At 32.7% G+C, this 144,179-nt stretch overlaps 6 protein-coding genes and 1 long non-coding RNA gene across 9 annotated transcripts; 3 read left to right on the forward strand and 4 right to left on the reverse strand.

Moving 5' to 3' along the window:
* The first annotated feature begins 13,557 nt into the window (after window positions 1-13,557).
* Window positions 13,558-30,978, forward strand: LOC148609205 (sorting and assembly machinery component 50 homolog). 2 transcript variants are annotated; one of them, XM_088595956.1, is made up of 14 exons: window positions 13,558-13,681; window positions 16,651-16,734; window positions 17,384-17,485; window positions 19,558-19,645; window positions 20,738-20,853; window positions 21,889-22,022; window positions 22,617-22,704; window positions 23,211-23,339; window positions 23,897-23,968; window positions 24,798-24,881; window positions 25,423-25,564; window positions 26,639-26,785; window positions 29,321-29,462; window positions 30,640-30,978. In XM_088595956.1, the coding sequence occupies exons 1-14, from the start codon at window positions 13,661-13,663 to the stop codon at window positions 30,683-30,685; spliced, it is 1,395 nt and encodes a 464-aa protein (XP_088452082.1). In that variant the 5' UTR covers window positions 13,558-13,660; the 3' UTR covers window positions 30,686-30,978. The 2 variants fall into 2 exon arrangements, with proteins under 2 accessions (XP_088452082.1, XP_088452083.1); XM_088595957.1 differs by lacking the exon at window positions 13,558-13,681 and adding an exon at window positions 16,338-16,356.
* An 852-nt stretch (window positions 30,979-31,830) lies between these two features.
* LOC148609206 (DNA damage-binding protein 1-like) lies at window positions 31,831-63,008 on the reverse strand. The gene is made up of 27 exons (XM_088595954.1): window positions 62,861-63,008; window positions 59,276-59,424; window positions 58,571-58,687; window positions 57,466-57,611; window positions 51,467-51,542; window positions 48,959-49,073; window positions 48,422-48,519; window positions 47,543-47,701; window positions 47,185-47,268; window positions 46,404-46,623; window positions 45,926-45,998; window positions 45,153-45,261; window positions 44,476-44,654; window positions 43,962-44,125; window positions 43,346-43,453; window positions 42,643-42,850; window positions 42,271-42,366; window positions 41,011-41,249; window positions 40,598-40,762; window positions 40,173-40,267; window positions 39,664-39,834; window positions 35,269-35,378; window positions 35,008-35,093; window positions 34,541-34,624; window positions 34,176-34,278; window positions 33,014-33,137; window positions 31,831-32,515 (listed from the first exon to the last, which is right to left on the reverse strand). The coding sequence occupies exons 1-27, from the start codon at window positions 62,919-62,921 to the stop codon at window positions 32,432-32,434; spliced, it is 3,423 nt and encodes a 1,140-aa protein (XP_088452080.1). The 5' UTR covers window positions 62,922-63,008; the 3' UTR covers window positions 31,831-32,431.
* Window positions 63,009-65,312: 2,304 nt separating this feature from the next.
* LOC148609207 (DNA repair protein Ku70-like) lies at window positions 65,313-83,766 on the forward strand. Its single transcript, XM_088596448.1, has 20 exons — window positions 65,313-65,395; window positions 66,785-66,851; window positions 67,060-67,167; window positions 68,177-68,251; window positions 68,510-68,557; window positions 68,967-69,021; window positions 71,038-71,131; window positions 71,689-71,767; window positions 73,143-73,250; window positions 73,660-73,736; window positions 74,145-74,228; window positions 75,854-75,950; window positions 76,203-76,317; window positions 77,153-77,241; window positions 78,404-78,532; window positions 78,946-79,057; window positions 79,921-80,082; window positions 80,560-80,657; window positions 82,530-82,625; window positions 83,207-83,766. Exons 2-20 carry the CDS (start codon window positions 66,786-66,788, stop codon window positions 83,321-83,323), a joined length of 1,809 nt encoding a protein of 602 aa, XP_088452574.1. The 5' UTR covers window positions 65,313-65,395; window position 66,785; the 3' UTR covers window positions 83,324-83,766.
* A 3,778-nt stretch (window positions 83,767-87,544) lies between these two features.
* On the reverse strand, window positions 87,545-89,581 carry LOC148609208 (dual specificity protein phosphatase 3-like). The gene is made up of 3 exons (XM_088596449.1): window positions 89,289-89,581; window positions 88,095-88,318; window positions 87,545-87,908 (listed from the first exon to the last, which is right to left on the reverse strand). The coding sequence occupies exons 1-3, from the start codon at window positions 89,411-89,413 to the stop codon at window positions 87,691-87,693; spliced, it is 567 nt and encodes a 188-aa protein (XP_088452575.1). The 5' UTR covers window positions 89,414-89,581; the 3' UTR covers window positions 87,545-87,690.
* Window positions 89,582-91,909: 2,328 nt separating this feature from the next.
* Window positions 91,910-92,944, reverse strand: LOC148609209 (uncharacterized). The gene has a single exon (XM_088541262.1). The coding sequence runs from the start codon at window positions 92,942-92,944 to the stop codon at window positions 91,910-91,912; it is 1,035 nt and encodes a 344-aa protein (XP_088397388.1).
* A 2,591-nt stretch (window positions 92,945-95,535) lies between these two features.
* LOC148609210 (tRNA (cytosine(38)-C(5))-methyltransferase-like) lies at window positions 95,536-113,841 on the reverse strand. 2 transcript variants are annotated; one of them, XM_088540817.1, is made up of 9 exons: window positions 113,682-113,841; window positions 107,915-108,024; window positions 104,808-104,956; window positions 102,409-102,520; window positions 102,058-102,156; window positions 100,546-101,222; window positions 99,184-99,241; window positions 96,853-97,009; window positions 95,536-96,013 (listed from the first exon to the last, which is right to left on the reverse strand). In XM_088540817.1, exons 1-9 carry the CDS (start codon window positions 113,827-113,829, stop codon window positions 95,907-95,909), a joined length of 1,617 nt encoding a protein of 538 aa, XP_088396943.1. In that variant the 5' UTR covers window positions 113,830-113,841; the 3' UTR covers window positions 95,536-95,906. The 2 variants fall into 2 exon arrangements, with proteins under 2 accessions (XP_088396943.1, XP_088396944.1); XM_088540818.1 differs by lacking the exon at window positions 107,915-108,024 and having other exon boundaries at window positions 113,682-113,817.
* Window positions 113,842-117,636: 3,795 nt separating this feature from the next.
* LOC148609211 (uncharacterized) lies at window positions 117,637-128,364 on the forward strand. The gene is made up of 3 exons (XR_015914488.1): window positions 117,637-117,783; window positions 125,876-125,957; window positions 126,671-128,364. It is a non-coding gene; the product is annotated as an uncharacterized LOC148609211 (long non-coding RNA).
* Window positions 128,365-144,179: the final 15,815 nt, after the last annotated feature.

A 144,179-nucleotide genomic window follows, 5' to 3' on the forward strand; every position in this document is an offset into this window, starting at 1 on the left:
ACATACTTGATAAAATGGAATTTTCAAAAATGTGTCATTAAATTTGCTATGATAATTACAATTATGTAAAAATTATAGAGACGAAAGAGCCTTAAGTATGATTCTGTCCAAAAATAATTTAATTACAGGTCAGTGCTAATTACCGGGCAGAGGGTGATTCATCATAATTATTATCTTTTAAACAAAAAACTGAAGTCATTCGGTTTCCTTTCTTTGAAATGAAAATCATTTTTCTAGTTACTGTTTTTTGCTCCGACATTTTCATAATACTTGTAATTTCAGGGGCAGATCCACTGAGACACTTTGAAAAAGAGGGGTGTATACGTGCCAGCCAGTGCTCCTCAGAAAAGGGGGTGCTAGGACATTTTTTTACCATTTTTACCACTTTTTGCCATCTTTACACATAAAAATGACCAATTTCCCAATAAAGAGGAGGGGTGCCAACCGCTTGCAACCCTCCCCTGGATCCGCCACTCGGCTGTTAGTCTTTAATTTTGATGGTCCAAATTTCGTTTACACATTCATTTGTTATTGGATAATATATCATTTTACCCTAAGGGGGACCATTTGATTCTTAAGGGGGCTGACAATTTTTTTCAAGTTAGAAATTTTATTTCTTGCCTGGTGCAGGTCAGATTATTTATTTTCATCATAACTTCGGCTAGATTGTTTATTTTCCATACTCGTATAAGAGTCTATTTTTTCTTTGAAAATTTAAATGTACATATCAGGGTTACCAAAATATGTGATTTGGGTTCTATATCAAAGTATGTGTTACTTTTTATATTTATTATAAAAGATATATTAAATGAAGTTAATTCTCTATAATACAAGACTTAGTCTCTACTATATCCGACAGGTGACATTCCTGGACTTGAAATATGTCCTAGATTTAGCGGGAAATGTTGCGAGGGACTTGTTAGGGGACACGTTCGCATATCTTCTGTATATGAATGAAATCTACAATTGCAACATTCAACTACACATTATGTTACCCCAGTAAAATCATTTATGTACAGAGGATTCCACTTAATTGCATGCCTGATCATTGCATATTTCTGTTAATTGCATAGCATTTTCAAGAACCAAATCATTTCCCATCTCTTCCATGTTAAAAATTCCTCTCAACTGCATAGTTCTAAACAGACATTCCTGTTTATTGCATATTTTTTTCCATAAATGTTATTTGGAGAGCTTTTTTCAAAACCCTAAATACACCGTCGAAAAATAAACAAGCAAATAAAGGTTTCGATCATATGATACCAGATGTTGACGCGAGTGACTTAATGAAAATATAAATGGAGTCGTAAAATGCGATGAGATCAGAAGATGCATTTCTAAACTGAAAAGTAACAAGGCCTGTGGCGAAGCTGACATTGTAAAAGAGTAATTAAGTCGACTGTTGACCAATATACAAGAAACTTTGTAATCTAATTTTTACTCTGGTATTATGCATAACCTTTGGCTAAACGGAAACAAAACCAATTTTCAAAAACAAGGGGGATCCATTTGTTCAAAAAGAAATTTGACCAATCACAATTCTAAGTTGTCTTGGGAAGCTTTTCACTGCTAGTTTGAATGATAGACTTTACACTGTCTTTAACGAAAACAATATTCTGTACGAAAATCAAAAGGGGTTCAGGAAATCATACTCACATACAGACAGTTTATTCACACTTTTTTGTCTTTTCTGAATTTCTGAAAAGCAAAAAGGAAACTATTTTGTACCTTTATAGATTTTGAAAAGGCTATTAATACGGTATGGAGAGATGCACTACGGTCAAAAATGCAAGATATTACTGAGCCATATAAATGGTAAAATGTATAATGTTATTCTAACTATGTATACAAATGTGAAATCTTGTATTGTATATTACAATGACAGGCGCGTAGCTGCCGTTAGGCAGAAAAGCTTTTGCCTGCACTTAATTTTGCCTTTTTTTGTTTTTTTGAGATAAAATACATCCAGGAGAGGCATAAATGATGCTCTAAAACGCTATCTCCGCGGAGCTTCGGGGGAAAAAGGGGGGGGGGCGAGGGTCGCCCCCTGGACAAGCTGGAGGCCTTAAGCGGCCCCGGACCCCCTGCCGTAATTTTGCCTACACTTCAATTTGGCCTCAGCTACGCGCCTGAATGACAAGTCTGATTATTTCCTATGTAATATGGGTGTCAGACAAGATGAAAATCTCTCACTTTTTCTTTTTGCACTTTATCTCAACGATTTGCAAACCTTTCTAGGAAATGCAAATTTATCAGGACAAGATACTATTTCAAATTAGATATTTTTCTAAAACATTTTATTCTCTAGTACGCCGACGATACTGTCCTGATGGCAAAGTCCGTCACAGGCTTACAGGAAATTTTAAATGCATTTAATACATATTGTGAAAACTGGAGGCTCAAAATTAATATTGAAAAACAAAAATTATGATTTTCGCATGCGGTAGACAGAGTCAAAATCTAAAGTTTTATTTAAATGGATCAGATTTGGAAACTGTGAATGAGTTTAATTAACTTCGATTTTTTTAAATAGGAAACTTCAATAAAGCTATTAAAATGGAGGAAGAAAGGTCTAGAAAAGCAATGTACGAAGTTCTAAAAAGAGGAAGGACGCATAATTTGTCAATTGAGTGTTAAATCGACCTTTTCAATAAAATGGTTAAACCTATTTTTGAAACATGTATGTATAAAGTCTTACTCAAATTAAATTCATCAACACCAAACTATACGATATATGGTGAATTAGGCATAATGCCAGTGAATGTTGATATCAAAGTAGGAATGATATCTTTTTGGGCGCGTCTATTAAATGGAAAAGAAGAAAAACTTTAGCGTATTTCCTACGATGTCTTATTCAAATTATATATGGAAAATAATTTTGAGTTTTCCTTGTTGAAACATGTAAAGAAAATATTGCACGATACTGGTTACTCATATATATGGTTATACCAAACAGTTCTTAATACCGATTGGTTAATAGCTGCATTAAGACCAAATTATTCAAGAGTGGCATGCTATGACCCGAAATTCCCCTAAAGCGGTATATTATAAGTTATTCAAAAAAAGAATTCAAATTTGAAAATTATTTAACAATTCTCGAAGATAAGGATTTATTCACTCTTTGCACTTTCAGAACCACGAGTTACAAATTGCCAGTAAAAACAGGGCGATTAAACGGGACCGAAAAAGGTTAACGACTCTGCAGTAAGTGTAATGACTCCAAAATTGGAGGCGAATTTCATTTCATTACGGAATGCCCCTTTTTCAGTGGAAAAAGAAACAAACTTGTTAATGAAAGCCTGTCAATACGACCTATCATCTTAAAATACATACAAATCATGTATTGCTAAAATAGAACAAGCTTGGACAAACTATGTAGATTTATAAAATGCATCACAGAAAAAAAAGATTTTCTTTAGGCTTGCCTTTTAAACTTCTTAAGAAGTAAATGGCTTCCTGGAGTATGAATGGGTAAGTGTGTGAAGTAAAGTGGGAGTGTGTGTGTGTGTGTCTTGTCTTGTTTTTTTTTTTTTTTCATTATTATGTAATGTCTCTGTATCATTGTATTTATTGTTTATGAGAATGAAATATTTGTCCGTCTGTCTGGCAATAAAAAATGACAATTCATTAGCCAGGGTCAGAATATTTATTTCCTGGCAATTTGCAAGAGTAATCAAGGGAACCAAGGTTACAGCGGTAATCAAAAGAATGTAATCCAGGGACAAAGACCAGACATGGAAAACAGACATACACAACAAAGAACACAAAGTAACTAAAATCATACATACAAAGTAACAAAAGTAAATGAGCAACTCAGACTCCACTAAAAACAGGGAGCATGGACCAGGTGCACCGGTAGGGTAAGCGTCCTCTGCTTTTCTAGAAACACCCGCCGAGTTGCTCATACAAAGTCAAGTCCGGGGTAGACAAACGAGGAACGGAAAACTATGACCCGTTGAATAAATCAGTTTTCATGGTGCTGATGGATACACCATAACGATCTACGAGTTCATGATGACGACCATAAAACTTCTGTAGTGATGACTTCAATCTTGTAGCAACATAATCCTGTTCCAGAAGCCTATTTGTTAGAGTTCTAGCGCGATACAAAAAGTCTGCGTAGTTTCTGCAAGCTCTGGCATAACGTATGAGTTGTGATATTTATTTTCTGGTATGATGAGGCCAGATTATTTTCCTACATAATCAGAGACCGATAATTTATTTTCAAAATCGCCCAGGCCCTCCTTAGAATCTAATGGTCGTCCCCTAAGTTTATTATTTATTTTGCAGTCTCTGAAGAGCCGGTATTGACGAAATGAACAGGAAATTGTTGCTTGAAATAAATTATAGTTTCCAAGAATTTTTTTGGTGTTCTTTCTCCAAAAGAAACAAAATGTCAGGAAAATGGTACCTACTTCATTACTATGAATTTTTACACAATAATGTAAGAAAAGTTCTAATACATGTAACTTCATGTAACCTATAAGAACTATGCAGTTTCCTTTCAGAGTTGTGGGACTTAAAAACTTCTGTACAGAAATAGCCTTATTCAATGTAACAGATACGGTAGATATGACACAGTTAGTTTCTGTTAAACTAAAAAATATTAGGGATCCAGATTTAGAGAAACAAATCTACATTAAGCGAAATGTTAAACCTTAACATGACATAGTAAGGTTCAACACATCCATGCAAGTACACCCTCAGGAGGGAAGCATTGTAATTTTATGTATATAACTTGTATTATTATATATAAATATAAACCTTAGTTTCTGAGAAATAGGACTTCAGCTCTGAAAGACAAATACCCTCCATTTCCTCCATGTATAGCAGAGGAAATATCTACAATCATTTTGCCCCTAATTTTAGTGGGGGTTTATAGTGATAGATGTGTACACCCCTCCTTCATCCTGTTACGCGGAGTTCCCATATTCACTTTACCCCTCCTAATTAACACCACTGAATTTAATGGAACTTTCATAGAATCTTTTAGTCGCGAAAATTGGATATTTTGCATTTGAATATTGTGGGGTTAGAAACAGAATCACAGCGACACCCCCTATAAAAGAACTATTGGAGTGCACCAGTGGCATCAATCCATTGTTATTATACAAAAAATATAAATCACATATATATATAATAATCAAGTCTAAGCTACACGCCAACTCAAAGAGAAGGGGTTCGAATCCAGCAGAAGGAACGACCAAATTTACATCGCAACTCTGCATCGATTCTAGAGTATATATATTATGATTGATATTTTTGTATAATAACAACTGGGTCGATGGCACTGCTGATGGACCTAAGGTGCCCGAAGGTATTCATCAACCCAGTAGTCAGACTTGTTACATTCCAGATTATTTATCATATTATGCAGTATTAGTGACAAAGTTGCAATGTAAATTTGGTCGCTCCCTCAGCGGGATTCGAACCCACTTCTCTTCTCTGACATCTATGGCAATGGCAACACCGCCTGCACCAAGTCCAATGCTCTAGACCACCCGGCCAACTAGGCTATATAAAAATATAGCTTTTGTTAACCGAGTGATACTTCCTCGTAAGTAAATCTAGAGCGCGAACATTAGCACATGATGTAACTGAATAGGGCAACCACAGGCCCTTGGGAGCAGGATTTTTATTTTATCACAAAAATATAATTTAATCATTTTGTTTCCATATTTGAGTTATTATGTATGCCTTCAGTCATGTCCGCTTGCTATTAAATGCTGTTTATACTATGCCCATTTTTTTCGTTTATCTCCTATATTTGGAGATATATGCGAAAAACCTCTGTCTGACTCCTGTTCTACTTTAGTTACCGCAGCCATATTTTTCAATGGATACAAAATCCCCACATCAGATCTATGCAGAATACTCCGAGGAACATTCATATCAAGTTTGGTTCTAATTGGTCAGACAACGACAACCATTGCCATGTGTTTGAAAGAGCTATCTGCCTCATTCTAGATGCTGAAAGAACCCTTGTTCAAACAAGCATGGACCCGGTGCACCGGCAGGGTCAGCGTCCTCTGCTTTTCTAGAAACACCCGCCGAGTTGCTCGAAAAAGTCAAATCCGGGGTAGACAAAAGAGGAAAGGAAAACTATGACACGTTGAACAAATCGGTTTTCATGGCGCAGATGGATACATCGTAGCGAGTTCATGATGACGATCATAAAACTTCTGTAGTAATGATTTCAATCATGTAGCAACATAGCCCTGTTCCAGAAGCCTATTTGTTAGAATTCTAGCGTGGTACAAAACGTCTGCGTAGTTTCGGCAAGCTCTGGCATAACGTATGAGCTGTGATATGAACACTCCATACTCAGGTGTTGAAGGGATGTTGCCACAGATGAAAGGAAAGTTGACAATACTGAATAAAAATTCATAACATTTATCGTAAAGTTTGGTCAAGTTATTTGCCAAAACTGCCTTCTGATCCCTATGTTTTATTTTTAGTAACGGTGGCCATGTTTTTTTTATGGATAAAAAAAATCCAACGGTCATTTTGTGCAGAACACCTTTACAAACAATCATGCCAAGTTTACAACCTGTCGGTCTAACAGTTTCAGAGGAGAAGATTTTTTTAAATTTGTTCACGACGACGACGGACGCCAAGTGGTGGCATAAGCTCACTTGGCGTTTCGCCAGGTGAGCTAAAAATGAAGCTATATGTTATGCCGAAAGGGTACGTTGTATTATTTATGGCCACAGAAGGTATTCTTATCCCATTCCCCTCTGAACGACAAAACTATATCAATCGTATATGAACTTAATTTACAGGTGTAATTGAAAACGAAGATTTTAGTACAGTTATTGCCCCATTATATCGGAAGGAGGTGACAACTATCTATATATTGAACTTTGCATACGAAGACGTTGGCAAAATAATTTTACAGCTTGCATGCTTAATGGTATGGGTTTTGCCCATCATTGAAGACCGTGTGGTGACCTGTAGAAGTCTAATTGTTCGTTCCTTTGCTATTGTTGGATTACTGTCTCATTGGCATTCATACCACATCTATTTATATCTTATTTTCAGGAATAGTGTTAGTCTGCGGACTGGGGTCATTGATATTTGTAATAATTGTTTTATTTCGACAATTTAGCCACGTCTTAAGTACCTATATTTTATTTCAAAACTAGATGTATCTAGAGTTATATGTGATGATAGAACCATATACAGGTGTGTAATGGATTTTAAATTACATAGCTATAGTGTTTCCCTCGCTCTACCTTATTGAAATCGTATTTTAAGATCCCGACGTTTATGTTAATATTCGTGTCTCTGGAACTATGTGCTCAGATGCTTCATGCACTGCATTTACAGGACAAATAGGTCTCTATATATGCGACACTTGAGATATAGCTTATCTACTGAGAAAGAGTTGTAGTTAGATGATATTAAAGCACATGTATTTAAGAGCAAGATGGCTTTCAACGATTGTGGCCGAAGTGTGTTCATACTTCAGAGTTCATACCTCAGAGTTTATACTTTATACTTCTGATATCTGACTTCATAGTTGAGAGTCTAGCTTAATTCATACTTCAGAGTTCCATACTTCTTATCTTGGTATATCCTTTCATGGCGGAGTGTCGCGTGCCAGAGGAGGTGACCTTTGACCTTAGCCTTTAACCTCAATGTCAAATAACATACAAAATTTTGACAAAATACCACCAAAAGTTTTGTTTGGGCCATAACTTTCTTTTTACTCAGATATATCTGATACTTGGGATGTAAGTATATCTCATGAATACAGAATGTAATGGGTTAGAGTGGATGACTTTTGACCTTGGTCTTTGATTTCAAGGTCAAATATTATACAAAATGTTGACCAAATACAATACAAAATGCAAATACCATATGTCTGAGTCCTATTTTTTTTGTCTTTTTACTGAGATGTCTGATATTTTGTATGTTGGTAATTGTACCAAGGTGTGTGACTTTTGAACTTTACCTTTGGCCTCATGATCAAACGACATACAAAGTTTTGGCTAAGGTTAATGACTCGTTTCATGCAATATTTCACCCCATAGTATGTCATAAATGTAAAGAATAATCACTTGCCCTTTATCACCTGATTGTGCTTAACCCCAGTAGCAGGGTTAATAATCCTTTATACATCATTCTGTTGGAATACGTGTTCACTAAATTTTAAAGGAGAACACTCTGAGCTTCAGTAATTCATTTATGGCTTTATTCAGTTCTATTTAATACAATGTATATAACATATATATGTTTTCACAAAGCACTTGGTCGACTCAGAAAGGCCCTTTAAAACTTATTCAGTTTGCAAAATATGACGTGACACTGTGTATTCACCTTATTTTTTTTAAAGTTGGCAAGTATGCAATGAGAATAAAAAACATAGTTTTATTTTCTCTTGACATAAATCCCATTTCCATTTTTTTTAAGTCAAGATGTTGTATTAACATGTAGATTCTTGTTTATAATTTCAAAATGTTGTATAATGTAGTTGTTTTAATATAATATCATCATGCATATTATGACTTACTCAATATGAAGTCTGCTGCCAGAAATGATAAGTAAGAACAATTAGAAAATCAATATTTATAGATATATATCATACAAATATTGCAAATGCATAAACATTACAAGTGTTTATTTACTAACTTGGATACATATATCTATCAATTGTAGCATTTCAGAAACTATGAATAAACCAAACATGGGAAAGAGTAATCAAGAGAACCAAGATTCTAGGAGAAATCTACAATTACATTTAAATTTTCATCTCGAAGTGGCACATTATAATCAATCGCAATACAGACAATATGAATTACTTTTATACAAGATAGCATACAAGGTTACATGATCCTTCTACTTATCATTGCCCATACATGAGGTCAGAAGTAATCTATAAGATAGTCAATGAAATGTAAAATATATGTTGCAAATAGTTCACTTTTGCCTGGATGCTAATTCACTGTGCTTGATGCATCAGTACATAACTTCAGTTATGTGATCCTACCGTTTATATTTATTGAGGCATGATACCAAAAGTACTAAATCGTAATGTTTTTTTTTTTACCCAAGTTAGATTTTTTGTCTTCTTTGACATATTCCTTCATATATTTTTCCCTATTCAACTAGGGTGGAAGACAGACATAGATATGCTCTTAGATTTTCCAACAGTTCTTCATTAACTTCCTAATCCAAAGATAGTCAATTAAATGACGGACGTATCGGATATACGGAAAGTGCTATTTTTGTCAACTTTATTGTTATAGTATAATTTAACAAATGACTGTGTAAAAATTGGGACTATCAATGGGTCCACACAACCAATTTCAGTATATTGTAGTTTTGTGTTAAAATCTTAAGACAGCTTTGTTTTATAAATTCCCCATACACTCGGTGCAAATTGGACAACAGTTGTAGTAATATTATGCATAGAATAAACTAAAACTATTTGAAATTAACATATGATATATAATTAAAAATATTACTTGGATTATATGGCTAAATTTAGTTCAAAATGTTACATTGAAAATATGAAACTGCCCTGATATAAAAAGAACCATACATCTGTAGGACTCTATGTCAGAATTTAATTCTACTCAAATGACCATGATAACCACACTGTAAGTCCCTGTAAAAATAACACTTCTACATTGTGTATGTCATACAGATAAATCTTTGTACCTAAAATTAAAAAAAAATGTAAAATCCCATAACCCAGTAAGGTGCATTCTCTGGCACAGTTTCATGTGACTGCAGGCCTAGGGTTGAACCTTGAAAAAAGTAGGGGCAAGTACGGACACACTATTCAAGGTTGATACAGCTTTGAATTTCGATTGCATTGACACAGGACGAGAATTTCACCAGAATTAATGTGGCCTTTTTAGGCCCTCATTTGGTTCAAATCGGTCTGAACTTTCCTTTGGAGAAAAGACACATTGTAGTACATATCAAAGAGATCAGTTCTGTTTTAATCAAGTTATCATTCAGACATCAGGAAAATGCTTGTTTTTTTACCCTAGTTCCTAAACAGATCAAGTCACACCCCCGAAAATGGCTCCTTGTTGTACAATCTCAAAAAGATCAATTTAAAAGGTCACGTAACTTTTAAACTTTTCAGAAATCAGGGAAATGCTTGTTTCTGCCCCTTTTTTGGCCCGCCATTCCTTGTGGTCACAAATCTTAACCATCAATACCAGTCTAAACTTAGTGGTATAGAAAATTGTAGAGACATTCATTTGCTTTTACTTGAGTGACATATGTATAATAAAATATAATTAAGTTTTATGAAATGCTTGCCTTGGCCCTTATTTCCCTAATGGTTGAGGCCATATCTCCCAAAATCAATACCAACCTTCTTTTGGATTTGAAACTTGAGCTACCAACTAATACTTATATTACATGTAATTATCACATGAAACTGAATGTAGACCTATGGACATGCATTGAAAACAGGGATGATAGTGATATTATGTGACAGCATTTTTAAAGTCGTGTTATATACTTTGTCAGAGTATAATGAGTAAAATCAATATTTTTGAAAACATTATAGCTTGTGGCTTCTAATTATTGTCAAACATAAGAGTTGTGCTTTCCTTTTCATCAACAATACTGTTAAGAATTCCGAAAGCTGTCTACTTTTTTTTTAAATAGTGACGGCTAGTTCAAGTCTATTTATAGAGGATCGGAGAATGCAAAGATCAGTGACATTTAAAAAAAATATTTGAATGCATAGACAATTCCATTACAGTAAAAAAAAAAAAAAACAAAAAAAAACAAAACAAAACAAAAAAAAAACCCCACAATTAACATAAGAAAACAAAGAGAATACACACGGATAAGAAACCCGGATTTTTCTGATCCTACAATGAAACGGCGGAAGAGGAAAGGGAAACCAATGAAACCAGATTTTGAGCGACAACAAACCTTGCCACTGCAAACTGTTTTCAAGTTGGAGATCGCGCAACGCCATAACCAACATGTTCCTGGGGTCGACAGTGAAACCTTTCACGAGATGACTTAAGTTTTGGTGGCAAAATATACATGTAGTCTTGTTCCAAAAAGTAAGCTAAGAAGTTCATGACCGTATAAAATTTGTATAGCTGTGCACATTTTGGACTTTTTGAAAACAGGAAATCGAATAAAAATTCATTTTTCGAAAAGAAATATAATCCAAATGTATATACGACTAGACAGTGAAAACAGACACACACAACAAAGAATATGAAATAACCAAAAATGACACGTACATGGAAACAAAAGTAAATGAGCAACTCGAACTCCACTACAAAAACTGGAAGCATGGACCAGGTGCACAGTGGTAGTTAAAGCGTCCTCTGCTTTTCTTAGAACCCCAGCGAGTTGTTAATAAATGTCAAGTCCAATCGGAACTACTCGGCCTTGGCCATTTCCGCTGTAACTAGAAAGTCTGAGGTGTTCCGATTAATGTCAAGTCCAGGGTAGACGGAAGATAAATCGGTTCCCATGATGAGACGATCCACGAGTACATGATGACGACCATAAAACATCTGTAATGATGACTTCAATCCTATAGCATCATAATCTTGTCCCAGAAGCTTACTTGTCTAGAATGGTACTAAATAAAAAAAAATCCCCGTAGTGACGGCTAGCTGTGGCATCACGTATGAGTTATGATATAAAAACTCCATAAGCAGATGCTGATGGGTTGTTGCACAATGGACAGAAAGTTATGTTACGGAGTGAGAAGTCATAGTATTTGTCGAATAGTTTTGTCAAAAGTTATCCTTTACCACCGTTTTCTAAGTGTAGGTCAAGACATGAGGCTGACTCCATAATGTCTGTAGTGTCCTTTATCTCAAGTTCTTTTGGGTAGATGGGGTGTATATAAAATCCTCATACTAGGACTGTTTAATAATAACACGTCATCTTTAAAGCGGAAACTGAGACCAAAGGATCTGGTCGAACGATGTTCCTCCTTTAGGATTAGATCAGCTATAAAATAGTCCTCATAAGAGTGAAGAAACAGGTCAGCGAGTATTGGAGCACAATTTGTTCCCATTGGAATGCCTACTGTTTGTTGAAAAACATGCGTCCACTACGCTGGACAACTACGTTGTCGATCAAAAAGTCTAGCATTCTTCGGTATAATCGGAAGATGACTTGGAATTGTTTATACAAAGTATGAGGAATCTCTACCAAGCACAACGTATCTGTATCTACATGAACCGTCTTGTCTGGAGTAACAACTGTGTATAATGTTTTTGAGTCGGGATTTTAACTGAGGATGGGGAATAGTAGTAAAAAGGATTGAACAATTATAGATCTTGAGCCTACTGTATTTTGATAATAATCTAGCATTGACACTGAGCATCTAGGGTTTCCAGAAGATTTTCAGAATCTACAGGATCCACATTGAATTGATACCACTACGAGAGTAGTAAGTGTCGTTGTAAGACTTAAGACCCCTTTTTGAAAGCTGTGAGTATAGAAGTTACAATAAAGTTTCGAAAGATATTTGGTATTATAGTTTGCATATCCAACTACATTGTTTGTATGGATTTTTGTGGAGTGTGGAATCCAGTAAATGGACGCTAGATTACAATCATCGTCTGTAAAAGAAACCATATAGGTACCTGGGACAGAATCGAGTTTCTCGGCCCTCTCCCCTTTTTTAAATCTATTTTTTTTTCTATGGTAGAGAGACCAAAGGAAGGCAGCATGAATTCATGGGTTTCGATTGTCTCTTCTTTGGAGAGTGTGGATGCAAAGTATAGGTTTTTATAGGTATTATTGTCTACGTCTACCTCTGATAATAAACATTTATGCAATGTGTATAACAAACAAAAACAATTTTATTTTGCGCTTTGTCTGCGGGCACCACCACAACACCAGTGGCTGATTCAGGATTTGAGTTTAGGCGTTAATTGAATTAAATGGCGCGCAAAGCAAGGCAAAAATATTATTGGGTGATACTGGTGGTGAGAATTTTTTTCTTACCGATTAGGGAGGGGGCGTGTGTTGTGGTGAAGAGTGGGGGGGGTACGCCCGGTACGCCAGTCCTTGGATCCGCGCCTGGTCATGTAAAGAAGACAATGTTTTGGCTACATCGGGATTTTTGAAAACTGATGTAGCATTAACACTCATTGACCAATTTAAAACTTTCGTACGTTTATAAATTCAAAATATTATTGGATACGAGGAAAAGTTGCCGGGTAAGGGTACGGGTTGCACAATTTTAGACTACAACTAAAATACGTCTTGGCCAATAACAAACATAATGAACAATAGCAAACCCGTATACAGTTTCTGGGTTTTGTCCATTGAAATAAATTTGACACATTTGCCCACTTAACTTTTTTTAAGTTTCGACTCAGTAAAACTTGACGCCCTAAAATACAGTTAAAGTAAAAGAAAGTCATACATCAGTCATCGCATTAAATAAAGCTATATTTAACGCGTTAATATAGCATTTTACGCATTGATTTGTCGAGTTTTTGACAATGAACGGCCGTTCATATGCATATCCTTGCACTGGCAAATTGATATTGAGACCTGTTGCATCCGTAACCGGTTACATATACGTGACCGGCTCTTGAATTACCACCCAATGTACACTTCCGGTTACAATGCCCGGTCACCGGTTGACTTTCATTTTATTTTTTTCACAAAAATAATTGAACTATTTTGAACAGTCAGGATGGGAACAGTGCATGCAAAGGTAGAATCTATGAGAATCTCCGAAATTTTTAAAATTCGCTTTTTTCATGTGCTTGTTTTATACATTTCTACATTAGGAAAGTTGTGGGCAGGGACAGGGTGGCCGATACGATAACATACATTGTACTATGAAATTGCTCTGAAGTCCAACGGCAGATTTGTCTGACAAGCTGGGGTCATTGGACGTCAGAGGTCGTCCCATACCAAAACCATAGGATTTAGCGCACCAACTTTGATGCACGCTTCGAGACTAAAAGTTGCCACTTTATTGGCCCTTGCCGGCCTTGGCCTTGTCGTCTTGAAAAGTTGACTGTGTATGTAATGAAAGTTATTAAGAATATTATGTATATGCTTTTCTGCAGTAATTCATGTTTTGAGAATAGAAATTTAAAATATTGAACAAAATTTTTTGATCTTGAACTTATGAAATTCAAGATCATGAAGTCAAATATCGTGTAATTTTGTCAAAATAAGAGAGTAAAAAAACATGTTTATTGAGTGTTGTCTGATGAATATGCAACAGTTAGTAACTGTATTTCCTTGAATTTACAGAATTTCGACTTTCTAGCAAAATCCTGTGTTTTTAATATGGTCCCAGCTTGTCTGGTAAATAAGCTCTTGGAAGTCAGAACAACTTGGACTAGGAGTCTAGGTGGCCGAATGGTTGGTCAAAGGTGTTTTTGATAGGATGATAAATGAACGTTTTTTATTCTTATCCTGTAGCATAAGTTTATCACAAATTTTCGCCTTGTGTGACTTTTCATATATACCAATGTATACTTGTTAAATACCACTCATCCCTTTAATTGTTTACTATGACATATTATCATGCTAAGACTACATGTACCTATAGCACTTTTATGATTATATGTGGCATGTGACTGCTTCTGGTCAGTTAATGTACTAAGGTTCATTCAGTGCTTGCTTCTTGTTCAGTGTCTAGAAATTGTCTGCTTGCCTCCTTCTGTTTAATTGCGCGGGAACAGTGCTGGGGATTCTCCAAAATCTCACCCTAATGGGGCTTCCTAAACTCCGGACCACTGCACTCGTCTCTTTTATTAACCCCCTCCACCTTCAACTCACAAGTATCCCTGGATCCAAGAAAATTTCCTGTATCCCTACATAGGCATAGAGGTGACACAGGGCCCCCATGTAGAAAACAACCAACAATTCATAGCCTTAGTAGTTCCTATGAGGATTTTGCCGAATATTTGAAAACCATTTTTTTCTAAATTCCTTCTTGTCAAAACTCTTTCACCCTAAAATTCCCATCACAACTCACAATTACATTTACCTAACAAAAAAAAATTGACCATATTCTCTCCACTGTGGGAGCTTTAATACAAACACTTATACATATACATGTACTAAAGTACTTTATGACCTACCTGGGCCTACAAGACGTAAGTTTTTTTAAATCTACTTGGGACCAAATTAACAAAATTTCTTACCTCCCGAGTGCCCTTTTCTTTATTCATCCCCTCTCTCTCCTCCCTGATTTTCCATTTTTTCCGCTCTTTGTTCATATTAGACCTCAAGTTCTCTCTTGTTTATATAACTACCCCGGACCACTACAATATTTCCTGAAATAACATGATTTTTGTAGCTTGTACCAATGTCAAGAGTATTTGATCACCCATATATACCCTCAACTATTTCATGGAGCGTCATGGGTCATATGATGAAATTTTTACACACAAGTCAACCTGAAGGTACTTTTATGCAGATGACGTATATACAAATGTAGATGCCACCCGACCAGTTATAAAATATATGCATGTACTCTGCTATTCTGTAGGTAAAGGGAACTGACAAAATGGCAGTGAGATAAAGAACTTACTTCTTTGGAATGAATCGTTTATTTAATAAACATTTGACTAATTTTTATACTATATCTAGTGTCATGGTTTGAAATGTCCACTGTAAGTTCATTGCCAGGACTTGCATGTACATACAAATATAATGATCGAAATCTCCTGTTTATCAAAAATACCTGACAAGACCATACATAGATATCGTTTGAGTCCCACATGTGTCCAGGTTTCAAAGCACCTACCAAAGCCTGGGGTGTTACCATTTCACAATCATGCTTTCCTCCCAGTCTAGTGGAAGCTCATATTATGGTTGTAAATCTAGCCACCAGTTAAAAAGCCCTACATAGCTTATGCCAGTTTTTGACTAGTATGCGCATGTGTATTCACTGACATTAAATTGAATTAACCTTTTGCCTTAACCTTTACTTCCAACATCCAGTGTATATTATAGAAAAAGAAACAGATATGGTGAAATGCAACCAAATGCACCATCCTATAACCTTTATAAAAATAGTAAATACTCAATCACCAAAAGTTCTTCAGTAAGTGCGAACACACCTTTAAGTAAGCTCTGAAAGACCCCAACAACAAAAGTAATAGAATCCAGAGTAACAGAACAATGACACTTCTTTAAAATAAACTAAAAAGTCAAATCACAACACAGACACATTAATGACCAATATTGTCAAAAGCTATTGACATTAGGATGAAATCGTTCATTTTTAAACAAATATCATGCTCCAGGAAGTGTAGCAGACAACTTAGAAATAGTGAATATCACAGCTTTAAAGTGTCTGGAAACTGTGTTTGCTAGAAAATCCAACAAGAGTTTGGGCTAGAAAATGATCCAACAAAAATTCAGGTGATGCATCGAAAATAATTCAATAAGAATGATAATTCAGTTGAATAATAAATAGTTTAGAAAGACATTTATTGAAAAGATAGATTATTGAAAAAAGTCATAGGAATAATAAAATTTGCAAAACTGGCATTGTGTGCATAGATTTTAGCAAGTCCCTTTAGTTGTTCCTGCTAAACATCACTGGGTACCAACATTGTATGACTTGTGATGTACTGTGGTTCTTAATCCAAATGGGAAGAATTGGACTTTAAAATGTAGGTTCATTCATTTATTATTAGTTATATTTTGTTGTAGAATGCAGAAGCTAGCTTTGACATGACAGATCGCCCTTTTAAAACAGAATCCAAGAAGTCGGAACTGGATCTTAACAATATTGACGTAAGTACATGGTTATTTAATAAGAAACTGGGACACATATATTGTTTAATTGTTGAATAAAAGCTAGAGCAGTTTAAGTCTCATATACATGTACCTGTTTTTGCTTAATGAATATTCTACTATTTGAACACTTTCAATTGCATCAACATGATACAGTGTAAAAGATTTTAGAAAACATATGCTTTTAGTCAGTGAATGGAAGTGACCAATTTGGTTCTGATCAAATTTTTATCCAGTGTCAAAATTCAGAGCTGTGTCAACTTTGAATAGTGTGTCCATACTTGTCCCAACTGTTGAGCATTCAAACCCTGTAGTCATATCAAGCTTAGCCCTGCAAAGCATTTTATTAAATTGTAATGAACATGATAAAATCAATGTTGTTGTTAAAATATGCAAAGTGTTTCTGTTTTGGTTATCCAACCAATGATAATTTCCTGGATTTCTAGTCAAACAATATGTCACATTACAGGCAAAATTTAATTAGCACCGTGAGGTATACTAAATTTGACATTTCTACCACATTTGATACCAGGGCAGTATTTAAGAAATAGCAAACAATCAAACATTTTAACTAAACATAAGATGGCTTGTTGCTATGATATTTTTGAAAACTGGTAGGTTCTGTAACTCAAGTGTTACTGTATTGAAGGTTAAAGTTGACAGAATTGTGGTTGATGGAGTATGTAAAACTAAGAATGATATCCTGGAGAAGACCTTACGACCTGTGTTTGCTGCAAAGACTTTTACTGAGGTAGGTAAAATCTGTCATGAACTAATTTTCAAATTAAATTATTTACTTTTTTCTGCTGTAATGTACAACATTTAATCCCAATTACCACTTTTCTCTGTTTAAGTCATCTTATTTCAGTTTTATTAATTTACTGAATTTCTGGTCTAAATCCAGAATTTGATGTCTGTTATTAGTGGCTTAACACCAAAAATTGACATGTCTACGATTAATAGTCAATTCAGATCATTGAAAAATATGAATTAATTCATCAGAACAACATTATTTTAATGTGACATCTAGTGTTTTGATGTTGTTATATAATTATTCTAAATATGAAATGCTCTGATAACAAGAATAATAGGATAATTAATTAGAAAGAGTAATCAAGGGAATCAAGGTTATAGCGGTAATCAAAAGAATGTAATCTAGAGACAAAGACCAGACATGGAAAACAGCCATACACAACAAAGAACATTAAGTAACTAAAATCATACATATAAAGTAACAAAAGCAAATGAGCAACTCGGACTCCACTAAAAACTGGGAGCATGAACCAGGTGCACTGGTAGGGTAAGCGTCCTCTGCTTTTCTAGAAACACCCGCCGAGTTGCTCATAAAAAGTCAAGTCTGGGGTAGACAAATGAGGAAAGGAAAACTATGACCCGTTGAATAAATCAGTTTTCATGGTGCTGATGGATACCTCATAACGATCCACTAGTTCATGATGACGACCATAAAACTTCTGTAGTGATGACTTCATTCTTGTAGCAACATAACCCTGTTCGTGAAGCCTATTTGTTAGAGTTCTAGCATGATTAAAAAAATCTGCGTAGTTTCGGCAAGTTCTGGTATAACGTATGAGTTGTGATATGAACACTCCATATAATCTTAGGATTGTTTATAAGAGTGAATAACCAAAGTAGGGTCATGAGTGTGAAAGAACATCTGGATTGTATAGAAATATCTTACAAGAGTAATTTAGAATCATTACATTCATATTTGGGTGTATAACTCTAATGTACTTGCACAACAATGTAATAAAAGACAATTTTTCTATGGATTTGTGCAATTACCCTTTTATGTACATGAGTTCAGTCTTTTGTTATCAATGGTGTCATGACTGCAGGAGTGCAATATGGCAATTTAATATTAAGCAGGTATAACCTGTAAGAGGACAAAGTTGATTTTTTTAATTTCATTATGCCTTTAACAGTTTTATAGAAATCAAGCTCTCAGTGTTTCTGAGGTCATAGGTTGAATTTATATTGCTTACCATTGTCAGGACTTAGTCCTTTATTATAAGCTTTTGGTTGGTTTCTATGGTATACATTTTGGTGCAATAAAATAGGGTATTTGTATAAGTCTTGGGAAATATTGTGCTGAGTATAGTGAAACTTTGCATGACCTTGTGAGTGTAATTTACATTATTTGAGACTAAATATTTTAAAGAAATCTTGCAAATTCTCTTTTTGTACAGCAGTGCATTTAATTTGGTAAATTTTACAATTTTATGACTGTGAATTGATTTTGGAAAATTTTACCATTTTAAAAAGTTAAAAGACATCAACCTTGAAAAACATATTTACATTAATGCAATATTGGAACTAACTTTACTCTTATTTGTGGTTACACTCTGTAGCAGAATTCTGCTGGCACATTGCAATTGCTTCAGCCAATGTATTGAGAACTAAATTGTCTGCAAGTTATGTTTTGAACTGGTGTCAAAACAACATTCAAGTATTGTGCATGTATGTTGGAATATTTTTTATTTTGCATGTATACATGTATAAATCATGAACAAAAAACCGAAGTAGCTTAGCTCCAACGCTGAGTAGGACTCAGACATGAAACCTTCTCACTGAAATTCAACATCAGTAGTACACTGAGACTGTACAAAACCTTCATTCATTAGACAGATCAGTGAAAATAGAATTGGGAAGGACAAAAGAAAACAAGACCACAACTCAAATCCCTGATTTCAGACAGTTATTTAAAATATAGTGATTAAAAATATTGTGATATATACTGATAATTCTAAGTGATATGAAAGAAAGGGATCTTAATATTTAATGTTTTATTACTCCTTTTTTTAGATGACAGTTATGAGTCATCAAGCACAGCTAGTCTTGGAGAAGTTAGAATTGTTTAAACAGATCAGCATTGTAATAGACACAAGTAAAGGTAAACTGTTGTATATTTTAAACATGTATATGTCAATAGACACAATTAAAGGTAAGGCACTGTGTGGCAGGTTATTTTGGGAAGGTGTAAAATTTGGCAGTTTGGAAGCAAAATGATATGAAAAATATTGGCGTTTCTGATTTTGGCAAATGATAACTTGAGCACTAAGTACTGAAGTCCAGAGTAAATATTTTGCAGAATTTATTTAGCGTTTTAAGAAAGACCACTATAATATGTCAAAATTAGCACCCCACAAAAATTTCCTGCTATACGGTATTGCATATTGTGCACACATAGTCATCAATAATCTCTCATCAACTCCACTGTTTATATCAGAAAATGATGATCTATTTTGAATGTGATAAGGACTATTATCTGCAGTCATCAGAAAAAAACTTGTTCCAATGGGCAAATCAATAGATCAGTTCTCACATTTATCGCAAGACTAGTTAGTATGTTTTGTGTAGTTCTGCAACTGAATTCTAGAATCATTAACATGTTAAGATGTAGATATCAGATGTAAGTGAGGTAATGAAGTTGTTTTTTACCCTTTACTTTCTGTAAGTGCTTAAAATAATCTATGATTTCGTAAGTTAGCATGCTAAAAATGTAGTATTTTTACATTGTACTAATTCACTTTTTTTTAAAACTTTCATATACATGTAGATGTGAAAAGTTTATCTGTTTAAGCTTTTTACACTATGAAACATTGTAACTCTTAGTTGATCTACTGTGTGTTCTTTTCATTGTATTTCTTTTTTATCTATGAGTTGTCATACCAATTAAGGATGTAGACCTAGGGTAAGGGGAACAACTCTTACAAATCATTGGAACGCTTTTATTAGCTATTTTACATCAATCTCATGTAAGCATCAAAGTAACTTAGACTGATTTCATTCTGTTTCAAATGAAAGCTTGATAGGTTTTAGTGAAATTGAATATGATGCAAACATATCACTTATTTCAAGAGTTATGTCCTTTACCTTGGGTCTACCTCCTTAAAAATACTATTCAGAGTGTCTTGCTGCTCTACAGTGATACATGTATGATGCTACATGTATGTAAAGAATTATTCTTTGGTTTTTGTGATAGGTGATAAAGCCTCGCCCAATGGTTATGAAGTTATTTACAATGTAGAAGAAAGAAAATACCCTAAATTAAATATCAAAACTGAGATTGGAAACAAAGCAACCAATGAACCCGCTTTTGTAAGTACCTTGTATGTGATTGTTAAAACCCCATACATGCTAAAATGTCCATTTTTGGTTCACTTTGTTTATCAGATACGATATTATTATGGTTTTGAATAAAAGTTAATTGTTTTTTCATCCATTTTTACAGGGTTATTTCCCCTTTCCAATGTTAATTTCCATAGGAAATTTAAACTGCTTATTTTGATGTTTCAGCTCATTAGATTTTGTTAAACATTTTTCTGTGTTTATTTGGGTCATAATGCTGTAGACTAAAACTTAAATATATATTGTTCATGTACATGTATGATCCTCATGTTATTTAACTGCCTGTCACTTTTTTGGATTCAAGAAGAGAATTATGTCTCCTCCACTTTGGTGGGGAGACATATTGTTTAAGCCCTATCCATCTATCTTTCTGTCACACTAATGTAAGAGCAACTCCTTGGAAACTGCTGTACCAAATTTTGAAATTTTGTAGGTACTTTGAAGAAGATATGATTTGTTCATATTACCAGAACATTATAATCCACTGAATTTTGTGGGAGTTATACCCCTTTGAACTTTATAACGGGGGAGACATAGGAACACAAAAACAAACTTGGATTTCAGTTCTGCTACACTTTGTCGTTTCTTACTTTAAGACAGTTATGTTGGCTATAAAATTTCAGTCAAATGAAAGGATGCATGGATATCTCTGGTCACCATATCAACTCTCTCTACTTTCAGATAGTTAGGTTTTAAGAGAAATAACCTAGTATCTCATTATTTTTTTTTTGCACAAACCACAGTTTTTAAGAAAATAAAAGTGTAGGTATTATTTTTTTTTAAGTAGGGTTCTGTCTAAATATCAGGCAGGGGGTGATTCGTCTTATCTCAAGATAATCAAGAAGCTGTTTAATTACATTTGTAACATCCCAGTGTTTAATCCTTAGATCTACTACTGAAGGATTGCAATAAAAAATATTTAGGATTAAGCAATGCATGAATCACTAATTACTAAGGTACTTAGCGAAACACTTTTAAACAAATGTTCTCTGTCATTATTTACAGATATTAAGTATGAAGCACATCAATATGTTTGGTCGTGGGGAGTCATTGATACTCCAAGGCAGTAGACATTTGGATGAAAACGGTGGTTATGCATTACAGTTCTCTAAGCCATTGAATGGGAACCCAAATGTCAGGTTAGTACAATCAAAACTGTCCTAAGCTAAAGGTAAACTGACAGTACATTCTGGAACCATACAGTTTCTTTATACAGTGAAAACTTTCTTACCAAATCCCTTTGGGAAGAAAAAAAAAGTTCAGTTTAGACATCTTTTTAAGAAACCATATACAAAATTTACTTGTTTAAATGACCTACTTTGGACTCACAATTTCCATGAATATAAATAGATTTAAAATTGACCAACCATGAACATGTTAAAATATAATTGGTAGCAAAAAAAGCCTACTCACAAATTTGATAATTAAGCACCAATAAGGCTCCAGCTTTTTTGGTGAAAGATTGATTGCTTGACTTTTTCAAAATTGTTCACTGTGTCTAATTTAAGTGTTTCTAAGCTGCTCCAAACAAATTGAAAACTAGACACATAAAAAACAGATGAGCAATGAAAGGTTTTACTTGAAAAGTGCTTTAACTTGCTATAACCAAGTGCATGGAAATCTATTTACACTTTTAACTTCACTTGATGAACCTGTGCATTTTCTAAGTTCAACTGTTAGTAATGAAACCCTCAAGGTAACTTTTGCAAACAAAGTAATGTCTGTCATTGTAGATTGGGTGCTGGTGCTTACAAAGGCTATGTAGAATTCCCATGGAGTAGTTTTAAAGAAATAAGCAGAGGAGCAGCTATTGATTTAGTGGTATTAAGCAAATTAATGTCAAATAAAAAAGCTTTGATCTTCATTAGTTAAATGTTCCTTTTAGCCTTTCTAAATGTATTTTTAAACCTTTGGCTTGCTGAGGCCAAAACAAATTAATAATCTTGTTTCCTGCTACCAGCAAGAAAAAAATAGTGTAGGTAGGTAGGGAAATTATTTTATTTTTCAAAAACATTTTACATTGAGTTAATGGGGAAACAATCTAGACTTTAACTTTGTTTGAGCCAATATGACTATATGTGTTAAGGGTAGACTAAAAAAAACTATGGTAGGTAGGGTAGCATGAAACAGGCATATATTTTTTTTGGCCTAAGCAATGTGTGTGTGATGAAAGCTGTAAGAGTGATTGGAATTTATTTCTTATGCTTTTTAATGGTTGCTGTTTTTGTTAATTGATTCTTCGTAAAAGGAAGTATTTTGTTCTGTTGTGAGAATTTTTTTTGGATGAATTATAAATTCATTCTTTAATGAATATTTGTTTTTTGTAGTTTCCAACAAAGTTAGGATCTCATTGCTTGAAATGGGAAGGAGTGTGGAGAGATGTTAAAGCATTAAACAATGCAACATCATTTCAAGTTAGAGAGCAGTCAGGCCATTCAGTAAAGTCAAGTTTACAGGTAAGTTTTGCATTTTTGTTTATGGTATTTTATAAGATATCAGGTGTTTTGCTCCCTGTTAGTTAAAAAGTAGAGATGTGGCCAAAGTACATATGATATGAACATCTGGTTAACAATTTGAAGTATCTAATGAATGCTTGTAAAATAAAACTTTGTTTACTTGCATTAAAAACATACATTGTTGAACAATAAGCTAAGCCATTTCTTGTTGATATTTTTCCATTGCTCCATAGGCAGGAAACAGCCATGAGTATTATTTAGTATTTATAAAATATTGTTACATACTGTAAACGTATTAATTTTCGCAGTGGCTAATTTTCTAGGATTCTATCAAGTGAACATATTTGCAGGTATCAGTATTTGTGGTTTCAAAAAAAATGTTTAGCATTATATATTTATGTATAGTTTTAAAATCAAATTCGTGGACATTATTTTTTCGTTGTTTTCTGTCCACCATGAAAATAGTGAAAATTAGAACACCCCAAAAATTAATAGGTTTACAGTAATTTCTACCATGAAAATAGAAAATTTACCTATTTCTAAATTATGTTTTGCAGCATATTTTAACTAGAGACAGTAGAGATGACAAAATATTTCCGTCACGAGGCTCTTTATTTAAATATACTCTGGTGGGTAAATACTTTAAAGTCAGCAGTAATTTCTTTACCAGTAGGTTATATATGTACAAAATAGTTGAAATCTCACACCTATTTTTTTTTCAGAGAGCTTTTTATTTTGTCAGTTGAAACAACTGTCATACTGTGAATACAACATCAAATACGCTTGACAACAAAAAATGCAAATAACTTGCATGTCTTTTATAAATCTTCTGTATATCATAAATAAAGTTGTTAGACTATGTGTCCTACTTTTGTTTTAGGTCTATTTTCATTTACAGTATTAAAAGTGTTGGTTTTGTACAAACTCAGATCACTTATCCCATATTATCTCTGCATGTGTAGTAAAAAAATATGATACAAATCTATAACTATTTAGTAGTTCTATTACTTATGCTCATATTGGGAAAATGACGTTAAGGATGTTATTCTTAAACTGAGGAACAGTTTAAGAATAACAAGGATTTAAAAGGGTTGTGAAATCTTCAATTAAGATCTTTCATGTTAGAATAATATAAGAAGAAAATACTGATGAGTTAGTTTGCCCGTCTTTTGAGATAGAAACATTTAAAAATTTTTTGGGAAAAGGATTTCTCTTGATTTTCGTTAGGTTTTGTGTTAAAAATTCATTGAAACTTTTCAAACAACATTTTAATGTGTTTTTATTGATATTATAAAAGAAAATTGGGTCACTGAGGAGACAATATTAAACTAAGATATGGATAAAACCAGAGGAGTTTGAAAATCTGACGAATGTGGCTGAACATGAGCAGCAAGCATTCTTAAATGCACATGGTCTTCTAAATCTGTTCTGATTTGTAACAAAATTTGTACTTGTCAGGAGTATGCTGGTATTGGTGGAAATGTAGAGTTTATAAAGAATGACGTGGAATTACAGTTTAATGTGCCTTTATATTTTGATTCTGTAAGTGGATATGTGTTTGTTAATTATATTTACATTGGAATGCTACTTACAAGAAAAAGTTGTATGTTAAAACACATTTTTGGCCAGTTCTCCACTATGCCTTGATTAAGTCTTTTTTTATCTCCATTAACATCATCCAATTAAGTACACACATACATTTAGATAAAAATTATGTCTCCTTTGTGCTCATTTGTCTTGAATTTACTGAAAACTTGTTTATGGTGCTACACAAAACAAAGGATATTGAAATTGATTAGTACAATACCAGTACATGTATGTTGGAAATATGGCTCAGAACAGGAATATCAGCTGCTTCATCATCAATGTCTCATTCTAAAATTGTAAAATATTCCTGTTAAATTTAATTAAATTTCTGTTCCATATACTCTGATTACAGTTTCTCCAATATTTTGCCAGATTACCTCAACATGTAATAGAAATTAATCTGGAAAGGGCGTGAATATGAAACTGGTCTATAGCACACCATTATCTTTTTTTGTTATGTGGAATGGAATGTTATAGGTGAATTGTTACCTTGCAGGTTCTTCAGCTATCCATGGCTGGTGGAATATTATCCACGGTTGGTCAGAACAATGATATCAGAATTAATGACAGATTTTTCTTAGGAGGACCTCTGACACTGAGAGGCTTTACCATAAATGGTGTAGGACCACATTCAGAAGGTAAAGTTTATTTGATTATTGACAATGATCTGCATTTAGTGTTCATGATACAATACAATCTTGTCTGATGATTTTATAATGTAAACAGATCAGTTTTCTTGTTATTAATTTCAGCAAATTCTGTCAAATGAACGTGTTTTCAGGTATCAATTTTTCATAGATTTAAAAATGATCAGTGTTTTATAGTGTTAAATATCAATTTTGCAGGTTCCTTTTTCCATACTTGATTGAATAATGTGAAAACATATCTGTTAACCCTCTCACATTAGTGGGAGACTCCCACAAAATCAATGAAAAAATTAGAATCTCCTACATAGAAAAATACGGTTTGTGGGAGGTTTTTGGTTGGAATTAATAATTATATTTTCTATGAAAAATAACTGAATTTTTACACCAAAAATTAGCTTTTTACATAAAAAAACTCCCACATGAGCTGTTCCAAAGTTTAACAGGTATGGTGAAAATAATTGAATATCTTTACAGTATGTCTGTATTTTAATGTACTATTGTCTATCCTTCAGTTTGTTATTCAGAAGATAACATAAAAGTTTTAGAGCAATTTTCATGAAGCTTTGTTGAACTGTGCTTATTTATTGATCTAAACTCCTTTTTGATTTTTATAAATTTCTAATACAACATTTCAAAGTTATGTGACTCACATTTAACAAGGAGGGAATTTCAGAGTTTTCAAACAATGACGAAAACTGCTTCCAGCAATTATCAAGAAGATTTGATGAACTGTTTATAGCTATTTTGTAAGCTTCTCTTATAACTATACAAGTTTTGGAGGTATGGGAATTAATTTTTTGATTTCAAGTTTATGAACTTTAGGTATGGATAAAATGAGCCAGGCATACACAGCTAATGAAAAAAGGGATCAGGCTTACCATGTGTTTTAACACAGCTGTTTTAATAATAGAAAAAGAGGAGCAATGAGGAATGTATATTTCATTAAATACACTAATAAATTGATAAGTAAGTTTAATGACTCAGATGTTAGTATAGAATACTTCTTTATTTTGTAAAAGACTTAATTTAACTTATTCAGTACCACTGCTATTTTTAATCTTTCAGGAAATGCTCTAGGTGCAGATACTTACTGGGTGTCAGGGCTACATCTGTATACACCATTACCCTTCAGACCAGGCAAAGGAGGATTTGGGGAACTCCTGAAAACTCACTTCTTTCTGACAGCTGGTGATATTGGAAACATTGATACAAGTTGGTGTCATGATTTTTTTATATTTTTTTTCATTTACTGTGTTAAAAATAAAACAGCATATGTTGACGTACTGTAAAGCAAACGTATTAACATTGTATTTTCCGTGGCAGGGTATCAATACTGAAATTTGATTGGTTAGCTATACGTTGCTCAAAATCCCATATCCCCTGACGTTGCTAAGCCATATCCCCAGGGGTTGCTAGACATTTCCCCGGAGAATATCACGCGCACTGCTGACAGTATTTCCGTCCTCGATGAACTCACAAATGAATTCAGAAATCAACATAAATGACTTGCTCAGCAACTTTGACTCTGTTCCGTAAATGCCGGTATTTCATGGATATTACATTGGATCTATCAACATCAGCATTAACCGAAACAAATGAACATGAACTCCGATTTTAGTGCAAAATTTCATTGATTGAATTACAAAGTTTCTTGTAGAATTACTTGAAATTCCCCAATGAATGATGAATTCTGTACACTCCATATGTCCTGAGTAATTAAATGTCATACCTTTTAAAGGAATTAATCCTGTGATGCCATAAATTTGTCCTATTTTTTATAATTTTTACGCACGACTTTGCTTTGTCGTCATCATGGTCAATGGAATTCCTGACTTAGTTTAGTTTCGATGTCACATCTCTGACTCATGAACTTTTAACGTCTGTGACGTAGTGCTCGAGACGTTGACCGGCAAAAAAATTGTCGATTTCCATTGTTATTTCAATAAAAAACACCTTATATTTGGGCACCTGTAGGGTTCTACCAAAGGTAGTACCCTACATCTGATAAAAAACAGTTGAAATTTGCATATTTTACTATATTTTTAAAAAATACTTGCAAAAACATCACATTTGCGTGACATGTTATGTTGAAAATCCCTAGAAAAACGCCAGTTTAAGCTTGAAACTGGGGATAAAATCGTCATCTACGTTTGTATCCATAGATATAGAGATTTTAAACCCTTCAGTACTACTGTACACCCATCAGCTTTGCCTCAGGATGTACTAATGTACTTCAGGGATTTAAAATCTCCATATCTACAGATACTAACGTAGATAACTTATTATGACTTTTTTTCTGATTTGTACATTTATTTTTATCTCTAGATAATTCACTGTTCTGACTTGGTGCCATCTTAACATCTAGCATCTGCAAGTTAGAAGTCACCACAGATTTTTTTATGCTAAACATGTGTTTTAAATAACTTTAGGTATTTTATTTATATGCAGGAAGTTTAACCTACTGATAATCAAACCTAAGCCCAAAATTTTTGTAACATTCCAAGAAATAATTTTTAATGAAAGTGGATTTCAAGATAAGCATCCATCTTAAATAAGTCACTTTTAATATTTCACAAAATGTAAAATATTTTTTTGGCAAAATGAAGATGTAAAGGTACTGGCAATTCAATGATTTATTAAATTTGCCATTTTTTAACCAGATTTACGAATTAAAATGCTAAAACCTGAATACAGATATTTAAACTCATTTTGCTAAGGATGTTCAGGATTTCTGGATTTTATTGTTAGGTAGGGTATACATTTTACATTTATTTGATCACCTTTTCACATGTTAAAGTTGAGAGTATGTATGATAAGCTTTAAAAATTAAATATTTTAGTATATTTCTTCTACCATAAGTGGAGGTTTTCAAATTCCACATAAGATCATGGTTACTCATAGTGGATTATAGCTAAGTAATTATATTAGAATGAAGGTGAATCAGGTGTGTAGCTGCCGTTAGGCAAAAAAGCTTTTACCTGCACTTAATTTTTTTTTTTTTTTTTTGAGATAAAATACATCCAGGAGAGGCATAAATGATGCTCTAAAACGCTATCTCCGCAGAGCTTCGGGGGGGGGGGGCTTCACCTTCCTGGACCCCCTACCAGGGATCACCCCCCAGACCCCCTGCCGTAATTTTGCCTACATTTCAATTTGGCCTCAGCTACGCGCCTGTGAATTATGAGAAGAATGTTTATTAAATAAGATACATGTATATGGCTTTTGCATGGTAACTTGTGCTGGTTCTCTCCATTAGTTTTCAGCATATCTACTTCCTGTATGTTGTGAACTTTCCAAGCATCTTCTGGACCAAATGATTTTATATTTGGCATATGGCTTTGACAAAATGTCTTGTACCTGTCTTTGTTTTTTTGTTTCCTGCTAATTTACTTCTTATATATATTGCCAGTTTAAACTTTTCTTGTGATTGCTGAATAAAAGTTGGGGTACACAGAGCAGCCAATTGCTTATATACAGATCCAACTTCAGTAATGAGTGGTTTAAATTATTTCTCTCTCAAGATGGCAAAATTAAAATTTTCAGCTGAAGGAGAATTAGTTTCTCTCATGAAATCTGTAGAAAGCTAGGAAATATCGGAAATGTAAAATGGCGGGAAAAATCTCACAGAAATTCAATCACTGCCTGGTGGTTAAAAAGTAACTGGCATTTTTAATCACTGGCTTATAATGGGAGAAAGCATTGTATATTTGTATTAACTACTGTAACATTCTCTGTTTCTACTTTCAGGTCTGACGGCCCAAGACAATATGAGGAAATTATTAGAAAACTGTAGGTTATCATATGGACTAGGGATTGTGTTACGACTTGGTGGAATTGCTCGATTAGAGTTTAATTATACTGTTCCTTATCGATATCAGACTGGGGACAAGTATGTATTTTTACGTATCATTTAGTGCTTTGTGTAGCATTATTTAGTTATCATTAACTGTGCACACTAATTTTGCTCTTATTGACTCCCCAGTAAAATTAAGTGGTCATTTCCAGATTATTTGCTTTCATAACTTAGCAATATAACCGGCTATGAAAGTACACAATTTATCTTCAATTTTTTCAAAGTACACAAAACAAATGCAAGGATTTGAAAGCTGAAAACAATATCCTAGTAGTTTGCCTGATGTCATCTTCTAGCGCTACCATAATAAATATTAGGTTCAGGTGATTAGGACTTGGTATGGGTTTACCTTAATATTGTTTAATTAAACTATTTAAGATTTTATCTTCGATATTTTAAAAACAAAGCTAAAAAAAAAGCAAAGAAAAAAAATGTTTTCTTATGCATACAGCTTTAAGGTAGATCAACCTGTCACAAGGAGCATTCTTTTCTGTCATCTTGAAGTATTTTCAATAAATAAATAGTTTGAAATTATGTATAAAACTATGTACCAGTTACTAACATTAATTATTTAATTTTAAAAAAGCGTTTTTCAAGGGAGAGAAAATTGGCTGGAAAAGTAATGAATTTCAGTTTGTTTTTTTTTTTAAATTTTTTTTAATTTGGGGTCAAACTTTTTCTTGTTTGTGACCCCAAATTTTCTTCTTTTTTTTTTTTGAAAATTGAAATATTACTAGTTTAAATGAAATGATATAAAAAAAAATCTTCTACTTTAAGGGTATTTTTAAAGTAAGTTTGGTGACCTTTTTTTTTTTTTTTTATCAAAATGTTCAAGTGTGTTTGTGAAAGGTAATCCCTCAAAGAAATGAGGAAAATCTATGTACATGTACTAAAATATTAGGTGTGATCTACCTTAATATTTGTCAAGAGCTTGGCATATTCTCATTAATTTCAATAGGATAAACTTCACTATCATTTCCAGAAAAACAAGTGGTTATTTTCACCTTATTTAGCTGATTATCACATTTAAATCATTTTACATTATCCTCTTAAGTCTTTTAAGGTACATGTGTACCCAGCCTGTAAAGCCTCAGTGCAATTTTCTTTCCTATACAATATTTATTTAACAGTACATTCAATGTTTTCGTTAGATATTTGTTAAATGGAATCTATTTCCTCTCTTACTGATACAAGCATTTGTCTTCCATTTCAGAATTGATCCAGGCTATCAATTTGGTGTTGGAATGTCATTTTTATGAGCTTTTATATTGTGTCAAAATGATTTTATTAGTTATAAAATATAATGTGATAGAAAATTGTGGTGTGCTTACATTGGATCAATAACAAGAAATTTTAGGTGATATTAGACATGGAGCAGCAAATCCATTATTGTGCCCATTTCATTCATGCTGGTAGTATGATCATTAACATGTAGCTACATTACAGCATTGTCTAACTTAGTGAGAAACATTCAGTGTGCGACTTCTAAAAATTCTGTTTCATCATGAATAAAAGGTACTTTATATATTTGATGATTATATGATGATAGCTACTGCTTGGTTGTTATTGATGCCAGACCCTCATGTGGATTTTACTTAATTAGGGCTGTTCGAGCAATATGTAAGCTTTTTGTGACCAAAATTTTCTCTCATTTCATACATTTAAAAATATCTAAGTCAGACAAAACAGGATTTTGATAATGGATGCACCCAAAATTGCTTACAACTTATGATCCATCAATATGAAACCAAACACAAAATTGAAATCAATCCATCCATTGAAAGCTGAGAAAAAGGAGACAGAAATTCAGAAGCCCTGCATGATGGACAATGTGATTCAAATATACCACTCACTGATTGGGGTTATAAACATTATATACATAGCAGTCCATACTAGGCTTATTGTGTATGTATTGGACTATTAACTGCAATCAATTGTCCACAAGAAGTGTAAAATTGATAGCAAGTTTTAACTCACAATGCTACTTTATGTTGCAATAGACCCCAATTTCTCAGTTCCTACTTGAAGTTTTATCCATATTTTGTATGTAGCCAAGTTAGGTGTTGTCTCCTATTTTCAATTGTGCGGAACTCTAATTTTTGGGTATATAAGACTTGGTTACTTGGCAGAGATCAGAACAGTATCAATCATTCCATTCCTGTTGGATTTTAGAACTGATATAAAGTCTTTCTGGAGTTCTTTTGGGGAAAATAAACAACAGTACCCAAAATTTCCTTCATCAGTACATAGAATTTCTTTTGTCAGTTTCTAAATTATATTTTCATCTATTTGATACATAGCATCAAATAGGTTTTCAAGTTGAAAAAATAAATACTGAACCATATTCAGTGAACCCCTTGTTTTGTTAATCAAGAACTGGCAATAAAAAAAAAAAGAAAATAGCTGAACTTTGTAGCACTTCATTCACATGTTTTCTATAAAATAACAGCACTATAGGATTTACATAAACAGCAATAATTTGTGAACAACTGCTTGCACATAAAAATCTTAATTATTTACATAAATATATTCAAATATGGGTAGGAGACAACGAACTGTCAAATGCACCAATAAAACTTTAGAAACAATTCTACTGACGATGCAAGAAACAAAAAAAAAAATAACAAAACAAATTAAAGAGTAGCGTTCTGTTTCATTGGCTAACCTAGTATTTCATGAAATTTAAAAACTTAAGTAAAGTTAACATTAGATATCAATAATGAAAAATTTTCAAACTATATCAATAAGCAGTAATGCTAGAATAACCTAGAACACAATTAGTTGTAAAGGAAAGAAAAATAATTTAATGATATACTGAAGACTTACAGTGGAATAAATAACTTATCTTCTGACAATGTCTAAAAAGTGTTATAATCAACTCACTTTAGCAAGTAACTAACATTTTAACATTTGATAATGTTATGGAGTTCTTTGTTTGTATCTATTTGATGCGTCTACTAAAAACATATTTGATTCCAGTTACTGAACATTATATATTGTCAGAGTTAGTGAATTCTTGTCATTTCTTCTATCATTTTAACAATATCATCAACAGTTGCTTCCCTTTTCATGCCACTTCCATCATCCATCTACAAACATAAAATAAATCAGGATTTTACCCTTATGGTTCTTCTTAATTATGATTTCACCAATTTACACATTTTTGCTGACCTCATAAAAACATGTCTGATCTTAAATGTGTATATTAACACAGTGGAAAGTTCGAATAATATTAGTTAAACACTTTTTGAGTTACAGATAACACCAAGTTGGTACAATTTACAACATAAAGTGAAATAAGAAATCTCATCAAAATGATTTTACTTGTACCAAGAATATATATTTTTTTCTATTCTAAAATGAAAGGTGATGGTATTTTCAAATAGCCTTACTCTAGTAACATGTCATTAAATGACTGAGTAGACAGTAGAAATGAAAGAATGGCAATTACAAATGTAGTCATTAAATTAATATTTTGTAAATACCCCTAATCATGAAAGCATGCTTCACAGAAACTGGCCTAAGAAGCCACTACTGAAACCTCTCGAAGTTCAATGGTACAATGAATGAATAAAAATCCTTCTTACCTGTAAACCTTGGACAACTTCTTGCATTTTATCCCTGTTGAGATCCAGGAAACTTTCAATCAAGTCTCCATCTACAAACCCAGTTGATGGTTCAGTCTTCCTCTCGGTGTGGAAAGATCTCCAGCTGTATTATTGTTAAGGTATCATGTGATATTGAACTTGTTCACCTATAATCTCCATGGCATGCAACTTAATATGACTGCATATCCTGAACTGTGAACAGTTAAGGCAAGTATGGACATTATATCCATGCTTTCCTTAAATTGGATCAAGATGAAATATTTGACAAACACATAGAGTTAATGCAATTATAGAGCATGCAAATTATATTCAATATTTATCTAAATGTGTTATAGTTAAGGAAATTTGTGGGTTGCATTTTAAACAAATTACAATTTCAAAGAGTAATATTTACTAGAAAGTTTCTTTAAAAAACAATAACCAAATAGCATGCATATTTTAACCTTTCTTTATGCCCTAATTATTACATGACCCTATCCAGATTATGTAAAACAATCTTGCCTTTTATGGTATGTATCCTTGTGATATATTTCCATATAAATATCAATCATTTATATTTAAGCTATTGTGAGTAAACCAAAATTTTATAGATTGTTTCCATTGCAACATTATATGACTACAACATACAGCTGATACTCATTAAATACAATCCTACCTATTACATGTTTTTGAAAATCCCTCATGCATGTAAATATCTCCACAGACTAATTATTTCAATCATAATCCCCAATTTTTTACAAGTTATACTTTTGAATTTAGTTGTAATACTTCATACTCCTATTTCCTGGATAACCAACATCATTATTTTGTGAGACAATGAAAAGACAAGTAATATGAAAGAACCTTAGCAAGTGTGCTAACTAACCCAAAGTATCCCCATATTTGACACAGATCTTGTGTATTACAGGTCTAAGTTGAGTTGCTCAGCCAGGAAATCCTGCCCCTGGAACCTTTTTTTTAAAAATTTATTTGGCAAGATGTTATTTGCACTCAGTCGTGAATCTGCATAGATGAATGGAATTGTTGCACTCACAAAGTAGTAATGACAGACCAATCAAAAACACTAAAAAACCTGTCAAAACTTTGTTGTGTGGGGTGTAGTAATTAAAAACCAGTAAATATTATTTCCATAAAAGGATACAAAGAATGGTCTATTTTACCAACACTCTTGATAACCTTGGCTAGTCTAGTTTGTACATCTGACAGGAAGTTAAAGAAGTCTTGTGGTACTTGAGTCACCAAACCTGTTAACATCAACATTTAGTAATTAGACCAACAGGATGATTTACTTTTCACTCTCAAGGGAGTGCTTATTGAAGATATACAACCATAATATATATGGTTTTTTATTCAAAAATGAACAGAAGACTTTCTGATCTAAACAAAAATGTCATCACAACAGTTCACTTTATAAAAATCCATCATTAAAACTACTATTAAAGCATGTTCATGAGAGTAATTTTTTATGAATAAGATTTCTCTCATTACTATTTTTGCTAAACTCACCAATGGCCCCATTCACTGTACCATACAAAACAGAGCCTTGTGTAGGTGTACTACTTTCTAAAGCATGTTGCATAACCAAAGAACCTGAAAGATTAAGATCAAATATTTCTAATACTACTCCTTAGTGGACAAACAATAAGTTCAAATGACACAGCACTGACAGGTACTTGATCTCATGAAATATTTGACTGTTTCAATCTCTAGAGTTATGCGCATACATATATTAAACCATGCAACTGAATGAGTAAAAATTTACATGTACTTTTCATCATCCCTGTATATTCTTCTGTGAAAAAGGCTGTCCGTAAGAAATATGAAGGATAGACAGCTATCAGTCATGTTTGCCTTCCTGGGAATGTAAGACCTCATCTTGCCAGTTGAAAGTTTAGCAGTGACTTTTTTCTAGATTTCTTAAGTGTGAAATATCTTACACGTAATTAGAGTTTTTAACTCAACAAAATGCGTACCATGCCTAAAAACATTAACAAATTCCCCAAGATGGAACAAACCAACTTCTTGTAAATTTTGTCTTTCTTCATCTGTAGTTGCAGCACTGGAATAAAGAAAAAACTTAGTTTGAATTTAGTTTAAAACCTTCAAGATGCATGTTACTCACAATAATTAAGTACACATATTTTTTTTGATACTTTCAAGACAGTTGCCAAAATTTAAGATCACATGAAAAGAGATGTTTCCATATACCAATATGTAACAAAGAAATGACCTACCTGTCCTTCTGGCATGTGAAGAGGTTGAATGAATTTTCTGACCCAAGAAAATTATCATCATCTAAGATTTCTACTGATGTCATCCAGTTAGGATTACAATCCCTGGCAATCTGCAATATAATTTACATTTTTCACTATTTTGTTCAACTACTTTGTTGGCTTTTTCATACCAGTGGTTGAGTTCACAAAAAGTTGTAAGGGAAAAATTGATCATAATTAATGAGGTAACAAAGATATTTTCTATTTTGACATCATAAATTAAGGTTGATAATACACTTACAATTTTTTTGTGAAAACAACTAATACTATGAAAACGGACAATGTGGCTTTCATGATCAACAAGACCAATACAAGTCTGGACCTTTATCACTTTCCTATTCATAAGCACTTAAGTATCTAAACACTAAGCAAGTAAAAACACTACAATATGGGTTACAAATTTCCTTAAGTAATTTACTAATGATAGCATACATGTATACTGCTGAAAATGGCAAAGTTAAACACTCTAAAACTGTAAGAAAACATAATCAAACTTTTCCAAAATAGGAGGTGCATATCTTCAAGACAATTTTCTCCCACTTTAATCCTTAAGCTGCAATGCTATTTTCTATTGTTTTATGGTGCAATGCTGAATAAAAAATTGAAAAAAAAAATATTGTGCTTACTATATTTGAATGAGCATATCTTTGTTGCTTTTGATCTTGGACTAATAAAAGTTATATGTTAAAGTGGGATTCTAAAGTTTGTTTCCATCTTGGAACACTTCTATCAATATTAAACTTCATTAAAGACATGTAAACATAAAACTAAAGAAAACATTTCACACATTCAAAAATTAGAAAGTCACAGGTAAATATCAAGGTATGACACAGATAAGTCACAAACTTGGTAACTATGAAAACATCAAAGGAATGCTAAAAAAATCATTCTTGGCCTTTGTTTCCGTGTATCAGTTTGTTTTTCGAACAATGATATTCATGAAGTCATCATCAATTAACTGTTTTAGAAAATCTAAAGGAGTTCCACGTGGCACAACATCTTTGTTTGATTTATTTTTTCAGGTAAACGTCAGTGTCATTTAGCACCCATCCATTGCTGAGATCATCTGGGAAATCCCTATCAGAATTGGGAGAAAAATCACTTAGGGGCAAAGTACATTTCAATTTATATTTATTTCTTTTGGTCCAAAATATCAAAACTCCTCATCATCTCATCGCTATCATTTAAAAAAAAAAAAAAATAGCCACTTCATCATCGTCACTCCAATTGACATTTCATTCCAATCTGATGATTTTCAACGAAATTAAGGGCCTTGAGTTTTTTGGACTCTTTTTCTAAACGCTTGCAGATAATGATATGATTTTTGATACATAAATTCACCATGATAAGTTACAGGTCAAGTTAAATTTTCATTCTGCTCTTATGATTTTTATAGAAAATTATGTGCCTTGAACTTAGCAAAATAACAGTTTTCCTGACCTTTTTTCTGAACATTTGCAGATATTGACATGATTTTTAGTCTTTAAATTCACCATGATAAGTTACAGGACAAGTCTGTAGATCGTTCTGCTCCCATGATTTTTACCAAAATTACAGGCCTTGAACTTAGCTAAATTCACAGAAATAACTGTTTTTCGGACTTTTTTTTTCTAAAAGCTTGCAGATTATGACATCATTTTTGATATACAAGTTTACCATGACACTGATTTCTTCTGTGTATACCTCACACTTTTTAACTTTATCCAAGATGCAGAAAGGGGTGTGCGTGGTATACACCAAAACTATTTGTTTCAGGTTTTTTTTTTCAGTACTTTTTTCTGGTGAGATTGTGAGGAGACCATCATGTTTGCTTTCCCAGGATCGACACTGATATCGGCATTGACCACCAGTTTTCAAATGTTCCATGCATAATAAATTCTTTCTTGAAACAAAAAAGATTTTTAATGTTACTAAGATATTCTTTTTGTGTATTGGATAGCATATTTTATTGTGTTTTCAGCCGTATTCCTTTGAAGTTTTGATAGGGTCTGCCATTTTACTGCACAACATAATATTATGGTACAGGGAGAAAGCTAAAACCTGATGACGTTTTGACCTTGTTACTAAAATTCTCTATACCAGTATTAATTAAAAGAAATTAGGAAGACAGAGGGTTGATTACATAATTTATTATATAATATGATGTTGCATAACAATAACAAGAAGCAGCACTAGATTAAATATTTTTAATATCAAACACAAGCACATGGTATGTGATAAAGTTTTCAAGCACATTACTTAATATATCTTTTATCCAGTACATTTCATTTTTACAAGGCAAAATATTTATTAATCATATAACAGTTTCAAGCACTACACAATACTTGTACATTCCAACATAAAGCAGATAAAAATGTTAATGTCATTATAAGAAATGTTCATTTAAAAGCCTAAAAATTCTTCGTCGGATTAATCATCAGACTGGAACAGGTCCATATACTGCTGTTCAGTCAACGGGAACTCACTATCGTTGTATGTGAGATCAGCATCATCGTCATCACTGTCAGCTGATTCGTCTTCTGTTTTAGTTGTAGTAAGTGTTGTGTTCACATGTTCCTCATTGTTTTCTGTACTATCCATTGCATTTGAGATGCAACACTTCTTGAAAGACTTGATGATGAAGTTGGGATCCAGTGAAGTCCAGTCATCCAGGATCCATTGGCAGATATTTATAGAGTGGGTTTCCTGCAAAGTCCTGATGGTGTGAAGTGTGTGGTCTCTCTAACATCCAGTTGTTCCATTTCTGTCTCAGTTTTCCTGGTCGATTTATGCCGACATCTATTGGTTGCAGTAAACTGGTGATGCCACCGGGTATAATGCTGAGGGTTGTGTCTTGGTTTTTCATCGTCGGACTTGTGGCATCTGAAGGCATCTAAAACTAGCAGTGATTTCTTGAGTGATCCAGGTCACCGTCTCCATACGGTTTTTTAATATCCAGTCTTTAGTTAACTCGTCATCCATCGAGCATTTAGCTTGTACACATACAACTACATCAGTTGGAAAGTCATTTTTAGGCATTGTCTTTTTTTAAGATAATGTAAGGTGGAAGCTTCCCTCCATCAGCTATGCAGGCGAGCATAATAGTAAATCTGTTTTTCTCATTGCCAGTAGTTGAGATGTTATGTCTTAGCACCCTTCTCATTGAATGTGTTTGAGTATAGCAGGTCGAATGTGATAGGCGTTTGGTCAGCGTTCCCTATCTGACTAAGTTCAAAGTTGTTGAGTCTGTGTTGTTTTATGATGAAATGCTGGAAATCTAGTAGTTTGTCCTCGTAGTCCTCTGACAGATGTTGTGAAATGTGAGTACAACTGCATATGGATAGGTTGCTTCTGCGTAAGAAGGCATATGTCCAACTCTCTGATGCCTTGAAGTTAATAATTTGTTGGTCCTTGGCGATGATTTTGGCCTTCAGTTGTAGATCAGTCGTTAATATAGCTACACCTTGCTGTCTGACTTCAGTACACCAATCAATAAGAATCTTTTCTAATTGTGGCCACTTAGCCGACTTTCCCCTTTCTGCTTTTTTATGTTTTGGCAATTTTAGCAGATGGTCTTTTGAATTACGCCACTCTCTTACTGAACTCTCTGAAACAGAGAATTCTCTGCCTGCGGCTCGGTTGCCACTTGCTTCTGCAAAGGCTATCACCTATAACTTTTCTTTTGCCGTGTAGGCTGTTCTAACTTTACCCATTTTACTTCTGAATGGTTTAACTAAATTTACAGCCCCATTTATATCACCCATAAATTAATTAACTACTTAATAAACAATTCATCAATTAAAAAAGCTTTTTATATTGCCATTTATTAAAGATGATCAAAAGAATCATTTTACGAGGGGTGAGCTGTCGTTATATAATCAACTAATCCACACGTCCCCACATCCAAGCTGTCATAAACTAATCAACAGGTATCAGCAGTACCGGCTATAAGGTTTGTGTCATTAAAGTTAATTGCCCAATATCTTCGGTATCGAAGTTGTTGTGTTTATTTTAGATAAACCCGTGACAGGAAGTGTGATTACGTCAGATGTTTGCATGCATGAATGAAATGATGCAGATAGAAAATCACCAACCAACTTTATTAGAATAAACTAAGTAATAAAACATAATCAACAAACATTGTTTATCAATATAATCTACGCTATCAATAAATGCATAAGCTGAAAGGTAAAAAATGAACATAAATTGGTGACCAACTTACTACGCAAAATTTGTTTATTTCTTGACACGCACATGGAATTTTTGTTTCACAAAGTTTGTACTATTTTTACACTTTGAAAGATGTCTGCATTTTAATTTAACATGTAGGTATATCCTGAATAACCTACCTTCAACATTTTCAAATCACAATCATACCTCTTCAAACGTTCCCTCCATAGGTTTGTAAAGTAGTAATGTGATGGATCTCATCAGGTCACCAACCAATGCAAAGTCTCCTTTTGTCTTTAGGTATAAGGCTATTATGTTGTTGAAATTACTACACTCTAATCTTAACTCTTTCTCTGCTGTCCATTCAAATAATCTCACCTTTAAATTAATAATGTTAGAATGTTACATGTATAGCAGGTGGTCTCGTATAAAAGTTCCAACATTATAAACTTCTATAATTATAAGATCAGCAATGAAACAAGAATTTAACTGATATTTATATTTTTGTAATCATAGACAGATGAAAGGGGACCTTGAAGGGCCCAGGTCACCCTACTACTAAAACAGTTTGGACCATAAAATATCCACAGGACTTCACTTGACCACTCCGCCAATGGAATTTCTTGATCCACCACTGATACATGTGATCATCATAAAAACTTAATAATCAGAATGCCAATGTAGCCAAAAAAAATACTTGATTCTACCTAACTTACAGTACTATTTATACTAGCAAGTAACTTTCCATTAAATTCCACCAGACTGTAGGCAGCTCCCTTAATGTCTTTTTCTGCTACTTGATTCAGTTTACCTACAATCATACAGTTTTTATATTTCAATGGACATCAAACCTAATACAAAAAGGTCAAGTCTAAACAAGATTCTCTTTTCTTTACTAATAAAAAATCTCAGGAATTTTTTTTTACACTACACTAATTCTTACACCTAACATGTTTTTTTTTAAAGAATGAATAGTTTACCAAATAATGTCATCATTTCAGCAGTTGATTTTACTCTTTAGTCTGTCTGAAACCTACATGTATGTTTAAAATGCTATCTAGAATTAAATCTTAATAACAACAGAGTGAAATATGAAAATTTTATAGTCAGATTGTAAACTGTGATTATTATTTTAGCTTACCATCATTAAAATGAAAGATAATTATTCTTCCTTGCTTTGGTTCTCCTTCTTCAGGGTGAACTAATGCTGTACCTACTACAAAGTATGTGTTTGGGTCATCACCAAACTTGGCTGATATCAAACTGGTGGCAAACTCGTTAGACATCAACTGATGGGCATGATGGACTTGAAAATAAAAATTTTAAAAGATAATGGAGACAATATCACTTATGTCCCATTTATGAAAAAAATGATAATTAAGGAAAGAATTTCTTCTATATATAGATTAAGATGGTTAAATACATGTATAGATCATTACATCAAGATTCTGGAAAACAAATATTACATTTCACAAGTATGTGTCCAGTATTAACTTGAAGAAAGTCGATCAACCATACAGGGTCTTTAGCAAGAACTCGTAGTGATAATTTTACCTTCAAATGTATGTTGATCAATGACAAGTAATGAGTGAACTTCAACCTCATCACCATACGAGTGTTCTCCCATGGTACTGGTACCAGTGGTCACCATCTTCCCACTAGAACTAGATGTCATCATGGCAGCATGAGTACTAGCACTTGGTCGTGATGGAGTTTGTCCATTACTATCCTGGAGATCCATTCTCATTGCTATTACACCAAATGTCTGAGATGCCTCCTGGTAGGCAATACGCCTGAAATACAAGTTGGGCTTACTTATGATAAAATAGTCTTCAGATATTATCAAATGTACTTTGAAACTTTTTCTCATTTCCCCACAAAAATATAAATATAAACTAGAGTTTCAAAGTTATTTTTTTCTACACAAAAATGTAAGCAATGAGTAGTATTGGAATAAACATCCTTCATCATGTTAATGCTGATAAATTGTTCAATGCTTTCAGTTAGTAATTGTCTGGTTGGAAAGACTACCTCCTCACAAAAAAGTCAAAGATTTCCATATTTCAAGTCATATGAGACTTCCTAATCTCACCAATGGGTAAAACGAGATATTTGTGACCACACAATAAACAGGCTTGCCTGCCCCTTTCTGATGAAAGTAGTAAGATTTACCTTACAAAATAGCAAGGTTGATTAGCTGATCTTATCACACATATGAATGATAATTATCAATTGACCATTGGGTCTTAGCTGAGGCATCAGAATTTTCTTCACAACTATATATATATACAGACATCCTTTTTTTAAGGCTTTTTTTAAAACCTGAAATTACCATATGTACAATAGTTTTGTAGTCAAATAAAAAAGACAGAATGGAACTGAAAAAAATTCCAGAAATCAAAAAAAATTAAGATGGCTTAAAAATTTGTGAGCCTTACACCAAAATCGTAAGGGTAGGCAATTCCTTTATATGTAAAAGATACGAAGAAATTTTAACAAGCAGGTTGTTCCAAATTGGCAAACTAATCATAAATGCAAATTAAAAAGTGAGAAAAATAATTAAACACCGAAAGGAAAATGCAAGGTAAGGAAACCTCAGGCATCCTTGGGTAAGATTTCAGAGCCTTGTTATGGAGGTTGAAATCTCACCCTTGAGCATCAAAGATGTCCCTGTCTAGCCCTCTCAGTGGTTATAAATTCTTTATTTCTCATATAATAGCTATCTTATGAGCACTTCCTCCTGATTTTACTTGTGAGGCTGTTGTCTAAGAAGCACTTTACACACATTCGTTTTACTGTCGACAGTAACCATACCTTGGAGATTCATACAGATTGATAGTTCTAATATGTAATTTCTGTATTTCATCAATAGTACCGATGGTTAACGTGTTGTCATTTGCAAGCGCTAAACTATTAAAGGAAAACAAAATTGTTAACAGTTATAATGTCACAGCAACTACATGAACAAATATAGGTACAATCAGGTTTTTTCACCATCAAATGGTAACTGAATGATAACTGAAGTTATTTTACTATAAATATGAAATTGCATTAGAAAAGCAGTGTATACAAATTTAAGTTTTGGAAATTGAAAGTTAAATAGTTTTCAAAACTACAAAAATCAAATTTATTTAACAAAAAAAAATTGAATATTATTTAAAAATTTATCTCTAATGTATGCCTCACCTGTCTGGGTATCCTTCAGAGTTTAATGGACACATATGATTTACTTCCTTCAGATTTACATTAGAAAATACAAGTTTATGATTACTAGAATAAATAACGGTAGGACGATCTGAACAAGCAAATACATTAGTTGTAGATAAAGATTTAAATGTTCGTAGCACTGTTGGCTGGGTGCCTAATGTCACTTTCCTTTTATCACAGAAATAACCTGAAAGAAGATTTAAAATGTTATTGAAGTTTGAAATGTTCCAATTGAAGTTAATGTTATTACATTGTCAAATACACAGCTGCAATAAAGCACATAATAATCTAGCCCCCTAATTCACTTAATAATATCGATTGATAGAGCCCATAACTATTTAAGTCCTTCAAAGTGTTCTTTGAGTATTCACATAATTTGTGAACAAACAGACAGACAGACAGTGTATAGATAGCACTTTTTTTACAATTGTGTACAATATTGATTAAAGGTTTTTAAGGTAACAAGTTTTGTAGCATCTATATTAATAGCTTTTAGAAGGTTTGAAGGACAACCATTTATGATAATTAGCTTTTATAACTACACATTAATGTCCCATTAAATGTCAGATTTCTAATCAACTGCATAAAAAAAGACAGATTCTTCATTGATTCTCAAGTTTGCATTATAAACATACCCAGACTTATTGTTTATAACAACAGAGATATTTTCAAAACAACATACCAGTATCTACATTTAAGTTAAAATAAAACAGAGATCCATCGCCTAATGCACACAACAGGTACTGTATATTCTCAAAAGTAGCCATCAAAATTGATCGAGGAATTATCTCTGAAAAAAAAAACAAAAAAAACATAGAATAAAACACCTAAATTAAGTGTGTTTAATAATATATCATATAAGAATAAAAAAGTACAAACTTCAAATTAAAGATTTAAAAGATAATTTATCAGAAAAATAATACCTTCTTACATCTTTAACTTGCAAATTTATCAAGTATATTCAGATGTTTTAATACTGTATTCTGATCATAGTTAAAAATCTACAAAATACTTTAAGACAATGACAAATAGATTGTAACATTCCTGCTCACATACATAATATAAAATGTTTAACTACCTAGTGTCAAGACACACATCAATTCCTACTTCACTAACCAATAGGATTTAGATATTAAAATCCATATAAAAGTGGTATAGAGGCTTGCCAAGGTGTTATTTATAATACATGAAAGTTAAAACACAATCCCAATGTACATGTACATCTACATGTATCAAGTATAATTTGACCAGTGCCATTCCTAACTTTAACATATCAGAATATATTTTTTAAACCATACCTCCTCCAAGCATTTCAACATGAAGACTTTCAAATGAGGGTAAACGCAACACTCTTGCAGAAATATCTGTCCACAGACCAACGGCACATAGTGTGGCCTGGTCTTCCCCTTCCCTAAGAGGTGTAATGTCAATACAAGCTACTTCATGCGCCATTGTTGTTGTTCTGTAATATTAATCAATATGATCAGACATCAAACATGAACTTTATTCAATGTTTGATCAAAGCCCTTCTGTTCATTCGAAGTTGTTCTAAATTTGTTGTTCAAACCAACGTGCAACTTTGATTCAATAGAAATCTAGCATGAAAGAAAGGTCTTTCTCCACACGACAACAAACATCTAGAATCAAGATATGTACATAGGTTAAGAATGACTATTGTATTAAATGATATACAAAACACACGATTTGACAAAGGATACATGTAATAGTACAGTACTGAGTAGTATTTCATACATTTGCTCTATGATGGTTGTTGAAGTATTTCAGAATATTACATCTTCACTATTAACCTACCCTATTTGTCTAAGTTCTCCTGGTAATATACTGATGAGAAAGAGTTCGCTTCCAACAGCAATGACCACTTGTGTAGTGTTACTGCTCGCTAAACTTATATTCTTCATGGATGGATGTTTCCATTCACTGACTAGAGCACGACTGTCTGTGTTTATCAAGCGTACTGCTGATTGAGTTACCTACAAGATAATACATGTAATTATATTACTATTTTCAAACATAAATTAATTGGGTGAAAAATGTACTTTATAGGTATTTACTTAATGTTGGTCATTATTCAACATGAAGAATAATCTTTGTCACTATTTTCGTACGAAAACATAATTTCTTTGTACCTGAATAATAAAATTTTGAATCAACAGTGCACTGACTCGACACAAAATTGATATGGATGAGAATACTAGTAGACCTGCAGGAAAATACGAGCTGTGCCGAGCATTTCATTGCTTGGACCCAAATTTATCTATCAAAGTTTTTGTCAAGTCAGTTCATTGTTTAATGACTTTATGCTGCAACAAAACTGTAAAAGGAAAACAATGGAACACTGTTACATCACAACAGAAAATAATATTCAGTCAGTGACCATATGTAACTTATGAGTATTCAGTCAATGCATTTGAACTGTTCAAACAGAAAAGTTGCAATATAAAAATTGATTGATGACAGAATGAATGTACCTGTAATATCTGACTATGAGAAACATTGGCACATAGAAATGTCTGTTGATCTGAATCAAAGCCAGCTAATTCTGTCTCCTCTACTTCTTCACCACTTAACATTAAAACTCTGTAAAACACAAGTTAATGTTATCACACATGAAAGTTCTATCATAAGGCTAATGTTAGATCATCCCTGATCATTGAAAACATTACTGTTGTAGACAAAGAAATTAAGATGAATTCTTAAATAAACTGTTTTCAAAGAGATGTATTGCTATTATTCAAAATTTGAAAATGACTGCAGAGGCAATGCATGGTCATGGAAGTGTAATGTAGTGATGCTGTTGCAACTATACACTAAATACCATTGGCTTAGCACAAGCTGTTCATGCTAAACTGACCTACTCAATATTATTTTACATTAAAATATCAAAAACAAAATTCCAATGTCAACAGACAGTCACTGTGGGTCTCACATCCATGAAGTGGATAAGAAATTGTGATGTAATGATGCTCATGCCACTGTATACTAAATTTGATTGACCTAACACAAATGCTTCATCTCATATTGATGTAATCTATCACTCAGCATTATATCCAAACATGGGTGTCAATCTTGATTTGACACCTAAAGAACTTTATAACAAATTTCTTAACATTTGTGCAATAACACCATTAAGACCAGTGTAAATTACTTACCGAAATCAGATTTTCAAAGATACAATTTTATTAAATAAAAATCAAAGTCCCTAATACAATTTAATTTCACCATTAATATCATAAATGATTACCTAGTTTGCCCTACAAAGGACAAAACAATAAAGTCATCATAATCTGTTGAACCAACTCGCAGGGACCATATTCCTGAAATATTAAATAGATTGGAAAATGTTGCTGGGCACCATATAATTAAAAAAAAAAACATTCTAGAGTAACTCAAATCAAAGTCCATTGATTTTATGGTGTCACAAACATTTAAGCATACTCTAAGAATTGAAACTTTTTTGTGGTGCTGGGCCTAGGATATTGTAATATCTTCATAGTTCAATTTTCAATATCAAGTTTTCAAGGTAGGGATTACTGTGTTGACTAATGGAATTCATCTGTGCATTACAACTAATGTTTCTGTGAGAGAAGAATTTCTTATATTGACATCATACAACAAATAGTACTAACAGAACCTGACAACGTACATGTATAAATCATCAAACTAACCAGGTGTTCATGCATTCCTAATTTTTTAATAAATTTGCTTTACTAAATCATTACCTTTGATACCAGGAAGATCTATGCTGGCATGCTCATGGATACCAATACCATTCCTAATAATACGTAGAGAACCTTCCTTGTAGGCACCTGAACAGGTAACCAGTTGTCCTTGACCCTGTCTTTCAAGGTCAACTACACACATATCTAAGATTGGACCAAGGTTGGTAAACCGCTCCATTTCTTGAACATATGACCCTTGATCATCTGCATTGACATTTAACTGTAAAAGGAATGACAGTTAGCATTAGTAAAGTAAAACATTGGCTATTTTACACCAAGATAACCTTATTTGGCAAAACAAAATTAGTCTTGTTTCCTGCTACTAGAAAAAAATAGGGTAGGTAGGCAGGGAAAATATTTGATTTTTCAAAAACATTTTACATAGAGTTAAAGGGGAAACACTCTCGACTTTTAACAATGGTTTGGGGGAAATTGCCATAAAATGATTAAAGTAGACACAAAAAATAGGGTAAGTAGAGTAGCAGGAAACAGACATATTTATTTTGACTTTATGTCTATACATAATTCTAAGTACATGAAGGAACCATTTTGTTCTTCCAAATCAGTTCTGTTTACAAAACTAAATGCTTTCATCTCTCAACTTGAACCAGAGTTAATTAACAGAGAACATGTAAGAATAAGACAGAACTGGTATTGATTTTTCAAACTTTTTTAGGGTACTATTCAATATTGGAAAGTGACTCTCATTACAACAAAAATATCACCTTAAGTTGATGTAGAAAGTTTATTTTAACATACAGAGACTGTATATCAACCATACCTTAACTAATTGTGAATCACCTAATCTTGATCCTATGTATACAACACCATTATCCAAATAAGTGATACATTCTGCTATGGTTGTCTGTAAAGGTAAATATATATCTTCAACATGTTATGATCTGCCTTTGATGTCATACATAAACAGCCTACTTGAATGAACCCCATTTCCATGACATTACTTTTTAGTTGTTGTTTTCCTAGTAAAATCTTACAATAATAGTATTAAATACTAACTCAATAGTCAGAAGAAATTGCATTTAAGAGATAAATAATGTTAATTTCCATACTTAAAAGAGACCCTAAAAAAAATGGTCACAAAATTGTCAAAAAATATATCATATATTTGTGCCACTTACCTCACCAAGTAGTTCAACTTTAATGTCTTTCACGACAACAGATGAATCCATTTTTTCCTCTTTCTCCAATAACAAGCAAAACAATCTCCCAGACATGTCTCCAAGGAGATAACGAGATCCATTTGCATCTACTTTACCATAACACGTCAAAGAACTTTGCTTAAAAGATAATAAGTACATATGTAAAACTAATTTACAACCTCTAAAAAATCAATTTTAAGATCTGTGTTATTTGTTTGCTTTCTACTTTTTTTTTTATCTTTACGCAGATTTGTAAATTCTGACAGTAGTGCAATATATCAGCCCTAAATAATCTTGGACTTAGTTAGTTTCCACACTTCAAACATTACAATCTATATTGTGTAATTTAATGATGAAAATATGAACAAACTAAGGAGAATACCTGATGGTAAAAACTTATACCAATTAATCTACAGCTGGAACCATTTATGTACATGTGTATTAACATACATGTGTATTAATAAGCATGCATCAGAGAAAACCATTGTTAAAACAACTCATAACGGGACATCAAAGGTTATACATGTATATCAGTTGTCCTATTCACAGAAAGTCATAGAGGAAAATACTGGCTGTAAAATCATGATGTAAAAATGTATTTCTAACAGTGATTACATGACTTACCCCCATTTTTTGTTTACAAATTTTTCTTAATACAGAAGAGATTCCGAATTCAGATTTTTACAAGTCCCCGACATTTTCCTAAGTTCTTAAATTTCAAGTCTCTTACTGTCCAAAATTTAAGTTGAGACAGGATATGAGAAATGTCTCACTGATATTTTATGAAACCAGCAATTTCAGAGTATACAAAAATTGGGTGAATAGGTTGTTTGGAAAAGATGTAATACACAGCAGTACCTTAATAGCAGGAGGAGCTACAGGCAGGCAGTGTTCTCCTTTCTGGTATGTGATGGATTCTTGTCCAATAATCAGGGCACCACCAAAGGGATCAGGAACTAAAATCACATGGATCAATATTAATGAAAAAAAATAACTGTACTTCAATTACCTTTGCACATACATGCATTTCCTATTATAACAATGTATTATTGATGAGTTTATAAAAGCACTGTTAATTTTGCAGGATACCTATCACATTTGAATAATACAGGCAGAATATGAGCAATTATCATAACTTGTGGTGATTTCAAGGAAATAAAATAAATAATCTGATTACTAGAAACACCAATTTTTCACTATTTAATACTGACACAACTGTTAGGACAACTTCAACAAAATTTAATAGACCATAAAACATACAAAATAATTAAGATAAGAATAACAACAACATAATTTGGAGTGAACTTGAGTCTAACTATATGATTTAAGATTTTAAATGTTAGCATAGAATGACTATACATTTGTATCTACATGTGAAAACAAGGAATTACTAACCTGCAATAACCATACAAGCTTCTGTTTCTACATTGTCCTGTTTCCAAGGACCTTTCTGAAATTCTTTGTTCTGTAAGTTTATCTCATATGTCTTTACATGTCTACCATGAGGATCCTATGAAAAAAAAAAGAATTGGTAAAGGTGTATACACTTTATGACTAATAATAGGATAATTAATTGGAAAGCGTGAATAACCAAAATAAGACAATGCCTAGATTTAACAAGTGTACAGAAGATGTTCTGCACATGAGTTCAATCTTAAATGTGTTCTTGGCACGAGTGAGAACCAATTGATTATTTTATTTATTACATAATTTTCTCACTTATTTGCTTCCATTTTTTCAACATAAAATTCAAATTTTGTAAACGGCAGATTGATATACATGTCGTGCTGTTTAGTTCTTTTTTTTTGGCGGGAGAAAGTCTGAGAGTGAAATTACCAATTTATTTTACAGTGTGAATTATCAAAAATATTTATAATAGGAACATTATTTTCACAAATGACCTGTCTTGAAAGATTATTTAAAAAAAAATCCTTCAGCAAAGCATTTTATGTCTTATTAACCTCAATATAAAGACAATCTGTCTTTTGTATCCATGAATTTGCTCTCCCTTAGTTTGTTTGTTTTTTTTTATTTAATGTCAGAGCAGCGATATTTCAGCTACATTCAGACGATGAACATGAAATTGATGATAAAATGAACATGAAATGATGATGAAATGAAAAATAGATGGGACACAAGGACAATGGGGTCGACAAATTTTGATTGCCACTGGAAATAGGGAGAGGTGGGTAGGATCAGGCAATTTAGCCTCCTGTGGCGGAGCCCTATGGTTCCTACTCCGGGAGAATACCACAGTAGGGTTCTTTAACTTGTGAGGAACGTGGCATCTTTCCCAACATGGTGCACCACTATGGTTTGCGGTCAGGTTTACTGTATTATAGCCTGGCAACCCCAGCATGTAACACACTAAGGGTACCCCATTCCACCACATGGGGCACACATCCCAGTTGCTTTGTTGGCAGAGAGCCCTAGCCCCTGGCTAGGGTTCTGGCACTATTTAGTCGCCTTTTACGACAAGCTTAGTGCTGCTGCAGGCCTATACTTTTAACACCTGGACCTGCACGGGGAGCTCTCCCTTAGAAAGTAGTTAAAGACACATTTTACTGAATCAGTAATTTTCATTCATAATGTATTAGAAGTATTTTATGTGAAATCAATTCCATCAATTTTTATTGCTACTTATCAGTCACCAAAGAAAGAAATCCATTAAAAATGTTGTTGCTATCCAGGCAACAAACCTTAATAACTAATTTTTAACTAAGTCCTCTCTGAAAGAATGTGTACCCCTATACTGATGTCAGTGAAAATCAATCCCATCCAAGCTATTATCCCTGCTAATCATTCACCAAAGTTTAAATGATATTCATAAAAAAAATAGGTGTCAAGTCTACATGTAAATCATTGACTTTTTTATTAAGCCAAACAAGTTGTACACCTTGACAAACTTTGGGAAAATCAATTTCATTCAAGCTTTTATTGCTACTAACTATTAACCAAGGTTAAAATAAAGTCTGTAAAAAATAGAGGTGCTACCAAGGCAACAAACCTAAAGCATTAATTTTTACTAAATCCCAATCCCAGAAGAAGTGGTCCCTCATGACTGATTTCTGTGAAAATTGAACTCATCTAAAATTTTACTGCTATGAACTATTCACCAACTAGCTCTCCTTTAAAATACACAACAAATGGAAACTAAAATCAACATGTCAACTGGAAGAAGACCAAATTTCTGTGGACCAACACCCACCACATTCAACCAATTCAGGTTGAAGGAGAGTCCAGTATAACATAACAAACTTCATATATCTAGGAAGCACAGTTGATAAGAAAGGGGAGAATGATTAAGCAAGAATATGAAAAGCCAGAGCAGCTGTCATATACATGTAGCTCAAGAATATCTGAGAAGGCAAACAAAGATACGAATACTCAGCAGTAATGTCAAGGCGGTCTTGCTGTATGAGGCAAAGATGAGGAGTATTTCAGTCAACAGATGAAGGCCCCATCTAAGAACAAGCCTATGTCATTCATATTTCACTAAAAAAAGAAGTGGTCCCCTTGATCTATTTCTGTGAAAATCTATCCATCCAAGTATAAATTGGTACTACTATTGACCAAAGTTTGAAGGACGTATTTAAAAAATGGAAGCTACCCAAGCCACAAAAAGTTGTGATGGACGGTTGGATAAAAGACATTATAGCTGGTAACCCCTGGAACTTCGTTGCATGGGGTTCAATTATTTATTCTAGAGAAATGACAACCAGAGACAATTTTACAGCCACTACCTTTTAATTCCTCTGGTTGAAAAGGAATACCATTCACAGTTTTGTCTGCAGTATGGACAAATTTTACATTTAACAAATTTATGAAAATATAACAATACCAAACTTAAAAAAATACTCCAGGTAATTTTTAAAAGGTTTAATGGCAATTTAAACTACCTACCTGGTGTATCAATATTAGAGTTGGTGTTGTACAACCATGCAGAAACTGTATATCTATAACTGTTAACTCTTCTAATCTAATAAAAATACAACTAATCATTCTTAGCATGAGGTGACATTGTAGATATTTACTGAAAGACTATTTACTTTTACATGAGAAAACAAGAAACCTGTGAGTGATGGCTCACTAGTGATACCCCAGCTATCAGAAACATAAACAAAGTCCTCATTAAGCAGGAAGTTAATGTCAAATTTTTCTGAAAATGGACCCCATCACATAGCATACCTACAGGAAGAACGTGTTAAATTTCAAGTCGCTGTGATGAGTAGTTGCTTTGGAGTGGGGGTATAATGATAGAATTTCAATATTTAGGCACCATATTTACTCACCATTTTGGATAAAATGATTGTTGGCAGGTCCTTATATAACTGAACTAGATTACAAACTGCTTGTGTCATTACTTTGATGTAAGTCTAGCAGAAATAATTCATTACAGAAAAACAAGTACTTTAATTTTTATAAAGCTACAAAAAAAAACTATAAGTCAATAGGACAATAATACCAAACATGAAGTTGCATGCATTGTTGTGCTAGGTATACCCATACCAGTTCATGAAGCTGATATAAACAAAATTTTAATCAATTCATTCAATGGGAGCCAGGATTCTTATGACAAAATTCTCTTTATCTAAATATAGTGGAAAAATGGCGAAGTCCTACAACACAGCAAGATAATGGATGCACCTAAAATGAAATGGCTTACTAAATATACAGAATTCAAGTGGGAGTCGCACTGCAACAAAATTCCGATGGACAGACAAGGTTATACAATACACCACCCATGTTGTTCCTATAGAATAAATTGTAGTCTAATGATTCTGCACATTTGCACAATTTACTGAGCAGGTATGTAACAATCAGATGTCCATCCTTCACCTACCTTCTGTTATATGATAACTACTAACTTAAAAATTGAGATATGAACATGTTTTTATGCTTGAATGAATCAGAACACAGTAGTTTTACTGTGTACAAAATTCTGGGAAGATTGTGTTTTCCTGAAAAAAGATATTGCAATAAATTGATGAATAAAAGGGTTTGAAAAGCTCATAATGATGTTTCATTTAAAAATTACTAATCTTGCATAATTATATTTAGTATGTATCTATTAATTTATTCTTTTTGGCATGTGCTTTATATGAAGCCGATTTTTTCTGCAGGTTTTTTCATTAAGATACCTTGGAAAATAGCTAATTCATGAGAAAAAACTGAGGCAACTGATTCGTTATATAAATTCACTTTTAATGACTATCTTTAATGAATTGAATTAATATTGATTTATCAATTTCAGAATACTGTTATTTTCAGTTAATTATCAAGGAAGACATATTAAACAAAGTTTGAAACTACTTTTTACCATGGTTCAAGGGATTATCAAGCTGTCTCAAGAGAAAGTTTGTTGACACCAAACCACCAAAAAATGTCCTGTCTGTAGACATTCATTATATCAAATTTGCCAATAGCAATAAAGCTACTATTCATGGCAACAAATACACCAGCCTTTGGTGTAACTATATAGTATTAAAGTGGACATCCAAATGTAGCAAATGCTTGATTTTATTTGGTATATTGACAGAAATGTCTTGTCCGTAGACACATGTAAAACTGTTTTTGAGATCAATATATTACTTTGAGCTGATAATACAGACATGTCTGTAATATATGAATATATTTTGTTTTAAAAGAAAGACATTTAATATCAATATATTGTTAAAACAATATTTTTTAAACTCTTGTATCATTTTTTATTATAGTATATAGAAATTTCATTTTAGATTTTAATAAGTGCTTGTGAAATTTAACTAAATGAACATAACAAATGTGTCTACAGACAAGACAAAATTGCATAACACAGATATGGAATGATTTCAATGTCATTGCAGAGATAAGAGACTAGTTCTTTAAGATGGATCTAAGAAGAAAAAAAACAAAAAACAAACATCAGAACCACAAATCAATACAAAAAGACAGAAAAGGTAGTATGGTGACTTGAAAGTAGACTTGAGAAGTAGGACTGAAAAACCAAAAGAACAATGTGAACCTGCATCTGAAAAGGCAAAGAGAATGAGAAGATATAGGGAGAAACTAAAAACCAACCCAAACAGAAGACACAGATAAGAGGAAATGAAGAAAAGAGATAGAGTAATCACGGGAACCCAGGTTATAGCGGTAATCAAAAGAATGCAATCTAGTAACTAAAATCATACATAAAAAGTAACAAAAGCAAATGAGCAACTTGACTCCAATAAAAAACTGGGAGCATGGACCAGGTGCACCGGTAGGGTATGTGTCAAGAGATAAGAGAAAGGAAAAAATTCATTAACAAACGAAAAAGACATGAGACTATCAGATAGTAGAAAACTTGACAGTGATGCAAAAAGGGCATACAGAGAGAAGAAAAAACTGAACAATCTGCTTCAAGTACAGAATGCAATGGTCAAACCCTGACAAACAAAAATAAAATCCAGCAAACAGCTGTGTGCCTTCTGAAAAATTGAAAAAGGCAAATGCTGTCCTCAGAATGCAGAGTTGGAGGATGAGAGTAAAACTCAGAAGTCGCGAAGGCAGCTCGAGGTTAAAAAGTTCAGAAACTAACCAAAACATTGACATTATAGGAGGGAAAATACAGATTGTGCCAGGAAATCAAAATGAAGACGTGGAAAACAATCAAAATGAGAATGTAGGAGAAGAATAAGATGTGAAATGAGACAGAAAATCTAGATGAGAATGTAGAAGTAAATCAAGATGAGAATTTAGAAAATCTGGATAATTTATGAGAAAATCAAGATGTGAACATTCAGAATAAGGATATGGTAGAATAACGAATTGAGAAAGTAGGAAATAATCAAGAAAATATAAATGACAATCAAGAAAGAAATACAGAAAGAAATCAAGATGAGAATATAACTAACAGCCCTAAATCTTTGACTTTGACACAAATTAAGACACCATTTCAATCAAGATCGACAAAGAAAGCAAAAGCAGCATTACCAGAAAGGCCTCAGAGAAAATCAAGAATTTAGGAAAAGCTCATTAATTTGCCCAGCGTAAGGCCACACCTAGAGAAAAAGGGACTAATTATAAGTAAAACAATCCGAAAGACAACTTCAACTTGGAAAAAATTTTTTTGACTCTTAAAAGTCTAATATGAAAGCTGTTACTAAGCATGGAACAGTTAAAAACCAGAAAAGAAATGCATACCAAATTTTACACAATGCTATTTTCTCTGGTGTAAAGAAATATACTATTGGTAATGCACTTTCTTCATATCATAATCTGAGAAGAAACCGAGGAAAACTAAACAATGATTGGTGGGAAAATAGGAAACGAAAAACAAGACAAAATTGATCAAGCTACAAAAGAAAAAGTTACTGTTTCTTTTCGTCTCCTCAGAATGGTAGAGAGGTACCTAATAAAAAGGATGTCCTGAAGATAAACAGAGATCAAACTAATAAACATATAATGGTTATGACAATGGCTGAGGCATTTGATTTCTTTAAGAAACAAGACACTTGACATTAAAATTGGCTTAACATCCTTTAAGAAGTTGAAACCTTTTCAAGTAAGACGTGTTTCTGAAACATCGCACAAATCCTGCTTATGCCAAACATGTTGCAATCTTTCATTAAAGATTGATGCTATTCAAAAGTATTCAGTGGATAAAGGCTATGATAATTTCAAAGGGACAGTAAAAAACTGGAATCAAACCATTGTTTCTGCTATAACGCTGTGTGATTACGCAGACCATTTGTTGCCATGAATAGTAGTATTATTACTATTGGCAAATTTGATATCATGAATGTCTACAGACAGGACATTTTTTGGTGGTTTGGCGTCAATGAAATTTCTCTTGAGACAGCTTGATAATCCCTTGAACCATTGTAAAAAGTGGTTTCAAACTTTGTTTAATATGTTTCCCTTGAAAATTAATCTGTTTCTTTCTCATGAATTAGCTATTTTTCAGCGTATCTTCATAAAATAACCTGCAAAAGAAAGCAGAAAAAAATCAGCTTCATATGAAAAACATGTCAAAAAGAATAAATTAATAAATACATACTAAATATAATTATGCAAGATTAGTAATTTTTAAATGAAACATCATTATGAGCTTTATAAACCCTTTTATTGATTAATTTATTGCAATTTCTTTTTTCAGGAAAACACAATCTTCCAGAATTTTGTACACAGTAAAACTACTGTGTTCTGATTCATTCAAGCTTAAAAGCATGTTCATATCTCAATTTTTAAGTTAGTAGTTATCATATAACAGAAGGTAGGTGAAGGATGGACACACTTATGAATAATTGTCAAGTCTGTAGACCAATATGGTTGCACTTTTATTCAATGCCTTGCAGGTTTCAGTGGTAACTTATGTTCAAATAATTAATTATATTTTGTCACAAATGATCAACTTGTTAAAGTATAATTTATTTTGCCACATTGTTTAAATGAAGTTAATACATATTAAGAAACAGGATTCTTTTTCTGCTTGATCTATTTTTGTTGATAGTTGATTTTTTTAAAGTTAAATTAGAAAATGACAATACTGTTTTTCTTGTTCTATCTTTATTCAATAAACATTTGAAACATTCTTATTAAAAGATATTGATAATGACACAAAAAAAATAATTCAAAATTTACATACATGGAACAATGTCCTGTCTGCAGACAAATTCAATGAAAATATAACAGATTTCTATAAGCAATGATTTTGTTACTGTCTGCCTTAGAATTATAAATACATACACCACTTGAAAGAAAATTGAAACTCCATCCCAAAAATGTAAGTTTTTTTCTTATTCTAAGCTGTTAAAAGACTTTGAAGTTGCATAAGAAATTGAGTTCTGTTTTTTATTTGCATAATTTGAAAATGTTTACAACCTTTTTTTTTTTCTAAAGTTGAGTTACAACTTGAAATTTTTATTTTTCTCGTTCTATGTTTGTTCAATAAACAATACTAAAATTTGTACTTGTATTTATTGATAATTTACATAAAGCACCTCAGAACTTTTATACATTTATAAAAACTGTCTTGTCCGTAGACATTATTCAATGAAATAATAACAGATTTCATACTGGAATAAATCTGTAACCGTTCATCTTATGATAATGAATATATACATCATTTTGAAGAAAATTTAAAATCCTGTCCAAAAATGGGACTTATTTACCTATAGAGACAAAACTAAAATTGAAAAACAATAACTGAAAGATGAGAGTTTTATATAAATAAAGACAAAATGTAAGCAAATATGATTTTTTAAAGAGGAAATATGTGATGACCAGGTTTTTCAGCATTCCATTTATAAACTTAAAGTAATTGTATTATAATTAGAACCATTTTACACTGAAATATTTGAAAAGACATCTCCAAATGTGTGTTATAGAGCAGTATGTAGCTTGTTTTTTTCTCTCTAAAGTTTTAAGTTTGAAACGCAAAATCAATGAAACCCTTAAACTATTTTGAAAAAGATTATTATTTTCATATATTATCAGTATTTGGGCTTCAAAAAATTACCCTGTCTTATATTTTAAAAGGATTTTAAAAATAACCCCAAGTGAAACATAGTTTGGACATCTGATTGTGACACAGAAGCACTTCTCTCTATATGGAACTGTTGCTGAGATAATTTCAGTTAATCAATTTAATCAAAAAGGAAAATAACTCAAGCAGGAAAGGAAAATAACTCAAGCAGGAAGATGCCTTATAATGTTGACCAAATAGTGAAATACATGGTTTCAGACTTTGTCTAATAGGGATTTCACACTCAAATACTATTTATAGACAGGGTAGCCATTTTGATTAAATTACAACCGTAACTTCTTCAGATCTAACGTTATCAGAAGAAATATTTTTTTTGTAAAATAGATGAAGATGAATTTTTTTTTAAGTTCACAGACGCACTTATAAAAAATCACTAACCTTTGATATATATTACCTTATATTGAAAGCTTTCAGTTCTTTATTATCTCTGTCTAGTGGAATGACTTTAAAAAGGCCATCATATAATCTGAGACCTATTACTCGACATAATGGATCAACAATGCCAATGATACCTGTTTCCGACGGCCTACCAATACGATCCTGTAATGAGTTAATAGTACTACATGTGACTATAATACTACTATATGAAAATTGTTTGCAGCCAACTTTTCAGACAAATACAGGAATATTAAAAGGTACTAACTTCTCAGTCAATACCAGTCATGTTATATAGAGCACATTGTAGATCATTAAATGAGTTTTTACGAAGACCTTTGAAGCTTAATATCGACTCTGATCATACAGTGTTTTCATAAATAATTTAAAAAGGAGAAAAGGATGCCAAATAAGCAGAAAATATGCAAATAATGTTATCAAGATTTTTTTCATAGCCAGAAAAGAATCAGAGATACACAGCTATGTTTACTGGCTGCTGGCTACTATAGAAAATACTGATTGTAAGTTTCCAAAGATAAACTAATATAGTAAAAGCAATTTTTGAATTGCAAAGAATCATTTAATTCACGACAGCCATTAAATTATTATAGATATTGTTTTAGAACATTTTAAAATTGAGAGCAATAAAGCAGAAATTAACAACACTAGAGAACTAAAATAGAAATACAGTGAGCACAGCTCACTCATGTTGATATCCTTGCTTTCCTCAATAGAACCCAAATCCATTTTAGATGTAAAAACAAAATAGAGGTGAACAATGGCATCCTGCAATAAAGAATTTGTAAAAGTTTCATCAAATACCATTCAGCATGATTATATACACCTGCTTTTCTAGGTGTGTGTGTGTGTGTGTGTGTGGGTGGGTGGGGGGGGGGTAGAAAAATATTGAAAAAAAATTTGTCATTTCTAATTTGGCGGATGATAAGTGGAGCACTCAATACTTAAGCCCAGAATAAAATTTTGTGGAATTCATTTTGGGGTACCTAGACAGACTGACAGACTGCTAAAATAGGCCAAAATTAGCAGCCCAAGAAAATTACCCACTATATGGTAATCATAAGGTAGTGATGAAAATCTGCATATGATAATTCTACCATAACTACCTGCACATTTCCATGAGCTCTAGCTATAATGTCAATATTCTCTCCCTGTTGATGACATTCAAGTATCATTGCATTATATCTCTGTGTCAGTATGAACATTACATCCTTTAATTCACCCTACAAAATTCAAAAGGCCAGTTATTTTTTACATTAAAACTACCAGAATCAGCTTTAAGTAGATATCAGAACACCAGTGATTGCCTTAAGCATAAATGTCACTAATCTGAAGCCTAAGTCTAGAAAAAATAGATTTGGGATAGTGAAATAATGCGTAGATTGTTTTGAGCTAGAAGAATTGTGTCTAGTTTTCAATTGTAAATGAAATTCGAGCTAGTTCCTTTAATATTTTCACATAAAAGGTTCAAAAATTTTAATTAACCTCATTTTAAATACATTTTAATTGTAATTCTCCAAAAGGTTGTAGAACAGCTTTCTTCCTTTGAGAATTTTACTGTTTTAAAACTTTTAAAAAGTATTATAACATACAAATGGATTCAGGTAATCTGAAAATAGGAGACTACGTACAACAAGTAAAATCACAGCTCAAGAAAAACTATAAATTTTTTTTTAAGATCTTCATGTACCATACATGCAAATTGCTTGGAAAAATAAGACCGTTTATTTAGTGAAGGAGCAAACAGATATTCCGGATTTACCAGAAAGTTAGTGACCTGGATTGTCTACAGATCATAAAGATGTACTTACAGGAGGCCGGAATAGTTCCATTACAGCAATTCGTCCATAAATGCCAACTTCTTTAACTGGTCGCAAACCTTCTGGCGTAACCACATAAATCTCAATACGAGTGTTTCGAGCAATGATCAAGTTCAGATCGTCTGCACATGTGAAATTACCTTAAATGATAAACGTCATGAATTAATTATTGTGATGTTGAAGTACATTGTAAATGTAAAGTTTTAATAAACCTAAAACAAGATGTCTCTGAGCTGCTAGGTGCGATCAAATTTTAGTCAATTTTTTCATAAAAGTTGTATATTTACAAAATATTTTTGTAGCATTTGAAACTTATTGTTCTCCATAATTGATTGAATTTTGTCCCAAGTCATGACCTTTCACAACCAGAAACAGAAAAATAGAAGAAATACCAAAACTATATTCTGCAGCGGCACCATAAATCAAGCCTTTTTATCATTTTAATTTTCACTGCTTTGTCAAGAGATGAATGGCTTGAATTTTAACAAAGACACTTCACATGTTCAGGAAGTCTTGCATATTCCTGTTGGTTGAAACATCAGAAGATATAACAACACTTTGGGGCATTATCAATAAAGTTAGATGTAATTTGAGTACAAATAGCTCTATCCCTTCTAAAAGCCTAATACCATATTATCTAAATTGTTGTAGACCTTTGGAAATTGCATTTTACTTTACTATAAATTTGGAAATAATGATAATAAACAAATATTTTCCTTTACAAAACTAACTATAATTACACAAATACCATTTTTTTTTAACAATATTTCAAATAAAAAAACACTTTTTTATTTTAATAATGGGTTCAAAGCCCACCATTTAAGGGTTAGCACCCAAAATGGAAGGTTAATCTATTCCCTGTTAACCTGCTTAACTTCATTATACTATTTTGGACTTCTCTACCATTTAGCTCCATTTGGGAATAAAATGACATTTGACTGTAAATTGCGAACTCAATTAAACATTTCAAATACTCTTTGCAATTGGTAAATGTAATTAACAATAACTTATAGTCGACAGAACTTTTGAAATCAAAGATATCTGGACCTTGAATTAGTTGAGAAACATCTTCCAAATAGAGGAGAAGACTCTAAGGTTTGAATGTAGATCCTCCCAGAACATGTGTGTTATGTACATAATAGTTACATCATGATTAAATTTTACAAGTAATATTAACAATATTAATTACAGTGGTTAAAGCAATTTAATGTTGAAGTAAATGCAATTTCTTCAAACGATAGTGTAGAGATAACATTGAAAGATTCATGACTTGAGGATGTTGCAGTTATCTCTGGCACAAGTTCCAGTCAAAGAGTACACAGGGAAAACGTTTATAAACCTCTGTAGGGAGTTAATTGCCAAAATTTAAGAATGTCTCGAATACCCATCAGATTTTGTCAATAGACAACTTTCACATTCATCTCAATTCCATAAAAGTTCTTCAAATATACTGATGTCAACTGTCAACCAGTTTCCTCCAGATTCAACCTAAATGCCGAATGTTTACAGGGATCAAATTTTACTGGAAATACTCGCTAAATGCGAGTGGAATTTAAACTTAGTGAGTTGAAGCTACATCATTACGGCAAATTTTAGCGAGTATTTCTTTTATTGCCAAGTTTCACTTTTGAGCGTCAGGATCATTAGAACGCTTGATACGAAGATTATTTCTCCTGCCTTGAAGCGTTTTATGGACCAAAGAAAATTAAACGACCTTGTACGGTCAATATTTATATATGCGGGCATGAGTCGATCAATTATGACTTTTTTTAGTAACATAAACAAACGTAAACTGTCAGAAGTAGACTACACAAGCCAGTCGGACAATAATAACTTTTGCATTAATCAAGCTGTCACTTCTTCTTTGAAGACCGTTAAAAAATGGGAGAAGAAATTTCAAATCCCAATCGCCTACAAACAGAGTCGGACTGGAGACGATGTCACTAAAGTCTGGTGCGAAATCTGTATTAAATACTTGACAGGCAGGTCATCATTGGTAGGTACAAAAAGTTTATTTGACATAAAATATACAATAAATACGTGTAAATGGAGACAACACTCGCTAAAATTTGCTGGTAAATTTTCCAGTAAAATTTGATCCCTGCAGGCACTGGACAGTTTTGAGCCAAGGCCATTTGTTACACGCTGGTGGTATAATGGACAGAAAACAAAGAGGCCAAAGACTGTACCTTATGGCCCTAACCAATAGTTGTTTGTTGTATTTTAGCTGTTTAAATTGTTTAATTACATATAAAAAAATTTAGCAAGTGAAAATTTATTTTAGCAAGTAGAAAAAATCAGCACTTGCTTTTTCTAGCAAGTGATAAAAAATGGGAAAATCAATCCCTGGTTCAAGTCGGGTATCTAATATCATCGGATCTCGATAACACAATTTTGTTTAACTGTTTGTTGAACTACTTATTATATAGTTGCAATTTTAAAGTCATTATATGTACTGATCTTTGTTTTTATTTTCTCAGAAGATTGGCGAGATTGCAGGTTTACATTCTGAGAAAAACACATTTCAGTGTAGTGACCTATTAATGAATTTATGAGTACAATGTCATCAATTCTCGATAGGGATATTACTCTCTGTATGAAGGCATGAGTGATTGGAAAGTGAAAATAAAGAAAATAAATAATTCAATATATTTTCATCAATATTTCATATTTTCAGGGTCCATATATTACTTACAGTGGATGTTACAATTGATTATCTTTGATATGGCAAAAAAATTTTAATCACATCTTATATTCTGTAATTTGCTGTGATATGGTGTTCAAAGCATAGGAGCAAGGATAAACAAGGTTATTTGTATTTCAATTCGCCAAGAATAGGCTTTTCATATTGCTCATTCTATATCTTTTAAAACATTGATAATGTCATGATGTTTTTAACGTTTTCTGGTAAGAAATATTAAGATATGACCAGTACTGTGCATCAAACAATTTTTATTACTGACATAGCCATGCCTATATCCCAACTGTGCATGACTGCTGAATATATGACCCACCACATTCTATAAAATTTGTTAACATTTAAAATGTGTGTTGGGAATGGTGGGTGCTTAAAATATTAACATTTTTGGGTTACGAGATAGGTAAAATAAATGGGTACTAAACTTTATTGGTATTATATATACCTTTAAACACAACATGGCAGAATCAATGCCCGATAGAAGTGAGGAATAGTTCAGTTGGTTTATTCTTTGTGAATAGACAACACATGCAATTTTGCTTTTTATGTCATATTGCCTATGTGCATGGCTATCAAGAACTCATGACTATCGAGAACAGATGAATGCAGGATATGTCATAAAAATAACTTCCATGTCACACGGAGACTTCTTTGCCGTTTTACAGGTAACATTCACCTAGCATTACCTTTGCAATCTGGTGTATGGGGTGCAGTGAAATTAGATCTGCGCTATAGTTTTATAGATCGAATAATGAATGGTGACATGCTGTGGTGATTTCTATACCATGTCTTGTTTTGCAACTCTGACAACTTCAAGAGAGACAGTGGACAGGCAGAAAAGGGGTTAGAGGACTAAGATAAAATATTTTATAAAAGACCTGTAACACAAGCATTGACAGCCGTGGGCTTGTGTGCTGTAACAACGTAGTTATAAGCCATTGTCTCATGTGCCGATGTAAATATTCAGCAAAACCATCAGACTTAAAATTTTGCGCATGCCTGGCGGGAAGGTCCTAAATTAGAATTAGTCGCAAGTAATCACGGTCTCACTAATTAGCGACAATAAGCGACAAGAAGCTTCAAGAAGACTAGAACAAAAGACATGAAGCAGTGGAATAGCGTAAAGTTTTTTTGTATTGACGGTGTAACTTTGTAACTATGTCATAGTTTATGAGAATAAAATCATAGTCATAGTGTAATAAAAATCAATTTAAAGATATTTCGATAAAGTGACATGAAAATTAGTTAAAAATTTTTAAATTGCAAGTTCGTACGGAAGAATTAAAAATAAAAGAAAATAAAAATGAATGAAATATTGAAAGGAAAATTGATTTTACGGGAAAAGTTGTCAAAATAAAAGTACATTTTATATAATTTTTTTTAATGAATTGAAAGTTATATAAAAAGAGATAACTGGAAAAAGTGAAGAAATTAATAATAATAATAATAATAATAATAATAAAACACTATTGTGTTCCTTTTTAGCTTGGCTTTTGATACAACCTTGTATGCTGTAGTTATATAATTATTTAATAAATGTTAATCCAACAATGTTAAATAAAAACACACACGTGTGTACCAGGCCAATTAGCTACTCTCAGGATTTGGACGGGGATGGATTGACCAGAGCAATAAATTTTGCTTATAACTTAATTGTTGGAGGTTATGCGACAATCTTTTGACCACTTTGTTAAGAGCAATGGAATTTATTTGTTGAGACAAACATATAAATTTCGAAATATTTATGGATAGTGTTTATAATTACGAAACAAAAAATAATTGAATAAATGAAAAAGGCATTATGATTGTTAAGATTAGCTTTGATGTGAAAGATAAAAGAGATTCAAACGTGTTAAAAGTTGGCCATCTTCCTGGATAATATTAGCGACAGCATCGGTCTGTCCGATTCAATCAGTGTATCCTCCTAGAAATTGTTTCATGGATAAGGCAGTTGGTATCCTAAATAATATATTTCAACCATAGCAAAGAATAGCAAAAGTTCCAATAGTAATATTACGGACAGGATCTTGCTTTAGATTCAACAAAACTTGGACACCAGACCATTTTGTACCATTGATAACAACTAGAGAAAAAAAGAAAAAATGCATCCAATTACGTATTTTTCAAATGAACCCCAAATTAAAAGCAGAAAAGATCAAATAAAGCATAAGCCTAAAACAGTTTGTTTTAAAGCGTTACTGATGAGACTTCAATAGTCGGAACACATGCACTAAACCAAAATTATTAAGTGTAAGCGTTTGTAAGAATGAGGCAAAATTGGAAAAATCAAAAACATGCTTGTTAAAACCCCACCGATCTGAGCTGTAATATCACTCAAGGGTACTCTCTATATTTGAATAGACCATTATTTGATCTCTGCATTAGTGGCTTTGCTGAGAAATTTTTTAATAGAATGTTAGAATAATGAGTTTTTGACAGAGTTATCTGCCCTTGAAATGTTCATTTTCAGTGCATTTCAATGAAATTGTAACTCAGTGGTCCAGCATGATATAGAAGATCTTGTCTGTTTTTCTTGATTCTGATGGTGCAAATAGTCAAATTACACTTTCAAAATGGTGATTTTTTTTTTCATACCATGTTTCACCTACTGCCTGATTCTTACAGGGACTGATACTTAATACCTAGTAGTAATACATCTACTTTTTCAATTATTCATTTGTTAATTCAAAACAAATAATTTCTTATCATTTTGTCTGGATTATTATTATTTTACCATTGATCATCAGTAAATCTGGATCTTTGTGTCTTGCAACTTGAAAAAATTTATCTCCTTTTTTCTTTGATTAAAGAAGATCATTTAGAAACCATAAAAATCATTTTATCCAATCTGTTATCTTTTCATTATATCATTTGATTTTTTTTCTTTTTTAAAAATACACTCACCAGATTGTTCTTGTCATTTTGTAAAATTGACCTCACATTCATTTTTATTTCACCATAAATTTAAAAAAAACTTCTTGACGCTATTTCACTGCTTATTGTCGCCCTTTTTTTTAACGTTCTTGACGCTTCTTGTCGCTTCTTGCCGGTTCTTGACACTTCTTATCGTTTTTTGTCACTTCTTGACGCCTCTTGTTGCTAATTAGTGTGACCCAGTAATAACAAAATTTTCGGTGGTCCGAAACATTAGAAATTTAAAGTTCATTATCATTATTGAAACTTGAACATGGATAATCATACTAAGAAACTACTATTATTGCTATGATATCAGTAAACAAATCATGACTTTCTAAAATTTTACAAATAATTGTGAAAACCAAATTCGTTCCCTTAGTAAAAGTATACCCTCATTCTAAAAATTATAACGTGTTACTAATTCCACTTCCGTATAAATATTGCGGCAAGTTTTCTTTTCGTCAGCATTTTACTTTGATTTTGACGAATTACTTGAGGTAACGGTTAAGACAGTAACTAAGGGCGTTTTATGCGACAGAAAGGAAACAACTCTTTTAATGAAAGTGAAGTCAAGTTTAGCCAAAATCTGTACTTATCCAATAATCTAGTGCCGACGGACTGCAATTGCAAATTTCATATTCAATCCCAAATGATTTGAACATATTGCAGAAATATAACATATTATGGACTTGTGTACCAGATTCCGATTCTGTTCACTCGGTGATTTGTTGCGACTCGATACTTATTTACCCAATCCCTTATTGACCTTAGATTTAGAAGCTACATGTAGTTATAATTTAGCCCCGTGCAGGTCCGGTTGCAGAAATATAACATATTATGGACTTGTGTACCAGATTCCGATTCTGTTCAGCCGGTGATTTGTTTTGACTCGGTACTTATTTACCCAATCCCTTTTTGACCTTAGATTTAGAAGCTACATGTAGTTATAATTTAGCCCCGTGCAGGTCTGGGTGTTAAAAGAATAGGCCTGCAGCAGCGCTAAGCTTGTCGTAAAAGGAGACTAAATAGTGCTCAGAAACCTAGCCGGGGCTAGGCGCTCTGCCCACAGAGCAACTGGGATGTGTGCCCAAGGTGGTGGAATGGGGTACCCCTGGCGTGTTACATGCTGGGGTTGTCAGGCTATATTACAGAAAACCTGACCGCAAACCATAGTGGTGCACTGTGTTGGGAAACATGCCACATTCCTCGCACATTAAAGAACCCTGCTGTGGTATTCGATAGGAACCTTTGCGCTCCGCCACAGGAGGCTAAATTGCCTGACCTTACCCATCCCCCTTTTTCCAGTGGCAATCAAAATTTGTCGACCCGTTTATCCTTGTGACCCATCCTTTTTTTTTTTTTTTCATTTCATGTTCATTGCCTGAATATAGCTGAAATATTGCTGCTCAGGCGTTAAACCCCAACAATCAATCATGAATTGTGCAAGGCTGGTTTCTTTCCAAATTTTGTGAGGCAATTCATTCCATAATGTGACTCCTCCATATCTGAATGAGTGTAACCCAAACTTTGTTGTTTTTCCAGTGGTATTTCTACTGTATTTGCCTTTCTGAAAGAATAAGAAGTATTTTTGAATTTAATTATGCATTGTATCATGTAAGTATGAAGAAGACTGTTTAGATAGTATTTTAAAAACATCACACTTTCTCCTGCAAAAATATACACCAAGAACATCAATCTGCTGTTCACAAAATTTTAAAAGATAAAATATTGAGAAAATCTATGTAATAAATAGGATAATAAATTATACCAGTCTGTTTGGTTGGAGAGTTACTTCCCTTTACTCAAAATATGAAAAAAAATAAGTCAAAGTCAGGTGTCTAAAAAGGTCTATCACACAGCATTGTACATGGATTATTTATTTTTAGAATGGCTGATTTTGGATTTGCACATTTTGGTGATGATGAAGAAAATGAAGAGGAAGAGGGACAAGGAGTAAGATATATATGTGTATACCTATGTCAATTTAATAATGAATCAAAAACTAATACAGATGAAGGAATATTTTCGTACTATACATCAACCTATAAATTGTCCATGGAATTTAGTTGCATAAATTATTATCAAGGATTGGTGTTGATAGTCATCATATTCAAATTAAAAAAAAAAACAGTTTATCAATATTTGGTATACTTTTTTGTAGTATTTTTCTACTACAAGAGATGGCCTGATTTTCTTAATTGATTGCTGTAAGTCTATGTTTGACCAAGATGAGGAAGATGAGGAGAACCATTTTCAGCTGTGTATTAAGGTCAGTTAGGGATGAAACATTTTGTTCTCAGCTTCTTTAGGCTAACAAAAAATAATAGTTGTTTCCTGCTACCAGCAAGAAAAAAAAATAGGATAGGTAGTTATTTTATTTTTCCAAAAAAAAAAAAAAAAAAGAACATTTTTAATTGGGTTGCATGGGAAACAATTTAGATTTTAAGTGTTTGAGCCAAAATGGCCATAAATTGTTTAGGGTATCCGGTAGGCATAAAAAACTGGGATAAATAGAGTAGCAGGAAATAGTCATATATATTTTTTTGCCTTATGTTACGTTCGGCCAAATAAAATTATACTTTGGTTTCCTGTTACCCAACCAACTCATGCCTTAACCCTCCCGACTGGCATTTTTTCAAGTTACCAAAAGACTACATTTTACAGATGGTAGTCAATTTTCTGTTTCCACAAAGTCTGGGTTGTTAATAATATGTTTTTGAAGTTGTTTTCTGTGAAATTTGGGAAAAAACATGTGAATGAGATAAAATAAAATCCTGAACTACTGACCCGTTTTTTTTCCGACATATAACAGGAGACAGGATATAATTTTATTTGGCTGATTTGATTGATTGATTTTGAATTTTATTATAAAATGTTCTTATTACTGTTGTATTCATTAATAACTGAAAATGTGGTTTTAACAATTAAAAATGATTTTTTTGCTTTAATAGAAAACATGATTTTAAACCATTCTACTGACGAAAAAAATGATAATTATTTGAAATATCTGATCTCAAACTTAGTCAACTGCAAAACAATATGATCACATAAAGGATTGCCAACTGTCCAAAACAGATATGGAGAAATATTTTTTTTTACAAAAATTAACCCTTGCATGCATGTATGTACAAAATAAAAAAAGAAAAAAAGTCTTTTCCTCCTTACTTCTCTGTTTAATATAGTTTGCATTGTTTAATATAGTTGGCATTTGGAGTTTTATAGTTAGGTGAGTGCTTTGCCAGATTCAATTCTTAAGTGGTTTCACTTTTATCTTCCAGTGTGCCAAAACAACCCTTCAAAACAAAATTATCAGTAGTGATAAGGATATGGTAGGAGTTGTTTTCTTTGGTACAGTACGTATTACCTTTATCTTTTTTATAATCTAAAAAGAATTGTTAAATTTTATTGTTTCAGAATATATTTGCATGGTTATATAAATCTCTGGAGCATGATAAATTTAATTGTTTTGATATGGAGGAAATAATTGTTTTCAGTGTTTGAAATTCACTGCTAACATTTATAAAGTATCTGATGGAAAATGTAAGATTTTTTGCTGAAAACATTATGGTATATGTTTTAATGCATTTAACGCATTGAACTATATTTTATAGGAGAAGGCTAAAAATCCAAGTGATTTCAAGCACATTTATATTTATCAGGTTTGTACATGTATGTAAACTTTCAGTGAAGGGTAATAGTTAAAACTAATCAACACTGGACCAAAACAAAAATAAAGTTTACAATTGTAAACAATTTTCTCCATTTCTTACTGAGCATTTTACTGCCATTTCAAATTTTCAGAGCTTTTCAATTTTTTTTTGGAAGAAACTGAATCTGCTTCTTGCTCAATAGTGAAATTTATATTTTAACATGCTCTCCAAAGCTGGAATGTCAGCAACCCAAATTTTACTATATTATGAAAAAATATTTTTTTTTAAGTATCCTGAAGGTGAATCTGTCTAATTTCTACAGGGTTATTATTAAACAAATTAACACCAACGACACTCTGTTTTTTGTGAATTATGAATAAGTTCTGAAATCTTGTAACATTTTTTTTTCACATTTTAGGAACTAGATCAACCTGGTGCTCCTAGAATATTAGAATTAGAAGATATGTTAGAATGTAAGTAAAAATTCAAAATCATCAATTATAGACAGAATAATTGTCAAATTCAGACTGTTATATTGAGTTAAAGATGTTCGCTGCTCATGCATGTTTAGTCATTTTTGTCAGATTTTCTGATTTCTCTGGTTTTATTCATTTCATGCAAAAATGTTTTTTGCCTTGTGACACCTATTGTTTTTCCACACCTTAAGATAAAACCTATGCAAAATCCAGGAAAATCCTTTTCCCACCAAAATTTAAAATGCTTTATACATCTCTACAATGAGCACATTGGCCCATCAGTTTTTAGCTCACCTGGCGATAGGCCAGGTGAGCTATTGCCATCACTTGGCATCCGTCGTCGTTGTCTTTAACAATTATACAAAACTCTTCTCCTCTGAAACTACTTGACTAATTAGAACCAAACTTGGTATGAATGTTCCTTGGGGTATCCTGCATAGAATAGATGTGGGGATTTTTGATTTGTCAAAAAACATGGCCACAGTTACTAAAAATAGAACATAAGGGTCAGACAGTAGTTTTTCACATATATCTCCTAAACCGTTAGCTTTAGCTGAATTCTGATGTGGGTAAAAGTGTTCAGCATGATGAGACCTATCTCTTGTCAAACTTTGGTTTTAATCAGTTGAGCCATGTTGGAGTTATTGCCCTTTTTCAAAGATTTTTGCTATTTTTAATGTTATTTCTTTCCAAAATCTTCTCCTCTGACACTACTTGACCAATGGAAATCAAACTTGGTATTAATGTTTCTTGGGGTATACTGCATAGAACTGATGTGGGGATTTTGATTCATCAAAAAACATTGTCGCCATTACTAAAAATAGAACATAAAGGTCAGACAGTAGTTTTTCACATATATCTCCTGAACGGTTACATTTATCCAATTTCTTTCAATAGCTGAAATGATCCATAGTATTAGGACTACAAAAGTCTTCAGACTCCTTGTAAGAGTTATTGCCCTTGAAAGGGGAAAAATACCTGTTTTTTTAATAGTTTTCAGTCAATATCTTGAAAACTATGATAGATTAAAAGAAACTTGCAATTGTTGAAAAGATCTTGTGATAGTCCTACCAAAGACTTCTTTAGTCAAAATTGTTGGACAAGTTCTTGTTTAATTTATTGCCTTTGAAAGGCAGAATTCAAGAAGGTGAGCTATTCAGGCTCCTGGGAGCCTTTTGTTTCTATTCATATTGTTCTTGCGTGAAAGATCTTAAAAGATTTTATTGTATAATTGTGCTGGGTGTCCATGCAAAAACCAGACATTGAAATTAAATGGATAAGGGAGATAATTCATTAATTTTGTAAAAAAAAACTGTTGTATGTTAGGCCATAAAAAAATATCCTTGGTTCTCAGGGCACTTTTTTGAAAAATGGATGAGGGAGAGAAGTATATATTTATATATGTTTTTGCAGTGAATGTCCATGAAGTCATTTTTTTTCAATAATGAAATTGTTATCTACTACAATTGTTGGGAAAACAGTCAAATATTGTTGTATTGTTGTGTTTTCTAGATAAAGACCTCATGGAATGTTTCACTCAATGTAATTTGCGTTTGTAGTGGAGTAGGTGTAAATTACCTTTTTAAGCGCTGGCTTGATTATGAATAGGAGTGGGTAATAGAGGAATGGATCTGCATTGGATGTGACCCAATTTCTGAATTTTGAGGTTAACGGAAACGAAAAAATTCTGGATTTTGAACATCAAACAAATTGTTATAGCAGTAGGCTTTTTAAGGATGTGGCGGTGCCAAGGATAACCAAGAACCAAGGATAAATTTTTTTATGGCCCTAGGGAATTTCTGAATTGTTTTCTGAGCTATCCATTGTCTCTTTAAAAAAATTTTTTTTTACTATTTGACATACATATGATATAAGCATTGCATTGGAACAAAATATTCAGTGGGATAAAATTGACCCTGTGCCAACTGTTTCATAGTATCTGCCTGATTTTTACCTGGACAGCCTCTTAATTGTTCTTATTTGATTGTATGCTTAGAATATATTTTTCAATAGCTGGTTATAGGAAGTTTAGTAAAGACTATGGACACAGCACAGCATTTTCTTTACATGAAGCTTTGTGGACCTGTCAGAACATGTTCTCTAACAGGTACTTATCCTCTCATTACATGGAAGTGTTTTTGTACAGGAAAAATTTTAATTCATTTCTGTAGAAATTTTGAAATTTGCATGTATTAAATGCCAGCATGAGTTGTAAACCATATAGTGGGTAATTTTTGCAGGTGACCAATTTCGTGCTTTGCTCTCTATCTTTTGCATCTTCAGATCTATTTGAATTGAAATTACATGTATATTATTTAAAATATCTGGATTTAAATTGGGCAAGCTTTTATTTTTGTGATTCCCACAACCTTGTGAATATAGTGAAAATTAGTACCTCGCAAAATTTTCCCGATAGATGGTAGCTACAATGTAAGTGATGTCTAGTCGATATAAAACAGGTATATAATTCACTTATACACACCTGTGCCTCACAACAAGGCTATTCATTCAGCTGATGGAAATAGAATCAATTAGATTTCATTCATGTAAATATACATGTAAGTTACAAATTTATATTTTTAAAACAATAAGCTATTTAGGAGCATTTTTCATTTTACTTAGAATAAGTACAAATAAGTTTCAAACAGAAGATATTTTTTGTAGTCCACAGAAAGTAGGATCAAAGAGAATCCTGCTTTTCACCAACAATGACAACCCACATGCTGGTAGTCAACAGTTACAGGTATATTTTATATTATTAAATTCAGGCTTTGGATAACATTCTTTTTAATGTTTAGCATTGGAAGTAGCTATATTGTATTAAAGCACATGAAATTGTGCTGTTGGAAAGTGAATCTGTCCATCCCACTTTCTGTTCCTATCTCTTGTTAGTGCAAAACCTCCTGAACAGTTGAAAGTTATTAGAAAAGTATCTGTCACTTCTCATGTTTAAGTTTTTTTCTATGAAGATGTCATATAAATGTTGGTCATGAAGGTTAATAACAAAATCTAGCCAGTAATCAAATGGAAATGGCAATATCAGGGTAAAAAAAACAAAAATTAGAAACCACTGCATTAGTCCTGACATGGTACAGGCATTTCAAAATGAAAGGTGGATTAAAACAGCACCCCCTTCCATTACAGTTCATTACATGTATTTCCAGTATATTTCAGCAAAAATGGGCAGCATGAAATTGCCACCAGTCAAAATCGGTAAAATCAGTTGTCAAAACAGTACAGAAGATATGAACAATAAATAAATGAAAATAAAAAGTAGTAAATTCCATGAAAATTATGTGAATCAAAAGTTTTAAATAGTCTAGAACTTTGGGGGGAAGGTGCATCAAGTTGAAGATGAAATAATAATATACAAATAAAAACTACAGGAAATTAATTTGTAGACATAATGATCTATAATCTGCTTGTCAGAAACAAAATAGTTTTCAATTAGATGTGGATATTGGAAATAAACTTTTTATGCTGTGTACGAGATGTATTTTCCTATAACCTTGGTCTAAAAGCTTGTCTCTAAGATGACAGTGGTGTCTTAAGAAGCCAAAATAGTTGCTAATAGCTCTGACGCACCTTAGTGACTAAGAAAAATAAAGATACCATATGCAGGGAAAGCTGGTAAATTACTGTACAAAAAAAGGACAATTTAAAATAAAAATTTCTCGTTTGTCATGTATTTTTGTACTTAGATGACTACTGTTGTCAAATTCAAGGTGAAGGCCAAAGAATGATGCAGAGGTAGCTGTGTCAGTAGTCTTTTTAAATTCTAGTTTTGGTGGATCAATAAGTAAAAGCCATTCTCAAAATTTGGGGTTATTAATGGAAAAAACATCATCAATATATTGATATGTAAAATTAATGGATCTAGCCTCTTTAACCTTCTTGTCTTTCACAAGATTTCAAAGCAACTCCAGTTCAAAAGAATAAAGAAATAGATCTACATGCTGAGGGGCACAATTAGTGCCTATGGGAATGCCAATATACTTGTTGAAAAATTGTCCCATATTAAGAAATTTCTGACGTATATATACCATAATAATATGCAATATTAAAGAAGTGTTAGTGGGTAATTAGCTGCTTTATTAAGATATTATATATTTTAACAGAGACAAGCTAAAACAAAGGCCAGTGATTTAAATGAGACTGGAATTGACTTAGAACTGATGCATCTGCAGCAAGAAGGAGAATCTTTTGATGTCAACAAGTTTTACAAGGTAGGTACCAATTATCTACACATAATGTATAGTAATTAGTTTTAACATGGTAAGGTCTAACAAATGGAGTGTTCTAAGCAGATGATGTGTTAAGGTTGCAATGTAAACTCCTGAAGACATGTTGTAAGAAGGAGACGTGTATTTAGAATTGAAGAGTATATTGTGGCTTCATTTACATGAAGGCATGATGCTATAGTTTATTCCAAAATATGATATGAAAATTGGTTGGTACAAATAAAAATAAAACCAAAAAAAAAGCAGTTTGTTATTTATTTTGGCATTGTTTCAGTATACTAGCAAATAAGAATTTCAAGCTTCTATATGCATACTCATTGGGCAAATTATTTTATAAGTTATGCTTATTGCTTAGCAATTTTCGTCAAGTTTTTTACAAATATTTTTTCAACAGGATTTGTTGTTCACTGCTGATGATGAGTTAACAGAGCTACCTGACCCTGCAGAAAAATTGGATGAATTATTAACAAGGTATTTGTGTTGGCTATTCCATAAAAAAGTGTGTCCTAGGGCAAAACACCCATGATATATATGGATACCACTATTCAAATTTTACTCCCACCAACACATTAATAAAACACCTAATGACATTTTTTTCTGGAATAGCCTTGTGCTTATTGGATAGCAAAATACCCAGTATAACATTGCTTAAGAAAAAAATAGCTCTATTGTGAGAGAAGTCTTTGTTATGTACAAAGAAATGCTTGTTTGGATAAGGAAAATTTCAGAAATGGTTTGAAATTCCTATAAACAAATTACAAGAGAAAAAAAATGAAAAGTCATTCATGCTTAGAATCTATTGCTTATTTGGTTTCTTAAAGTCAAGTTTGAACTGTTCAATGTTTGATTATCTATTGAAGGATATATTGTATATTTCAGAGTCAGAACAAAGGACCATAAGAAGAGGGCTTTGAGGAGAATTCCATTCTCATTGGGGAAAGGAATTAATTTTGGTGTAGGAGTGTAAGCTTGTTAAATATTTAAAGGACACCACATTTTGGTGTGTATTATGCGCACATTTTTACATAGAAATCATTTCCAGAACATATGGGTGTGAATTATACATCAATACATAAGAATTGGCCACGAAATTAAAGATTTCAGTACATGAAAAGACAAAGGCGTAATGTAAACAAACAAACCGTAAGTGAATTCTTACTGACAGGAATTTTATCCAATCATCAAATACATCTTTAAGTATTAAATTTTTAGTGATATTTTCTTCAAATTATGTTCAAATGACTAAATAACGTGTTTCAAACAAAGGTTTCCTTCTTATAAAGCATGGTTAGAAATTAATATGAAACAACTAAAAACCAAAAAATAACTAATTCCTTTTTTGTCACACTCTCCTTATCAAATGCTTTTACAGCTGAAAATGATTATTCTGATACTTATTTTGATTGTTTCTTACAATTTTCTTTCTTAAAAATATGTTTTTAAATGAAAAATCATGAAATTTGAGTTACAACCCAAACAGGAAATGTCTGATTTTCCCGACTTTTGATTTTGTTTTATAAGCCATTTTATACATCCTCTGTCAATTTTATCATGCTTCGAAATTAGAATTATTCAATTTATGTTGCTGCTGATGAATACATGATGTTTTAGTCAGCATAGAAGTTACTTACCTTCACATTTTCATAGGAAATACCTCATCAAGGTAAATAAATTGATCGATCAAGTGCAAAATATAAATTTTTGTGTCTTACAAAATTTTACTGCAACCTAAGTCTAAAAAACTTTTTTGCACACCTTTTAGACCTTCAAAATTGCACTGTGCACAATACATAAATGCGCACTGTACACACCAAAATATGGTAGATAAAAAAAAAATAAGAGAAAACATGGCTGTTAACATGAGTGAAACTTGTAATGATCTGTAAGCTTTTGTTGATTCCACTATTTTACATGGTGAGAAATATGCATTGTTCAGAAAACTAAACAGTCGGATACATGTGTACCTAAAATGTTCAAACAAGAATGCTGTTTATAGGTATACAAACAAAGAATTGAAAGGATGCTTGAAAAATAAGTTTTTGGTTCCCTACCTCATTTTGCTGATACATGGTAATCATAATTTTTATGTACATTCTTTTGTCTTTTGGAGTTATTTAAGGCATTGTATTATGTATCAAAGTAATGATTATACCCTTTTCTGCTTTTACATAGACTGTATACTACATTTCTCCATAATTTCATTGTTTTATCTACTTCTTGGATTTGCAATATCACATTATTGAATGATGTGATATGAAATAGTGAAATGAAAAATTTACTGTTGTGATCGGTTGGTGTAATTGTGATGCATTGTTGATAAAATCTGATTGGTTGAAAGCAACGTTGTGCATTTCTTATGTTGTGGTCCCGTAAGAACTGGTAACCTCATAGGCAGACGATTGCTAAGATTTCAGCCATTGCAGATGATAAATGTCATGTGGCCACATGATGTTGAAATTAAATAACTTGAGGTGATAATTTAATGTATTCAACTTTTACTCATTATGAAACCTATAAATATATATAAATTTGCATACTAATAAAATCAAAAATCCAAAATGTATTGTATAAAAGGTATTTCTATGTAGATACACCCTGGTTCGTCCATGTACCAAACCCTATGGAGTCAAACTGTCTAGAAATACTAATGAAGAACTCAAAACTCATACAAAGACTTATCTCTCTGTAAGTATATATAGTATGGAGATTTCTGATTCCTTTTTACATTTTAGCAACAGCTACTTCTGACTTTAAAAGTTTATATGATCTTTCATTATAGCAATTAGAAAAATTGTTACTGCAACACTGGAAATTTTAAATAAATAAATTCCAGGTATGTTCTACATGTAATCTATTGTTAACATTCTATAATTACTTGTCATTACAGTATATATGTCTAAATTTATAATTTATATATAAATATTTTGTTCTACTCAGGACACAGGAGAGGTACTTATGCCTCAAGATTTAAAGAAAGCTCAGACATATGGTGGAAGACGCATCTGTTTTGAAAATGATGAAGTTACAGAAATGAAGAGATTTGAAGAGTCAGGTAAACCATATGGAAACAATTAATCCAAAATCGAATAATAATTATCTATTATTGAAATAAATTCTGTGTTAGCAGTAATAGAAAATTTCCATTAGCCACACTTTTATAGGAATTAAGTCTTGAAAAAATATGTTGCTGAAGTCAGAATAAGCCAATTGTCAGTGTTTCATTAGCCACATTTAAACTCAACTAGGTTTTGGCTATGTTTTGCTACCATCTACAACGAGCACAGATATTTTCTTTTTCATTTAGACATATATAAAGCATTTATATCTGAAACACTATCATAAAAATTAGCTAATGATTTTTCTGATAAGTTGTTTTTGTAATAACTCATTGTTTTCTATAGAGTGAGAACCCTTTTGTATCTTGTGGAGGTAGAGCCTTTTGTATTTTATTGAGTTACAGCCCTTTGTTTTGTATAGAGTGAGATCCCTTTTGTATTTTGTGGAGTGAGAGTCCTTTGTTTTTTGTTTAGTTGGAGACTTTTGTATTCTGTGGAGTGAGAGCCCTTTTGTACTTTGTGGAATGAGAGCCCTTTGTAATGATCAAAATAATTGTTGTACTGTATCATTTCCATAGCTGTAAGGGTCATTGCATTGTTGTAGCAATAATTTCATAGTATAATTGTATAATTATGACAGAGAAAATTTGTATTTAGCAAATAATTAAACCTAGCAAATGAGAAGTTAATTATGAATAAATGATGTCTGAGTTGCTGCCCTGTCAGGCTGATAAAAGTCTGTAGAGGAATGACTGTAAAGATAAAATTACACAAATGATGAGTAATCGAAAGACATAGGGCAGATCAAATACTGTGATTGCCATTTTTCAGGTTTTTACTTAATGGGTTTTAAACCTAGGACCAGTTTGAAGAAATACTACCAAGTGAAACCAGGACAGTTTATCTATCCAGATGAAAATGTAAGAATTCATTTTTGATTCCAATTTTTATCTAACTGGCTGAATTTTCTGATAACTTCCATATTTGATTGAAAGTCAATTAGTTTACTAAAATTATTAGGACATTTTCAAAAAGCAAGGAAATACTGTGTTTGGACCAAAATTTTAAAAAGTTCATATCCAATAACATATGCTTATTATTAAGAAGAAAAACTGATTTAGTGCATTTTAAAAAACAAAGATACTTTTAGACAATATTTTTGATAGTTTGCTGTTTGGAGATGAATTGAATTATAAATGATTAGATAAAGCTTTCTATTTAGCAAAGGTTGTGAGTTATCTCCCATGTTGTAGACTAAATGTTGTGATTCTTTCAAAATGCTTGTTATTGTCCCCTGCCGCTCTGCAGTAGGGAACGTAAAAATACTGGTGTCCGTCCATTTATGTGTACGTCCATCCAGTTTCACTTTTAGAAACAACTCCTTGGATACTGCTTAATGGATTTGGCTAAAATTGCATAGGATTGTTAGTCACCATATGTATTTCATCATATTGCGGCACCATTTAGATTCATTAAGTTTCATAGGAGTTATGGGACTGTTGAGTTTGTACATGCTACACTTTGTGGGCGGAACACCTTAGATACCGCACAAAGGATTTTGTTTGAATTTCATAGTCACCATATGTAGTTGATGATATTGCCTCACCAATTTGGCAGGAGTTTTTGGACTGTGAAATTTGTACATGCTACCCTAGAGGAACACTTTGTGGACAGAACTCCTTGGATATGGCTCAACAGATTTTGTTTGAATTTCGTAGGATTGTTAGTCACTGTATGTATGGTAGTTTTGATTTGACAAATTTTACAGGAGTAATGGGACTTTAGCATTTTATACTGGCGGGGACATGGCTATGAGTTACTTGATTTTTGATATTTGTTAATGGGGTGACATTGTTTCGGTAATACAGTCAAACCTATTGACAGTCTATATTCAGCAATAACCTGTTTTTAAATTTTGACTGGATAAGATATCTATATAGTGCAATCTATGTCAAATTAACCTGTATATAAAGACCACCTGTCTTATGTGACCAGGATTTTGCTCTCCTAGAAGATCACTTCAGGCAGTTTTGACTGTATATCTGTTTTGTAGACTATTGAATTATTTTTCTTTACATGCAGACAGTAAATGGCAGCACTACAATGTTTTCTGCTCTACTGAAGAAATGTTTAGATCGAGAGGTCATGCCAATATGTAAATATATACCTGGGAAGAATTTTCCACCAAGATTTGTAGCTTTAGTACCACAGGTATGAACTTCTATTTTTTTCTTATTCATTACCATTTGGTTATATACAGTTGGCCAAACTTTTTTTGCAGCTCAATATTTTTGTTGGTTTTGTGTTTTTACTGTTAGGCAAAACTTCCGTAAATAGCCTTTTTTTTACTGACATTTTAACTAGTCTTGATTTGAATTTGCTTTTCCAAATCCTATTTTACAGTTTGAACATTTTTTTACTGAATATTTACAAACGATTTCAAATTTATATGTAATTTTGAAAAGGCAAGTTTTCCTTACTTTACTCTATAATACATCATTGTTGCTCAGATTTATAGTTCTTTGTCATCCATTGTAGACTGGCTACTTTCCAGAGTTCTATTTTTACATGAATACTGACATATGAAGTATTTTTTTATTAAAAAGAAATAAATTACATTATAGGATGAGGAGATGGATGAACACAAAGTGCAGATAACTCCTCCAGGCTTTCATGTTGTCTATTTACCATATGCAGATGATTTCAGGAAAGTCAAACTTGAAGATGCTAGTCGTGGTATGTAGTGCTGTAATAATATGTTTTGTGTTATGGACAGTCAGTATATCACATGATCTTCCAAAACAATACTGGACAAACGATCCATAGTATACAGTACATAACATTTAGATACTAGGTCATGTATCCAATATGCCTGCTATGTTCCTGGGCTCTTAACATAACAGATTTTAATTCAATAGCTCTATGAGTCAATTGGATGTTTTAAAAAATTTGGACATTGATTTTATGTCAAAAAACTATGTTTGAGACACTTGTTCTGTTTCATGTCAATGCTTACAGGAGGTTATTCAAACATGTACAGAAATTTCTTACATGTTGAAGAAAAAAGCAGGATCTACTTATGTGAATGTAGTTTTTTTCAAACATTTTATTAAGACCAGTTTCACTATTACATGTATTATTAAATAATGTATAATGTTTTTTGGTTGTCTGATAGTCCAACACAAGTTTTCTTCACTATTTTTCCTAACATATGCTGGTATTGAGCTGGTATTTGAGTCTAACACAATGACCTACAAGTCAAGTTTACATTTCGTTCCACTCTGCTGAATTATATGGACATTACAGCCTTTTGACTTCAAAAATTTCATAGAAATAACAGATTTCTGCACTTTTATCTGAATCCTTGCTGATATTGCTCTAATTGTTTCGGGTATGTTTGTCTATCACCATACGTTATGGATCAAGTGTATATTTCCTTCCACTCCGCTGATTTTTATGGATGTTACAGCCCTTGGAATTTGAAAATTTTGAGGGTCCACTAATGGATGTGCTTACTAGGGTTCTTTAATTTTAGAATAATTTTTTTTTCAACTTACTGCTTTGAAATTGTAGTCCAATTTAGTATTTCTTTATTTCAGCCAATACAGAACAAATAGACAAAGCAAAGGAAATGATCAAAAAGTTGGCTTTCTCTTTCAACAGTGAGAGTTTTGAGAACCCAGTATTACAGAAGTATTGGAGGAATATTGAGGCATTAGCTTTGGACAGAGATGAACCTGAGGAAATGGTGGATTATACTAGTTAGTATCTTAGTATCAGTTTCAATAAGTAACATTATAAATTCTAATGAATGCTTTAATTTACATTGGCAGAATCTGAGATGTAAGATGCTTGTGTAAATTGAAAAATTCCATTTTTCTACAAGTTTTACTGAGCATGTTAAACTGATTCTGAAAAAGGTGTTTTCAACATTTTTTCATTTATTTGTAAAAAAAACTATAGCCAATATATGATCATACATGTATATTATGCTGAAATTAAGCAGAATTAATAGTTTCAAATACAATGTACATGTTAAGCACCCAAATTTAAAACTATTCTCAACACATTTGATGTTGTTATGGCTTTTCACAAATTTAAATTGATTACCAGTTTTGTTAGTATTTTTATGTATCATTACAACCAATCTCAGGTTTAAACAAAAAACAATTAAATATGGAAATCATTAAATCAAGGAAATCTGAAGACATTTTGATTTAATGCAAAATTAATTTCAGTGCCAAATGAGGCTGGTATGACAAAAAGAGCCGGTAAACTGATTGATGAATTCAAAGATCTTGTCTTCCCTGCAGGTTATGAACCTGGAAAGAAAAGGGTACTTATATTTTTATTTTAAAGCTGCATTAGCTGCCATATTTATTCAGTTCTGATTCTAATGAATTTTGCTGATTTAATGAATTAAGTTTGTAGTCATGCAATTGAAGCAATAAATGCAGATAACACCTACAGAATATTGTGAAAGCAATGTTTTTTAATCAAAGAAGATCGATAGCTCAGATCTAATTTTTTTCGCCATTGCTTCCGAAGATTGCCGACAGGACAATCACCAGGTTAAAAATACTTTCGCCTTAGTTAGTAAAAAAAAATAACAATAATAGATACACAGGTAAGTACATGTCTTCTTTACATTTCATTTCATCTATTTCTTGATTATTTTTCAAATAAATAATGACAATTACTGACCATATTTGTGCCACATTATATCACAATACGTAAATTACAAAAGGATCATTGTGTTATATTCAAACTTTTTTCTTTTACGGCTCAAGTCCATCAGTCTTCCTTGCCATTGATTAACCACTTTCACTTTGCTATCAAAATTTTATACAGCAAATGTGTGGATTAAGGATTGATTGATTGATTGTTGGGGTTTAACGCCCGAGCAGCAATATTTCAGCTATATTCAGGTGATGAATTTGAAAGGGATGATAATATGAACACGAAATGATGATGAAATGAAAAGGAATGGGACACAATGATAATAGGATTGACAAATTTTGATTGCCACAAAGGGAGGGATGGGTAGGGTTGGGCAATTTAGCCTCTTGTGGAGGAGTGCAAAGTTTCCTACTCCTATCGAATATGACAGCAGGGTTCTTTAACGTGCGAGGAACGTGGCATCTTTCCCAACACGGTGCACCAATATGGTTGCGGTCAGGTTTTCCGTATTATAGCCTGACAACCCCAGCATGTAACACGCCAGGGGTACGCCCTTCTACCACCTGGGGCACACATCCCAGTTGCTCTGTATGCAGAGCGCTTAGCTAGGTTTCTAAGCACTATTTTGTCGTCTTTTACGACAAACTTAGCGCTGCTGCATGCATTATTCTTTTTACATCCGGACCTGCACAGGAACGTGGATTAAGGTCACCAGAAGTTACATGCATACAAATATATCTAGGTTAACTTTTTGTCTTGCAAAACAATAAATATATTGACACCTATTTCATGTTTTTAATGCATTTTTTTTTGTTAATATCAGATAAAATTATACAGGAAAAATGTACAATTTAGTAGAAATAATTCAAAGTTAGTGCATATTTTAACAGAAACAAAAATTACTGGTTTAAAGTGAATTTAAAAAGAAATATAGAACTATCAAACACATCAAGTTGTTTTTTTTAAAATGCATTTAAGTGGAGTTTTGTAGAACAAGTATTATGTGATCAATTAGATGTTTTAAATGTATAGAAATATTTTTGTTACAAGGGTTTATGAAAATAGATCATTTACCCACTACTTTTATTTATTTTCATCTAATATAAAAGATATCTTTCATTGTTTACTATGATTTATTCTCCATGATATTTACAGATTTTAACTGCATATAACACATTGCAGATTGTGAGTCTGTATAGCAACTCGGTAATTGTTTAAGTATAGGGGATCAATAAGATCAAGATTATTAATAGCAGATAAAACAATAAGTCCTTTTATCATGTTTATGGAAGTCAAGCATACAAGACTAGTTTCACATGCTGCCATATCAGTTTTCTCCCTTTTTCATTGTCAACTGTTTACTACTAAGGCTAATTCTTTCTGTGCCCTCCTACCTTTTCATCAGGTTCAAAGAGCATTTGAAATGTACATATATTTGCAGTGGTATTCTTTGGCACAGTCAATGTACAGGTATTGCTAATTGCTTATTGAATTCATTTCAATGAGATTTCATTTATTTTGTTGATAGAAAGCAGGAGCTGCTGCCGATCCAGCTGCCAAAAAAGCTAAAACTGAAGATGCTGTGGCTTCTATAGACATCAAAAAGGAGGCAGAGAGTGGCAGGGTTAGTAATTATATCATCTATATTTATTTGGATGTCCTTAAGTGTGTTTCGCTTGTACTTCTGTCTTGTTAGCATATTATACATTGCCAATTAAGATGGGTGCATATGGTTTTTTTTTCAGTTTGTGTGTCCATCCACATGTCTGTTATTCACTCCTTAAGTTTGTGTGTCCATTCATATGTCTGTTATTCACTCCTTCAGTTTGTGTGTCCATCCATATGTCTGTTATTAACCCCTTTGTGAAGCAGGTTTGTATTTGTTTTGATTTGTGTCCATACAACTGCAAACATTTATCAAGCTGAAATATAGTGTCCATAATAGCCAGTGTACAATGTCTTGTGGTTGTATGAAGCTGCACCAGATGGAGCATGATATGTATTGTTTTTGAACTGGAGCTATACCATGTTAAAACTTGACACTCTTATTCTCCATTATGAACTTATGATTTATATTTATGCCATTAGATGATTCTTACTGAGAATTGTGGAAACAATTGTTTTCCCCCTTGATAGTAGGACAATTTTCTACTATTTTACATTGTTTTTAAGTTTTTAAATATGCTGCATTCTTTGTATTTTTAGCTTGGGAAATTAACAGTTGCTATTTTAAAAGAACTGTGTAAAAGGCAAGGAATAACTCCAGGAGGAACTAAGAAAGCTGACCTGATCGAGGCCATCAATGATCACTTTGGTGTCTGATTGGAAGGGAAATAACTCTTAAATTTGCAGCATCATACAATAGGGGTCCTATATGTTGAGACCATTACTCACTTGTTGTGTTTGCAAAAGTTTACTGTGGCTCTCCACTTGTCACATGTTGTATAGTATGGTATAGTATGATGTCAGCACTCTGCGAGGAAGAAACTGAATTAGTTGAGTTGCTAACATACATAATATTTGAAAGCCAGTATTGATATTTAGGTAGAATGGCAGATTTTTATTTACTTTCAGTACATTTTTTATTGTTATGTTCATGGACAATGAAACAAAGAATGAACACCATTGTTGTTTCTAATTATTCATGATATATCTTTGTTGAACAATGATAAATACCTTTGTTGTGGATGGTTATTGTGAAATGATCATTAAACATTGATGTCAAAATTCTGGATATGAAAAAGTAAATGTAGAGAGATTCAGTAGTCAGTTGTTTATTTATTTGTTTAGATAGGAATTAAAGTCTTCATCCTAATTCTGAAAAAAACCACACATACAATGTTGCAACATGGATGAAAATGCTTACACAGGACAGAAAAACTAGTCATAGCATAATCATAGGAACCAAGATTCTATCGGATATAAAAAAATAACCAAAGTAATAAGTATAATGAAACAAAAGTGAATTAGCAAATGGGCTCTAGTAAAAACTGGGACCATGGACCAATTACACATAAAACAGTCGGGTAGATTCCTGAACTACATGTTTGCAACAGTCGATTAAGTCGTGGTTTGATGTTGAACTGATGGTTTTGTTTTGATCAACAATATATTAGAGGATATATAAAAGACATTTATTATAACACCAAGACATACAATTAAACCAATCTGAGTTACAGGGGAAAATGTACCAGAGATCACTCAAAGGAATTCTTACTTATTCAAAAATACTTAGAGAAAATGACTAATTTATCACTTACCATTAACTACACACAAAAAAATGTATATGACTTTGAAGGAATAGAGCATTTATAGAATAAAGACTGAACTTAATTAAGATAAAAGTTGAAAAGTTCATTTTGTATTCCTAATTAAGATCTTAAAATTACTGTATGTTTGTTTTTCTTCTTATACGACCCCCCAAAAATGCAGTGGTGTGTCAGTATTGTTAAATTTTTCACTTAAGTTGTAGTGGACAAAATGTCTTGAAATTTTAATATTTTGTTACATGCAGCTTTGAGGAAGCCTTCTATTTAGAAAGGGGTCACTGGTCCATACCATTCTGAAAACAAGAGGCTCCCAGGAGCCTGAATCACTCTCCTCGTTATATTTTTGCCTATCAAGGGTAAAAATTGTCAGACAATTTTGACTCCATGAAGACTTGGTAGGATTTATCATGAGGATCATTTCATCAATCGAAAGTTTCATTCTATCTATTATAGTTTTCAAGATATTAACTGAAAACTGCAAAAAACGTAATTTTTTGCCTTTCAAGGGCAATAACTCTTATCTGGAGTCGTCTGACGACTTTGATCCCTTTGAGATTTTTGTAGGCCTTATGATAAGGATATTTCAGCAATTGAAAGATATTGGCCAAACCTAATGGTTTTGGAGATATATGCAAAAAACTGCTGTACTACCCCTATGTTCTATTTTTAGTAAAGGTGGCCATGTTTTTTAACCGATAAAAAATTCAAACAGTCATTTTGTTAAGGATACCCTAAAAAACAAAAATTACAACTTTCATTGAATTCTGTATGGTAGTTTTTGAGAATATTTTTTAAAGTAATAACATCAAAAGCAGCAAAAAGTACCAAAATTAACTCCAACATGGATCAACAGATCTTCACCAAAATTGCATAAGAGATAGATCTCATCATGCTGAACACTATCATCCAGTCAGAATTTGGTTAAACCTAACAGTTTTGGAGATATATGCAAAAAAACTGCTGTCTTACCCTTATGTTCTATTTTTAATAACGGCGACCATGTTCTTTCACTGATCAAAAATCCAATCAGTCATTTTGTTTAGGATACCCTAAAAAACAGTAATACCAAATTTCATTGAATTCTGTACAGTAGTTTCTGAGGAGAAGATTTTTTGAAGTAATAACATCAAAAACAGCAAAAAACACCAAAAAGGGCTATAACTCCAACATGGGTAGACAGATCTTCACCGAAATTACATCACAGATAGATTTCATCATGCTAAACATTTTTAATTGCATCAGAGTTCGGTTAAACCTAACGGTTTTGGAGATATATGCAAAAAACTGCTGTCTGACCCCTATGTTCTATTTTTAGTAATCACGGCCATGTTTTTAACAGATTAAAAATGAAAACAGTCATTTTGTGCAGGATACTCCAAAAAACAATCATATTAAGTTTCATCCAAATCCATTTAGTAGTTTCAGAAGAGAAAATGTTTGAAGAATTGTTAATGACGACGACGATGGCCAGGTGAGCTAAAAAGTAGATTTTTTGGGGGATGGCCCCCTTTGACCCTGTGTAACTCTAAAACCGTAAGAGAGATCTGAAAATTGATCGTTAAATGCAGGCAGGGATTTCCATTAGGAATCTAATAAAATTTTCAAAATCAGATGAGTAATAAAAAAAGTTCATTTTTTACTATACAGAATTCAATGAAAGTAGGTATTACTGTTTTTAGAGTATCCTGCACAAAGTGACAGTTTGTATTTTTGATTGATGAAAAAACATGGCCACTGTTAATAAAAATAGAACAAAGGGGTTGAAATACAGCTTTTTGCAAATAACTCGAAAACCGTTGAATTCAGCCAAATTCTGATGGTAAGTAATATTGTTCACCATCAGCAGACGGACCTTTGCCAAAATTTACAAAATGAATTGTTGCCTGTTGTACGATATATGGCCCATAAAGCAGATTTTTTTGTCGTTTTAATGTGTGCAACTCTCTCTGAAACCAATTGCAACAAAATTTAATTAAAATTGGCATAATTTTTATTAGGGATTCCTCCATAAACTGATCATATAAAACTTTTAATGTCAAACAACATGGCCTTTGTTACTAAAAAACTGAACACAGGGGTTGAAATGCTTGTTTTGCCTTTTTTCCCTCAACTATAGAAGAATAATAAAAAGTGAAAGCTACCCATCAGATAAACATGATATTCTGGGTTGATGGGCAGTATAGAATTTATTTTTAGGTGGCCATTTTCAAACCATTTTCACCAGTTGCTCAGATTCCATCTTAAGGAAACTTGGTGTTTTAGGTTGAATGGTGATGACAATAGATTTTTCTTGGCGGCCATTTTTCTGCTAATTTTTATACTTGCTTTGATTTCAATGATAATTGGTTTATATAGTAAACATGGTCTCCTGATATGAATGGTGATGATGAAAATTTTGGATAGCTGTGGTTTAACTTCATTTTATGATCTTTTTCAGCAAATCTATACTGCAGTAATGTCCCTGTTGGAATAACAGGACATAGGGGTATACACTTTGAAGGCATTTCCAACATTTACAGTGCCTTAGGTACTCTTTTGAACTTACAGCATTCTTCAATATATGCTCTTCTTCAGCAATTTTTGTCAAACATAACAAAGCATGATATCTTTACTTACAAAGTTAATAGGGTATGGTTTGTCAGGTGAGCAATTCAGGCTCTTCAAGAGCCTCTTGTTTATTTTTGGTGTGATTTTGAAAATGTTTTTATATACGATTCCTCATGAAAATCCCTGCCTTTACATGTACTTAGCAAATTTACTCCTGTCTTAATACAAGAGCTTTAAGAAGTATGCATAGCAAATTTACTCCATCATTTACTGTTTTTGAGGTAATGAGGTACAAAGTGATACATGAAAGCACCCTGTAGCAGAACTTTGTTCATTGTCAAAGTCTTATTTAGTATTAACAAGTGTGGATCAATAAATGACATCACAGTTAGTCTATTGAAAATAATATTGCTCAGAAGAAAAATAATAAGTCAAATTTAACTATCTTTGATCACACTGTATCAACATTGTAAACTAAAACTGTTTACCTATATAACCCTGAACATTGTGCAAACAAAAAATATTTAGGTCTAACTCATAAAGGTACAGGTAGAAATCCATATTTTTTAAGTAGTTTTATTAAACGATCCATGTTAAAAATATCACAAAAAGTAAAGTATATTATTTTAAAATAGCAGAATTGAGAATTGCACAAATATATCCCATATAAAGTTTAACATGAAAAATATACATGAATACAAATATCAAAAGAACAGATTGCCTGTTACATTACCATGTTCAAGAAAAAAAGACCAACTTGAACCAGAACCTGAAACAAAACGATACTGATAAATATCACTTCACCCATTTTTCAAGAATAAAAAAAGATGAAAATTATGTTTGGCTTGGACATAAATATTCAATATAGGATAGTTAAGAAGTTGCAGGAATGTTATAATGTCCAGCTTTCTTCAAAGATACATATAAATCACACAGTTGCTGAAGAAACCCTTCATTTGGTGCTATTTCTCTTTTTGCTCTTACAATCCTAACAGCTTGTTTAGCTGTCATGTGATGTTTTATCATTAGGTAAGCAAGAACAAGTGTGGCTGATCTACTGGCTCCTTGCTTACAGTTCACCATCACTTTACCTGCAGTTAGAAAAAACGATTTGTTTGATCATTCACTAACAAAATATTTCATTTGAAACTCCAAGTATATATATTGGAATATTGTTTCCGTTCATAAAAAGAAGGTCAAAATAATATGATTGGTAGCAAGGGGTATAACTCTAAGCTCAATTGTAAGTTATTCCTAAGTACATGCATTCACTTTACCTCCACTGCTTAGTCCTTTTTCTATGAATTCAGTTGTTTTTTCAAAGAAAACTGAAAGGTCGAAGTTCATATGATCAGTAGCTTCAATTCCTAGATACTGAATGTTGACTTTATTGTACATCACATCATCTGCATTCACATGGAAGTTGGACTTTCCCTGAGCAACATTGAGAAGATGTGTTATTCCAAGGTTACGTAGACCAATTCTGCTCAAGGCTATTGACCTAAAAGTTTTAAAAACAATGTACTCAATGATAAAGACAAAAAATGCATTAATGGAACATTAAGATAATGGTGAAATAAAGGGGAAAGGCAAAATGTTAAAATGGCCTCACTCAAAAATGCAGTCGGATTTTGCAGAAAATTGAAATTTTTGGAGGGTATAAGGTTGGTAAATGTAAACTAAGGCATCAGGGCTGTGGGGTGGGGTGAATGTATAAACATAGATGGTCTAGGTGTGTACCAAGTGTGACAACACCTGATCTTTTATATGGTTTTTGAAGAAGTTTTACACACAGGTATCATATATAAGGAGGATGGATATGGTGAATATGTCAAATAGACAACAACCCCACCAGGATGAAAAATGTCAGTTCAAGGCCAGCCATGAACAAAGAGGAATGCTAAGATTTTCATAAAGCAGGAGTGGATCCAGTTACTTTGAAATGGAAGGGTGCCAGCCAGGATTCTTCGGAAAAAGGGGGGTGCTAGGATATTATTTACCATCTTTTGTCATTTTAACACATGAAAATGACAAATTTTCCAATAAAAAGGAGGGGTGCCAACCACCTGCAACCCCCTTTGGATCCTCCACTGCATAAAGGAAGATTAGCTCAAAGGTTTGTATGTTTATACAGAATCTGATTACCCTGTTTTCAGAAGATCTTGATACTTGTACAAAATGAATACAGTACTATAGGCGATGAGAGTTTGTCATGAAGTTGTCAATTAGAAAGTCAACTTTTTCATGCTTTTTTTTACCTACCCCAAAAAACAACTTACATACTCATTTTCTACAATCCTAAATAATTCCAATTAATACCATGTTAAATACAACATGTCCTTGGCTTTTGAGATTCTTTTTGTGCTAAATAAATGCTATATTAATCATAAAAAAAATGAATTGGGGTTATTCTATCAAAATAAACCAAAGAACTAGATATTAGACCCATTCTTTAAACAAATAAGACTTACGCCTCTCCAATGTATAAGTTGGGGTACACCTCATCAAATGCATTGGACGGTAACATAGTTAGACCTCCTGTCTCTGCTGTTATGATGTTTTCCAAGTCCTCCACACAACATGGCCCCTCTTCCATTGAAGTACCAAAGACTGCCAAGAGTTGCAAGCTGGATCTTAAAATTTTCGAGTTTTTCAGATATAAAACTTCCGACACCAAAGCTGTATATTTATTTTTTCGCTTTCGCTTGATTAAGACCGTTGTTAACAACAGACTATTGATGTTAAACCAATTTTTGAAACCGGCTTATCTTGTCTACGAAATAATAAAAAAACAATCATTGGTTTTGTACCTTCTAGACAAAACGAAAGTAAAAGTTAGAGTATTAACGGAACGGTTTCGGAATCTTCTCCGGAAAATATTAATATTAAGTACTTCCTTGTTTAAGAATCAGGCAAAATGTGTATAGGGTGGGCACTTGAAGATAAAACGCAGATATTTTGTTTGTGCATTTCCATAGTATTTTCACCTAAAATTATCAAAAAAAAATTTGTTCAGTTTGGTTTCTACTGAATATTGCTGATAAAATGAAATAAGTTTGTTGTAATGCAATTGAAGCAATAAATGTCGAAAATACCTACAGAATATTATGAAAACAACGTTTTTTAATCAAAGAAGATCGATAGCACAGATCTAATTATTTTTCGCCACTACTGCCGATGATTGCCGACAGGACAATTAACCTGGGTCAAAAATATTTGGTAAAAAAATAACGATGACGGATTCACAGGTAAGCACGTGTCTTGTTCCATTTCATCTATTTCTTGATTTGTTTTTAAATAAATAATGACAGTTGCTGACCGTATGTGTGCCACATTATATCACAATACGTAAATTTCAAGAGGATCCTTGCATAATATTCGAACTTTTTTCTTTTAAGGCTTGAGTCCGACGGTCTTCCTTGCCATTGATTAACCACTTTCGCTTTGCAATCAGAGTCTTTTTTTTAAAGCGACCTTTACAGCACATGCGTGGATTAAGGTCACCAGAAGTCACATGTATACGGATTTATATAGGTCGATATTTTGTCTTGCAAGGCAATGAATATATGTATTTAACACACATTATTTATGGATATCGAATGAAATTATACATGAAAAGTAAAATTTAGTAGAAATAGTTCAAAGTTCAGGCATATTTCAACAGATACAAAAATTTACGAAAATGACAGCTAATGCAGCTTTAAGAAATTGAAAGGTCAAATTTTGTTGAATGCACTATGGAAAATGGCGGCAAAATTTTCCCATATTTTTCGCTCTATAAGCAGTCAAAAATATTTTCTGATTCAACTTTATATTTCTTCTGAAAAAAAAAATATTGTATATTTATTGGTTAGAAGAAAAGCATTCGAGACGATTTGCAAGTTGGTCTGTGGCAAAAAACAAATAAAATGTAATGTTACTGGGAAAAAATGTTCATCAGTTTATGACATGTATTAAAAAGTTCAATCTTGTGTTAGAGTAAACGCGCAATGCTCAGAGTTATTGAATTGTAAAATGGGTGTACGCAAAGCTGAGAATTTATTGCATTTCTTATTTGCTGCTTTTATAAATGATTTGGAAGAATTATTTTGTAACCGGACATTTATGGTCTACAAAGGCTTATTAAAGAGTAATCAAGGGAACCAAGGTTATAGGGTAATCAAAAGAATGTAATCCAGGGATAAGTGTATGTCCTTAAACATATCAGTTAACAGTTAAAATTGAAAAAAAGAAGGGTGTTATTTTTAATTGAAGAAAAAAGAAGCAAAGGAGAAATATCCAATTTATACACATGGGAAATGAGCTGAAAATTGTTGATTGATAGAATTATAAATATCATTGAGTTTTAAAAAAAGGATCGCTCGTATAATTATTTTTAGTTTTTTGTGTTTTAAGAAGATTGTGTCATCAAAACCTTAAGTTATTATAAAAGTATATACAAAGATATTACAAGTAGCCCCTTAAGTTATTATAAAAGTATATACGAAGATATTACAAGTAGACCCCCCCTTTTTTTTTAATATGTATGACTTGCTATTTGTAATGTTAGATTTATTTCAACTGTGTGTTGTTTTTTTTCGTAGACCCAAACTACATTTACAAGTAGTTTCTGTTATGTCCTATTATTTTTGTTGTAGTAGTGACTATAAATTATATTAGCTATTTGCCACATCGTATATCATACATCTTTCATATCTCTGTCTCACCTAGTACTGATAATGTGCCTGAGATTTGCAGTAAACTGTTCTGTTCATTTTTACTATTTTCATTGATTTTGTATTTTTGTTCTGGTTTTTGTGTGCATTTCGTTGTATTATCAACTCTTATTAAAAATTAAGAGATTAAATTCAGTTCGTGTGATTTTTCTGCACTGAGGAATCTATGAACAGGAATTATGTCGTAGAAACCATTTTTGTTGAATAGTACATTTATTGGTGTTTTATCGTGCAAAGACGAGTAACGTTGAAATTTAAAAAGCAAAAATATATGTTCTATCGGTTTATTTCAAAATTATTACTAGTACAAAACTTTAACAAACAACTTTAACAATTATAACATTATAGCACTGGAGGAGAGTCTATTTAGCATTTTCTTACAGCACTTTCTGCATGGCACGACGACGCTTCTGTCTGGCGATCTCTGTCAGAGTTCTAGTGTTGTTGTTCCTGTTTCTCTTATTTGCGAACCATTTTTTGACCTGTTCTATGTTGATGTTGCCCTTTGCAGCTAACTGATCTATGACTGTGGTTGTCGGGTATGGGTGATCAAGATGAGACTCGTACCATTCTTCCATCAGACGGATTGCTTTCTTTGATAATTGTGGCCTGGGTCGAACTGTTGTTATAATAGAAGGCTGACTGTTAGTGCATGCTGACTCCTCTAATAATGCCAGGCTTTTTTCGACTCTTTCCATGATCTGATGAAGTTGGGTATCAAAGTAACGGTTCAATGAACGCTGGTAGTCAACTGAGTAAGGTTGTGTGTGGAGTGAACGAAAACGCTCGGTCTCGACAACGGCTGCTTGATAGCGATAAAAGTTCGACAACTGTTTGACATCCTCGGGGTGCCTGTGTTCCAATTTGATAAACCTAGATTGGATCAGTTGTTCACGATAGAAAACATCGGGCTGTGGTTGGGTTGTCATGGTGCCCAGTAGAGATTCTGGCATAGAGCCAACTGATGTCTTGCATTCTTTAGCGATGGCATACTGTAGATTTGAGAACAGTGGTGTTGTCAGTGGACTAGCTGGGATAGGTGATCCAAGTAGACCTGATAGTGAGTCGTTGAATCTGTTGTCTGCTGCAGGACTGTAAAATGCTGATTGTAGTGGTTGTGGTCGGCGCTTGGTGACTGGTGTCACAGTAGGTGTACTGTAAAGACATGATGAGCTGTAGACACTGGCAGAAGCCAGTGGTGGTGATTGGTAATTTACATGTTGTGTGAACGCCTGACTTGGAAGTGGTGGAGATTGTTCACCGGCCGGGATTCCAAGATACTGGTCGAGTTCGGAAGTATCGTCGACATCTTGAATAGTTGCTGCCACAACACCTGAGAGACTGGTGCCAAGTGTCAAATCGATAACATCAATGTCTGAAGCATCGACTGGAGTAGAACTGTTTGTTGCCATTTTGAGTGAAACTTGTCATGATGTCTTTGAGCAATGACAGGGTATATATATATGAGAAGATTCTGTCAGCTTGGACGATGTTCATTAAACGGATTGGCTCCACGAAGAAACGTAATAGCTCAGATTGAGCAATCATAGTTTCATTAGTTAGCACTGATTACACGTGCATAAAGTCAATCAATTAATGACGAACCAATTATGTCTTTGATTGAAACCTTTGACAAAGTGTGAGCGTTAATCAAGATAGATGAAAAATTCTAATTGAATTACAAAGTTTTTTGCAAAATGTTCACAAATAGATTTGTTTAAAAAAATCATAAATTACAGATTGTAGTCGTAATGTTTAGAATAGTTCTAGCAACAATACTTTGGTTTAAAGTCTTTTTCATATTCAGGCTTGCCCAAAGAAAGATAAATTGCATTCAAGAAGCATGGAAAATTGCAATGTGGTTATTTTTTAAAATTTATATGGGAAGAAAAATAAACCAGATACAAGATATTTATTAAAAACTTATTTGTGGTTTGTAGCTTGATGACACTACCAGGAACATCAATAAGACTACCAGGATACATAAAAGATGAAAAACAAACTTATACTGACAGAAAACTAAACCTTACTCCCAGTATTATTTAATGTTTCGGTAACGTGTGTGTATATTTGCGTATTTTTAAAAATGACTGAAGTTCGATTCTGTATATGATTACTTTGAATTAAGATAATACAATATTATTTCAGCGCTTTAGTCAAGTTTTCCAGTGCAGTTATAGTTAAAAAGAAATGTGAATTTAATGTGAACGGATGAAGGAATCATTAATATGAAATATATTCAAACTAGAATCATGAACGGCCGCGTTCCTTCTCTATGCTTTTCTCAACTTTTAAATTTATTTCCACTGGCCCGTTGTTTTGATACCTGTGCTTCAAGGCCAATACACATTATCTTAAATAAAACAACGAGTATTGATATTGATTATCTATTGTCACACAATCTTTGTGATGTCTGACCCTTGAGGAGAATAATATATACAAACTTTATTCAGCAAACCCAATATAGGAACATGGGTCATCATATTGTTATAGATAATCATACATCTTTTACACTGATTTTAAATGGACCATATTTTTCAATATTTTTCCAACAAATGCATACTTTAATTCTGCCATTTTTTCCTTCTTCATTGTTGCCGTAATACATATTTTAAACAATCTTAAAATTTTATCAGAATATTGCTGGGATAATATTTCTAATCATATTCACTCCCAGTAATCAAGATTTTCTTGTTCTCTTTTTACTTCCAAGGATTAAAATGAAAATTGCTCATAATTGAATTGCTTAATTGGCTTGGACAGCGTTTTCACAAAGTTTCAACTTGTTAATTAAATCCAACAAGCTGAGATCAAACCAATCTTTCGATGATCCCTTGAATATTATGTAAGACAGGGAGTCACTGAACTAGTCAGGTATTGTCTTTTTCAGACTAAATCATGTGTTTGTTGCATGGCATTACAAATGTTTTCCTTGTTGTATGTATCAATGAGTTCTCATATTCCAACAGTTTTCTCCAACGAAGAGGTAACATGTTATGTTTATCAAACGGCTATTCTAATAATGAAACTTCTTATGCCAAAGCCATATGTATACCAATTATAAAATCACTCTCATTGTGCCAAAGATGCAAACAGAGCAAATAGACAGTCGAGGTCTTCAGAGTTGATATAAAGCTGCTTACCATTTATCAAAATATTCGAGCCAATTAATGATGTTATAATTAGTGGACATTCATAATAAACACCATTTTTGGATTTAGAACAATAAACTTACTTTTAAACCTTAATTTATATTATTGTGTCCTTTAAATAAATAGCTTTCATGAAAGCAATGGTTACAAGTGGACACACACCTATAATTATTGAATCCATAGGGTTCCATACATTTTTTGTTGTAGTTTGGACCATATCGTTTGTCTAGACATAAGAAACCACATAAATCAACGGTAATATACATGGGACACTGCAGTTGAAATATTGGGGAATGAAGTGTGACTCATTTCTTGCTAATCTCCTAACCCAGAGATAATGCCTAAATGTTCTCTAGAACACCAAAATAATCCTTGTAACTGGCAGTTGGTTTGCTTCTAAAATAATTCTTTGGAGAAATATTTTATATTATCCATCTTCAAAGATTTTTAAGTCTCTAATGCACTTCACTCTGAGTAAATAATGTACAGGGGCGGATTCAGGCGGGGGCATGTGCCCCCATTAAAATTTGTAAAGCATGGGTTGTCAGGGTTAGATTTAGGTGGTTTTAGGTTGAAACTTTAATTTCTTGCTAATTTTACCACAAACGATATCTATTTTGCACCCATTCTAGAAGAACATTTCAAAAATTTGACCTCAAAAAATTTTGCAGCTCGCTCCGCTCGGCAAAAGTTTAATTGTGCACCCCCCCTTAATCTAAAATCCTGTGTCCGCCCCTGATGTAACTGATATTCTTGCAGGACAGCAAGGTATCTGTTGGAATTAAGTGTCTGCCCAGTATTAATTACAGGTATTGGACCAAGTAATGTAATAAGACAAACAGCAAAGGAAATCAGTCATCAAAAAAATTTATTTCAAAAAACAGTTTTTGCATAGAATATTTTATTTTCTATCTATCACAGAGATCATATGATGCATCCATGATGATGCTTCAGCTAGTGCTAATTCACTTGAAAGACATAGAAATAAAATCATCTATCATAATTCAATCTTCAATAAATCTAAGCTTCTTATTCACAGTTGTGACAATAAAATGTTTAAATCGTAATTCCAAAGATAAGCATGTACAAACAGAATACAAGTTTGATCTCTCTGACACAAACTATAAGATTGGAGCTTTTCATAGAATGAACAACATTCACTTGAATTCGAATGTCTCTGATGATAAGGACAGGTATAGGTAATAAACATCATGAATACACATTATAATTCTCTTGTCAGCTGCCTGATCAGGACTGAGACCACATGTACATTGAGACTGTTTCCCAGTACACGGTAGAGCTGGATTGTTGACAGATCCAATGGAAAACCTACAGTTAAAAAAAAATAAAAACTAATTAACATGGAAGAAGGATACATATAAATGTATCTTTTATATGTACATAAGTGTGATAAGATTCTAGATCATATAATTTGAGGGTCTCATTTGACAGATTTTCAATGAACTAAAATATTGCTAATAAATGTCCAATCAACATCAACTATGCCTACAGCATGTATAGGTTGGCCTTAACAAAGTATACTCTTATAGTTCATTGTTTAACAGAATATGGATTTTAATCTGCAATGCAGCAATTCTCTAATATTCCTCATCAATATATAAAAAAAAAAAAAGAAGTTGTATTATCAGGTCTGTGACAGATCCACAGGGGTTTCTAGGAATCCGACTCCCCATTTTGTTGGAAATTTTATTAAATTTGTGCAAAAGAGGGAAAAAATCGTAAATAATAGACTGAAAATGACTTTTTTTCTGGAAAAACTGTTGCCATCACTCTTTTAAAAAATCTCTGAATCCACCACTGCAAGGAGTGGCAGATCTATTTGCAAAATCTATAACAGCATTAAATCAGCTATAGGCTTGAAAGAAACATAGATGATTGGCTATTTACAATAGGCTTGAGGGAAACAGAGAAGATTCACAGGGAAGGTTGGCTGCATACTATATGCTTGAGGAAAACAAAGAAATTTCTACATACTGAAGGCATGAGAGAAACAGAATATTTTCTACATACCATAGGCTTGAGGAAACATAAAAGATTCTTGTGGAAGATTGGCTATTTACTAAAGGCATGAGAGAAACAGAATATTTTCTACATACCATAGGCTTGAAGGAAACATAGAAGATTCCTGAGAAAGATTGGCTACTTACTAAAGGCTTGAGGGAAACAAAGAAGATTGGCTATTTCTCTTGGAGTAAAATATCTTAGCTGAAGATTTCTAATAATACTGATCTGGTCTTCACACCAACTTTTGTTGTTTCTCTTCTCTATGGCATCCATTTTCAGATGAACAGCAGTTTTTAAATCCTAAAATGAAAATAATAGTTTTAATTGAGAAATAAATCCTTTTTGTATGTAAATGTGTTTACTGTATTTGCTTGTGCTTATATACTTGAATAAATGTTTCAACTTTAAATTACCTCAACTTTCATGTAATGTAACCACTATACATTCATTCAATAATATGTAAAGAAGTATCTTGAGATTAATTGATGAATATCATTTGAAAGGTCAATGATGATGATTTCACTGTATTAATGTTCTGTATTTTACATATTATCATTGCATCTGCCAATGATAGATTTATAGTATACAAAAACCCACTGGACAAATGATGCTTTATTGGTGCTACATTTTGACGTAACAATAATCCTTTCTGTATTCAGATATGTATATTTCAGAAAACCATACATTTACCTTCCACTAAAATCAATCAAATCAAACCAAATAAAGAATGATAACTCTTGCAAAGTGTTAATCTTATACACAATCAATACAGTAAGGGCAACAACTAAATGACAAACTACGACAGGTTTTGTGGTCTGTAACAGAATGACAACTAAACCTGGTTTTTGTGGTCTGTAACAGAATGACAACAAAACCTGGTTTTGTGCTCTGTAATAGAATTACAACTAAGACTGCTTTTGTGGTCTGTAATAGAATGACAAACTAAGACTGGTTTTGTGGTCTGTAACAGAATGACAAACTAAGACTGGTTATGTGGTCTGTAACAAAATGAAAACTAAGACAGGTTTGTGGTCTGTAACTGAATGACAACTAAACCTGGTTTTTGTGGTCTGTAACAGAATGACAACAAAACCTGGTTTTGTGGTCTGTAATAGAATTACAACTAAGACTGGTTTTGTGGTCTGTAATAGAATGACAAACTAAGACTGGTTTTGTGGTCTGTAACAGAATGACAAACAAAGACTGGTTTTGTGGTCTGTAACTGAATGATGACTAAACCTGGTTATGTGATCTGTAACAGAATGACAAACTAAGACTGGTTATGTGGTCTGTAACAGAATGACAAACTAAGACTGGTTATGTGGTCTATAACAGAATTACAACTAATACAGCTTTTGTGGTCTGTAACTGAATGACAAACTTAGACTGGTTTTTGTGGTCTGTAACAGAATGACAAACTAAGACTGGTTATGTGGTCTGTAACAGAATGACAAACTAAGACTGGTTATGTGGTCTGTAACAGAATGACAAACTTAGACAGGTTTTGTGGTCTGTAACAGAATGACAACTAAACCTGGTTTTGTGGTCTGTAACAGAATGACAAACTAAGACTGGTTATGTGATCTATCACAAAATGAAAACTAAGCCTGGTTATGTGGTCTGTAAGAGAATGACAACTAAACCTGGTTATGTGGTCTGTAACAGAATGACAACTAAACCTGGTTTGTGGTCTGTAACAGAATGACAAACTAAGACAGGTTATGTTGTCTGTAACAAAATGACAACTAAACCTGGTTTTGTGATCTGTAACAGAATGACAAACTAAGACTGGTTATGTGATCTGTAACAGAATGACAACAAAACCTGGTTTTGTGGTCTGAAACAGAATGACAACTAAACCTGGTTTTGTGGTCTGTAACTGAATGACAACTAAACATGATTTTGTGGTTATTACTGAATCACATCCTGTATGATATTTATGAAGACTGCTACTTAATATCTCATCCAGTTTTTAGTTCTGTTGTTTTTGTTTATTTTTTTATTTTAAGTTTTCATGCAGTGCATTAGGGCCTTTACTATCTGTATTACCCTTTTGAAATAAAATTTTATTTTCGTTGGTTTTCAGGCATTCCATCATTTTCTTAAAGGATGCTTAAGTAACCTTTTTTTATACTCTATGTGATAACAAAAATCACAACTCATCTCCCTAAAAACTTTTTAAATTTACAAGAAATCGGCTTCACACTTTTTCATAACCTTAAAAATGGCTTCCTCATTTGAAGATTTCATTGAATAAACTGTTATCTTGCCTGTTGCACGTGTTCACTGTTATTTTGATTGTAATACATGTAGGACAGTTTTTTTGTGCTTTTTCTGTAACCTAAAGTAACCTTAGACTTATTCTGCTCTTTCATTCTCCTTCCATAACTTCCTTGTAGGCAAGACAAAAATGGCCTCAGAACCAAAACAATTAACATAGAACGGCTTAGATGAAATAAGAAACGAGTCATTACCTGTACATTTGTAGACATCTGTATGATAGATCCTGCTCCTTCCATATAATGACCATATCTAATGAAGAAAAAAATGGTACAAACCTATGCATTAAAAATGTGTCAAATGCAGAAATGACTGGGTTGCTGTAAACAGTAAGGAGAAGTATGACAGACCTGAAATCATATCCCAACATGTGGGACCCCATACTGAAGTTGTGTACGAAATATTTAGTGGTTGTGATTTATAGTTGCTGAGAAAAGTGCTATCAAATATTTTTCCCACCCGACCAACATTCACCAGTAGAAGCTGTGAAATCTGGTTATGGAAATTCATATTATGCAGAACCTAAAAAAACCCTAAAGTGGATCCATAAACAGGAAGTGGATAAGAGATGAAACTAAAAGTGGAGACACTGTATAAGTTATCATGAGAAAGCAATATACTAAATATCTATGCATTCCTTTCAGTAGAAGCTGTAAAATCTGTTTCAAAAGTGTAACAGACAGATAGACACTCTGATGGATTACAGTCCTTGAACCGATCTGGGCAACGATTTGACAGATCGTTGACTGATTGATCGCTGACGGATCGATGACCAGTGACTGATCTGATCGCAGTTTTGTTATATTAAATGACATAAGGCTGTTTTAAATTAAAGAAATCTAAAATAAATGTATAAATTGATGTTTAAATATATTACATTGTGTAAATATGTGTGAAATTAATAAAGAAAACAACAAAAACCGTAAAATACATTGACCGCTCTGTGGTCACATGATGCGATAACCAGCTAAATGGATTGGTTTGACGGATTGATGACTGACCAGAAACTGATCGGTGACTGATGACCGGTGATTGCAATATAACCCTGCTCACTGTGTAAAATTGAGACCACAAATGAATGCCTACCTACACTGAAAGTCCTTGCTCTTTCTTCCATAACATAATATATGTATATATATGTCAAAATACATGTACATGAAGATATGAGATTCATAGTGGTAGAGCTGTAGCATTGATAGCCAAAAATCAATCAACAACTCTAATAATAAAGGTCTTGAAAGATAAATCATCACCCATCTGGCTTACTGCTCGAATCTTGGTTCCCTTGATAACTCTTTTACGTTGTTGCATACTTCTGCAAGAGGATTTTTATCTTAGTAGTTCAAATCTTCAGAACTTTTTTTATTTATTTATTTTTTTTGTAAGAGGTACTAATCCATATGAATCCGATTAGTTGCTCTATAGGAATCAAGTTTCTATCCCAACCCTTATTTTGGATATCATAGGTAATTGGTCTTTTTCTTGAAAAAAAAACTTTATACAAAGTAAATTCTATGAAAACAAAACAGTTAAACATCCATTCTCAATATTTTTACCTCTTTGTAAAGCAGATTGTCTTTCTAAAACAAGGAAACACTACATCCATTACTATAAATCTGTTCAGGTCTTTGTCTGGCACCTTATACTTCTGGAAATATTCTGGAGATTCCTTTTCTAAAAAATGGTGCAGTCTTAAACATCTATCACTATCACCATCTTCAGCTTGTCTCAGTAGCAGACTCTCTTTCATCAAACAGTTGTCATGATCACAATAACAGCAACTTGATTCAGCATTTGGATCACCTGAATGACTAACATTATCTTCCGGTAAAAGCTTTGAATCTGAGTCATCTGGAGGATCAGTCTTGATCCTTTTAGCGTTTATGTTATCACAAGAACTAGGTGATGCTGAGTGTTTTATATGATCTTTACTTCCAACTATTTGATCCTGATTGTGGTTCACTAGTGTCCAGCCATCTTCCTCTGTCTTTACTTCAGGATCCAGGGTGTTATCTGTCTTTACTCCAAGATCCATGACATTTTCTTTCTTCACACCATACACTAGATCTGCTATCACATTAGAGTCAATTTCTTCTTCATCAGTCTTTGTGTCAGTTTTAGAAAGACCATGTAACAAGTTTACATTTTCATCATGAAAACAATCTTTTTCACTTTCAACCATTGTTTTATACTTTAGATGACATTTTACTGTTTCTGGAATGTTAAAGGATATCTACAAGCAAAGAGTAAAACTACTAACAAAATGATATACAAGTAGGCAAAGCAAAATAGTTTATTTGCACATTAAAAAGTAAGCCTTCAATTATTTACATGTATTTGGTTTTGAAAAATGGGAGATAAAGTTGTGATTGTGATTGAAAGGACAAAAAGTCAGTTCCTATAGCTACCTGTTTTAAGTCAGTTCCTATAACTACCTGTTTCAGTCAGTTCCTATAACTACCTGTTTTAAGTCAGTTCCTATAACTACCAGTTTTAAATCAGTTCCTATAACTACCAGTTTTAAATCAGTTCCTATAACTACCAGTTTTAAATCAGTTCCTATAACTACCAGTTTTAAGTCAGTTCCTATAACTCCCTGTTTCAGTCAGTTCCTATAACTACTAGTTTTAAGTCAGTTCCTATAACTCCCTGTTTCAGTCAGTTCCTATAACTACCTGTTTTAAGTCAGTTCCTATAACTCCCTGTTTCAGTCAGTTCCTATAACTACCTGTTTTAAGTCAGTTCCTATAACTCCCTGTTTCAGTCAGTTCCTATAACTACCTGTTTTAAGTCAGTTCCTATAACTCCCTGTTTTAGAAAAATTCTGTAGTTTACTGATGAAGACAAATTATGACAAGAGGTATTTCAAGAGGAGGTTAAGTGGCCATTATAATTTTTTCTTGCATGCAATCTTCACCCTTCTGCAAATTATACCTCTATACATCACTTTGACAAGTCTGGCTTCATTTAGTATTATTTTTAACCCTAAAAAATTTAATTATAAAATTTAAAAAATTAATGAATTTAATTCTGATTTTAGTTTTTGTTTGAACTCTTTAGGCTCATACCGGCTCGTCATTAGTACTGACAGCATCCCTTCTGGCTATCATGTAGTACCTCAGTCTGGAGTTAGGGATGCCAAATTGGAGAGGAGACAACATATATTCCTGTAAAAAATATAACTCAGTCAATAAGGACAAGTCTTATAACTTAAATAGATGAACAAGTATAGCAAATATAACATTAAAATGTCACTGCTTTGATCAATAATATTTTTTGAAAGATCACACATATCTACAATTAAGTGCAGTTCATACAAGCTACAATTTTTATTTACGAACTTTTTATTGCTAAAATGCATTCTATCCACTTAGAAAACTCTTTACAAAAATAAGTACTGTGGCTGGGTGAGGACTTACCTGAACATGAAAATGGCATTTTCTGAAAGCTTTAATCATCATATCCCTGGTTTGAGATTCTTCAAATCCTTTCACATTCTCTACTAGGATGTATGATGGACAGTTTGCTAATCTGAAAAACACAAAGATAAGAATTAAATTTTTATTCCTTATCCATTAATTGTAAATATTTACATGTTAAAGAAAAAAAACCTACTATTTTCCATAAAATGCAAAACAACTTTTACTTTTCCCAAATAATAGTCAGCAGAAGTATTATACTGAGAAAATTTTGTATACTGAGTTAAACACACTACAGTGAACACCATCTGAACTGAATCCTGGATAAACCAGTGTGTAAAACAAGACATTTTCTGAGGTACCTTCATGTCAGTTTCAACTCTTTTTGAACCTGTGTAAACACCTGCCTTAACTGAACATATCTCAAGTATTCAGTTTAGACAGGTTTCACTGTATAATTATCATGAACCCTACAAATAAACAAGAGGTTCCAAGGAGCCTGAATCGCTCATCTGGTTGAATTTTGCCTTTCAAGGGCAATAAATTAAACAAGAAGTTGTCCAACAATTTTGACTCAAGAAAACTTTGATAGGACTTATCATAAGGATCATTTCAGTAAATGAAAGTTTATATCTATCATAGATTTCAAGACATTGGCTGAAAACTTAAAAAAAACAAAAAAACTGTCATTTTCCCCTGTCAAGGGCAATAACTCTTATAAGAGCGTCTGACAAATTTTATGCCAGAAGACTTTTGTAGTCCTAAAGATAAGGATCATTTCAGCTATTGAAAGAATATGGCAAAACCTAACCGTTTTGGATATACATGTACATGCGAAAAAACTATTGTCTGACCCCTATGTTCTATTTTTAGTAAAGGCGGCCATGTTTTTCGACGGATCAAAAATCCCCACAACAGTTCTATGCAGGATACCCCAAGAAACAGTCACACAAACTTTAGTTCCAATTGGTCAAGTTGTTTTAGAGGAGAAGAGTTTTGAAAAATTGTTAACGATGACGATGACGGTGACCATTTGCTATCCCATCCATGATCTGGGACTCCATACTGAAATTGGGTACCAAATAACTAGTGACTGATTCATAGTTGCTGAAAAAAATTTCACATTTGACCAGAAATGGTGAAAAATTAACAGTTGGTAAAAAATACACAGAAAGTATAAGTTTTGACAGTCCTGAAATGGCATTCCAAGATATGGGATCCAACACTTAAGTTGCGTACTAAATATGTTGTGGTCTTGATATATAGTTGCTGAAAAATATGTTATGAAAATATTTTATCTGTCACCTGACATTCACCCTTCTGTAAGCCAATTTGCAGTGGTACAACACAGCAAAAAATAATAAAATAAATTGAAAACTGAAAGTTAGATTTGGCAAATTGTAAAATTCATGATATGGGCAGTATTGCATTCGAAGATGAAGGCACTGTGCAGCACCATGCTAATTTAGTAAAGGGAAACCTCTAGGTTAATGCATATCATTTGCATTTGTTTATGTAGTTATGTGGAATGGAACTAGAGGCTCAACAGAGCCTGAATCGCTCACCTGGTTAACCATTTGCTTATTTGAAAAACTTGAGGATGAGACAGGCTAAGTTAAAATCAACTAAAATTATTCATAGCATTTTCATGACCTGAACCAGAATTTTGCTAAAGGCAACAATTTTTGAATTTTTTTTAAAAACCTGTCTTATGACCCCTAAGTTCCATTTTTAGTATAGGCAGCCATATCTATTCACGGATTAAAAATCACAAGTCATTTTGAGCACAATACACTGTTATGCTAATTTTCATTCAATGATCTTAATTGCTTTTAGAAAAGAAGATTTTCAAAGTTGTACATGTGAAAAAAAAAAACAACAAAAAAAACTGTTCCAGGGGCCTGAACTCCTACATCAGTTGACCAATCATTTTGACAATTTTGGCATATGTCTGTCTCATGATGCTAAACAACATTACGCAACCAGAATTTTGCTAAAGGCAACGGTTTTTTAGTTATTTGCAAAAAACTGCAATCTGACCCCTATGTTCTATTTTTAGTAACAGCGACCTTGTTTTTTCATGGATCAAAAATCCCAACGCTCATTTTGTGCAGAACACCCTAAGGAACAATCATGCCAAGTTTAAAACATATCAGTCCAGTAGTTTCAGAGGAGAAGATTTTTAAAAATTTGTCCACGACGACGACGGACGCCAAGTGATGGCATAAGCTCACTTGGCCTTCGCTAGGTGAGCTAAAAAAGGGGACAGTGGTGCAGTATCATAAAGCCTTTAAGCCGTCAATACACAGAACAATAATTCAATTATAAGTGTAAAGTCAATTGTAAAATGTATAAAACTACCACTAAAAGATACTAGTTAGTATATCAATAAAACTGACTGTGGTAAGAGATCCAGGAGATGTAAGAATGATTTAGTTCTGATATCGTCCTTATCTAACTTCTTCCCAACTCTGGTGAATGGCTGGCATGGAGGACTCATCACTATCAAGTCAATCATCATTCTGTCTATCTGCTGAACTGTAAGTTTCTGAGGAGAAAATTAAAATATTGTTAATATTTACAAGAATATATTTTAACAAGATAGATACATAATGTATCATAAATAACAAGAAATACTAGCAAACACACTTTAAGGATACTCAACCTTGTTTAAAACTCTGACAAAGAACACATTAATAATCAAGTTGGATTATCTCCTTTAGCAAGATTCTAACAATATAATTCCTATATGACCAAAAACCTGGGTTTGCAGGCTGTGTTATAAAAACTCGAGAGTTGTTACAAAAATGGCATGATTATAAACTATTTTTTTACTGGCAAAACTTGTGTGAAATTAGATACTCAAATATGTGACCAGTGAAAGGTGACACTAGGGAGAAAAAATTTACATAGTACAACAATTCTGAAAGAGCTGAGGAAAGAAATTTCATATTCCCATTGATACCCATGACTACAGATAAATTAAATATATTCATGTCTTCTCTATGGAAAAGAAAATTTCAATGTTTATAAAAATCTAATTTTTTTATTTAAATCTAACTCAAATTCAATAAAATGCTTCGCAGTCCGCAGCTTGATATGACTGCAGAGGTCGAAATCTGAATGGTTGAGGCAAGTATGGACACACCATTGGAACTTGACACAGCTTTTAATTTTGATTAGGATTAGATATTTGACACAGGATAAAAATATGACCAGAACAGATGTGGTCACTTTTTGACCCTTATTCTTAAATGGTTCCAGTCAAAACCTGCAAAATTGATCACAAACTTCCAGTTTGGAATAGGGCACCTTGTGGTACAATTTCAAAGTAATCAATTCCCTTTCACATAAATAATTGTCCAGAAATCATAAAAATACTTGTTTCTGGCCCCTAATTCTAACTTGGCTCAAGTCACAACCCCAAAAATCAATTCCAGTCATCCTTTTGTGGTATAGCACGTTGTAGTCAAATTTATATGAAATCCATTCAGGAAAATGCTTGTATCAGATCCCTTTTTGGCCCCTAATTCCTACAAGGTTCAAGTCTTCAAAATTCAAGTCTGACCATTGTATTATAGAATATTGTGGAACAATACAATAGACATTCCTATGCTTCTACAATAGTTATACAGTTAAATTCTATGAAACTATTGCTGTAGACCGTCACTAATTGACCCCTAATTCTAATACTGTTGGGGCCATATTAATAAAAAAAAATCAACCCAACCTTTCTTTAAGTGGTTTGAAACCATGTTATAAAATTTTATAAAGATCAACCAACTACTGGTAATACTCAAATTACCACACGAAAACCAAGTGTCTAAAGACAACAACAGCAGTGTCATGCCAATCAATATACAATGTACGACTGCATTTTTTTTGTGGTCTTAGTTTATTAAAAGTTTTTTTTTTAGGTATGTCCCCTTTTACCCACTAATGACTTGAATATTGTAAGAGATATCTGAAATCTGATTGAAAAATGCAGGCAGAGATTTTCACAAGGAATGTAATGGGTGTAGCCCAATTTTGTATCCCTTTATGGATGTTCACTGCTCATGTTCAGTCATTTTTATCATATTTTCTGACCCCTCTGTTTTTATCCATTTCATGTAATTAATATTTTTTTCCAAGAAACCCCCTTTTTTATCATTTCATTAATCATGCCTTAAAATGTTATTTCAGAAGTTTATATGAAATCCTAGTTATTTCTTTAGTGCTTAAAATAAAAAAGGGAAACAACTAAGAAAAAACCTATGGAAAATCATGAGAAATCCTTTTCTTGCTAAAAATTTTATTGCTTATAACTAAAAAACGAGCACAAGGACCCATAATTTTTCAACTTTTATTGTTCTGGCATGAAAGATCTTAATAGATTTCATGACCCTGCACGATCCTTGTTATTTTTTAACTAAGTAGGAACATCCTAAACTCCAATAAGGTAAAAGATAAGCCTAACCTGTAAAAAAAATAAATTATTAAAACAGAATTTCAAAAGGATGATATTGACATCCGAATCATCAAAACTGGATCAACAATAAATGTTTTCTATAAATCTAAGGATAAAACTCATTTTCAACCTTTTAGCTCCTTATTTTCAAAAGTACCCAATAGTGGGGCAAAAACCTACAAAAGTTATTGGACTCTCCACCGTGTCCTTATGAACGATGTGTTAAAATTTAAAAAAGATGGCATAAGTTCGGCTCAAGTTATCGTTAATGAACGAAAGTTAATGGATGTCAATGATGAAAATGACAGCAGCCTGATACCATTTTACGTCCGAAAACCTTTTTTTGATGTCGTATAAAAATGATCACTTTGTTCGCTTATTAGGCTAAGAGAAATGCATACTTTTGAGTTCCAGCTGAATAATATATAATAAAAAATGCCTATCCTTTTGTATAGAATGAACTACATGCTAATAACATTGCAAATATTCATGGAAGACTATTTTAGAATGATACAGAAAAGTGATATCATACTACAATCTTGAGAATAGATCAATCTTATAAAAATATATGTTTTTTTATGCTTTTTTATATGGAAAAATTTACCCATGCAAGAAGAAGATCAACACAGTGGATAGTTTTTTTTATTGGTTAATGGATTTTATATGGCTGACAAGTTAGAATCTAAGAAATTGCTGATTAGAAGAAATAAACAAAAATAATAAAAAAAGCAATCAGTAACAAAAGCATACATATCTCCATCTTAACTATTCAAGGGAGAGAAACAAAACTGTAACCCTACATATCTCCATCTTAACTATTCAAGGGAGGGGAACAGAACCATAACCCGCCAGCACTATCTCCATCTTAACTATTCAAGGGAGGAAACAGAACCGTAACCCTATATATCTCCATCTTAACTATTCAAGGGAGGGAAACAGAACTGTAACCCTTGGCCCTTAACTATTCAAGGGAGGGAAACAGAATCGTACCCCTTCGCCAGCAAAGACTGTTATCTCATAGATCATTATATTTCTTTTCAAAATTTCATGCATTACCTCAATCCCATTTTCCATTAAGTAGGTTCCAGGAAAATTATGTCTGTATATTTTGTTAGTAGTTGTATTGATGTCTATTGCTGCAACTACTTCAAAATCTATGCCACTCTCTGGAGAAGGAAAAAAATGTAAATGGCATATAACCAGAAACAAAAATAAATATCTTTTATTATATAGATATCAGTGAATGATTGAAGGTTCCCTGTGTTATATAATCCACTGATCACAAATTAAATATTTATTTGAAAATTACATGAAGTTACAAAGACAATGTACACAACAAATACATTTAGTATAATAAATTAGATAAAATGAACAACCAAAATACTATCTGGAGGTTTATCTCATCTAAGTTTTGCAGACTTGTCTTTTGTAAGAATCATGCAAAATCTGATGTGATACACCCCAAAAAAGGCTACATATTTTTATTTTTGTAATGAAGTTGTTTCATGTGTCTATATTAAGAAATGTGTAATTATTCATTCAAATCTGCCTGCTCTTAGGAGATAATCAACATTGAAAATCCAATAGATTCTATTGTATTTGAGTCATTTACAGAGTTATCTCCCTTAATTTTGAAATTTTGAAATCTACAGTGCATTCTATATAATTTTTATCTCCTAAGAACACAGGTTATATGAAAAACTGACTGTAAGTTTCTGTTTACTATGGCAATTTGAACAAAATATCAAAAATAAAAATATGTAGACTTTTTACCCATGAATAACATTTTGCATGATTCTTAGCTGGATGCTACATGTACTTAAATCTTGGGAGGCACTCATCATCATATTTTGGTCATGTAACTCATTCCAATTATGTAGCAGACTTTATAAAAAATCAGACAGAAAGTGATTCATGCATAAAACCCAACAAATTCAGTTTTGTTCCTTGTTCAGAAAGTTACTGATCACATAACCAGTGGCAGTTTTTCATTTGGAAGTTGCACTTTTCAGATTGAAATTACACAGATTGTACATGTATGAAATTGGCACTTTGCAAGAGTTGTTGTTCTTGATTCTGTTTGAATTGACTGATTTTAGTGGGAGGTACAATTAAAAGGTAAGATTTTCTCAAAAGTGCAGATCTGATTACAGAAATGAATATCGTTGTGTAAACATATATTGCATATGTAGATTGAAAAAGTGTTATATGTTCAGTGGGTTTTTGTACACCATGAATCACTCTACTATTAGCAGTGTCTGAATTTTATGTGAACTGGTACTTAATTATCCTAAAATTCTCTGAGAAAAAAAATCCAACAGACAGATCTTTTTAATGGAGTAACAACCACATCACTTTAACCACAATTGATATTATTATTTTCAGCACTTATTTTCTGTGATGTTGTCTCCCCAAGTTCCCTGTGATTGTTTTTTTCTTCTTTTCTTTCTGAAGAACAACTCACAGATTTATCATATGCTCTTGAAGGGAGCTAAATGTAAATTGTAAAGACATCCTAAATGGTGACAGAAAAAATATGTGCCATTGTGGCCCCTAAAAAATTCTACAAGACAGCAGATAAACGGTTTCCTGAACACAAATATTCTGCAACTCTACCGATATCATAACATCACAACCAAACATGTGATTTTGACTGAAGTGGCAGTTTTATGTGCCATTGTGGCCCCTAAAAAATTCTACAAGACAGCAGATAAACGGTTTCCTGAACACAAATATTCTGCAACTCTACCGATATCATAACATCACAACCAAACATGTGATTTTGACTGAAGTGGCAGTTTTATGCGGTCAATTTGTGTGGAAATATAGCAGAAAATGATCCATAAGGAAGCGGGAGGTATAGTGCATTAAAACCTAGTTTAACCACCCTTTATTTTGAAATGCCTGCACTAAGTTAGGACCATTGTGTTTTCTTCCAACGTTGCAATTTTACCCTGATACTGAGCATAAGTGGTCAAAACTTATTAATGATACAATAAAAGGCAAAATGTTAAAAGTAATTGTTAACATGTATAATAATATTTAAAGTCTAAAGTCTTTAATGGAAAACAATATTTCAATGTTTTCCATGTAACATACATGTAGGTGTCAAACAAGGAGAAAACTTGTCACCTCTAATTTTGTTTATATGTTATGGCAATGGTTTTATAGACTTTTTCAAGAAAAGAAACATTCTTGAACTGACTGATATACAATGTAGCAAAGGAAATTAAAATGGAACTTTCACTTTTGCTTTTTCTGAATCTTTTTAATATATTATATGTTGATGACACAATGTTACTATCAGAGTTAGAATCAGATCTACAGAAACAACTTGATGCACTTTATTACTATTGCACATTGTGGAAACTTTAAGTTAATGTTTAAATAGCAAATGTAAAGTTATTGTTTTTTGTTTAAAGTCTTATTTTTAAATATAATGATGCTTGGATTGATAATGTTGATAGTTTCAATTATCTAAGTATATTGTTGTCAAGAACAGGTAGCTTTTCAAAAGCAAAACACATTATATTGTTATATTGCTGAAATCTAGACCAAGGCAAGACTTCCAATAACACATACTGTGAAAGTACTATTGTTCATGGGGTACCAATTTTTGCGTTTTCATGGGTAGGCCAAACCATGAAATTCGGATCCCAACAAAAAGGAGAATCCCATTGATGTGTATACCGTAGACCTTAAAACCACGACTTCAAGAATCCACAAACTTGTGTTTCTTCTCTTACCCACGAAAATTGGTATCCACAAATAAAAGTATTTTCAGAGTACTGTGCAACTGGGTTTTAAAAAACTTCAATCACTTCTTAACTGCATGTGTCAGTTCTGAATTATGTCACTTCCAAAAACAATTAAAAACATATTTAGAATGCTGCATGCTCCATACTTATTATATATAATGATCATTGTTATGAGACAATGTTTTATTACCTATTGTTTGCGCAGTGCATATGAGCTCTGTTTGGGATTATGGAAAGTTAAGTTTGGGATTCAGATGGACTTCTGCACAGAGATAATAAAAATTGTTAACATTAATCTGATGTAATTGATTTATACCTTTAACAGGTAATCATTGTTATCATTAACCATCCAAAATTCTGATTACATCATACATGTCATTTAATCTAATCGATTACATTTCAAAATACATATAATGTACCCTGCAATCATGATACTACTGACCACATTCTGACTGCAAAAGTAATAAATCTCAAATTCTGCCTCAGAATACAATATCATGTCCAAAAATGCTACTCTAGTGAAAATAGCATTTTTTTTATCTTAATTTAATGTATCATAAAATATGAATACAAAGCAACCAAAGAATTTTCTATTGAAAAATTGCTTGTAAGAACCATCAATTACCCCATACGGATTATGTATCATGTTAAACTGAAAGTTATGTGAAATTTTTTAGCACCCTTGATGTTAATCTCTGCCCAGACAATTTCAGAGTTTGATTTAAATTCTTTTGTTATTGTTAATAATACTCCACCATGGCTTTTATCTTTATTGTTTGATAGTCTGTCATTTCTATAAACATTGTACAGATTTGTTGGTAAAATTTCAGATGTTGCTATAGATTTATCTAGCCATGTTTCAGTACCAATGATGATATCTGGTTTAGCTGAGTCAATTATTTCTTGTAATTCTAATTTTTTATTACAGATTGATTGGAAATTGATGTTCAGAATTCTAACTGGTTGACAAGTATTATTTTTCCTTTTCTTTCGTCTTGAGGTGTTTTTATTACTATTAATATTTGAGTGGCGGTTTTTTGGTGATGAAGTTGCTCGTGGCATACCAGGGCATGCTTAAATCTGTGCACTTACTAAGGTTTGAATACATATTTTCTAATTCAATTGTGCAAGGTAAGTCAAATAATGAAGTGGAAAATTTGGCATACCACACTGAATGCAATGCCATGAAACATTAGTGGCATCATGACATTTGTAATGTTGTGACTGCATGCCTTGGCATTCAATATGATACCAGGTTTCACAACTATCACAGCACACAGCTCTGTGCTTCCATGTAACTGCCTTGTTACATGAGCCACTTGCCCACCTTGGTGTTTTTGGACCTGGGTTTGTTTTGGTGTCAAATGCATTTGCTAAGCAAGATTAAGAATAGGTAATGATGGACTGGTCTACTCTTATTTATCTTTAGATTCTGAGCAATCAAACTTGTCATGAAGCTGTCATAATTCATGTGTTTGTTTCTTTGAATAGCCATCTTATTTTCGTAGTTGGCTATGTTTGGTTTAAGACACTGGCATATTAGTAAGACAATTGAGATAGTCAGAATAGTATAGTGGATTTTCATACCTTTTGATGGCATCGTTTATCTAGGTGTTATTGGTCAGTGCTCGAAACTAGTTTTGTGCACAAGATTATTAATATGCTTAACTTGTTAAGAATCTTTGTCCCGAAGGCTAGCTTAGGGCACAGGTTTCTGAAATAGCCTGTTAGTACAAAGCTGGGAACACAGTAAAAGGATAGTCTGCGTGTGTATGTTTTTAATACAGTGTTTACTTTTTACCGGAAGTTGGAAAAGTTTGTGTTCATCACATAATTTGTAAGTGTTGAAAAAGACTTTTTCTGTTGGTAATAAAAAGAAGTTTTCTGTAAGTTTGGGATGTTTTGGTATGTTGATATGTTACTGTTTTATCCAAAAAATTAGTTTTTGTACCATGTAAAATGCTCTACATACAAAAGTTTTGACTTTCTATACCTATTAAAAAAAAGACGTCTTTGCAACTCCACGCATGCGCAACTCAAGTTAAATGTAAGCATGACCAAAAATTCATATTTGCACCAAAGACAGATTAACAAAAACATTATCACTTGGTGACTGATGACTCTAGTCATCTATTCATTCCTTAACTTAATCCCTTTTAGGATTTGGCACTGGAGATATTTTTTGTTGCGACCACTACCAGTCAAAACAAACAATATCTCCTTGTGCCTAATCCCAAAAGGATTTATCCTTAACTATACTCGACGTCACATACAGCACATTTTAAAATTAAAGCTCTACTTTTTAAACCATTGGGACTTACTGCTAGAGTTGTCTCTCTTTTATTTAATCTGTAGATAGTTCGCATATATATATGACGTGTTAGTACCAACGAGTCGCTTATTGGCTTAAATGGTGCGTAACAAATCCTTACAGGAAAATCCCATACTAATATCCGCCATGTTGGTGACAATCGTCTGCTTGATCAACTTCTCAGTATTGTACATTGTTCGCGTAAAATAAATCTGAGATAACCGAACTTACCCCGAAATGCATTCTGGGTTCTCCAGTTTTTGGACAAACCAATTAAACGTAAACAACATCTCCTAGCAACCCGATCACGGTAAACATGGCCGACTTTTGACAATGTAAATATTGGGACTGAGAATTAAAATCTCACCAAAATTTAAAGATTCAATGTTTAGGGAGAAGCCCTTTGGCTAAACGAATGAGCAAGTCATTTAAGACAATTTAGACGATGGTAGGTGTTAATAAAGTCGTAGAAAACATTTTTATTCAAATTTTAACAGTATCTTATTTATCTTTATGTGACGCCGAATATAGAAGTAGGTCAACTATACAACCATGATGATAATTTTTGAAATTTAATAGATGAATTTCTAGGCTAGAATAAACCATGATCATCAATTGTTGTTTTTTGAATTTTTATCGAAGGATGCATATAGAGTTAACCCAGTATATTTACTGCAATATTTTTCCTGAACATGAATATGCTTCGCTATTCGACTCAATTAAAGAGAACACTGTCAAAATATGTGTGTTTAACCTTTCAGTGCGCAATGCATTCCACCTATCCCACTATACAGCTCTAATACTCGAAATTTTTGTTTCGCAGGCATTCTGCAGCTGAAATCAGGGAGATGTGTTAAATTTGTAGGAAGTTGTCGGTGCGTGATTAAAATTCGACACAACATCGGGTAAGTCTGTAATCCGTATGCCTGCCTTCGTATTAAAATTGTTACGCGGGATTGAATTTAGGTTACAGACCACCAATTCAACCAATGAGCATTTGGAACGTACGCAAAAATAGTCCTACGCAGAAATTATCCCTGTTCCTCATAGTGCCGTGAAAAAAGTTCTCATCTTATTTAACAAATTTAAACAGTTTCTGAAAGGAAAAACATTTCTGTACATTTTATAGGTGCATTTTGCTTCTTGTGATGTGAAGCCTAATCTCCATAATGATTTTTAAATATACCCCTATCTTGTGAAAACACTGGGATTTCCCATGCTATTTATAGACCCTTCACTTCCGGTGACCAGTACTGCACTGCAAGTCTGCTAACCCCACATGCCATTCTGAGGATTGTGAGCTGACATATGTAGAATCATGCTGATATATAGTCCTCTGCAGGTTAAAGTTAAGGTAAAGTCCAGAGAAGCCATTGAATATTGTGAAATTAACATAGAAGCCTATGGAAAGTGGAATTAGTGGTTTTTAGCCTGAAGTAACTTCAAACTCCGGAGCATTGGTCTCTTCCATGCCCGCACTACTTGTGCCATTCCAGAATTAGTGGAGGAACGTCAACGGTACGGTACTGGAGCTGCTTTGGAGTTTGAAGTAACTTCAGGAGCGGATCCAGCATTTGAGTTTGGGGGGGGGGGTGATTGAATTAAATGCCGTGCAAAGCAAGGCTAAAAATATTATTGGGTGAAACTTGTGATGAAAATTTTTTACCGATTTTTTTTTTTTTTTTTGGGGGGGGGGGGGGGGGTACGCCCGGTACGCCAGTCCTTTGATCCGCGCCTGAACTGGTCTTATATGAATAAATAAAGTTATTAAAATAACTCGCCAGGCTAGGTACTAACAAGTAAAACATAAGTTTCTGAGATTATGTCGATTTTAAAAGCTCATAGGAGCCTTTTTTTACTATGGACGTTACATGTCATTTTCAATTCTGAACCAGATAGGAAAAAAGGTGAAATATGTAAAAAAAAATATAAATAAATAAAATAAATAAAAAAATAAGTAAAAAAATAAAATAAATAAAAATACACCCCCTTAAAAAAATATTTATGTGAAAACTATTGGTACAGCATACCGTACCTGTCAAAATTATTGGTACGGTCGGAGAAGTACCAACCGTACCGGTTCCTCAGCCAACGAACACCCGATATTACTCCTTGGGTGGATCCAGGGTTTCAAAATAGGATTAAATTAGATTTCGAACGATGCGGGACAAGAGGTAAGAATAGTGAAAAATCAAGAATTCGTGTAAAAAAAAAATCCCATTTTGTGTGAGTTTGTGTGTGTGTGTGCGTGTGGCGGGGGAGGGGGAGGGGGAGGGGGAGGGGCGCTGTATGAAACAATGAAACATGGCAGTTATAATCGTTAGCTGTATAGATAAATTGAGGACAGCTCCACTATCTTCCTCAGATTTGCCAAATGGATTTCGATGATGAAATTTTTTACACATGATTACTTGAATCTGATGTGAAAACGGACGGATATAGTGATTCCCGAGTTCATTTGCCTGTTCGTTGGTCCACACCTTCTTTATAATATTTTTTTTAAAAAAAAAAAAGGTAATTGAATGCTCTAATGTCTATTCTGAAGGCATATCTAAAATGAGAATATAAAAGAGGCAATATGTCAAAGAGGCAACAACCATACCGGGATAAAAATACCAGCTCAAGACTACCCACTGGTCTTCAAAGAACGGCGAGGAAATCCTCTCACCACAGTGCAGGCAGCCGCTGACCACTCAACCCCCACCACAAAAAACATTATGCACATGTACAGCGAAATAGTTGCTTTTATAAACTCCAGCAACATAAAAGAAAACTGAAGCATAATGGTTCGGAAACGTATCTATAGTTGGTTTTATTTTTGAAACAAAATTGCCATGTTACGCATACGCCATATTCGTACTTTTGCTTTCAAAAACAGTTGTCTTACAAGTCTCATATCCTCTAAGATGAAAACCAAGACCCTTTCTTTATTCTTTTCTATTTTCGAAGTATTTTTTTTTTAATTAATCTAAAAATGCAACGCCGCCGAAGGAAAAAATGACAAAATAATTGAGTGAAAATGAGCATTTTATTTAGACAAATAAAATCTAATTTACGTTTCAAATTACGACTTATTTGCTGAGAGACCATGTGACCTGCCGTTGTCAAAAATGGTTCAACTGTCTGCAAACATATATTGTCATATCCTTACTGCAAATTCGTAATCAGTGTGTACTTGCTTTTCCCTTCAGTTTGGTGACTGGATTCTTTTTTGTTTTATATATGATCTAAGTCAGGCGCGGATCCAAGGACGAGCGTGCCGCGCGTACTCACCCCTAAAGTTATGAAAATTCTTTGTTATTCTACCATGCGTTACTTATTTTAACAATTTTATTATTGATAAAAGTTTGACACATACATCCGAGACACGTGATGCATCCAAGTGGCTTTGTTGTCGAGGTTAGGCTTCAAATTTCGTTAATTATGTGCATTCTTGATCGGAACCCCCTTTTATGAATTGCTTCGCTCTCCATTAGAACAAATTGAGCGTACGAACTGCTAAATTTATCTAAATAAATTGCGTAGATAAATTCTTTCAAAAACCGCGGTTGTTATTTCCCATGAAAAGTATATTGATTTTTATAAGGAAGTGATAATTAAGGTGTGAGATATCCGTTCATTGGTGATTATTTTTATAAGACTTATATGGAACTCCTTTATTTCTTGGTAAAAAGGACCCATTCGGAAAATGTTGACAAGACTTCATAGTTACATGAAATTTGTTAGATGCTAGATTAAACGATTAGGCTTGTTTGCAGAGGACTATTTAACATTTCTCTGGTCTATATATAAAACGAAATGGTTTTATTGTAGAAATTATCTCTGTTTTGAACTGCACCTATAAGCGGTTTAACTATAATTGATCCAAATGGACGACCCGTCCCCCTTACGAAGTTATTTTTTTTTATTAATATGAAATGTTAATTTTGTTATGTTAAAACACTGAATAATACTCCGAAAGCATGCAATAAATCCAACGAATAATCATCTACATGTAAATTGTATTATAAATTCCAGGGAATACAATACTTTTTTGCTCACATTTTTCTTTTTGAAAAGTTACCCCCACTCCTTTTTTGTTAAACTATAGATCCGCCACTGCTTGAGATTTGCCTTTGTATGTGGTTCTTATGCTGCTGGAAAGCGTTTATTCATTGCGCAGCACGCCGAAATTTGCAATATTTATATGATTGGTATTTGTTTTAATTGTTATGAAAATGCATGAAATAGTCATCAGTTATCACAGTTATCATCCAATCATCAGGTAAAACAGACATACACAACAAATACCACAAAGTAACGAAAATCATATGTATACAAAGTAACCGGTGGGGTAAGCGTCCTCAGCTTTTCTAGAAACACCGGCTGAGTTGCTCATAAAAAGTCAAATCCGGGGTAGACAAACGAGGAAAGGAAAACTATGACACGTTGAATATATCAGTTTTCATGGCGCAGATGGACACACCATAACAATCCACGAGTTCATGATGACGACCATAAAACTTCTGTAGAGATGACCTCAATCCTGTAGCAACATAACCCTGTTCCAGAAGCCTACTTGTTATTATCTTAAAGCATTAACAATGTCAGTTATGATCATTCTGACCATCTTAACTAAAGTGGGTGACAGTGGCTGGATTAGTATAGAGAAAAAAAAATATATATATATAAAGTTTCGAGTAATCTATAAATATGACTACATGCAAACATATCCCGAAGATAAGCAGTCCTATACGTATTAACATTATTCTCTTTTATCAACGATTCGGGTTATTTACTTGTTGTTGGCAACTTAAGGCACAAAGGAGAAGCAAAAATGCACTTGTGGAAAATTTTGACTGCTATTCTTATTGCCGGTAAGGATTGAATATCTCGTAATAACCTTACCACGGTCCTAAAGCTCATTCCCTTATGATACAATTAATAAGAGTAGTTGACTTATTGAAGTCTGGCATACTACGTTTTGAGGTAGTCTTTCCGGAAAATGGGTTTTCTTTTGAAGACTAATTTCATGAACAACAAAGGATTGGCAGTTTTTATTTTGTTATTTTTCTTTCATTCTAAAATAGTCAGACAATTCAGACATACAATAATATATTTTCAGTTATCAGTATTTAAAAAGTTTATTTTTCACTTTGTACCGTTCTACGAAGTTTTGAAATTTGCTACCAAGATGTTTTAACTGTTCTATAGTTTGTTGCCATGTGGTCTGCCTTTTGAATTCAAGACTAATACGTCAAGTTCCATATTTTTCATTTTGCGTCGTTTTAAAATAATAATAATAATAATAATAATAATAATAATAATAATAATAATAATAATAATAATGGATTATTTTATGAAAGTGTTACGCAACAGTCACATAGAATAAAAGACCAATACCCACCCTATATAGACTTATTACCTCCCTTTTATACATTACAGTTTATACCAACCATAGAAGAATATATTAAACGACAAGAGATCATGTTATGTGTACTTTAAATAAATAGATAAATTAAATAAAAATATTTTAACACTAAAACTTAAAAGTTTGATTCAAAATTAAAAAAAAAATAGTGTAATCTATGAATATATAAAATAAATAAGAAGCTGTTGAAAATGATATTGTCCGTAGTATTTCTATATCTTGAATGAGTTGAATTGTCATGTGTTAGCAGTTAAATAATTCAAACTTCTGTATTATCTTTACCCTCGGAATTAAAGAAAATCCGTTTTCTGTAAATTCATTCATGATATTTTTGTGCATGTCATGATAATTATGAGCATTAATTTCCAGTATACAACACCATTATTTAAAAAAAAAGATTGATTGATTGATTGATTATTGGGGTTTAACGCCCGAGTAGCAATATTTCAGCTATATTTAGGCGACGAACATGAAAAGAATGATAAAATGAACATGAATGATGATGATGCAATGAAAAATGGAATGGGACAGCCTTTTGATTCAATAGATTTTTTTGATGGTCAAATTAATTAAAATCAAACTATCATCTACATAACGTCAGTAAATATTGACATTGTTGTTTTTAATTTTTACTTCATATCTTTACTTACCCAGAAGATAAAACTGCAAATTTAAGGATTGCGTCTTTGAAATTTGCCAAATTTTAAAGGTACAAGCTTTATGAAGTGATTAAAAACGGTATCATTGTATGACTATAATGCTGAAAAAATATAAACCTACTATGTTTATCAAAGAGATCTATACTTAAAAAAAATATTCAACACACTCTAAACTTCGACAAAAATATAGTAAAGCCAGCATGGGCAATTATTGCTAAATATCACAGAATGCCAGACAAGCAGAATATTCCATTGAGTGTCACGTACCAATATGACATTTGTACAACAATTGACAAAAATGTTTTAGAAAGTAACATTTTCATTTTATTTAATATTGGTACCCAGCCATTATTGACTTATGAGACACTTTGCGAAAAACACTTGTTTTTCATTATAAAGCATCAATATCTGAAGTAAAACCAATTATGCATTCATACATGTAATATTTTCGGTTCACAGTATTTCCTTTCATACATGTAAAATTTCTCAGTTCACAATATTTTCTTCGATAAAACATTAAATTTATCGATTTCGCCAAAAAAGGTTGCACATAATCATTTGTCATATGAAATAAAAATCTTTTATTTGAATTAAGAAAGTTAAAATTACTAGAAATCTACTCTGCCTTCCAAAATAAACAACACCTAAGATCAGATTAAAAATAACAAGACATTTTTCATCTTATATTTATTTTTACAATATTTACAAATTCTTTCGTTTTAATTGAACGTATGGTCTAGCGTATCTATACTCTTTTCTATTTCAAGCGGAAAAGTAGCTAAAACGTTTTTATGATATCGATTTATTGTGAATATTTTTTCACAAATGAAATGACAGAAACCAACAAATATTTTTACATGTATTTGAGTATTGGTTTTCTATAATATAGAACATTAAGTTGTCTTGCAACTTCGACACATTTAGCACCCCATGACCTTGATATATTCCCATTCCACATATGAACCTTAAAATTAATCTTGTGTCATACGTATATCGTACACGGAAATATAAGCAGAATGTCTCTGGGACTCTTTTGGTATCACCCCCTCCCCCTTCAAGTCTAAAGTACACTGCATGTTTTGGGTGAAGTCGCAAGTACAATTTTAATTTTTGGTAAAGTCCAAATTCCATAAAATTCGAAGTACAAAGAACGGCTGTTTTAAAATGTTAATCCATGGACTTGTGTGCCTAAGTCTATAGGGACCAAAATCCCAAGTACAAAAAGGGGGGTGATACCCTAATTCTTGTAGATTCGATTCTTTGGAAGCCGATATCTCTTAACACTGCTGAAGTTGAAGAATTCTTTAAACATCTACCGAAGAGCCTACATGCTTTATTACATATACTTAGAACTTCCTGCACTTCTTGTGCCCCATATAACCGCACCGTAAAATAATACTGGGCCTACGAAAGTGATATATAATTTTATATAAACATCACAAGACATTCAACCAAGTATATGTATTTTGTATACAATGCCAATAGCGCTCGACTTGTTAATTTTGTGAGCTCACGCACGGTATATTTGTAATATCAAAACTAAATAAAACATAGTACAAATCAACATCATTGCATTTAAATCTAAAAGTTGACTGAGGAATGCTTTTATGACGGAAATGAAGGACTACAGTGATTTAAAGATATCTTTGTATTAAAACACCAAGAATGAACATTCTTTGGAAGTCATGGAAGTAGCCATAAGATTTTCTTTACAAATACTAGCCATCTGGCTGCAAATCTCGTTGTACGTCAATGATGTCTGACATTTGCTTACATGTTGTGCCTCAATCTCTTCTTCTATTGAATTTGGGTTGAATTTATATTGGGAAAGTCCCAAATTTGCGATTTCTTCGGACATCGTAATAAATTACCTACTTTCACTTTACAAACCGACTTCGTGACGTCACAGTTCAACCGATCATGGTGGCGCCCATAGGCGCAAGAAATTCACATTTCCTAATAATAAATCTCGATTAATTAATTAAGAAAAGGAAATTATTTTGTTTCAATTTAATTTTCATGAATATTTAACAGATTAGTTCCGATATTTATGACCTGCACAATAACATGGTCGTCTCCTTTAACGCTATGTCGCCGGCGCGCGCGCACACACACACACACACACACACACACACACACATATATATTTATAATCGTCTAAAAAAAAGTCAACAATCACTCTTAAAGGGTGATGGACCGTTAAAAACGATACGAAACATAACAATAAATTAAATAAACGTCTAAATATGTTTAACATCACCAAAAGATGGTAAAATTTAAATTGAATATTTCGGATAACTGATATCCTTCTTCAGCATAAAACTCAAAAAACTTTATAGGCATAAAACTCACAAAGTTCAAGATCAAAACAGATTCAGAAGCTGAATCGCGTACGCTGTGGGTGATTGTGCCGTTGTCAAAGGCACACATAAGCAAATGATAAGGAGCCTGAATCAAAATAACATGGGATCTTTTTATCAAAATTAAAAGTAAAAATTAACTGTGGAAAACAATTCAAAAAAAAAGTGCAAATATAGTAGTACGGCGTATTGATGTATAGCATGTAGTGCTGTACCAGCCTTAGACCAAGACCTAAAAATGAATTATTTTTTCTCGTTTATTCCATCTGGAGAAGTTGTTTGTAACTTTTTCATCCAAAAGCTTTCCCGAGATACTCTTTTACATTTTGACCAGTTTTTATTATGTTCTATGATCGTAACAACAATGTTGTGGAGATCCTCCTGGGTGTGTCCAGCGGATTTAAGATGGCGGCTTAGAGGGAGGTCAGGTTTGCATTGTAGTCACTACGATGACCATTCATACGCCTGTTGAAAGGTTGTTCTGTTTCGGCCACGTACTGCATACCACATCGGTCACGTCACAAAAAAATGGCAAATTCCTTTCCAGTGCAGTAGCTTTTAAACGTTTCGGTAAGATCTCCTCGAGTAAAAACCTAAGAAAAAAACCAAAAAGGTTCCTTTTGTGCTTACCAACCATCCAGTCTTTGGAAAACTCTCGCAGTTACTGCGTTGGAATTGGAAAGAAAACATTCAAAAACATCCCAAGCTCTCCAAGCTCTTTGCTGGGGCCCCGGTCCTGGCATTCTGTAGACCTAGGAGCCTAAGAGATGCCCTAGTAAGAGCAGAGATTTCATCTCAGCCCAAACAAAATACAACGGGCCAGTGTCGACCATGTAGAGATAAAAGATGTAAGACCTGTACCCAGATACTGCACACCGAAACGTTTAAAAGCTACTGTACTGGAAAGGAATTTGCCATTTTTTGCGACGTGACTTGCAAAACCGAAAGTACCATATACCTTCTCCACTGCCGATGTGGTATGCAGTACGTTGGCGAAACAGAACAACCTTTCAACAGGCGTATGGTCATTGCAGTGACTACAAATGCAAACCAGACCTCCCTCTAAGTCGCCATCTTAAATCCGCTGGACAAACCCAGGAGGATCTCCATAACATCGTTGTTACGATCATAGAACATAATAAAAACTGGTCAAAATGTTGAGAGTATCTCGGGAAATCTTTGGGATGAAGAAATTACAAACTTCTCCAGATGGAATAAACGAGAAAAAATAATTCATTTTTACCTCTTGGTCTAAGGCTGGTACAGCACTACATGCTATACATCAATACGCCGTACTACTATATTTGGACTTTTTAAAAATTGTTTTCCACAGTTAATTTTTACTTTTAATTTTGATAAAAAGACCCCTTTTGTTATTTTCATTCAGACTCTGTATCATTTGCTTATGTGTGCCTTATATATATATTATAAGTTTATTTAAGGCACTGAAGAAGGTCATTTTTTGACTGAAAATTTTGCCCATTATATACTTTATTATAGTGTGTTAACATCTTTATCGGTATCGTTGTACAATCCTTTAGACTTATATAATTATTTTTGTTTGTGCTGCATCGTCATGACTGGACGATCCGACACCCATTAAGTTTGCTGGTTGGCAGATTCCTTTAGACTTTATATATATATATACGTCTCAGAATGTTACGACTCTATTCGCTACACTGGTCCACCGGATCAAATTGATACAGGGAAGATAATTTCCAAGTGTAAAAAGGTCTGAAAAATTTTCAACCATGTTAGTACTGTAGAATTTGCGATGCAAATTTTTGTCGTTCCCACCGCGGGAGTCGAACTCGTACTGCTGTGACTTATATGGCAATATTGCCTGCACAAAGTTCAGCGCCCTAAACCATTCGGCCAGCTAGGCTATATAAAAATATAGCTTTCGATGGTTGGGTCATTCCTCTTGGTAGGATCAATCTAGGGCTGTAACTTATTACAAGATGTATGGTAGTACGGGACACTTCATCTAGGTGTTATTATGTAGGATAGAGGATCAAATTATTGATGCATGTCACAACAAATCAGTATTATACAAACGTCTCAGAATGTGACGACACTGCTCCATCGGATCAAATTGATACAGAGAAGATAATGTCAACGTATAGAAAGGTCTGAAAAATTCCCAACGATGTTAGAACTGTCAAATTTGCGATGCAAATTTTTGTCGTTCCCTCTGCGGGACTCGAACTCGTACTGATGTGACATCTATGGCAACACCGCCTGCACAAAGTCCAGAGTACTAAGTTACAGCCATAGATTAATCCTACCAGGAGGAATGACCCAGCCAGCGCAAGCTATATTTTTATATAGCCTAGCTGGCCGAGGGGTCTAGGGCGCTGGACATTGTACAGGCGGTGTTGCCATAGATGCCACAGCGGTACGAGTTCGAGTCCCGCGGAGGGAACGACAAAAATTGGCATCGCAAATTTGACAGTTCTAACATCGTTGGGAATTTTTCAGACCTTTCTGTGTGTTATATATATATGTATACATATAAAGGAATCTGCCAACCAGCAAACTTAATGGGTATCGGATCGTCGAGTCATGACGATGCAGCACAAACAAAAAGAATTACATAAGTCTAAAGGATTGTACAACGATACCGTTAAAGATCTTAATACACTATAATATAATAAATAATGAGAAAAATTTTCAGTCAACAAATGACCCTCTTCAGTGCCTTAAATAAACTGAGTGTGTATGAAAGTAAATGGTCTGTGATCACAATTTACATTGTCAAAGAGTAAGCAAGGGAACAAAGATTCTAGCGGATATCAAAAGAATGCGATCCAAGGACAAAGACAAGACGGAGAAAACCGACAGACATAACAAAGAAAAAAAACATAACACGCACAAAGCAACGAAAGCAAATGAGCAACCAAATTGCACGTAAAATGTCAATTCCGGGGTAGAGGAAAGGAAAACTACTACACATTCAACAAATCGGTTCTCATGTTGCAGATGGATACACCGTAACGACCCATTAGTTCATGATGACGACCATGAAATTTCTCTAGTGATGACTTCAATCTTGTAGCGACATATCTCTTCCAGAATTTCCTAATTGTTAGAAGTTTAACGACATGCTCTGGCATAAATTATAAGTTGTACTGAAGGGATGTTACCACAGACAAAAGGAAAATACGGAATGAAAAGTCATCGCGTTTGTCGTACTGTTTTGTCTATAGTTTTCCCTTAGGTAACCATCGATCTCTAAGTGTAGGTCAAGATTTGTGGTTGACTTCATAGTGTCTGTAGTATTCTATAGCTTTTTTTTTATGTTGCTACAAGATTGTAGTCATCATTACAGAAGTTTTATGGTAGTTATCATGAACTCGTGGATCGTTATGGTGTATCCATCAGCACCATGAAAACTGATTTATTCAACGGGTCATAGTTTTCCTTCTCTCGTTTGTCTACCCCGGACTTGACTTTTTATGAGCAATTCGGCGGGTGTTTCTAGAAAAGCAGAGGACGGTTACCCTACCGGTGCACCTGGTCCATGCTCCCAGTTTTTAGTGGAGTCCGAGTTGCTCATTTACTTTTGTTACTTTGTATGTATGATTTTAGTTACTTTATGTTCTTTGTTGTGCATGTCTGTTTTTCATGTCTGGTCTTTGTCCCTGGATTACATTCTTTTGATTACCGCTATAACCTTGGTTCCCTTGATTACTCTTGCATCAACGAAACACGTAAATGTGTCTCTTCTCTTTATTTTCCTGTTCTTTATTATTGTTGATAATACATACAAATGATCTAAGCAACTTATAAATGTCTCTCCGAAAACTTTTTTCTGCTTCGGCTAAAATTCATGTGCTCCAGCAATTAATTTCATCTTGTGTTAAGTATGTCTGAGTAAATTTACAGGGTATGGATATTAATAAATTTGGTCTGTATTCCAATGGGTTCTTATGATTCATACAAGGCTTCGAATCGGAGAAATTGTATCGGTAAACCATTCGTCAGGTATTTTGCCTTCTGCACAAAAGAACTGCATGATTTTATATAGTAAGTCAACACAAACATGATTTCTGAAAATTTCGTTTGGTATTTCATCAATGACAGTCTATTTTTCTAGTTTTACTCTAAAATAGGCTTTTCTAGTTATCTGCCGATCTCACGATTTAGGTCACTGATTTATTTACCGGTTCTGTCATTAGTCGAATTTCTTATTCTATTTTTGACTATGACACAATAGCATTCAAAATGATATTTAATCACCACCAATATATTCACTACGCAGTGGAAAAGGGAGGTTTCGCTCGCTGTAAATTATAGATTTAATCCATCATTTCATCTGCCTGAACCAAGTCAGAACCATTGCGGCACCAGCTTCTCGGGTGGTATAAATATATTTTGTCAGATTTGTTTTAGGCTTGACTTGATTATGGACCGGATAAGTGTTCTGTAATTTTATTGTTAGCCTTATTCAAAATTTAATTAATTCTTGAATTAAGGCTTATTCAGGGATTGCTAACAGTTGTACTTTGTTCTGCAGGTATATGTTCCTGTTTATGCGATCGATGTAATGATGGTTCTTATGGCTCTTATGGATATCAGGAATGCACAGAAAGCTCAGAGTAACTATATCACTTTACACACAGAATGGAAAGAGAAAAAAATACACACGATAGGATTATCTCTAATAAACAAAAAACAAACAATATTTATAAAATTTTGTTACACATTTTTTCATTCCTTTAAATCTTCTTATTTTATTTTACCCCCGCTTAAAAATCGGGAGTTATATATAGAGCTCATGCTGTGCGCCAGTTCGTTCGCCCGTCCCAAGTTCTAATCAGTTACTCTTCTGAACTTGCTGAATAGATTTTGATGAAACATTAACAAATAACGACATTGTGCAAAATACGGACTTTGTCGTTGTCCGGCCAAAAGGGGAGGAACATCTTCTAATCCACAACTTCTTTAATACCGCTTAATGATTCATAAATCTTTTATGACATGATACCATTTTCCACCTTCTATTTTGTTTTTCCATTTAAATGACTTATGGGGTTTCTTATATGGTTACTTGGGAGGGGATATCTTCAAGTGAGCTTTGTTCAAGTTTTTCTAGTTTCACATTCTTGTAAGTCTAATTTATCCAGTAGATTAGTTCCTCTCTTTTCATAAATCATACATAAAAATTGATTTAAAAAGGATTCTATTACAATAAATTACCGGACATTTTTGTTACTAAATGTTTATTTTAGAAATCCAAGAAAAATATAATTTTATAATAATTAAAATCATATAATTGTTTTTAAACATTTATTTCTTGTATTCTTTATAGCGACGATGGTGATACGGAAACTGGAATTATTATAGGCAGTGTAATAACTGGATTTGTTGCATTGATTCTTTTTCTCTGGTGCTGTTCAAAACAAAAGATAACAACTGTTACAACTACACGTGTGTTCACTATCTAGATAAATAGTGAACTATATCGTATATAGAATATGTAAAATCATATCGCAATAAACGACAGGAATTTATATTGAACAATAAAGTATCGATATGATGTTTTTATTACAACCTTTGCCTTCTTGTAAAATACAAATATAACATATTAATTATACTTATTAAACCACTGCCCTCGGTAGTCAGGTCAATTTTTCGGGTCGTATTGCATCGTATGACGAGGCGTAAGTTGCACAAAAAGCCTTTTTCAAGACCATCGTTATAAAGATAGTCTGATGAAGAATATAACGTGTTATTATGACATTATGAAAATTATATTTTTGAAAAAAGGGTGAAATGAACATGTATATAACTCTACGCTTTTTATAAGTACATATAACTAGAAAGGAGATATCTTAGTGGTGACGTTTGTCATAAAGTTGAATATTTTTGATTAATGAAAGCGAAAGCAAAAGCACTACATTTTAAGTAATTTTTTATGATATATTGATTAGGATCTCATTTTCGAAAAGGTTAGCTTGCTCTATTTGATATGTGAATACACTTTTATTGACAAATTGATGTCAATAAAATGCAATAGAAAATTAAGGTTTACTACTGACCAACTTATTTAAACGATATTGACTTCTCACATGAAGAAATATAATACTAGCTTTTTCCCCTTAAATGACAGAACGTACATTTATGTATCCACATCGTTTATTCAACATATTTTGCGTTGATTAGAAAAAGGCGTCCGTATTTCACCGAGACAGAAATTCAGATTCTTTTAGTTGGGTAGAAAAGAATAAAGTCTTTGTTTAGCAAGCTATCGAAAACTTTCCAAATACCGTTTCTTTCAATATCTTGCTTACGACTTCTTATGTGAAATAATGCAGAGCCGTGTTTTATTTCCTAAGGACATCCTAACGCCACATTATGACATCATCGGATAAACATAGGACTACCCTCTCGTGCGTAATTTAACTACTACTAAGCTCATTAAGGACAATTTCAACACATGGTTTTGTGAGAAGAAAGTGCCTTTGAAAGGCCTACCTAAAGAATAACTTGGTACAATATTCTCAATATATCTCTACATTCTGACCTTAGATTTCCTTTTTTGAATACAAAATTGCTAAAAATGTCATGTCTGAATTCATACACATTTCTTCTTCAATATACTGGTTAATTTATTGATTTTGTGCGAAAAAGGCATTGACGCCCGCGTTTGATCGTTTCCATTCTTAACACCTTATTTTAATTTAATAACTTTAAGAATCAGTCAATTGAACTGCTAACATATACATATTATTCAGATAAATGCATTGTTACTTTTCTTGTATGTTCTATTCATTTTTGTATTTGTTGATACCGTATAGGTATAACTTGCAATAAAATATTTCATGAAAAAAGTAACTACTGTGTACATGTAAATCAGTTTTTACCTATTACTGTCTTGTTGTAGGTAAATTTACCGGCTATTAGAAATTAAACCAAGATCATAATGTTTTAAGTTACGACCTGTGGCAAATGAGGAAGTAATGTACCTAACATCTATTGGTTAATAAAAATACATATTCGGAACTGCTCTGAGTTTCGCTGGAAAATAAATAAAGTTTGATATCGATATTTATATTTTAAACATGCGTCGTTAACATTTTCCCATCGTTCGATTGAATATAAAGGTTTCAATTGTTGTGGATAAGATATGATTTATCTGAACTTTATCTTGATACACAAATTTTCACAAAAAAGTTCGTTCACTCGACATTCGTTATCTTAGATGGTAAAAGCTTCTGAGAGAAGGAGTAAGGAAACCGCTTCATTTGTGAACTTGAGTAAGGCGAATTACGACGCAGTAACATTATCGTTTTCAAGCAAAAATTTCCATTGATAATGCGTCCTTCAAACAGTTCATTCGGTAAATATAATATTTGTTGGAGCACGATAAAAAAAAAAAAAAAAAACAAAAAAACCCCAACTTTTTATTAATACGGTTGTTAGTGCTAACACGGGGGAAAGTAACTTAACTGATAAAAGGGTACAGGTGTCCCACCCCATTCATATATTCTGACAATGAAAAACCGACATCCATTCATATATATGTAATGCATTTATGTAACCCATTCATATAAATATATGTAATGCATTTATGTAAACCATTCATATATATGCATGGGGTTCATCAGTATCACATATCACAGCAGGATGCAGATCAGAACATTTGACATTGTATCTTAAGAGATTGTCATGTCCGAGCTAATTGGATCCCTTCCTGCCTATCAGACAAGTGTTAATCTTTATCTACATTTTTTTTTATTTTAAGGATGATTCAATTGATGTCAAATCAGTTACCATGTGTAAATATATGGGCTATAATTTGAAAAAATTAACCCCAATCACATATACTGCAACTATGACCCTTTTCATATATTACTAATCATAAAAAGTACACCGATATGGGCCGCGCATCTGTACCTATCCATTGTACTTTAGTTACCCTCCCCCCCCCCCCGTGGATGCTAAGTTGTATTTTGCTTGGTCGCTTCCTTACGGTACCGTTGCATAAACGTCGGATTACAAAGATTCTTTAAGCAAAAGTCATAACCATATGGACTATGGACACTTGTGGGGTTGGTAAAATAATGGCATGTTATTTGTTCACCAGATGAAACCTTTACAAATATTGAAAATAAATTTCTTGGTTCAGATAATAGCTTAGATTTTGTTTGTTCGAATGTATTGTGGACATTTTCTGTGTGAAGTCGAACATTATTAAAATGCTTGCAAATATTTAAGTATATGGTAAAAATATCATAAGGGCTCTTGTGCTGATATCATGAGCTAGGGCTGATAATGGGTATGATATGAAAAATGCCATGTTATAATCTATAAATATCCAAAGGTAATTACATAACATACTTCTCTTGTGGATATGATAGCTGATAAGATACGGTTTATTCCCGATTGTCCAACATTTTAAAATTATGGAGTTCTGATTGTCCATCAACTTCAGATTGTCCTACTTAAATTGTTGTTAATTAAACAATGTATGATCATCATTATAATCTGAGGGTAGCAAGGGGTTTTTATTGTAAATAAATAAATAAATAAATAAATAAATAAATACCAGCTAACATCAACTAACAAATTCTGATGCAACAAACCAAAGGGAAAATCCAGACAATCTCGAATATAACAACCATGGCAAATAAAGGATTGCATGCAGGGAGACAAACTTACATAAACAAAAACAAACAACAAAAACTAAGACAAACTGAATACACATTGACATCACAAACCTAAAGTAACACTTGCACATTTTTTCTTTCAATGAGCACCCCTTATAGAACCTCAAAACTATCTTTGTCGATATATTTTCTTATCTACATGTATAAATTTTAATGAACCATCCCTAACTGTCAAACATTTTTCACCCTTTTTTCATGTAATTTTCAAATATTGGACAATCGGAAGGACACCTGAAATACATACCTGAATTAAAATGGTAATTCAGTCAAAATAAATATTTATCAATTGCATGTTTTAATACTTTTAAAGTAATTTTTTGTTTTAGAAATAATCTAATACATTTTGGGTTTTACTATATAGACACAACTGACAGCAATTACAAAAATATACTCTCCCTTTGTCATAAAGTTCAACGTTATTAAAATGTGAATAAAACCTAAGTACTATATTTTGCATCTCATCTAACTTATTTTCTGCAATAAGAAAGATTGGTATGTACCTATCATGCGTAAGGAGAATGCGTCCTTCATCAAATAAATGAAGTACTGAATTTCAGTTTGCATAACAGTTTAAGGTATTGAAATGATAACTCTACTTTGGAGAAATTAATTTTTTTCTCATTTTTGTTGGTAAGTTTTTAATAAAATAATTCTTTTTGAGATGATTTTTTAACATGCATTTAAAAAAATACACTGAGTACTGTAATCACATGTATTATGATCTCCCTATAAAGCGTTTTAGAAATAATGTAATTAAGATAGAACAAAACTACTGTTAATGTCTAGCGGCATTAATGAAGACAACAGCTATCTATTTACAGAAACGATTTTCTAAAAAAAATTATTATGAACGAAACTCCAAACTTAGGAAAGTGTTTTTCTGAAAATTAAACTTGATTTTCTACATTAACTTCTAATAATAACTTCTAATAACTTCTCGATAATTAAAGCTGTAATAAAATGAGTTCATAGTTTCTATTTGACCTATCTACACTGCACTCTTCGATATATTTTACTTCCACTAACCTACGAGCTCTGCTAAATTTCGTACGTTATAAACACGAATTTAGAATACATGTATTAAAAAGATTATTTCCGATGGCCTTATTTGTTTTAAAACGTAAGTTTAAACCTTTTAAATATGACAGAGGTATAACAGCTTTGAAATAGGGAATATTTCTCTATACTGAAGATTACTATTTTGAACCTACTCAAATCATATGACCGACTTATATATATATATATCGGATCGCTAGAGTTGGGGTGTAGTTTAGACTTGATTATATATATATAATCATTGCATGGTATATGGTAGGGTTGTCTCACCCCGTATGTATTATATACTTGGTGTGACTGTATTTGTATACTGTTATAGATCCTCTATTGTCTTACTGGATACCATCAGAGGTTGTCCTGTTCAGTTACATCATGTGCTAATGTTCGCGCTCTAGATTTACTCACGAGGAAGTATCACTCGGTTATGGTCTCACTAACCACTTCTAACGTTTCCATTACTTTACATGTTAAAAAAGTAATTTTCAAAGTCTCACTGTGAATTCCCAGGACAAATAACATCTTAAAGTTGCATACCGTTGCGAAGCTTGGAAAGTAAGGCTTCCAAAATCATTATGCTAATGGTACGATGATAGTAGAAATTCTTCACAAAATTTACTTGAATAAATAATACTGAAAATCCACATTTTTACCTGTTCTGCTAACTGACAGCATGGAGGCAAATTACTCACACATGTAAACAATATTCATACACGTTTGTAGTTAATTACATATATGATTTTAAAGTACACATTCTTAGCTTTATTTTGACTACTTTTAATCATAATACACACAAATAATGCTCTTAAAAATGTCTAGGTTCAGTGTGTTTTTGGTACTACATACTACATAGGTACTACATAGGAAGTGGACATTTGACCCGGAAGTGGTTAGTGAGACCTAATGAAAGCTATATTTTTATATAGCCAAGTTGGCCGAGTGGTCTAGAGCGTTGGACTTAGTGCAGGCGGTGTTGTCATAGTTGTCAGAGAAGGGGTTCGAATCCCGCTGAGGGAACGACCAAATTTGCATCGCAAATTTGCAACCTCGCATCGATTCTAGAGTTGGGGTGGAGTTTAGACTTGATTATATATATATATATTACCTCGGAAGTGCGACAACCGAATGCCAAACTAAAACTATATATGGGCTGTAACTTTTCTGAGTAAAAAAAAATAAAAGTGTATTTGGTGGGTTTTGTCGTGCATGAATCGACTCCTGTCTGATTTTCATAAAGACTTTCTCTATGGTTCAGAACTTCGAAATTGTGTTCTGTCTTTCCTTTACAACCTTAAGTAATCATAATTGAATTGTAAAACCATTGTATAAAACTTTCTAATAACTGAATGAGGTATTAGATAAGGTTATAGCGGTAATCAAAAGAATGTGATCCAGGGACAGAGACCAGCCATGGAAAACCGACACACAACAAAGAACATAAAGTAACTAAAATCATACATACAAAGTAACAAAATCAAATGAGCAACTCGGACTCCACTAAAAACTGGGAGCATGGACCAGGTGCACCGGTAGGGTAACCGTCCTCTGCTTTTCTTGAAACACCCGCCGAATTGCTCATAAAAGCCAAGTCCGAGGTAGACGAAAGAGGAAAGGAAAACTGACAAGTTAAACAAAGCAGTTTTCATGGCGCAGATGGATACACCGTAACGATCCACGAGTTCATGATGACGACCTTAAAACTTTTGCAGTGATGACTTCAATCTTGTCACAGTAAAACCCTGTTCCAGAAGCCTATTTGTTAGAATTCTTGCGCGATAAAAAGTTGGCGTAGTTTCTGCAAGCTCTGGTATAACGTACGAGTTGTGATACGAACACTCCATACGGAGATGCTGAAGGGATGTTGCCACAGATGAAAGGAAAGTTGACAATTTTGAATGAAAAATTATCGTAAAGTTTGATCAAAAGTTTTCCTTTACCATAGATTTTTGAGTGTTGGTCAACATATGATACTGACGTCACAGTCAAACAAATACAGTCAGTTTTGTAGATTTGTTTTAATGTTCCTACGATCTACACGCACTTCGTGCTTATTGGGTAATCACGGTCATCTTCATATGTTAATTTGCGAAAGAAAATAATTTTAAAATACTGGTTAAAGATTGTTATGAATAAATCTGAGATATAAACTATTGGTGTCTGACTGTAATAATGGTAAAAACAGGGCTTGTTATTTGAACTTTGATATATCAATATGTTACATATTAAACTCTAAAAGTACATTTAATTGATGTTTTATCAGTACTTGCATTTCACAATAACACCCGAATTTGTAATGGATGATAACTTCCACCATTTTATTTTATTTTCCGCCGCATATTATATGACTCATAATTGCTTAAAATGTATCTACATGTATATTACTTGTATTTTTGCTCTCTGCCATTATCATTCCACTCTGTATATTTGTTTACGTATAATATCTTGAATATAAGTCTTTCTTTATGTTTGTTATGTCATGTTTCATATGATTGATATGTTATGTAAATGATATAATAGCTGTTTATGATGATGCAATAAAAAATATTCTTCTGCAACTATTAATCTATGTAATTTAGACGTTCTGAAATGAAGTTAATTAAAATGTTTTATAACAACCGGTCTAAAATCGTTAGCCAAATACACATTTTTGAAAGTTACCATTACTTAACCTAGCATTGTACAAAAACGAACAGACTGTCTTAAATAAAACGTATAGCCCATTTAAACAAACGACTGCGTTAAGAAGGGCTTAAGCATGCTATTACATATGTTAACGACATCACTAGTAGATTTTTTTTAAAGAAAACCTAATGACCAATTAAACGAAGATAACATACTACGTTTTTCAGTTATTATAATAACTTTGTACTGCTTTCAGATAAGTAATAAAACGTAATTGAATAATAATTCCGTATGCGCTAAGAATTGCTGCACATGAAAAAAATGACACAAATCGTTTTAAAAGACCTTATGGTTAGAAACAAATTATAGCAGTAAACACTGGCAAGTAAATTTATCTAATGATAATACCACTAATAAAAATTCAATACAAAACCATTATAGTTTTATCCCTAAGTCACTTTTCTTTCTTCATATTAAAACATTTCAGCTCCTTTCTTAAGTGTAAGCTCCATAAAATATGGAACAGAATTTTAAATCTGATAATTGTGACACACAGATAATTCTAAAACCTAAGTTTAAATTATAAGCAGATCACATCACAGACTTGTTTACCTTTATTTTATTGGCTTATAAATTTGAAAAGAATTTTTGGAACTATCTTAGTTTTCTCGGTACTGATTTAACGATTGTCATTTGCGCCAATGTAAACATGCGATAGTCATTTTATACCCAAATAAATCTTAAAGAAACACATTGAACGTTAACGGGTTGACAAATGGTTCTGTGAACGCAAATACGTTTTGTATGTATGCATAATATTTTAAATTTTTGTGCTGTCATGACAAATGGTAGCCATTTAATATGCAAACAAATCTTAATGACAAATACAGGTTATATAACTGTAAACAAGCTGAAATTGTTTTGTTAACGCCAATTGTTTTAAATAAATGCATTATATTTCCATTTTTATGTTGTCATGGTAGGAATTATGTTCTGCATCCTATTCATTATTTATATACACAGACAAAACATAAACGAGTAATACTATATAAAATATGGAAATCGGGTAAGTAGAAATGAAAGCTAAATATCATTAAACAAAAAAAGTAGGCATTGGTGAAGGAGAGCTTATTTTATTATATACTTTTGTGTTCTTTACATGCAATTGTTCCCTCAAGTAGCTGAATTTCTTCTTTAATATAATACGTTAAGCAACATTTTACTTGTTTCAATTGCTATTTACCTAATAGTATAAATGCAATTATAAAACACTCCACATGGATGAAATACAAACAACCCATGACTTAAACAAAGAGCACAGATAAAGAAACACCGGACATTGAATGCATCCATAATGTATATGAATATCAGGAATTCACTATCGAGATAATTGGATGATAAAAGTAGCCTAACCTATTCAAACTTTACTAGCTTACTCCTTTATTTTACAAAAAGAGATAAAATTAATGGTTTGTTGTTTTCTGTTTAATCTTTATTTTCCGCCTGTGAGTATATGTTTGATATGTACGCGTGCAAGTCCTCTAAGATGTAGAAACTTTCTGTATCTAGAAAGTAGTGTTCCAACATTTGAGCGAACGGTTAAAGATGAATTTAGCAGTTGAATACCATAAACCATACAACATTCAGATCGGGAGTAAACCACTCGTAAACTAGCAACCATGCATTTTGGAAAACAAAAGACTTTATTCCCCTGTCCATTGTTTATTTTGTGTATGTTTTATGGATATATGTGACACCCACCTTGACATAGTTGTAGTTGTCGGGAACGATTTTCTTTGGTCGTGACGGTTTCGGTCAACACACACCGTTTTAAGAGACAATACGACATCATGAAGCTAGGCAGGAGCTTAATGTTTTCTTTACTTCTTAGTAAGTTGTTTTTAAAACTAGATACTTCTCTATATATATATTTTCTAAATAATGGGTAAAATAGTATCGAAAAAGTTAATAGAAAAAATCATAATTACTTTTGTTTTTTCACTCATTAATAAACTTTAATGTTACTGAAAGTTCTTAAAAATTGGTTTAGATTAAAAACAAAACAAAACAAAAAAACAAAAAACTAACAAACTAACAAACTAATAGTGTTATTTCCCCCAAAATGAATAGGCATACATTCTTAAGCAATTCGACATCAAGCATAATTTCTAGATTTATATTTCCAGTGTTCGCAGTAGCACAAGACACATGCTACAGATATAACAGTTACTCTAATAAATATTATACAACGTATTGTGAAGGGTATTAGACCATTAGGATCGGAGGATTGTGAATACTATTACACTAAATCAGAGTAAGTATTCCCCCCAAGTTATATCATTGATATTTGATATATTACAATTGTTTCAATGTATGATATCCTCTTTATGAGCTGTACAAATGAATATAACATACCTTTCCCTTTAAGCTCTATACATTGAACAATTTTTGTTTCTTAAAATATAACTAAATCATTCAAATTTTGAACTCATGTTAAGTAACAGGAGAACATAAATAAATTCAGATCCCATCTAGTTTTGCCAGAAGATTACTGTTATTAAGTACCAGTCCATATAAAATTCAGACACTGTCTATTGTAAGGTTATTTATGGTGTAGAAAATCCCACCGAACAAACAATGTTTTTTCAGTCTTCAGATGCCATTTATTTAGGTAACAGTAGTCTTTTCTGTATTCAGAATTGCACTTTTAAGAAAACCATACATTCATATCACTCTAAAACCAACCAATTTAAAGCAAATCAAGAATGATAATTCTTACAAAGTGCTAATTTCAAGCACAATCTATGTAAATTTTATCTCAAAAGTACAACACCCAAATGAAAAACCAAGACTGGTTATATGGACCGAATCTTGTTTGCTCACGCGCTTCATCTCTTTCTGCAAAGTAAATGTCATTAAGAAATTTCTCAAATGTAGAAATATGTTTTGTTATCAGAAGTACTGAAATAAACAAAATACTGTGGACACCAAGTTCGGTGGATTATCAATCAGGTAAATGTTAAACCTACAAAATAGAAATTTCATATCGGTCAATAAAATTGTGATGATCTTCATGTTTCTGTAGAAATGAATGATAGAAAAACAAAAACTTAACTTACTCCCGTCTAAGAAGCCTATTGGTCAGTATCCTCGTGCTACTAAGAAAGTCAGTTTACAAAATCATTTGCACACATTAACAAATCAATAATACATTTACTCCAAAGGCTAGAGATGTCGGTATTTTGCAACTAAGGAAGGAAATGTTAACAATTGAGTCAAATTCAACACGCTTGTCATAAATTTTCAAACTATCTATAAGAAATAGGGGGAACTTATACTTACGTATCCAATAAAGAGATTATCCGTGAAGTCTAACGCAGTAGGTAACACGTGCCTTAATGTGAGATCACAAACTATTTTTTTTAAAAATGAATGTTGGTTAATAATTTAATAAAATGATAAGTATGAAATATATTGCAAAAAGAACTAAAAAACGTGTAAAAAAATAAAATAACTACTGAATCTGTCCATCATTTAGTTGATTTGTTTTGGAACTTTAAAAGTATAATCTGAGGCATCAGATTTTCGAAAAGAAAAATCTTGATAACATCATGAAGAGTTTAGAATATAATGGAACAAATATTTATAAAAACTAATTACAGAAGTGTATTTACTTTACTGATCTTTCTAACTAATCATTAAAATTCACAACATATATGAGATCATATTTCAAATAAGTCTAATAGTTTATTGCTTAAATAGAACGCATATGATACTAAAGACATAACCTTTGATTTCCATTTTATGAGGAACACTTTAACACTTGACATAACACAAATCTGTTCAATTCGTTAATATGATTGCAGTGGTTCGCACAGGATTGAGTCAACAAGTTTTGTTTGAAAGGAAAATATACACCAAACTAAAGGTGCATTGAATATCCTAATTCCACAGTAGACAAGCACCATATATCTAGTACACTGAAAGTAAATGTAACATTGGGAAGTCTTTTAAAATGAAATATTTCCATTGCTTTTTCGTAAAGTAAACAACTGCAAATTGAACTTCACAGTTAGGAATGTTTATTTTGTTCATGTTTTATGAAGCAGAAAGAAGTTCGTGTTCGTTCGGTTAAGAGGGAAGAAATGTCATGAGAAAATGTAGCACATAAGTCATCCTCGAAACAGGTAGACAATAACGACAAACAAGCCCAAGAGTACGACCGTAGAACTTACTTTTGGCTAAATATTTAACTCTTATAGTTTCTCTGCGTGCCGATTAGCCCTTTCAAGAAAACATGCATAATGACAAATATAAATGTATTAAACGTAAAGAATATAAATACGACGTTGCAGCTGGAATATTACCACATATAAATGGATAGCTTTCCATAGGAAGTTCAAGGTTGTCATATTTGTCGAATTGAAGATGAAAATTAAGATATAAGGCAGACTTGGTTTATTTGTAGTGTCCTTAACCCAAAGCTCTTTGACATAGATGTTATAAATGTAAATTACAATCTGAGGATTTGCCAGTGATATCAGCTAAAAAATACCGTAAACAACATAACTATTCAACTGCATCAAAATTAACATGCAAGGCCAGAACATGAGAATAGGAGTTTAAGACGATCTACATACACAATGTAGCGAACAGAATGAAACCGATAACATTTAAAAGCTGAAGATTAGGAAAACAGAACGTAACACAAAGAAATACATCTCTTGTAAAACGAACTCCCCAAAAAAAGCAAGTGATATCAGCTGGTCTAGAAGGGTAAACGTGTCCTGCTCCACCAGCGCCACCCGTTATATTACAAGTGATTTTATCCGGCAAAAGTCTAGCAAATGAAATTTTGTAATCGTTGGATTGGAGTTAGCGCGCTATTAAATTATAAATCATCCTCTGCATGCAGACCTTGAATATTGTAGTTTTCAATTTTGCCAAGGGTATTGATGAAGAAGTACATTTTTTTGTAATCAAGTTAAATTCCTTTTTGTTTGTTTTTCGGCGCGTCATTGTTGAAATTGACTTTACGTGGTAATGTGATTCCGTTTGTACATTTGTTATGAACTATATTTGTGGATGTTTCCCACAGCAGGTCAAGGGGAAAGTTGAGCTAGAACAGCGCGCAGAAGGGGATATTTTTGTTTGCGATTTTTTTCTTCCTTGAGTATTCTGCTAATATATCTCTTTTTATGTTTTTTTATTATGTATGTATGTGTGTCTATATTGAAGGCGTAACCTGTGGTTTATAGAGTATATCACAGATAGACTCAAATTGATATAACCACTTGATTTGTTTTCAATGACTACTGATCAATCATATAATTTTACTTCAAATTAAGCAATTTATATTTTAAAGTTGGTAAATGCATATGGGCCTATACCTTATAAATTTGTTTGAATTGTTATTGAATATAAATGCAATTTAAAGATTAAAAACGTTTTAGATTGATACAAAAAAAAGATAACAGAACTACACAGAATATGCTATGATAATATATATTGAAAATTTGTTAATTAAATATGTACAAAATTTCTGAGTATTGCTATTTAGTTGTTTCTCTGTAGAAGACTTCTATTTCCTCTGGAAAGTCATCTGTTAGCAATTTGTTCAGTCTTTATATTTCTCATTCTCTGTTATCATCAGAATTCATTGTCTCCAACGTTAGTTCTAAGGATTGTTATCGTTCTTTTCACGTTAGAGGAAACTCTTCCTTCATCTGAAGTACTTAGAGGTAGTGTGCAATATAGCTGAATGCTGCTGATAATATCATTGAGTTATTGTATGAAGCCCAAAAAGGTTTTTTTGTAAGTTCAGAAGGGCCTTGCTGTTTGCACAAGACCTATTTAACTGTTCTTCAATGGTGGTTTTAAAGTGGTACTACGGAAACAATCCACATCATGATTGAAGAATTCTGCCAGTTCTATCAATCAATTCATCATTGCCATAGAATTCATGGCCAATATACTCAGCACTAATCTGAAAAAATGCTAAACTTTTCAATGATCTCAGTGTTTTGAAGTCTTGCACTAATGTTTTTGATCAGTGAATCAAGGACTTTTATTTCACACTGTTTAACTTCGTATAGTCTGCTTCCTACCAACTCAGTCCTCCTTGTGAACTTAAGAATTTCTCTGACTTGATGGAGTTGACACCTCATATTTCCTTTGGTTCAATCTGCATCTGTTTAGTTATTATTTACATAATTGATATATTATGTATTATTTGTTATATGGTATCAACCGCGGCATCTTTTTTGACCATGGCAAACGATGTATAATCAAACCGCCATCAAATGCAAGGTAAATTGTAGTAGGTGTATCTCATTTAAGCGCAAATCAATTCTGTATGTATTCTGCAAGGGTTGCTTTTTTGGGCTTTCTCAGAAATACCGTTGTTTAAAAATGATGAAGGAAAAATTATTTTTTACTGAAACATCTTAAAAAATCGCAAGATTTACCATTTGTATCTATGGGAAGAAAACTGACAATTTGTTTGAAAGAGTTCGCCGTCAAGTTTTATTCCGAAACAAAAGGTAGGTCTTGCCTCTTTTTTCATGAAGTGATAAGGTTTATACTTTCCTTCAAGGTCTTGTGTAATACCAATCCTAATCTTTACAGTTTCATTCGCATTCACAGTTTTATCAATTTACCATGTACTACTCATGATTGGATTTCGACCTTTCAGGAAAGTGAGAACGGCCTAAATGGCTTTGGTGTCCTGTTATGTCTTGCAAGCATTTTGTCTGTGTGCTGTGCACTTGAGAAGTACTAGCCTCACATACATAGGTTGATATCCACACATCTTTGGACATAAGTCAAGGAGACCTCTCGTAAATTCAACCGCAGTTTTTACATTCCACATTAGGACTTGTTCGATGAATACATCTGTCTTTATACCCACCAAGTATATATTGCTGTGCATTACCATTCATAAACTTTGAATAAACATCTAAATAATCTTCATAATTAATTTCCATTGTTTCAAAAGAAAAAGGAACGAATAAGGTGAAGCACAACAAATGCAGCAACGTATGACCTAAATTCAAAAAAGAAAAAAAAAACTTTCAGAGATTACCACAAATTTTTCAACAAGTGTCAAACCACCATTAAGTAAAAAAACAATTCAAGTCCCAAAGTAATGAATTTCACGGTAACAGAACGATGACACTTCAAAACAAACTAAAAAGTATAATGAAAGAAACAAAGACACATAAATGACCGACATCTCTTGACTGAGGACAAACGCATGTCTGTGGTGGGGTTAGACTATTTTTCTAAGGCCTTAACCATCCGTTTTATCTAAGATTAAAAACGACTTGGAACAACAAACAAAGAAACACAATATAAAGTTCACTCAATAAAACACCAAATTCTCTCCATGGAATACATCAACATACAAAATGAGATATCCACTTCTAGAACGCTTGCAGTGACTACAAGCTAGCTAAGAACATATTTATAATTTTTCATCAAACCTACCAGCACTGTAATTTCTGTGGTCTAGACTTGGATTAGTAACGTCAAGTACTGAATAAGCAAGATTTGATGTACTGCAATACATAAATTAGTAAAAGTTTTTACGAAGGGACACAATTTGGGGTCGAATATCTCTATTTGGATAAAAAGGTTCAAAGAATAGTCATACATTTCAAAACCGTATTCTTCCCGATTAAATCTTAAAAGGGAAGTTGATAAATCAATTTGTCATAGACTAAATTTCCGTAACAAAATCGACGAGCAACACCGTTTTTACTTAAAAACCTGTAAGTTAATTTTTTTTATTTTCTTCTGTAAGGAATCTGTTGTTTTCGTTAAATTTCGTCAAATATTAGCGAAACGTACCAGTTGGGAAATGTAGTTACCGTAGGAGGGTGTCTCAGGAATATCACTATATTAGAAATGGAAAATTAACAATAGGAAAATAACAATCTTCTCTTTGTCAAAACATTTTGAATGGAGGCTGCCAATTTATTATTTACAATTCTTATATAGTGCCTACCTATATTTACATAAAATTACTCTAAGCGCTTAACATTTCATATAAAATTAGTGTAAAAATACATAAATAATAACATTAATAAAGAACTCAAGCATCGCAAACATATAAAGTAAAATTATACTACATGTATTTAAAATTGTAAGGTAAATGAGTTTAACTATATATTCTAAAAAAACGAATGTAATTTAAACAAAAAATGAAACAATAGGTCACAGGAAAATAAAAAAACTCTCAAATGTTTTAAAACTTAAACTTTGAAAACATAAATCCAGACTTTGTAATAAAAATAACAAAACTTACAAAATTCTATTAGAACCATTTTTAATCCAAAAAAAAAAAAAAAATGAAAAATAAAAATAAACAAGAAATGATAAATTAGGAATCAACGAGAACGAAATAAAATTCTAGGCAAGTATCACAGTTAAATTAACATTTCTGGAATGCTTGTTTGAATAAATGTGTTTTAAGGTTTTTCGTAAACGCAGGCAGTTTTTCACTTCGAACATCTAATTGCAAGTCTTTTTCATAAAACAGCAGAAGAAACATAATTTCGAGGTCACACTTATTTATTGTTTCATAGCTAAAGTTTTCTCGAAGAACATGCCAAGGTTCTTTACGCAAGACGAATCACTGCGATATTGTGTCCAAAATTCAAATAACGCCCAGAAAGTTCCTTGACTTTGGTTTATAACAATTTCTATAGTTATATTTTAATATCAAGGAAAGGTGTATTATTGTTATTATTGTTCGACTTGGTCAACTCAAGTACCTTTGAGTAACTTGAGCATAGAAGAAAAAAAGAAAAGCCAAAAATTACCTTTATATATTATTTAAAACAATGATAATACTACCTATTAAGCACTTGTTAAAAAACAACCTCTTTTTTGTAAACTTCCTTTTGTGTGATGGACACGTATTGAATTCTTATTTTTCTACTCTAATATAATACGTTAGATATTCGAAACGTCAATATCAACAACACATCTGCATATATTCATATCATATTTGATAATTAATATTATGTGCCATATCGTATTACCCGTGCTTTCTAGGTCCGAGAAAAAAATGTCGAGAGAAGACTATGTTTCTGTAAAGAAAAAGCCACAGTCCTAAGAAAAATAAATTAAACCTAGTCATACGTTCTTGGTATGCATACATTTACAAAACAAATGTAAGAAAAAATTCGTAGTTTCATTGCAAACAGTTTACAATTCTGTTTCCTTTTTCTTATTACACTTAAATAGTAAAAGCATTTGTGGCTAAAATTCTGTGTAAAAAATTCGAAGTCTTGAACTCTTGATTGTACATAATGACTGATTAAATATTTCTTACAAATTTTCCACTTCTTGTCTCAAATCCCTTGCCTATTTATAATGCCTTTTCTGGGTACTCCGTTTATAGAAATATTTGCATGGTTTCTTATTATTTCTAAGAATTAATATATTTACATTTTAAATACTTCAATCGGACTCAGCTCTTTTGTAGTTATTTGTCCACATACATGGGATAACACATATAGTTTCATGATATTTGATGGTTTGTTTTAATACTAACTTAATTGTCATAAAAATCGTCATAGCTCAATTAGTGTTTGTTTAATACCAAGTCGTTTACAAGAAAAAAGTTGTTCTTTTTATGATTTCCTTATGTTTGTATTCAGCTATATAAGTTGACGCCAGATATCTGTTTCCGAGTAAACAGATTTCTGTATTTCTGTTATTTAAGCCAAACATATCTCAATAATGTATTTTACTTATTGGCTACATGTGTCAAGCTTTCCTTATTAAAATAAAGTATCTTGTCTCCATCATTTTTTTCAACGGTGATTAGTAATAAGGTTTTCCATGGAGACGAATTAAGAGGAGCTAGAAATTTATGTAACCATGTCATCTCCAAAGATTTACAGAAAAATATATCATATGTTGCATTTTATAACCACCTTCTTCTCTGAATTTTGTCCGGCTTCCTATCCCACAGAAATCGGGTGATGGGATTTTGTACTTCGTGTATATTACGATCTGGTGGGATTGGTAAAGATGTAAGGACCTGTACAAAACGGAGAGAGTCAAGGTCTAAATGACAGTGGTTCGACCTATGTAAGTTTTCTAAGGTTTGTTGATTTTCATGATGTTGAATTAGAACAACTTAAATTTTCTGTTTTCATTCCAACCGAATTGTTTATTTATTTCGTAATAAACATTTGTCGTTCGCTTTCTTCAGTCAACACATATTGTCTCAGTTTTTTTCCAGGTTTACTTTAAGTCCAGCGCAAACAGAGCCGGGATACAATGGAGTTTTTTTCTAGAGTTCTAAAATCAACATTTGAAATAAATGTTGATTATTCTGTATACTGATTGGACAGATATTCTGAACCATTTATGATAAGACCATTGACATCAGTATCATGTTTTAATAATGATAATGATGAACTAAGACACTTTTAAACCAAAATATATAGACAGAGA

Source organism: Perna viridis, chromosome 8, assembly GCF_037379345.1.
Source record: "Perna viridis isolate PV_CMFRI_1.1 ecotype Kerala chromosome 8, ASM3737934v1, whole genome shotgun sequence".
Classification (NCBI taxonomy): Eukaryota; Metazoa; Mollusca; class Bivalvia; order Mytilida; family Mytilidae; genus Perna; species Perna viridis.

Excerpts from the sequence above, each read along its gene's own strand:
- LOC148609206 (XM_088595954.1), bottom strand. The coding sequence starts at position 62,921 with ATGGCTTATAACTACGTTGTTACAGCACACAAGCCCACGGCTGTCAAT. Across the intron at positions 46,624-47,184 it reads GTGATTCACAATTAGTTAAG|TTAAATGTCAATGCAGATGA; the intron begins GTATGGTTGATA and ends TTCCTTTTACAG. Across the intron at positions 43,454-43,961 it reads TGTTGAAATGCTTGGAGGAG|AGATAATTCCTCGATCAATT; the intron begins GTATGGTTTAAA and ends TTTTTTTTTCAG.
- LOC148609209 (XM_088541262.1), bottom strand. The coding sequence starts at position 92,944 with ATGGCAACAAACAGTTCTACTCCAGTCGATGCTTCAGACATTGATGTT.
- LOC148609210 (XM_088540817.1), bottom strand. The coding sequence starts at position 113,829 with ATGTTGTGTCGAATTTTAATCACGCACCGACAACTTCCTACAAATTTA. Across the intron at positions 104,957-107,914 it reads TAATGGAAAATGGGATTGAG|AAACTTACAGTTCAGCAGAT; the intron begins GTAATGCATGAA and ends TTTTCTCCTCAG. Across the intron at positions 102,521-104,807 it reads CTCCTGGATCTCTTACCACA|ATTAGCAAACTGTCCATCAT; the intron begins GTCAGTTTTATT and ends TGTGTTTTTCAG.
- LOC148609208 (XM_088596449.1), bottom strand. The coding sequence starts at position 89,413 with ATGGAAGAGGGGCCATGTTGTGTGGAGGACTTGGAAAACATCATAACA. Across the intron at positions 88,319-89,288 it reads AACTTATACATTGGAGAGGC|GTCAATAGCCTTGAGCAGAA; the intron begins GTAAGTCTTATT and ends TAAAACTTTTAG. Across the intron at positions 87,909-88,094 it reads AAAAGGACTAAGCAGTGGAG|GTAAAGTGATGGTGAACTGT; the intron begins GTAAAGTGAATG and ends TTCTAACTGCAG.
- LOC148609207 (XM_088596448.1), top strand. The coding sequence starts at position 66,786 with ATGGCTGATTTTGGATTTGCACATTTTGGTGATGATGAAGAAAATGAA. Across the intron at positions 71,132-71,688 it reads CAGAACATGTTCTCTAACAG|TCCACAGAAAGTAGGATCAA; the intron begins GTACTTATCCTC and ends TATTTTTTGTAG. Across the intron at positions 71,768-73,142 it reads CTGGTAGTCAACAGTTACAG|AGACAAGCTAAAACAAAGGC; the intron begins GTATATTTTATA and ends ATATTTTAACAG.
- LOC148609205 (XM_088595956.1), top strand. The coding sequence starts at position 13,661 with ATGGGAACAGTGCATGCAAAG. Across the intron at positions 22,705-23,210 it reads GAGCAGCTATTGATTTAGTG|TTTCCAACAAAGTTAGGATC; the intron begins GTATTAAGCAAA and ends TGTTTTTTGTAG. Across the intron at positions 29,463-30,639 it reads CGATATCAGACTGGGGACAA|AATTGATCCAGGCTATCAAT; the intron begins GTATGTATTTTT and ends CTTCCATTTCAG.